Source organism: Rhododendron vialii, chromosome 4a (genome assembly GCF_030253575.1).
Source record: "Rhododendron vialii isolate Sample 1 chromosome 4a, ASM3025357v1".
Taxonomy (NCBI): Eukaryota; Viridiplantae; Streptophyta; class Magnoliopsida; order Ericales; family Ericaceae; genus Rhododendron; species Rhododendron vialii.
Genome location: NC_080560.1, coordinates 20,332,905 through 20,477,083, shown reverse-complemented (window position 1 = coordinate 20,477,083; position 144,179 = coordinate 20,332,905). Strand labels below are relative to the sequence as shown.

The following is a 144,179-nucleotide window of genomic DNA, read 5'->3' as shown; positions in this document are numbered from 1 at the left end:
TGGTGTGAGGTCGAATTTCTAAAAAAGAAAAAAGAGGGGGGGAGAGAGAGAGGTAAAATTTGAAAGTAAAAAAAAAGGAGAAATAAAGTTATTTGTGAAAAAATAAAATTAAAGTAATTTTTGATAGATAGTAAAAAAAAGAATTTTATACATATTTAATTATTACTAAATAAAATAAAGATTTAAAAGTATTTTTTGACAATAAAAAGTAAAAAAAAAAGAACAAGAAGAAAGGTTAATACCCTCCGTTAGCTCCATCTGTTACAAGTTGACGGGATTAGACGGCAGGGGCCTAATTGTTAACGGAATGATAAGTTCAGGTATTTTTTTGTCATTAATTTTGTTCAGGTATTTTTTTGTAAAGTTCCTAAAAGTTCAGGAATTTTTTTGAAATTTTCCCTTATTATTCACTCACGTCAAAGTCCAAATTAATGAACATTCTTGGAATCCACTTCCTTGAGGAGTTTATAAATGGGAGATAGGATCCTCTCCAGGGACACGAAGTTGACGATCCTGCCCGACCCGTTTTGGGTTTCTTTTAAGCTCGTTTTGATAATTGGAAACGTTCATAATCTAGAGATTGTCGAAAACTTTAATAATTAACGTCAAGATTCATATTTATTGAATATCATTTGAGTTGTTTTCAGAACGCATTTATTTTGAATAAATGAGTTTTAAAAAACATTGCAACACTAAGGTTCTGTTAGGTAAAGTTTCCAGTTTTTTGTTTTCCATTTATGAAAAATAAGAAATGAGTTTTTCTATTTATTAAAAAATAAAAACAAAAACATGTCTGATGACCATAATAGTTTTTGTTTACTAATTATTTTTTGGGCTTCCGAAAGTGTTTTCAAAATAAATCAAAATGCAATTTTGTGTTTCTAGAATTTTCATAAACTAGTGGAATTGATTATGTATTTTGTAAACAACAACAATAATATAAACATGCTTATGGTGCCTGTTTCAAAAAAAATATCAAAAACAAAAACAAAAAATTGAAAATAAAAACTTTTCCAAACAGAGCCTAATTAAAACCCATTTTTTCAATGTGTTCCGAAAATATCTAAACTAAATTCGATAAATATGAATTTTGACGTGACTGAATTTGTGACGACGTCTATACAGTTAACATTTCCGATTACCAATCGGAGTCCGGAAAGGATCTGAAAGCGGGTCCAAGACCTCTAGTCTCTTTAAGGGACTGGAGGAGGTGTGTGAGACCCGATTCTCATTTTTGTACAAATAGAAAAAGAAAGAAAAAAGAAGAAGAAAAGATTGTAACTTTTAATGAGGACCATATATTAGTTGAGAGTAAGTTAAAATATTTATGGACTACATTTTGAGATAAATGACAAAGAATGGAGATATACTCCTGGATGGAGATGGGCACGTGGGTGCTAAAGAAGAATTTGAGGGTTTTCAGCTTGTATGGGGTTAATGACATTTGGCACCAATAATTCATGCGGTTGTCTCCCATAACTCTATATATATGTATTTAGGTAATACACGGGGATCGGCTAGGGGGGAGCTGAGTTGTACAGAGGCGAAAAAAGAAGCGGCAGAGAAAAGAGAGAGAGCCAAGGGTGGCTCCTTAGTCTACAGTGATGGGTTTTAGGTAATTGATTTGGTAAAAGTGGAGCTTATGCGTTATATGGTTGATCTTTAATTGAGTGGTGTTTGAGGTTTCGGGTTGTTACAGTTGGTATCAGAGCGAGAACGATTCTGTAGACTATCCTAAAATTAGATTTTGGGATGATGACCTATGGGTCGTAAGTGATGTTGAGTAATTAGTGTGCCTTCGCGAGCGGAAGATTATTTGGGTAAGTTCTCGGTAATAAAGAATGCTACTGTCTTTCCATATCCTTAAATCATGAACATCTCATGATGCCAGAGTGGAAATTTTCTTTTATATGCATCGGGAAAAAAAAAAAAAAAACTTTTCTTGGATGGCTACTAGAGTTCTTATAAACTAGTACTCTTCACCGAAGGGTGTAAGTGAGTTCTTAGCTCAGCATGTGGTTTGTTTGCGATAATTATGTGTTACCCATAGAGCTGTTGTTGGGTCTAACTAGCTTCATTTGTTTTTAATTTGTATGTAGTTTGAATAACTTCTGACGTGAATTTATGATTCAATGGGTAGTATCATGATTAATTACGGTTTATTGAGGCGTGTGTTTATGATACCCTGTATTTGACTAGGGGAAACTCAGTTAATTATGTGTTCATCCACAATTGGTGTTGGCAATTTGTTATTTGTATGGTTGTTATCATGAAAGAAGAGGGAGTTGAAGTATCGGGAACAATGGATGTAAATTTCGTAGGTGATTCTAGCTACTGTATGTGTTGTTAATTGCATTAGGAGAAACTTCTATTTTGTATTTGTTCTTTTAATCATGGTTGCTATGTTGAAAGAGAGAACTGGAAGTATGTTTGGGTGAGTAATGGATTAGACATGTGGGAATCAAGGGCATTGAAGGGTGGAAAAAAAAAAGTGTGTTCAACCTATCTTCACAAGAGGTGCACATGTTTCTTCTCGGCATCAAAAAGAAGAAAATAGTGGGAGGTGAAATTCTCTGCACTTATAACTTTTAGCCTTCAAAGGTTCTATTGTTAGATGAAATGTACATGGTAAGGAACTGTGGAATGATTCCAGGATGGTTTGGTAGTTTGATGTGCATATGGGTTCATGTGATGTTATAAATGTTGGCCTAAGTGGCATGGTATATAGCCTTAGTGGCGTGGCCTTTGTTGTGTGGTATATAGCCTTAGTGGCCTTATCAATATTGCCTCAGTGGCGTGGTATAGCTTTAGTGGCGTGGCCTTTGTGGCGTGGTCTATAGCCTTGGTGGCATTATCAGTATTGCCTTGGTGGCGTGATTATGAATATTGCCTTGGTGGCGTTACATCTATTATATGGGTTATAGGCAAGGCCCGAGATGCCTAAATGCGAAGGGATACGATCCAGCTTGAGGAGCTGATGTCCATCAGATTTGTGGGTGAGTGAGACCCGTGGTGCCTATATTTGTTAAATGCAAACAGTCCGGCCCGAGGTGCTCAACGTTGGATCAGTTTGGTGAATTGATGATGGGTATTTCTTTGTGTTAGATTCATAGATCACTGAGAATGTTTATTGAGTGTTGGGGCTGGTACTCTACTTTAATTTTTGTCGAAAGTTATTATCGAGAATATGTGATAAGAGGAGTTGGTTTAATTGTTGTGATTTGGGTAAAATGAATGAAATTTCAAGGACGAAATTCTTTGAAGAGGGAGATAATTGTGAGACCCGATTCTCATTTTTGTACAAAAAGAAAAAGAAAGAAAAAAAGAGAGAAAGGATTGTAACTTTTAATGAGGACCATATATTAGTTGAGAGTAAGTTAAAATATTTATGGACTACATTTTGAGATAAATGACAAAGAATGGAGATATACTCCTGCATGGAGATGGGCACGTGGGTGCTAAAGAAGAATTTGAGGGTTTTCAGCTTGTATGGGGTTAATGACATTTGGCACCAATAATTCATGCGGTTGTCTCCCATAACTCTATATATATGTATTTAGGTAATACACGGGGATCGGCTAAGTGGGAGCTGGGTTGTACAGAGGTGAAAAAAGAAGCGGCAGAGAAAAGAGAGAGAGCCAAGGGTGGCTCCTTAGTCTACAGTGATGGGTTTTAGGTAATTGATTTGGTAAAAGTGGAGCTTGTGCGTTATATGGTTGATCTTTAATTGAGTGGTGTTTGAGGTTTCGGGTTGTTACAAGGTGGGTCCAGATCCTCTCCAATTTTCCGGTCCATATTTTGGACTGGAGAAGACTGTCCACATATGGACCATTTATTGGCATATTAATAGTTCAAATTTTCTCATCAATTTTTACCGATAAGAATTAACTTTTTACTGGTAAGAATTACCTTTGGCTAGTAAGAGTTGACAAGCAAATTCAAATCGTTGATTGCAGCAAATGAACGGTCTAAATTATGTCTATCTCCTCCAGTCCAAAATATGGACCGGAAAGGATCCATTTCCGGAGAGGATCACATCCTTTATAAATAGAAGAAAAAACAAGGATAAATGAAAGAGATTCTGTTTAAAATTGAATTTTTTTCCTTAACTCCATGAAAATTGAAATCATTTTATTACAGCTTGATATATACCTGTGCAAATTTATCTACTGGCATAGAAACGTTTTTTATTTTTTTTTATTTTTTTTATAAGTACTGGCATAGAAACCTTAAAATTTATCCAAACCCTTTCACGCTGAACTGCAGCAAGCGCCACCGCCTCACAACCAATCACTTCCCCGACAACAGCAGCCTCTATTGCCACTAGGGTCGAACACTACGTCCGATGCATAATCATTTTCGTCTAATTTTCTCAATTTTAGTGTTCTTAATTTGTTTTTGTTTTACTGAAGAAAGGTGTTGGAGCTTACACAGCTCATGTGGTTGGTGAATTGGTTTGGGTCACCCACCTCTGAACTATTTGCTGCCAAAAGCATTAGCCTTATGGGGCCATTTTATTTTTTGTTTTTGATAATAAAGTAATTATGGGGCCATTTTAAGATATATGGCTTTCTTCTCCTTTAAGTAAAATAAGCAAACTCCATCTCCATTTCCTTTCCAATCTTTTGCTTTTCTGGAGCTATGGATCGATTAATTTGGTGTTTTATATGGAGTTGGCTCAAAAAGATGTGTTTAAATTTGGTGTAGATCTGGAACGACATAGGAACATGGGTGTACGTAAAAGGTAAAAGGAGGGTTTATTTTTCTATTTTAGTCTTACAGTTGTTGGGAACTGTCTATATGGATCATATTTGCTCCGGTTTCAAGTGCCCCCGCTAATGAACAGTGAGTTTATAGTTCTTCAAGGTTAGTCGAGACACCGGTAAGTTAGCCCAGACGAGAGACAACTAGTTATAAAAAAAAAAAACGAAAAAAAGTTTTGATATTAAACTGTATACTAAAAGTCCTAGATGGTGAGTGTGACTGACTAAAGTTCGGTTTACGTGGTCCAAGAAAAAGAAGTTGTCTTGAAGTGTTGATCAAGGGAGAGAGATGTGAGTAACCAATCTTCAAGGCAACGGACATTGATTTGGACATATCAACCAACCTAACCACAAATGGATATATAATACAGTACATATTCTATTTCAACTACCAAACAGCAAAACTAAAAACTCACATGATTTTATTAATTTACATACCGTGGCCCAATAATATAATTAGAAATTCTCGATTTTCCTCTGTGAAGTTGAAGCAAGTTAAAGACGATGCTGATCTTTGGTGGACTTTATGAGAGATTATTCAATGTCACTGGAACACCTTCATATGGTACCCCAAATTTATCCCCCACTACATATTCCATATGTAGCATATACACTTAGGGCGTGTTTGATTGGGGGGATTGGAGGTAGGATTGGATTAACGATCCCCCCACCCTATCTTATCCCATGTTTGTATGCGTTTTAGTCCTGGCCTTTAGTCCTGGCCGGGACTAATAATCCCATCCGGATTGATTGTCCTTTTTATGAGGGACAATATAATCCGGGGGGAAAGATAATCCCAAGACTAAGGCTGCTCTGGATTAGCTGTGAAAATTACCAAAATAACCTTGGATGCTCCAAAATGGATACTTTTTGTTTCCATTTCTTTTACTGTAGTTGTAGTCAATTTTTTTACTGTCGTGTTTCTGGAATTGTTTACCGTACTTCCCCCCCACCCCCCCCTTTTTTTTTTTTTTTCTGTAGTTTTTTTAAAATTCGTTAGTGGTATTTTTTTTTCGTTCATTTTTTTTTTGTTATACGACGGAATAGGAAGAGCTAAAGAAAAAAGGGTATGTGTGGGTTTGTAAATTGCTTTGGAGGCAACATAGTCAATTGAAAATCATGTTTTTTTTTTTTTGATCAAATTAATTGAGGTAGTTGTAAAAAGTAGTCGGGGTTAGAGATAATTTTTTGGGTTCAAATAGAATCATTTATCTATAAATTGCACAGTTGAATTAGGGGCAATATGGACAATTGAGTCATTAATCATTGTCAAGCGGTATTCAAAACAAACGTAGGACACACGGGATTGCCCTTGACCGTTGTTGAATCCCATGCACAAACAAACATGGGATATGAGGGACTATACTCCCAAATAGTCTCCTCACTAATAATCCTTTGACCACAATCCCATCTAATCCAATCCCTCCTATCAAACAGGGCCTAGTCTTGAACCACACATAAATAATAAGTATGTGATGACGAAGTACCACATGACGGTGCTCTAAGGAGAACGAAAAATTTATCGGAATTTTATTGGTTAAAGTTGAATATTTGGATTGGGGGTTGGTGCTGTGCAGCTGCTGCACAACACCGTGTTGCACGGCTCGGATGCCGTCCGTTCGGCAATCCAATGGTTCAAATCTCATCTCCACCCATGTTGCATCTGAGTCGTTCATTGCCGAGATGAGATTTAAACCATTGGATTATCAAACAAACAGCATCCGAGCCGTGCAGCACGGCAGCTGCACAGCACCAACCCTGAATCATGAATATTCAACTCCACATCATTGCTGCAGGTGGCTCGAACCTTACGTTTTGGCACTTTTATTCAAATACACGTCAAATAAGTTGGACCCCATCAGGCCTTTTTGTTATTTGGTGCACCAAAGCTTAATTTATTTTTATTTTTATTTTACCATTTACTAAACTTAATCTACTCTTTAATGTTTCAGTCATTGGATTGGTGGTTTGAAACCTCTTGGCCTTGGGTACTACCAGTTCATAGAATCGTAAGTATAAGACTTTCTTGATTGAGGTCGTTGTCACTACAAGAAATTTGGGATTTCCCAACGATTTTTTTTAGTAACAGTTGGAAGAACCGTCTGTATAAATGGTGTTGGAACTTTGGTGTGTATTTGTAAAACACATTGTGCATGTTTTCTCTAGTCCCACATTGCACAAATGGTGTATAGCGACGGTTTGCAAACGTTATTAGAAATAGAACTATAGCGACGGTTTTCATGCAACCGTTACTAGATTACAAGACTATAGCGATGGTTTTTAATAACTGTTACTAAAAACTGGACTATAGAGATGGTTTTCAATAATCGTTACCAGAAACCGGACTATAGCGATGGTTTTTAATAACCGTTACTAAAAAATTGGATTAAAAAAAATCTGGTTAATATAGTATAAATATTAGTAGGTGCTTCATTTTACTCAAGTGTTGTGCTAGCCCAGCTTGTTCATGCACGCGAGCAAGAACGCGAGGTCCTGGGTTCGATTTCCAGGAAGAGCAAATTTTGTTGCACGCGGGCGACACGTCAACGCCATCCATGCGGGTGACATGTGGGTGCCACGTCAGCACCACGTGGAGGACACGTGGCCATAATATCACACAACGGTGATTTTTCAAAAAAAAAAAATTTGTCTTTAGCAAACGGTTATAGCGTCACTAAAGAAACCGTTACTAAAAGAAAATCTTTACCAACGCTCTTCAAAACCGTCGCTATACCTCTACAGTGATGGATATATTGCGACGGTTTGGCCGACGTTTGGTGAACCGTTGGTATAGCCTTTAGTGGCGTTTTTTGTGTTCTTTAGTGACGCTTTTGACCGTTGCTAGATCCCGATTTTTTTGTAGTGTGTTGAAATTTGAAATTTACTACACAAATCAATTTAGCAATACGTAAGCTCGCAAAAAACTCGTAGGGTGTTTGGGAGCCTACTTTTTAGTTGTTTGGAAGATGTGTGCAGAATATATTTTGGAATAGAAGTAGTGTTTGTAGATGAATGATGAAAATGAATTATGGATTAGTTTTTTATCAAGTTGCCCTTCGCCTTTATTATTGTTTTAAAAAAGGTGTACAAATATTCAATTCTTTTTGCCTTTGACCTTTATTGTTGCGTTAAAATATGTAAATATATTTAACAAGTCCGAGCTTCTTCTCTTCGTTTCTCTCTGTATCACGCCCTCGATTTTCAACATAAATATTAATAACTTTGGATAATTGAAATTCTCGTGATAATACAAATAATACCCCAAAAGGCTTTACAATTTCCAAGTTTAGATAAACCAGAATAACAGTTACAACGTCCCAAAATAAACGATACAATGCAATACTGTTTATTTTACAAACATATAGATGGCTCCAGAAAGCAGCCTTTAAAACAAAGACGCCAGTCATGCAATTCATGTCGCTGCCCCTGTGTTGTACCTGAAATGATAATAGGTTTGAGCAAACGCGCGCCCAGTAAAGAATTCTATGCTCAAACTATATGAAAATGTGATGAATCATGCACCATGAATGAGTGAGTATAGACAGATACGCCCAAAGTAGGAATGATTACCAACGAGCTGCTTGCTTTGATCAAAGGATTGGGTCACCCCGAGTCTATTCCCTCAATAATAACAATCACTTGGGTCACCTCGGGTCTATTTCCCTCGAGCTTAGGGTCACCTCGAGTCTATTTCTTCAATAATAGTAATCACTTGGGTCACCTCGGGTTTATTTCCCTCGAGTGTATGGTCACCCCGAGTCTGTTCCCTTAATAATAGTAATCACTTGGGTCACCTCGGGTCTATTTCTCTCGAGCGCAGGGTCACCTCGAGTCTATTACCTTAATAACAACCACTTGGGTAACCTTTCACACTTTTCATAATCGTCATCATTTCATAATCAACTTCACCATCAATCTATTGGTTGTACCACAAAACTTTAATCAACCGTTACATAACTCCACAAATGTGCATATTCATACCTTTTCATTAGTTTACATATCTGCATCCCACATAACATACTAAGCCCATATATATAATTTTTACAATACTCTATCCATTTGTTACTACGCTTGAACCTCATAGGGCGAGTATCAAAAAAATTGAAAGATTCGACAAGTCGTGAGGACATAAGTTATTATATCATCTTAACATCATTTGGACCACAAGACACATTCACATTTACCCCTTACATTCCCCACGTATGTCACCATACTCTAACTAACCAACCAAGCCATAGTAACTATATGACATACGACCCGCCTGTATCGACACTTAAACCTTAAATAACGAACGCCATTGAGAACTAATAGTTCAACGAATCAAGAGGACAAGAGATCCTGCTAGACATGCTCACGTCTACCCATAATACTTACTATGGCACCTCAAATAGCCTACGGTACTCTAAACTAGCTTTACGGTACAATTCCCATTTACAACAAACCTACGATGACACTTAACGATTGTTTAGATAGTAGAAACGATCAACGAATCATCAAAGGACGAGTAACCAAGCTTAGAGATGGTTTAAATGTGTTTTAAAGATGTTAGAAGTGATCGAGGGTCAAAAGATGAAGTTTAGAACAAAGCTGGAAACTGTCCCTAAGCCAAAGGTATCGATACCTAGCAAAATGGTATCGATTGCATTTGACTAAAAAGCATCCTAGACGTAAGGGTATCGATACCTAAGACAAATGGTATCGGTAACAAATGATTTTATGGGTTTTGGAACACCAATGCCAAATGGTATCGATACCAGCTCAGTTCGAGCAGATTTTTTGCAGATTTTTGAAACTATTCCCAACAATCAAACCAACAATTTCAAGTTCGATCAAAGCACAAATTCAACTCATAGGCATATAGAAAGAGCAAGAAATCTCTACCTCAAAGTCGGAGAGCAAACATGCAAAGAGATCGGGCCACGCAAACCCTTGAACTCAAACTTTGAAATACGCCCACAATGCTCCTCTCCGAGCCGAACCGGAAAACCTACAAGCTCAATAGTTGGTGAGGATGGTGGAATGGAGGTTGGTTTGAGTGGGTTTTGGTTGGGAGCAAGAGGGAGAGGGAGAGAGAGAGGAGGAGCCAAGAGAGAGAAAGGGGGGGGGGGGGGGGGGGGGCGGGAGATGGAGAGAGAATGGAGTTGGGATTTTAATCCCCTACTCCTACACACTCGTATTTATATACTCACGCACACACACAACTCACACTTGCACTCCCTCCACTAACAATCCTTTCATATTAACCCCAAATCAAACAAACTCAACAATTTCTATATTTTCCTTCAATTTCTAGTATTAATAAACCTTTAAATAATTTTTGAAATTTTGGGTCCTTACACCCTTCCTTCCTTAAAGAAATTTCGTCCTCGAAATTTACCTTGCCAAGTCCAACCAACACACAGATACACCTCAACCATAACACGATTCATCATGCAACAATTCAGTAATCATGAAAATCTACGTCAAAACTCATATCAATAATATCGAGACAAATGTGGGATACGTATCGGTACCCCTTTAAAACGTGAATTCATACTAATGGCATCGTCTTACCCCTCGAAACGTGATCACGCAAATCTAGAATACTTATCGGTTCCTCAGCATCGGACACATCGGCCTCTAACTCAAGTTTGGATCGTTCTAACACATGCAATGGATTTGGTTCGTACCCCCTCAATATCTATACAAAGAACGCATAATGAATACTTGAAAGTTTCGGTGGCAAGACCAAATGGTACGCAATTTCTAAGCTTTCCTTTATCGCAAAGTTCTTATATATGGTTACTATCCAAGCACTAAAATCTTGCCTATGATTGTAACACGATAATCCATTTGACTTTCCGAGACTTCCATTTAGAATGGGATGTGATCAAGCGCCTCTTCCAAGTGGATTTCATCGATAGTTGCCTGGCTATCCAAAACACACACTGTATCTGACACCTGACCTATCTTTCTAGCGGTGAATGCTTCCACTCCTTCTCAAGACAAGACAAAATCCAATGCGATAATGCCTTACAAAGTACACAATTTCCCACTTTAAGTGGCAATGGTTGACGGTAGTAATTGACATTATCCTTTGGTCGGTCTCACATAGTTATCAATCTTCAATGAATTCCTTCATCAATTCAGTCATTCTCCCTCGAGCTTCCAGAGTTTATTGGTGGATAGATCCCATCGCACCCCTTAATATTAAATCTAGCAAACTTAGAATACGTGCCAATTCTTCTAAAAACCACACCAATTTCTCACACCAAGTTGGGTCAATCCAGGCAATAAGAAAAGATTCAATCGTCATCTCAAATGGAAAAGAGCAAGCCCCAGAACTCGATCAACGCTACCAAGAATTACAAAAACGATATTGAGGTATCCGGAATTCAAAGAACGCTTGAAATCTTTAAAATAATTTGATAACAAACTCAATGTACAAACTCATGATAATTCGAGGAGTCTTGAAACAACATATCATAACCTTACTGAAGATGAATATGAAATAATGAAACAGATCCCTAGTAAACCAACTCGTACAAGATTAAAAATTGGTCCAGTACCAGATTTGAACAATACTTTTAACAAGTTGAGACTGAACGTTATAGAACGAACCATCATATGACTCTAAAGTTGAGGAACCATGACAGAGTTAAATGCCAGTAAAAGTAATTACAATAATTAAATTCGTATTGAATGGTGCCAATGAATAGGCATCAACAAATATGTCTTCACAAAAGCTAACTCCAACAATGGAAATTCGAACCAACCGAATAGGCAAGGGCAAACAAACAGATACAAAGTGGACACGAATTCAAATCATATGACTTCATAGTCATAGGATCAAAATAAATTATGGCCCAAAGCAGGCAACAATGGTAACAAGGTCTAAATTTTGATGGTGCCAACGGGTTTGTATATCATACGGTACATGACCACAGATTGGGTTCAATAAGTTGAAGTTGCAAATTAAATACTCACGTGGAGTAACGGCTACGAGCAAACAACGAAAATGATAGTTGCAACAAAGGAATCCAAACTGACCAATGACAACTTATCTCAAGCAGAATGATATCAAAATAAGACCTCGAATAGGGAACAAGAAACATTCATCAAATTTAATAGCAAAAGTGTCATAGGATGCTTCGCCATAAGGATTCAGATATACCCAAGAAAAGCTAAGAACGGATTGCGTAACAGTTAACTCAAATATCAAGAATTTAACAGATTTTACGAAAAATAGATTACGATACAATTTTGACCAGATTCAACTAGGCCAACGAACAAGGATACTTAAAGAAACAACGCTCGAAAAATCGCATTTGGAATACCACCCACTATCTTGGATACAACCAATCTTTCAATTCCCAAATCATATCAATCCTCGCCATGAGTAAATAAAAGAAGTAAACGATGACACATCATTATGGAGTGACTAGCGAATGGGTCAAACAATAAGGAAACGAAGATACCTCAAACGACTGACATTTCTGAGAGCTAGAGAGTAGTAGGAGGTGGTGGTGGTTTAGCTACAAAACTGCATCTATTGCTGTGTCGGTGTATGTTTGTGTTGCTGCATTGAACTCACCATGCACTCTCGGTCTCTGAGGACAATTTCTCTCCTTGTGGCCAGGTTCGCGACAAACATAACAAATACCATCAAACCGTGGCACTCCCTGTTTCTTGAATGAAATAGATGGCCCAAGATTAATCCGATTCTATGATAGCTGATTTGGTTCCCTTTGTCTTTTCCTCCCTTGACTTCCAACATTCCCTGGCAATGTACTTACTCTAACGGTTGGTTGCCTTTGTACACTCTGAGGTTGCGGCTAAATAACGATTGGCTTAGTTCCTAGTCGCTATACTAAACCCAACTCATCCTTCATTATCTTCCTCTGAGGACAATTCCTCATGACATGGTTAAACTCCCCGCAAGTAAAATGAGATTTTTGACCCCTTTGACATTGAGAACGAATATGACTAGGCTAACCACATCGGTGACACACAATCTGACGTTTAAGGAGAACCCTCGGAGTCTCAGAATGAAAAGGTAGGTTAAGGCCCTGCTGGCCCTGCATAGACTGCTCAGGTCCCCTCGATTCCTTACTTCCTGAACTCTTAATACTCTCAGAAGATGATCTCGTGCTAACAACTCGATGCCTAGCTCCCCCCACATTCACACCGTTGTGCACACCCTCCAGTGTCTCAGCACCTTTCACGTACTCAACAATCTCAGGAAACATTACCTCATCCCTAGTATACTGACTCACCTCATCCTTCCTATATGCACTACAGCCCTGAAAATCATGATCCTCGGTCTCACAACACCTAACTCCACGTCTTGAAAACATCTTTCTAAGAAAACATACGAAAGACGGTCATCAACATTAGTCACATTGCTACATGATGCAAATCTCCAACCCTACCAGCATGAATAACAACACTACGCCATTCTATCGTCACACCAATGCAATGACACATCGATGGACTAATATCATTCATGCAAGCACACACATGGTTTTGTAAAAAGATGCAGCGACTTTTTTTGAACCGTAGAGACTAAAAGTCTCCCCATAGTCTCAAGGTGTTCTAAACCTATGCTCTGATACCAAGTTGTCACGCCCTCGATTTTCAACATAAATATTAATAACTTTGGATTATTGAAATTCTCGCGATAATAAAAATAATACCCCAAAAGGCTTTACAATTTCCAAGTTTAGATAAACCTGATTAAGAGTTACAACATCCCAAAATAAACGATACAATGCAATACTATTTATTTTACAAACATATAGATGGCTCATGAAAAAGAAGCCTTTAAAACAAAGATGCAAGTCATGCACTTCATGTCGCTGCCACTGTGTTGTACCAGAAATGATAATAGGATTGAGCAAACAGCGCCCAATAGAGAATTCTATGCTCAAACTATATGAAAATGTGATGAATCATGCACCATGAATAAGTGAGTATAGACAGATACGCCCAAAGTAGGAATGATTACCAATGAGTTGCACGCTTTGATCAAAGGATTCTAGACTTCACCGGAACGTCATAACCATTTACTCCTCAGAGTAGATACAACAATGAACTCATGTCAAAACACCTTAGTCTATAACCAATTTTAAATCATTTTATTATTCTTCGTACGATAATGCAATCTTTCTCGTGTCTACAGTCATAATCATCAAATCCCTTCATTACAAGTCTTTCCTTTTAATCATATATTTCCCATCAATAATCACTAGGGTCACCTCGAGTCTATTTTCCTCGAGCATAGGGTCACCCCGAGTTTATTCCCTTAATAATAATAATCACTTGGGTCACCTTGGGTCTATTTCCCTCGAGCGTAGGGTCACCCCGAGTCTATTCCCTCAATAATAGTAACCACTTGGGTCACCTCGGGTCAATTTCCCTCAAGTGTAAGGTCATCCCGAGTCTATGCCCTCAATAATAGTAATCACTTGGGTCACCTCGGGTCTATTTCCCTCGAGCACAGGGTCACCCCGAGTCTATTCCCTCAATAACGACCACTTGGGTCACCTTTCCCACTTTTCATAATTGTCATCATTTCATAATCAACTTCATTATCAATCTATCGGTTGTACCACAAAACTTTAATCAACCCTTACATAACTCCACAAATGTGCATGTTCATGCCTTTTCATTAGTTTACATATCCGCATCCTACATAACATACTAAGCCCATATATATAATTTTTACAATACTCTATCCATTTGTTACTACGCTTGAACCTCATAGGGCGAGTATCAAAAAAATTGAAAGATTCGACAAGTCGTGAGGACATAAGTTATTATATCATTTTAACATCATTTGGACCACAAGACACACTCATATCTACCCCTTACATTCCCCACGTATGTCACCATACTCTAAGTAACCTACCAACCCATAGTAACTATATGGCATACGACCCACCTGTATCGACACTTAAACCTTAAATAACGAACGCCATTGGGAACTAATAGTTCAACGAATCAAGAGGACAAGAGATCCTGCTAGACATGCTCACGTCTACCCATAATACTTACTATGGCACCTCAAATAGCCTACGGTACTCTAAACTAGCTTTATGGTACATTTTCCATTTACAACAAACCTAAGATGACACTTAACGATTGTTTAGATAGTGGAAACGATCAACGAATCATCAAAGGACGAGTAACCAAGCTTAAAGATGGTTTAAAGGTGTTTTAAAGATGTTAGAAGTGATCGAGGGTCAAAAGATGAAGTTTAGAACAAAGCTGAAAACTGTCCCTAAGCCAAAGGTATCGATACCATTTGACCAAGAAGCATCCTAGACGCAAGGGTATCGATACCTAGGACAAATGGTATCGGTAACAAGTGATTTTCTGGGTTTTGGAACACAAAGGTATCATACCAATGCCATATGGTATCGATACCAGCTCAGTTCAAGCAGATTTTCTACAGATTTTTGAAACTATTCCCAACAATCAAACCAACAATTTCAAGCTTGATCAAAGCACAAATTCAACTCATAGGCATATAGAAAGAGCAAGAAATCCATACCTCAAAGTCGGAGAGCAAACATGCAAAGAGATCGGGCCACGCGAACCCTTGGACTCAAACTTTGAAATACGCCATAATGCTCCTCTTTGAACCAAACTAGACAACCTACAAGCTCAATAGCGTGTGAGGAAGGTGGAATGGAGGTTGGTTTGAGTGGGTTTTGGTTGGGAGCAAGAGGGTGAGAGAGAGAGGATGAGCCGAGAGAGAGAGAGAAGGGGGGGGGGGGGTCGGGATTTGGAGAGAGAATGGAGTTGGAATTTTAATCCCCTACTCCTACACACTCCTATTTATACACACACAACTCACACTTGCACTCCCTGCACTAACAATCCTTTCGTATTAACACCAAATCAAACAAACTCAACAATTTCCACATTTTCCTTCAATTTCTAGTATTAATGAACCTTTAAATAATTATGAAATTTTGGGTCCTTAAACTCTCTCTCTCTCTCTCTCTGAGTGGATTTGCCGTATGGTGTGAAAATAGGTGAGGAAAAGTGGATAAGATTGTGGGGTGGGGGGGGGGGGGGGGGGTGGGCCTCCGGACATGATTCTAGGTTTTCACTTCTTTAGAGAAAATCAGTGAATCCATTCTCCCAAAATGAGTTCTTATAATGGAGTGCCAAACAGCCAAAATGGGAAAATAGAAATGCAAAAATCCACTTCCCAAACACCCCTGTAGTTATGGGAAAAGTTATTCAATTTGGCGCCTAATATCCTTTTTACACCACATGTTGTGATAGAGCGATGACATATGATCACTCGTAGTTATACATGTGAAACAAGTGCTGCTACACACACAAATTTGTGCAAAGATTCTGTGCACATATCCACTATGTGTGTGTGTCAGGGGGGAGGGGGGAAGGACCTCCGGACCTGAACACCACCGTAGTTATGGGAAAAGTTATTTAGTTTAGCAACCAATATCCATTTTACACCACATAGTGTGATAGAGCGATGATAGATGATCACTCGTAGTTATACGTGTGAAACAAGTGCTGCTAGACACATAGATTTGTGCACAGATTCTGTGCACATATCACAGTGTGATGCATGCTTATCACAGATCCTACCCAAACGATCCAAGCCGTTCATTAAAAGTAAAATATTTTTATCAAAGGCCCTTCGCAAAAATATCAACTTAATCCAATACTTATAGTTGCTCGATCCAATTAATCATTTAAGTTTTCAGCTTCTGAAATCTAAATAAAAAGTTAAATGATTGGATCAAGCCCTTATAGGTATTGGATTGATTTAACTTTTCAAGAGCGTCCTTGGAAAAAGTTTTAAATTTAATTAACGACTCGAATTATTTGTGTGAGACCCAAAGTGGGCCCCATACCATGTTCTATGCACAATCATTGAGCACAAAATCTACTCCATGTAGGTAGCATCTTCTTTCGATATTGTGTTTTCGTCCTTATATATATATATATATATATATATATAGAGACACACACACAGTTCGTCTCCCGTAAGGACCACCTTATTTTAATAAAATGCAGACCTCCCTTTTCCGATTGAATTTTGATGATCCGAGCCGCTCAATGTGTTCAGAACGTGATTTTAAGGGTCCCGCTTGAAATCAGCAAAAAAAATGACCGGGAAGGGCTTCATCCGAGCAATTTTTGTTTGTTTTTTATCGAACGGTTCAACCAAAAACTGCTCGGATGAAGCCCTTCCCAGTCATTTTTTTTTTTTTTGCCGATTTCTCGCGGGTACCCTTAAAATCACATTCTGAAGACATTGAGCGGCTCGGATCATCGAAATTCAATCGGAAAATGGGAGAAATGAGGAGGTCTGCATTTTAACTAAAATAAGGACTCCCTCATTTGAGACTGACTGTGTATATATATATATATACACACTAGCGCATTTCCCTGCTTGAAGGCACGGCTCGAACAACCAGCTCACTGCCCAACGATTCGAACTATGCAAAAAACAATAGCCCAAGCATATTTATTGATTTGGTTAACTTAAATTAGCAAATAAAGAGCAAACAATTTAGCAATCCCCAACTTGTGCATGCAAAAACTCATTGTCGCATAAAACTTGATAAAATAAAACACACCATCCAAAACACCAATGGAAATAGGAACGATACACAACTATGAAAATATGTGACTTGAGGAGACATATATTAAAAGAACGCACGAAAACATGTCATATTCACAAAAGGCGCCATTCCAATGTAAACACATGTTTCACGATTCATAATCATACAATGGTGTGTCATGTCTTGTAATAAGGTTTTCTTATTATATAGATTTCTCGTGTTTTTTTGAAGTCATGCTCCAAAATATGGCCTGTAATACTACATGAAGAGGAATTGGAAGCAGCCCATCAAAAAAGAAAAAAAGAATAGAAAGCAAAAAGAACGATACACCATGTTCCAAATGCACTTGCCACACCTTGCACCAACCAACCAAGTCATTCAAATTAAAAGTCATACCCAATTTTTCTCTTTTCTATTCCAACCGGCCGGTTGCCTTTTCTTTTTCCTTGCCTTTTGTGGTAGATCTTTGTCTTTATTGAGCCATTTCTCCTTGCCTTCGATTTTCCTTTTAATAATTGCAAAATTATTCTCGTAGATGTAACCTCAATGCAAATCCAATACAATTAGCAAAAGGAGAAATAGCAGCAGATTTGCACAACTTCGAATCAAACTCTCTAGTTTTCCATTGCCTCTACACATTGGAGATAGAAAATAGATGATCATCTTACAAAATCTTAACTCAATTAGTATCAAGGCATCTATGTAGCCACGATACGGACACAAACACCAATATGGGGCACGGTAGTTCTAAAAAAGTGGAGTCACGAACACGCCATTTCTTAAAATAATTGTTTTTAGTTATGTAAACCTTTAACCACAAAATATTTAGGTTAGAACGCCTATTGAATGCAATATTGACTCATGGTGCATGCCTATAGAACACATATGTTTTGCTTTTGGACCAGTACTTTTATAGTTTCAACCTCGAAAAGCTTTTAAAATTGACCTGTTAAAATTACCCTGTCATGTCTCTGTGTGTGTCCTCGACAAGACCCACAATAAAGAAGATTTACGTTTACCCGGAGTGTCCGATGCAAATACAAAGATCTCTAAGAATGTCGGTGCCTCATAAGAAGGAAAAAAAAGCAAAAGAAAATAGTGAGGAAGTTCACATGATAGTTTTTTATCTCAAGTTCTCGTCACTTGGTCAACCTTATAACCAAAACTTCTTGTTCTCAGGAAATTACATATACTGTAAGAAACAAAAGTCCACAACCTATAAGAGTGGTGGTATAAGAAAAAAATTAAAGTAGCATCACGGAAAATTTATATACACATAGGGTGCCCAATTCCATCCTAAGATTATTTCTACCTCTTGACCTCAGCAACCAAAATTGTTTATCGATTTGCAACCAAATAATATAGTCTCCGCTTTACATCAATTAGAAGGGGAGAAAGGAGAAAACTGGCAGAAAAAATGACGTGCCGAATGTTTTCTATTCACTTTTCTTCCAATCTTTTTTGTTCTCCACCCAGTCATCGTAATGCTATAAGAGAAAATGACTTAAAGGTACAACATCGATCCACCCATCATTTGCTATCAAGAAAACTAAAATTGTGGTGGGCACGGTAAAGACAAATAGGGCGGCAGTACCTCTTCAGTTGATTGAGTTCTTCAACCTAGACTTTTTATGCTACAATCAGGTAGACCAAACTGTAGATCGATCTATACTGTAAATGTCACTAACACAGTCACAGTTGTTACAGAACAAAAGTGAAAGCATAACCTATGATCAGTTTATCACCAAGTAAATCGATCAGAACCAAAAGAAGAAATGGTACACCTCACATAACATGTGACTGGATCGAAAACAGAATTATAATAACATGTGTCTTCTCCTCACCACCCCACTGAATGGTATAAATGCCCTCATAGAGAGAAATACCTTTTGCAATAGAAAAACTATTCTTCGAAAAAAGCAGTCGTAATACCGTGAAGAAAATTTTGAAATAGAAGGCACGGCTCAGACATAGGTATTCAACAAATTAAGGCCAAAGCAAAAAGAAATTTACAATCAACTCCATTTCAAAGATTCCAACTTTGCAAAAAAAAATAAAAACAAAAACAATAGCCCAAGTACATCCACTAGATAACTTAAATTAGCCCAAGTAATCTCTAGCCTCAATTCTATTTGTATGAGGCACTTTTACAAACACCTGGATGCAGACCACCAAGCTTGAAGGCCAACATTAGTATAGGATTAGAATATCTTATCAAGGCATAATATAGCATAAAAAATGCCCACAATTGTCTTGCTCTCGATCAAATACAACTTCTAGAATAAAGTTAAGAAAGCACTTTCTAAACTCGCACCATTTTTCAGTAATCTAATGTGTTGGAACTTAAAGAACTAAATTGGCTCTTGTGTCTCAATCAAACCAAATTGAGTCAATTAGGATAGGCACGTAACGTATAGCATAGGAGTATATAATAAATTTCTTTATAGAGGTGTATCTCATGATTAATTTTTCTCTGTTACATATTTACCTTATGTGATTGTACCAAAAGAGAAAAAAAAAATTAGTAGTACCTCGAATTTAAGCTCGACGCAGAATTTCTCTAAATGTATTTTTGTTGATCTTTCCTGTAGTAAAATATTAGAAAGTAAGAAGAAGGTAGAAGAAAACAACAAAGTTAGGATTATCGTAAAAGGCCCAAGGTTGTCAACAACAAAAAAAAAAAAAAAACTATTCTCTCACACTCATATTTTTTCTCCTAATTTCGGCAAAAGAAACCCAATATGAGTAAAAATCGTTCAAGAAAAAAAATCGAACTTATATGAGAACTGATAAAAATCCTTCGATGTTTCCCTTGCATGAGACCTGAAAAAAATCATTCAAGAAACTCCCAATTTTCAGCAAAAGAAACCCAATATGAGTAAAAATCATTCAAGAAAAAAATCGAACTCCTTCGATGTTTGAATCCCTTGCATGAGACCTGAAAAAAATCGTTCGAGAAACTCCCAATTTTCGGCAAAAGAAACCTAATATGAGTAAAAATCGTTCAAGAAAATAATCAAACTTGCATGAGAACTGAAAAAAAAAATCCATGTTTGAATCCCTTGCATGAGGTTTGAAAAAAATCGTTCAAGAATCTCCCAATTTTCGGCAAAAGAAACCCAATAAGAGTAAAATAAGTTCAAGAAAAAAATCGTGACATGCTTGAGAACTGAAAAAAATCCTTCGATGTTTGAATCCCTTGCGTAATAATTGAAAAAAATCGTTCAAGAAATCGAACTTACCTCACTATTGATAAGCTGACGGAAGGACTACGTTGAAACAAAATTGAAAGTGCAAGATTCAAATAGATGGAAATCAAATTACAGAGAACGTTTCCGAAACTTTCGTAATTGTGGTAACAATCTTTCCCACCAATCACCAAGATCTCAATTTCAATCTTAGTTCAAAATTGCACGTTTGCTTTAGTTTCGTAGATTTGGTAAGTGTGAAATTACAGGGAACCAATCACCAAAAATCTCACATTACCCTTTTTGAATATACCTCTAATCCTAGGGTCAAAAATACACGGACAAAACTCAAAAGGCACGGATCGGTCCAGTCTAGACCGGTTTCACGGTCCTTGGTTTTTCTTGGACAGCCCGACAAATTTTGGAGATAATTTTGGCTAATTATAGATTACCATAATGTGTATTCAATTTTGGCTTGATTATAGAGTACCATAGTTAACCACTAATTTCGGCTGAAAAGGAATGATTGAACCGGCATAATTTTCCACTAATTTTGGCTGAAAATGCATGATTGAACCGGCATAAGATTAGATTTTTGGAGTATTATTAGTCAATAAAAGAAAGAGTTAGGATTAAGATTAGGATTAGTCAATAAAAGAAAGGCATGATGGAATTAATTAATTTCCAGAATATAGCATTAGGATTAGGATTATACCATTTTGGCTGATTATACAATTTCCGGAATATACAGTTTTGGCGGATTATAGCATTAGGATTAGGATAACTTCATTAGTTATAGATTACCATAATTAGTCACTAATTTCCAAATATTAAGCATGATTGATTCAAAGTCATGTAAAAGGATTCAAATGCATATATTTCCAATCCAACGGTTGAAAAATATATACCAATCTGTGGGCATGCGTGCCCTTCGGAATTTCTGAATTCCGAGACGCGAGGCAAGGGGCCCGGGTCGAGGGAGCGCGAGCGGGGAAGCAAGCCCTCGCAAAATACAGAGTCGCCACTCGGGTTTGAAGATCCGACACCCAAGGAACCGTATTTCGAAGCACTTGCCGCGCTGATTGATTTGAAAAAGTTAAGGAACCAGTCCGTCATAACCATATCTGGGTTCGGGAGCCAGGTTACGAGAGGGGAAGGGTTTTATGGCACCCCTCTCGCCCAATCCGGAGATCGGTCTCTACTTAGGCATTTGCGAAAGATGTTTGTTTACGATTTTGTTTGATTAATCAATTTTTAGCCATTTAGGGCGGGGGAACAGTTTAAGGGATTAAAACTGTAACAGTTTGCAAGATGTGATATATAGCATGGATGAGCGAGATGACGAGTAATAAACAGAACGAAGTTCAAAACATCGATCATACATCAAGACAACGCTGTGTATGATTTTGGCACGAAGAAACAGCCAGCTTGCATGCGTGAGTTCATCCGCATGCAAGCAAACCGTCGCGCGACATTCCCATACACTCGCGCGAGTATTCATGTTTCACCAATGGTTTGAACTTCATTCCCTTCTGGGCTCTGGAAGGACCAGTGCTCACCCAGGTGCAAACCAAGCAGTTTATGGGTACTTGAAAGTAAACAATATTACAGCCAACAGATAGAAATATTATGAAAATGCAACCCCTAAACAGTGGGGGTGTCTAAACAGAGGCCAAGGCCAGGTTGCTCATGCAAGGGCAGTACCTGGGAAACAGAGAACCATCGCGCGACACTATGAGACAGCCGCGCGATTGTTCTGACTGGACTTCCAGGAATTGCTTTGCATACTTAGGGCTCTGAGACATGTTCAAGAGCATCCCAAGAGCATTCCAAACCAAGAGGTGTTATAAACTAAGCCTAACAATGATTTTCAACATGTAAAACAGCAAAGCAGTGAGCTAAAGCTCCTTCAAAGACTTTTAAAAGACTACAAGCACAATAATAAACTTAAAGACCAGAGTCCCTTCCCCACGTGGTCCATTCTCACGCAGACAGAATTGTCGCGCGAGCATACGGGACCATCGCGCGAGGGTTTCCCTGCTAACGGCTCTTGAAACTCTGCCAGCTTTAGTGCCAGAACTGGTATCAATTACCAGCCTTGACCCTGCCAGCCCCCCCCTCAGGGGTTCGAACAGTGAGCAGAAAGATATTATACCTTTGCTTTGAGTGCCTTGGAAATGGCTTGAATGATGAGATGGTAAGATTTGGAAGGTGATTATGTGGGAGTGAGTGGTGTGAGATGTTTGTGCTTGAGTTTTCCTTCTTCTTTCTTGGAGAGAGCTTTTTTTGTAACCCTTTGCAAGGAAGCATAAGGGGGGGTATTTATAGGAGAAGGGGGTTAGTGGATGGTTAACCAAGGCCTTGTAACCAGCCAACAATGCTGGTTACAAATTCTGACTGGACTTCCAGGAATTGCTTTGCATACTTAGGGCTCTGAGACATGTTCAAGAGCATCCCAAGAGCATTCCAAACCAAGAGGTGTTATAAACTAAGCCTAACAATGATTTTCAACATGTAAAACAGCAAAGCAGTGAGCTAAAGCTCCTTGAAAGACTTTTAAAAGACTACAAGCACAATAATAAACTTAACGACCAGAGTCCCTTCCCCACGTGGTCCATTCTCACGCAGACAGAATTGTCGCGCGAGCATACGGGACCATCGCGCGAGGGTTTCCCTGCTAACGGCTCTTGAAACTCTGCCAGCTTTAGGGCCAGAACTGGTATCAATTACCAGCCTTGACCCTGCCAGCCCCCCCCTCAGGGGTTCGAACAGTGAGCAGAAAGATATTATACCTTTGCTTTGAGTGCCTTGGAAATGGCTTGAATGATGAGATGGTAAGATTTGGAAGGTGATTATGTGGGAGTGAGTGGTGTGAGATGTTTGTGCTTGAGTTTTCCTTCTTCTTTCTTGGAGAGAGCTTTTTTTGTAACCCTTTGCAAGGAAGCATAAGGGGGGGTATTTATAGGAGAAGGGGGTTAGTGGATGGCTAACCAAGGCCTTGTAACCAGCCAACAATGCTGGTTACAAATGCTTGGTGGAGGAGTGGGTGGCAAAGGTGATGGGAGAATGGGGGGTGAGGTGGTGCAAGGGGAGCCCCCCCAGAACGCTGTTCAGCCGAGAAAACGGGGTCACATAGGCCTGTAGCCCCCTGACCACCACGCAATCTGGGTGAAAATGACAGGTGTTGACCATCGCGCGATGGAGTGAGACCATCGCGCGAGGGTCCAGCCAGCCCCGCGATGGTCAATGGTCAAAGCTTTGACTTTGACCACCACCTGGCAGATGAACCATCGCGCGAGGGTTCTAGATTGTTGCGCGACATTCAGACCAAGGTCCAGGTTCTGATTCAAGGGTTTAAGGGTTAAGGATGGGTTCCACACATGCCAAACTCAAGCCATTCCAAGTTCTCGGGACTGTTTCGACCTGACTCATCATCGGGGAATCAAGAAACCGACGAACAAAGTAAAACGATCGGGAAGTCAGATTGGGGTGTCTACAGTAGCCCCTCTTTGACGGCACTTGAAGCACCATCGACTTGGTACAAGTAACGTCAAAGAATTCTAGACACCCCTCAAGGCAATCCAGAGCAAAGCATACTAGCAAAGTAGACAAGCATACTTACAGAACCTAATTGGTTGAATGGACGGACGGACCGTCGCTAGGGATGGAAGTAGAAGTGGACGAATGCATCGCCGCTTGTTGATCGAATTTGGACAGGACAGGCTGTCGCTGCAGATGTTGATGGGACCGGCTGTTGCTGCTGGGGATCAAGCTATCCTCGGCACAAAGTATTCCAACAAAAATGGGTAGGTCGTGTCAGGCAGGTTGAATTCCATCTATAGGGAATCAGAGCCAATCTCCTTATCAAAGACCATCCGAGAAAGGGCAATAAGCCTGCTGGAAGATGCACTTGCGGCTAGACTGAGGGTGATTGTCGTTCGAGACAGGCCAAGACGGACTCTCCTGGGGAACAATCAGTTGCGGATGAACGGACCATCGAATGATGTTCTGGTCGTTGTTTGTGGATTTAACAGGAAATGGGCTGATCAGTGTACCGAAAGATCAAGCCGTTGGGGGATTTGACAGGATGGAAGGATCATCAGTATAAATGATCGAACCGTTCAAGTCTGGATGGGAGGATCATCAGTATAAATGATCGAACCGTTGCAGACATGACAGGAGACGGGCTGATCAGTGTGCAGAATGATCAAGCCGTTGATTTCGTGGAGATAGACGATATGGCTGACCGTCATGGATGATATGGCTGACCATCGTTGAATGACTGATATGGCTGACCGTCATTGATGATATGGTTGACCATTGTTGAATGACTGATATGGCTGACCGTCATGGATGATATGGCTGACCATCGTTGAATGACTGATATGGCTGACCGTCATTGATGATATGGCTGACCATCGTTGAATGACTGATATGGCTGACCGTCATGGATGATATGGCTGACCATCGTTGAATGACTGATTTGGCTGACCATCGTTGAATGACTGATATGGCTGACCATCGTTGAATGACTGATATGGCTGACCATCGTTGAATGACTGATATGGCTGACCGTCATGGATGATATGGCTGACCATCGTTGAATGACTGATTTGGCTGACCGTCATTGATGATATGGCTGACCGTCATTGATGATATGGCTGACCGTCGTTGAATGACTGATATGGCTGACCGTCATGGATGATATGGCTGACCATCGTTGAATGACTGATTTGGCTGACCGTCATGGATGATATGGCTGACCATCGTTGAATGAGTCGGACGATATGGCTGACCGTCGTTGATGATATGGCTGACCATCAGGTTGATTGGGTCGGACGATATGGCTGACCGTCGTTGATGATATGGCTGACCATCAGGTTGATTGAGTCGGACGATATGCCTGACCGTCGTTGATTTGGATGGGTGGGAAGATCACTGTGCAGAATGATTAAGCCGTTGGAAATTGGATAGGACCGGCTGTTGTTGATTTGAAAGGGGAAGATCAGTGTGCAGAATGATCAAGCCGTTGTGAAAAGGACAGGATCAGCTGTCGTTGATTGAGATGGGCGGATCATCAGTCTAAATGATCGTGCCGTTGAAGATTGGACAGGACCGGCTGTCGTTGATTTGAAAAGGGCGGATCACTATACAAAATGATCGAGCCGTTGAACATTGGACAGGACCGGCTGCCGTTGATTTGAAAAAGGGCGGATCACTATACAAAATGATCGAGCCGTTGAACATTGGACAGGACCGGCTGTCGTTGATTTGAAAAGGGCGGATCACTATACAAAATGATCGAGCCGTTGAACATTGGACAGGACCGGCTGTCATTGATTTGAAAAGGGCGGATCACTATACAAAATGATCGAGCCGTTGAACATTGGACAGGACCGGCTGTCGTTGATTTGAAAGGGGAAGATTAGTGTGCAGAATGATCAAGCCATTAAGATTTGGACAGGACCGGCTGTCGTTGAATTGAGACGAGCAGATCAGTGTGCAGAATGATCAAGCCGTTGAGAAATGGACAGGACCGGCTGTCGTTGATTTGAAAGGGCGGATCACTATACAAAATGATTGAGCCGTTGAATTGGATTGAATTCTGATTCCCCAAAGTGCATTCTAAGTGCCAACAGAGCAGGACAGCGAGGTTGTGTGCTTGATGGTTACCATGGCAAATGAGACAAGGAAAGTGGCGTGTGGCATTCCCCCATTCTTGCACTAACCCACAGAAGCGATTCCGTCATAGAATTTTTCTGCTTTAAACATTTGATATACAATATGCAAAGATGCATACTAAGAAAATGCACAAATTGAAGATGTAGATGCAAGCTAAGGGCGGCTCCTACGAGGACAACGATGCCTAAGGACTACCATTGAGCCCAAGTACTTTACTGCCTTTTGCCCTGGAGATGCGCATCAAGATAGAGAGACATCGAGCGGGCTGGCGTGCCCCAGTTGACGGAATTGGGCTTGCGTGCCCTTTCTTCGATGCTTGGGCAGATGTGCCCCAGAGATGCTTTGCTTGGCATTGGGCTGACGCGCCCTTGCTGCTTCAAGAGATTCCACTGCTTGTGGGTTACAGATACTAGGGTAGCAATGTAAAAATTGCATTTTCCAGTTTATCGACATGTAAACCATGCGCTAATATCTAATTTGCATTGACAAGTGAATTGAGTCAACACACAGACACACATACATGTACAAACATGCCTAGCTCGAACAAAAAGGGAGAAAGACCCCAGGATACGATGAGGATCCTTAAACATATGGAAAATAATGAAATTTTGGGTATTAACGTGCCAAAACTCACAATATCCCTTTAGACAGGTGAAACTGATACTTGCGAAAGACGCAAAAAGGCACAAAGACCTGTACAAACAAAATCGAGAAAAGCATCTCGAAACGACAGTTGATTGAAAAGCTGGAAAAATGTCGCAAAAACGGACATAAGACGCAGATAATGACTCGTATAGGCCCGGACTGAAACCGACACCCCCGTGCAGTCACATTAAGTCCATATGACTTGCATGGTATGACAAGACTTGGCAAAAGCCCCTGGAATGACATTCGAGGGTAATAGCTAGCTGCTGCTGTCTATTGCAAGAAGCGTGCGCAGGTTTGAGACCAACGCGCATCACTTCGAACAAACACGCTATGGTTGCTTACACCAGACTTCGCTGAACTTAGAATAAATTGTGAGCCGGTTAAGGCCTCTAGCATTTCGTTCTGTTTTTGATGCTTCAAATATTTTAAGACTTATGCTCAGCCTGTAAATTGAAGAAGCAGTTTGTAATAAAATTGAAAGACAAAGGTTTTCCCCCTTCTGATTCCTCCAATGCAGCTCGATCTGATCTTCGATCCTCTTCGACCTTTGGTGTGTACCCAAAATGTCAACCATGGATCCAATTGATAGAATGTGACCGAGTCTCAAAAAGAGACTGCCTACGTATCCCAAGCTAGGGAATCAGGTCAGAACGTAGTTCAGGCCAAGGTTCACTCGAGTATTTTACCTCACCTTTTACGCTCTAACTTTTGCCTAGAACCGCCCATTCGGGTTTTCGGTCTAGCGAGCTTTTGAATATTGCCTATTCATTTTTGCCTAAACCACCTTCAAAGGTTTTGGTCTAGCAGGCTGCTCTAACTTTTGCTTGGAACTGCCCACCCTTGGGGTTTTCAGCCCAACGAGCTTCTCTCAGGAAAAAGACTTTTGAATTGATCCATGTTGACCAAGGTATTTGAAATTGATTGCCATCGAGGTCGATGACGTTTGGCTGTAGCCCAGATAAGATGGCTTTTGATGGCACAGAGTCCAGTGTGCTTCGGTTGACATGTCTCGTTCCAGGCCAATTTTGAACTTGCTAACTTGTACTTGGTGGAACGCTGTTCCTACAAACTTGAACATGTATGAGGCGCTGGACCTTTTGAGCTTCTGCTTTTTGGCTTGGCATCTGGTAGCAACAAGATTTGATGTTCCTTTATCTCAGGGTCTACGTTAGGCATGTCATTTGAGAGACCATGCCAAAATATTGATGAACTCTTCGAGGCTGCCTGACCGGGCGCAATGCTCCTCTGGGGACAGTGTTGAACCAGTTTGAACCATTTGGAGGTCTACTTCATCTTTCAAGTTTATTTGAAAACTATTATTTCAATTTATAGGCTGAGCATGCCTTTCGCCTTCCCTTTCGGCGAGGGAACACATTTCCTTGGGAATGATCCCATCGAAATCTATCCCTTCGTCGTCTGGGTCGACACAGTTTATATAAAAGCCAGCGAAGTACTTAGAAGCAAAATAAAGCATATCATAAAAACCCCCGGGGTTTGCCAAGTACAGCAGACTCGAAACCTGAAACAAAAGCTACAACGTGGGGGGCCAAAAGGCACAACCTCCGACTCAGAGCTAGACTAGACAAATGCAAAAGACTCCGTGTCAGACTCAGACAAAACGCCAATGCAAACTAGACGTAGTTTTGAAAACGCAATTGTTAAAAAGCTACCCGTAGCTTCCACAAAAAGAGGTAGGATCCAGCGGGTATCAAGCCCAAGCAACAGCACTTCGGCTTCCTCAGCTTCTTTGACCAAACCTACTTGGTGCTCCCATGAACAATGGACCTCATCCCGTCAGTCTGCTCCTTTGTAAGTTCCTCATTACTGTCAATCCAAGTGTCGGCAGTGAAGACCTCAATTTCCCAACCTATAACCATCATGTTAATCTCCGGTTCGAACGGGATGGATACGATTGGTTTGGGTTGGCTCTCTGGGACGATATAGTGGCTAGGGTTGAATATGGTGGAGCTTGGGTTGATTTGAGTGGAGGTGATAGATATCTGACCAACCAGAAGGTTAGAGTTGTGTTGAGGCAAGGAGTTGGAAATGACGTCAGGCTTTGGTGGAACTTGAACCGTGCCATTGTCAATGAGATCTTGAATCTCATGTCGAAGACGATAGCATGCGTCAGTGGGATGGCCAGGCATTTGGTGGAAGGCACAGAAATGGTTTGCATTGCAGTTGGCTGGTAAGACTTTGGGTGGGGAAGTCGGGGTCAAAGGCTTGAGATGCCCGGATTGGAAAAGCTTCTCCATTACTGTAGATAGAGGTGCTTCGAAGACAGAGAAACTCCGGGGTTGGGTTCGGGCTCGGAAGCTTTGAGCGTTTTGAACCTGATTGGTATCGGCTGTTGATGGTGGTGGGGTTGTGATGATACCACAATCAACGAGATCTTGAACGGCATGTCGAAGCCGGAAGCAAGCACTGGTAGGATGGCCAGGCATCTGATGGTAGGCACAATAGAGGTTATACTTGAAGTTGGGTGATGGATTTTTGGGTAGAGGAGTTGGATTGAGGGGCTTAATGGAACCAGCATCGAGGAGCTTCTCATAAATTGAGGCCAAAGGTGTAGAGAAGCGTGAGAAAGTCCTTGGTGGGTTTCGGCGAGTGAACTGAGAATCCGAAGCGGAACCCTTGTTTGCTTCGCAGTTGCAACATATTGCCTCATTAATAGGATGCATTCTTTTGCCTTCGGGGCTGAATTCATCACTAAGTATTTCCTCCCCTTTGGCAATGGCTTCGACAAAAGAATCAACATCCTCCTTCGAGTGAGTCTTAGCCTCATGGAATTCAACCAGGTCGTTGAACATGTCTCCTGAGCACAGTTTGATTCCGACCGTTGGAGAGTGGTAGGCTTGAGGAGGTTCTTTGACTAGCCCCATATCTGGCTGCGGGGCTATGGAGGTAACGAGGCCAACGAGTCCCTGGACCATAATCATCTGTTTGTCCATCTTGTGACCCAATTCTTCTACAGCCTTCTTGAGCTCAGCCAGCTCCATTTGTACTGCCATTCTAAATTGATGAACGAGGCAGGTGATATGACCTTGGAAGCAAAGGTGCAACAGCCCCGGCAAATGTTCCCAAGCAGGTTTGGCTCTTCTTTTCGGTACTCTCCGACGATGCAAAGGCCTTAAGCTTTGGACAGCAAAGTAAGACAAAAGCTCAGTGGTGTTCCTACAGCAAAATGCAATGTACACGTCGTTGTCGGTGTCAACCCTAGACTTTAGAACTAGAGACAAGTCTGTCTCATGATGTTCGGATGCTGCCAGAATCCTCGGAATTCTTTTTGAGGGTGTATCCTTTGAATAGATCAAACTGATCCTAAGAGATGTCAAAACAGACTAAGTCTTTGACTAGTCCCATTTGAAGATTCGACTTTGAATTAGAAACAACTCGGTATTGACGGCGTGACACCTTAACCGGGGTGGCGTGAGCAACGCTGTGCTTTAGCCGGGGTGGTTGTAAGTGACAAGGCACTTGTAACCTGAATGATATCAATGTCACGACATCAATACTTTGTGGTTCCTTATTGTCGGTCGAATCCTTAATTGGGCATGAGCCAAGGACTTAATAAGGTTTGATTTCTCAAAGTCTCGCTGATCTAAAGACTTTGAAAAAATTAACAACGTGCACCATCGAGATGCACAACTCTTCATCGGGTCTAGCAGCGTCCTAATAAGCATAAGACAGACTCGAAAGAGAGAGAACTTAGAAGCCGCCCTAATCATGCTCCTACGCAAAACAGAATGTATGTATGTACAGTTCCAGAGACGAGTTTGCCTCACGAGTTTCAAACGTTGCCGAAATCCTCAGAATTCTTTTCGGCGATGTGTCCTTGAGTAGATCGACAGATCCTAAAAGAAGTCAAAATAGACTAAATCTTCGACTAGTCCTATTTAAAGGTTCAACTTTGAATTTGGAACAACTCGGTAGTGATGACATGGCACCTTAACCTTGAACACGGCGGTGTATAGTGACTTCGCACTTCAACCTGGGTGGCACCAGTGACGTGGCATCCATACCTTGTGGTTCCTTATTGTTGGTTGAATCCTTAATCGGGCATGAGCCAAGGATGTAGTAAGGTTTGATTTCTCAAAGTCTCGCTGATCTAAGGGCTTTGCGATTGATAACGAACATTCTGTTGAATGAACGACTCCTCATCGGGTCCAACAACGTCTTAGACAGCGCATGACAAACTTAAAAGACAAGACAACCTTAAGCATGCTCCTATGCAAAATAGCGTATGTACAGTACATGCGATAGGGAAAGCAGTAACACGTAGACAGTATATGGGGGTTAGATGCAAGTAATCTTACCCTGTAGGTACCTGTCCTAGTTTGGAGAGTTCTAATGCTTTGTATATGCAAAGGCTGGTTTTGGTTTGTAACGGGTTCCTTGGACTAGAGCCAAGATATACCTCCCACTGCTCGCGTAATCGCAGAGCAACAGTCAAACGGTAGAATGACTCATCATCGTCGAAGGTTGTTGGTCATTCGAGGTCCCCGAGCTCCGGTAAACCGTGCCGGATTGCCAAAACGATCCAACGAGGCTTATCCCACATCGATGCATATGAAAAATGCTAAAGAATTTGATTAATCGAACAGAATCGCAAATTCGCAAATGCCTTTTCAAATTTGGCTCTCTTTATTGATCAATACTTAGAAGATACTACACGAGAGAACAATCGGAAAAGCCCCAGATTGGGTGGTCGGACACAAGGTCCTGTTAAATCACCAATCCTTTCTTTAGCAGCGCGAAGCTCACTATTTTGACAGACTTTTGTGGGATTGTTCTCAAGCGTATTAAAATCTGAGTATAGACCAATATTGATTCGATCCCCAGCAAAGTCGCCACTGTGGGCATGCGTGCCCTTCGGAATTTCTGGATTTCGAGACGCGAGGCAAGGGGCCCGGGTCGAGGGAGCGCGAGCGGGGAAGCAAGCGCTCGCAAAATACAGAGTCGCCACTCGGGTTTGAAGGTCCGACACCCAAGGAACCGTATTTCGAAGCACTTGCCGCGCTGATTGATTTGAAAAAGTTAAGGAACCAGTCCGTCATAACCATATCTGGGTTCGGGAGCCAGGTTACGAGAGGGGAAGGGTTTTATGGCACCCCTCTCGCCCAATCCGGAGATCGGTCTCTACTTAGGCATTTGCGAAAGATGTTTGTTTACGATTTTGTTTGATTAATCAATTTTTAGCCATTTAGGGCGGGGGAACAGTTTAAGGGATTAAAACTGTAACAGTTTGCAAGATTGATATATAGCATGGATGAGCGAGATGACGAGTAATAAACAGAACGAAGTTCAAAACATCGATCATACATCAAGACAACGCTGTGTATGATTTTGGCACGAAGAAACAGCCAGCTTGCATGCGTGAGTTCATCCGCATGCAAGCAAACCGTCGCGCGACATTCCCATACACTCGCGCGAGTATTCATGTTTCACCAATGGTTTGAACTTCATTCCCTTCTGGGCTCTGGAAGGACCAGTGCTCACCCAGGTGCAAACCAAGCAGTTTATGGGTACTTGAAAGTAAACAATATTACAGCCAACAGATAGAAATATTATGAAAATGCAACCCCTAAACAGTGGGGGTGTCTAAACAGAGGCCAAGGCCAGGTTGCTCATGCAAGGGCAGTACCTGGGAAACAGAGAACCATCGCGCGACAGTATGAGACAGCCGCGCGATTGTTCTGACTGGACTTCCAGGAATTGCTTTGCATACTTAGGGCTCTGAGACATGTTCAAGAGCATTCCAAGAGCATTCCAAACCAAGAGGTGTTATAAACTAAGCCTAACAATGATTTTCAACATGTAAAACAGCAAAGCAGTGAGCTAAAGCTCCTTCAAAGACTTTTAAAAGACTACAAGCACAATAATAAACTTAAAGACCAGAGTCCCTTCCCCACGTGGTCCATTCTCACGCAGACAGAATTGTCGCGCGAGCATACGGGACCATCGCGCGAGGGTTTCCCTGCTAACGGCTCTTGAAACTCTGCCAGCTTTAGTGCCAGAACTGGTATCAATTACCAGCCTTGACCCTGCCAGCCCCCCCCTCAGGGGTTCGAACAGTGAGCAGAAAGATATTATACCTTTGCTTTGAGTGCCTTGGAAATGGCTTGAATGATGAGATGGTAAGATTTGGAAGGTGATTATGTGGGAGTGAGTGGTGTGAGATGTTTGTGCTTGAGTTTTCCTTCTTCTTTCTTGAAGAGAGCTTTTTTTGTAACCCTTTGCAAGGAATCATAAGGGGGGGTATTTATAGGAGAAGGGGGTTAGTGGATGGCTAACCAAGGCCTTGTAACCAGCCAACAATGCTGGTTACAAATGCTTGGTGGAGGAATGGGTGGCAAAGGTGATGGGAGAATGGGGGGTGAGGTGGTGCAAGGGGAGCCCCCCCAGAACGCTGTTCAGCCGAGAAAACGGGGTCACATAGGCCTGTAGCCCCCTGACCACCACGCAATCTGGGTGAAAATGACAGGTGTTGACCATCGCGCGATGGAGTGAGACCATCGCGCGAGGGTCCAGCCAGCCCCGCGATGGTCAATGGTCAAAGCTTTGACTTTGACCACCACCTGGCAGATGAACCATCGCGCGAGGGTTCTAGATTGTCGCGCAACATTCAGACCAAGGTCCAGGTTCTGATTCAAGGGTTTAAGGGTTAAGGATGGGTTCCACACATGCCAAACTCAAGCCATTCCAAGTTCTCGGGACTGTTTCGACCTGACTCATCATCGGGGAATCAAGAAACCGACGAACAAAGTAAAACGATCGGGAAGTCAGATTGGGGTGTCTACACAATCCAATAGTGGAAAATATATACCACCCTCCCATATTATATATATATATATATATATAATAAAAACTATGGGTACCCTAAAATTGAAACCGTGTCCCTGGCACAATCTATAAATCCCTTTTTTGTTTTACCACAAACACAATTTATAATTTTATAAGGATGAGTTCATCTATACTTTTTGTCTTCAGATAAACGCCAAAATACCACTTGTTATTACTAAAAATATTGAAAATGCCATTTAGACAATAAAGTTAATTAAGGGAAATAAATTGTCTTCAATAATGGGTATTATTTAGGACTAAAATAACTAAAATACCGAAAGTACGGTTAAGACTATAGCTTGAATCCAACCTAAATCGAGATGGAACAATCAATTCATTCCAAGAACTGCAAAGAACCCTGGTTAATTTTTTTTTTAAAAAGGCCAAATCAATTGCCTTCGGTGAACCACTCATCACCATTTAAAAAGTGGTAATGCATCACACCATTCACCGACCACTAGCCAGATATGCTTAAAAGAGGAGATATCAACAAAGACATGGACAGAGTCCAAGATAGAGGCAAGTGAGTTTAGACTAGTGGGGGTGGGAATGACAAATAAACTCCAAGTATTGTTTCCCAGTTCCTGGGGAATTAGATGGAGCTTTCAATCCCTTGTAGGCCTATTGGTGGCCGTCTTAGTGATTGGAGCAATTTATTTGACGGGAGAGAGCAAGCAGTTATTGGAAGAAGGGGATGAGACGAAGCATCAGATTAACAATGGCTCATCGTCGATTTCGCAATGCGATTTTTTCTCGGGGAAATGGGTATTTGATAACGAGTCACACCCTTTGTACAAAGAGAAGGATTGCAGTTTTATGTCGGACCAATTGGCTTGCCAGAAGTTTGGAAGAGAGGACTTGAGGTATCAGAGTTGGAGGTGGCAACCTTATCGCTGTGACCTCCCAAGGTAGTTCTATCTCTGACCTCTTCTCCTCTCTGTCTTCTCACTCTCAACCTAAATGTATTAATGGAAAAGGTTAATTTAAAAAACAGGGGACAAATTTGTGTATACAAATGCATATTCAGTATCGTTCAATATACATGTATTCCTTTTATTTTGTGAAGTTCATATGCAAGGGATAGTTTTAGAAATGCTAATCTGTGTAAATAAATACTCCCTCCGTCTCATTTTCACTGTCCATTTTAAATTGTGTGTCATTTTTTAATTGTTTATATCTTTTAATCTATAATGTTTTTCATAATTTTGAAATTTTTGTCTTATAGAATTAATCAAGATTTATTAAACAAGATCCATGTTGTATATTTTTTAAGATCCACACTAAAAGATATAAGCAAAAGACATAAAAGAGACAAACAGAATAATTAACAATGAAAATGGGACGGAGGGAGTATGTATTATGTAACAGTACTACGCTAAAAAAAAAACTCTAGAAGCGATGAGATGAGGGAGTACTAATCTTGAAATACTGTGATTTCACTTAAAAGATTGTCCTATTATTGGGATTAACGTGATTTTGAACTTTAGCATCTTGTCAATACTTTTTTACGTTGAGTTTGAAAGAACCCAAAAGAAATGTAAAGATAAAACATGGGTCAAATATGAAAATGGCTCATTGAAGACAAAATGGCCAAAATTTTATTTCTGCACCTTCTAATCTTTTAGTGGGGTTTTGACATAAAATTTGCTCAATTTTGATAAAGTTTTCTAATTACTGTTGTAGTGGCGGACCAGAGATAAAACTATTTTCCATTATATGTTGATTAAATTTGTCTTTCTCTAAAATTCCAAAAGACAAAAAGTATATAATTGCTGGTCATTTGATTCTACGGTCTTTAATTATTTGGGTATTTTTTTGAACTTGGTGGAATGTGCTTTTATATGTTAATAAAGGTTCAATGCCACAGCATTGCTAGAGAGGCTAAGGAACAAGAGGCTTGTGTTTGTTGGAGATTCTTTAAATAGGAACCAATGGGTCTCAATGATCTGTCTAGTGGAAACATCCATACTTGACCCAATGCTCAAATCTATGCACACCAATGGCTCCTTGACCACCTTCAAGGCCTCTGTAAGTTTAACTTTATTAAAATACCAAGTCTTTCAGGGGAAAAAAAATATAGCCAGTCAATTTTAATCTCTAAAACAAAAATATTTCTTTCCTGATTTACTTTCCTTTTAATGAACTTTTTTCTGTCTTTTCAGAAAAAAATTCATGTTATTGTTTTGTTTTCATTAGAGAAACCCGAAATTTGGAAAACTTTGAACCATTTACAAAATATCCCTAAAGAAAGTAAACCAGCCAAATTTAAAGGAAAAACGACATATTTCTCTCAAGTTGGCATTTCAAAATTTTGAGTTTTCTTCTTCTATCAGTAGGTCTATACACACTGGCCTAATTTAGATAATAAAAAAAAAAAAGAGAGAGAGAGAGAGAGGTTGTTTTTAGTAATTTAGAAAAATGTTTTTTAAAAAAAAAAAAGAAGATTCTCTAACAGTGAAAAGATTCCGAAGAAAACGAATTCGCTATTTACTGCAATTATACAATCCAGTTGCGTATGTAGTACTCCTAATAAATTTATCATTCTGGGTGTAATTTTTTTTTAATTTGTGGTTTATTCAACGAAGGAATACAATGCATCAGTTGAATTCTATTGGGCTCCACTGCTAGTTGAGTCCAACTCTGATGATCCAGTAAAGCATCGTTTACCAGATCGAATTGTAAGGACTCAAGCCATTGAAAAACATGCTAGGCATTGGACTGATGCAGATATTCTAGTCTTCAATTCCTACCTCTGGTGGAGGAGGCCCATGATGAAGATCTTGTAAGTAATTTATTTTATAGAAAATTAGAGGCCAGTCCTCCTTTTTAGGTTCGTTTTGATCCCAACCCTGAATATTATTTCCGAACCTAAATAGGCTCGGTTATATTGCATTAAGACTTTTTTGCCCTAATCAACTACCACTGTGATCATTTCCTCTGCTCCACTCACTCTCTCTCTAAACCACTCCCACCCCTCGCACTCTCTCTCTCTAAAGCACTCCCAGCAACAACAACACCTCTCCTTGTTTCTCTCCGTCGCTCCACCGATGGAGCAGCTCCAACCACCTCCGTCGCCGCCGTCTCCTTTTCGACAACGTTGCTGTCGCGCCGCCACGTCCGGTCCTTCTTCGCCACATCATCGGCGGAGATCAACAAGACAATGATCGGCAACTAGAGCTCTTCAAGTCAAGACCTGACTTCGTCACCGCCCTCTGCGGTGATGACGACGTTCTAAATCCTTCACCGATCTCAACGGCCAGAGTTTTGAAAGCGTCGCCGGCGTCGAGAGACTCGATTTTGATAAGTATTGATCTTGATCTATCACATCTAGTTTTGACTTAGATTTTTTGAGGAAATTAATGGACAGTTTCGTCGTCGAGCTCTACGAGTTGAGTTGCTTTCAGTCGCCATAGATGGTGCTGTGATTGCGTCCGTTCGGAAGGAGTAGTGATTTTAGAGCCCAATAGTCTACGCAGATGAAGTAAACGAAACAAGAAATTGATGCAGAAAACGTGTCCACAGATTTGAGAAAATTGCATTTGAAACCCCATGGTATAACACAAATCCCAACTTCAACAACATATTTTCAATTTGTCCAACTTAAACCTTGTACTGTTAATGAAAAAGAATTTTTGATGTGAAAGTAATTTGTGTCAAAACAAATGGAGCCTAACAATAGCATCTCCAACATGTAATTTGTTTTTGTTTAATTTTTGTTTTTGATGTGAAAATATAGGTGTTTGTACTGTTTCTCTAATGAGTTTTATTATCTGATTTTATTATTGACTATGTTGTTTAGTGTGTATTTGGGGTTATGTGAACTGTGAATTTTAGGGTGTTGGAGCTATGTGAACTGTGTATTTCTTGTGTATTTGGGCTATATGAATTGCGTAGTGAATTGTGTGTGTTGGGGCAATGTGTATTTTAGTGAATTGTGTGTATTTTTTCTATGAGAATTGTGTATTTTTCTATGAGAACTGTATATTTTTCTATGAGAACTATGTAGTTTTCTATGAAAATTGTGTATTTTTGTGAAAACTGTCTATGAAAATTGTGTATTTTTCTATGAAAATTGTATATTTTTCTATGCGAATTGTCTATGAGAACTGAGTATTTTTTTATGAGAATTGTGTTTTTTCTGTGAGAAATGTCTATGATAACTGTGTATTTTCTATGAGAATTGTGTATTATCTATGAGAATTATGTTTTTTCTATGGAAATTGTGTATTTTTCTATGAGAACTGTGTATTATCCATGAGAACTTTTTATAAGAATTATATATTTTCTAAGAGAATCGTGTATTTTTTATGAGAACTATGTATTTAAGTGTGTGTTGAGGCTATTTGAACTATGTATTTTTCAGTTCTCATAGCTCAGTTCACATAACCGAGCAGTTCTTATAAAACTAACTATAAGAATTGACAATTCTCATAGCCAAAGGTATTTTTCTCAAAAGTTATTTGAGCAATTGAATTGTAATCAGTGTATAGCAAGGCTTTGACGCACATAAAACTAACTAAAAATTCAATTACACGAAAAATACACAGTTCCCCTTAGAACATTTATAACTATATTTGATTTTGATTACCTTTTTGTTTTTATTCAATTTTTTTTCATGTGTGTATTTTCTATGAAAATTGTGTGTTATTCATGAGAACTGTCTATGAGAATTGAGTATTTTTCTATAAGAACTGTATATTTTTCTATGAGAACTGTGTATTATCTATGAGAACTGTCTATTAGAACCATATATTTTCTATTAGAACTATATATTTTATGAAAATTGTGTATTTTAGTATGTGGTAAGACTGTGTGAACTGTGTATTTTTCAGTTCACATAGTCTAGTTCTCATAACCAGTTCACAAAGCTAGTTCTCTATGAGAACAGTCGCTTCTCATAGAAGTGACTATGAAAACTGGCAGTTCTCATAGAACTGATTATGAGAATTGACAGTTCTCATAGCCAGTTTATATAACTAAGGGTATTTTTGTCCGAAACAGTTTTCATAGGGACAATTCTCATAGAAATAGTTCTCATAGAAATAGTTCTCATAGAATTTTCTCATAGCAAATGATATTTTTTTAATCTTTCATAATTTTATATTCAATATGGATCTTGTTTAGTAGATATCGTCGAGTAGGTTCCAAAAATATAATTTTTTAAAAAAATGAATATCTACAACAAAAGATATGACTTTTTGAAATTTAAACAATGTTTTAATGGTGCACCAGTGCTCATGGAGCATTGGATAATTTTTCTATACTAGATGCTCTCTAGTTCTGTGCACTAATGCGCGTGAAGGGGCAAGGTTGGAATAAAAAATACAAATAATTGTACAGGACTAAATGAAGACTGAGCCTAAGTTTTTGGGCCGGCCTAAAAATTCCCTTTTATTTTAACCTATATAGTAATTGGGGCCGGGCCTTTTAACATTTTTAAACTCGTCTTTTGGATCAATCATATATGCTGAAATGGTGTCTAAATTTTATTTGAATTTATTGGCCACTAGGTGGGGATCATTTGAGCGTTCAGACGGAATCTATAGAGAAGTGGAGATGTTACGCAGTTATGAGATGGCTTTGAAGACGTGGTCAGATTGGTTGGAAATTCATGTCAACCATAATAAGACTCAATTATTCTTCGTTAGCATGTCACCTACGCATGAACGGTATGTATTTACAATCTAGATGTGATTCGTTAGCATGTCACCGACACATGAACGGTATGCCCTTGTTTTGAGCTCAAGAAATTTCAAACTTAAAGACAACCAAGCAATTGTACCAACATAAATGTAACCAAATAAAAGTGTGTGTGTGTATATTTTATATATATATATATATACTGTTCAATAAAGTTCAATAAAAAACTGTTCGGATGAAGTCCTTCCCGGTCATTTTTTTTTGCTGATTTCTCTCAGCCACCCTTAAAATCACATTCTGATTACATTGAGCGGCTCGGATCATCAAAATTCGATCGGAAACTTGGAGGTTTTTTTAAGGGTCTCCGGAACTGTCCCGTATATATATGATTGTCCATTACCACTAAGTTTGAGTATTTCAAAATAAACAATCTTAAAATTACTCTAACAATAGTATTAGTTCCATGCAAAACCAGCCGCATCGGTAAGTATCCAAGTATATATGGTACACTTTTTTTTTTAAAGCACATCCATCGCATGCAAATTAACTATTAAAAACATTGAGTGGCCATACCATGCCGGGGATACCCTTACCATGAAATTTTTCGACATCTATGCTTTCAAGTTCAACCATTTCAAAATCCATTCTTATAGCCTAAAGTTATGGGGGGATCGACAGTTTGGGGAATTTTGTGTAAAAAATAAAAGGAAATGGACATCTGCTGACAAAAATTTCCGGGTTGTATATGCAAATCTTGCAACAAATTTAGGATAGAAACGCAGTCAACTAGAGTATGCAAGTTTACGTTCCTTATAGTTTTTTTTGTACTGTATTTGTTTCAGGGGTGAAGAATGGGGCAGGGATGTAGACCAAAATTGTTACAATGAAACAGAGCCAATTTCACAAGAGGGATATTGGGGAAATGGATCGGACCCCAAAATGATGCAAATAGTGGAGACGACAATCAATAGCTTGAACGAAAGAGATCTGAAAGTACAAATGCTAAACATAACACAATTGGCAAAGTATCGCAAAGAAGGCCACCCATCAATATATAGGAAGCAATGGGATCCCTTAACTGAAGAGCAATTGGCAAGACCCGAAAGTTATGCTGATTGTATACACTGGTGCCTTCCTGGTGTGCCTGATGTTTGGAATGAAATTTTGTATGCATATATTCTTCATTATGATGATAACATCAAAGGGAAAATGGAAATTTAGAGCTTGTGATACTTAATTGTGAAAAATTGTATAGTACTAAGGAGTTTGAAAGTAACAGAGAACCTCCCAAGGAGTTAAAATGTAACTTGCGATGGCTTGAATACGACTGAGAGAAAAGCGAAAAAACTTGACCGTGCAAGTATTGGTAGGGTTGTGTAGGGGGCCGAAATATCCGAAGGTTCACCAGGTCCAAAAGGGGCGATGAGGGTTCACACGTTGTTTGACCCATCATCCAAGCTATCACGGTTCGCCTTCGAATAAGTCTGGACGTCGGCTGGGCCGAAAGATAGACAGAACCACGAGTACTTCACCGAACAATTATAAGCAACATCCGAACGTACGATACATAAGTTCGCTCGGGGTTTTATCAAGCGCACGGATACGAACTTCCGTTTGTTCGGCTAGGGTGTGCTTCGGCCGGGATATCATACGCTCGGAGAATTCGTATGCTGGACGTGGGTCTCGCCGAACCTAGACGATTGTGGAACCTTCTATAAATATCTACTGATAAGAAGGCTGTCCTTTCTGACATTCGAAGTGACATCTCTGAACGATGTGACCCTCCTGACATCAACCCATGTGGCTCTGAAAGACTAGGGAAGTGGTGTTCATTAACTGGCCCTGCTAGAAAGGCGCCAACCGAGCAGAACGTGACACGTGGAAAGTGTGGCCAACTTACTCAGCACTTCACCTCTTTGCCTATAAATAGAGAAGCATGACCCCTGAGAGACGGGGATAAAAAAAAGAGCCTAGTCTAAAGAACACTTCTCTCTCCTACATATTGTTCTTACTAAACTTCTTCTTTCGACCTACTGACTTGATCATCGGAGCTTCTTCCCGGAGGAACAACCCCCTCCGGTTCTGCAGGTACATCAAGACCGGTCACACCAGAAGGAGCACGAAGAAATCACGCCCCCACAATTGGCGACTCTGCTGGGGAATTGATTTCTGAAAACAACTTTCGGGGTGTTCTTCGTGTTCTTCGCGCTCATAGTCAGCTGAGGGCCTTTGTTCATCTCAGATCCTGTTTGTTCTTCATATTTGCACGGAACCAATGGCTCAGCATCTCTCACCTCCGGGCCCAGAGAACTTTACCCTTGGGTTGGAGGGCTACGGATCTATCAGCCTCGAGCCCCGTCAAACGGCTAGGGCGGTTCCACATGTAGCCCGCCAACTTTCTTTTCCACCGACCGAGTTGGATATCGCCCTGGCTGAACAAAAACGTCAGGCAGCGGTTATTACCATGCTGCAACAGCGGCTGGAGGAGCGGGACGGAGGGTTGGCCGAAACCCCTGCAAACGAACATCATGCCGAGCCCAGTCGACCGAAGAGATCCCACAAACGAAGTAGACCATCTCGCCCAGCCCAAACGGCCGAACTTGCCGTTACCGAACGGCGAAACGTCTTTGAGCGCCTCGATCAGGGGGTTTCACGACCTCGGCTGACAAGCATCATTCGAGCCGAGAGTACTAGATCCTCGGCAACGGGCTCCACGGCGGGAACCAATAGGGGAGGCGACTCTGTCCGAACAGAACATCGTTCCGAACGACGGATGAGTCAGAAAAGTGGGAAGAGGCCCGTGGACTTAAATGATCCACCTCGGCGACCCCATTCCAGTAGCAACCGGGAATATTCATTTCAATCGCGACATGATTCCGAACGTCACGATGGGCGACACTCTGCCAACTCTGGCAGTCGACACCGAACAGAAAGCAAAGGAAACCGTTCGGAGCACGATAATACGATTGTCCTGTACGATCAATTCACGGGCCTGCCAACCGTGTATCAACCCATCGACCCGGCTCTCCAACCTCGGAACGCCCCATTGACGAGCTTGAGGGAGGCACATGCGCCCTTAACACTAGTAGCTCCACGACCGAAGGAAAAAGAGGAGCACCGTCGGCGCCATCGGCGGGAAAAAAGGAGGACTCCGGAGCGGCATACTGATGTTCTTCCCCCTATCGCCCCGCAGATCGCGGCCGAAGGGAAAACCGAAGACAATTCGAAGCTCAGGAAGGCAAAGGCTTCCCCCTTCGTGGATGCTATTCAACAAGAGCGGCCGCCAGACAGATTCGTCATGCCGAAGCTGAAGCGCTATGAGGCAAAGGAAGACGCAGTCGCGTTCGTTTGTCGCTTCAGGCAAACCATGAGCCTCCATAACTTTTCTGACGCTCTTATGTGTAAAATATTCCCGCTCACTCTCAGTGAACCGATCATGTTATGGTACAATCAGTTGAAGCCCAAATCCATTTCTTGCTTTAACGAGCTAGAATTGGAGTTTAGCAAACGCTTCGTCACCAGCAACATTCAACCGAAGACATTATCGATGCTGGTGAACATGCGAAGAACGGCGGGAGAGACACTGCGACTCTATACCGAGCGTTACTGGGAAGTCTATAACCTTATTCCCGACTGTGATCAAGGGGTAGCAGCCGAGTCTTTCATGAATGGATTGGACCCAACCTCGGCAATGTTTCGTGACCTCTCACGAAATCCACCTAAGACAATGGGGGAGCTCATGACCATAATCGAGAAAGATTGCGTTCACGAAGAAGCAATGGCCGAGCGACATACATCAAAGGCTGAACCTGCCAAGACGATAGCGCCGAAGAAGCAGGTATCGAACGTTCGCCAAGGGCAAGGAAGCCAGGGTAGCTCGGGCCAGGCATCGAACAAGTCAAACAACAAGGGCCGACCCCCGCAGCACCCTCAGCCACAATCCTGGACACAAACGAAAAGAGAACCCCGACCAGACGAATACGTCGCCGAACGTACGGTATTCACTGAACCTATTTATAAACTTCTTAACATCATTGGCAAATTGCCTTTCTTTGTTTGGCCGACGGTACTCTTAGGCACCGTCGGAAGCGGACCGGGGATGTGCACGTATCATAAGGAACGTGGCCATTATACCACGCAATGCCCACCTTTCAAAAGGTATCTAGAAGATCTAGCAGCTGCCGGTCACCTCAATCAGTGGATCGACGTTAGGCAAAATCCACTTCCTCCTCCTCCCCCTCTTGTTGGCAATCTCGTAAGCGTGATACAAGGGCTAGTATCCGAAGGAAGGGCTGCCGAACTTCGTTCAGAAATTGACAGGGCTGTCGCCTCTGCGTCAGTCTGCAACGTGGGAGCTTCGGGAAAGCGAAAATGGGAAGATCCGAGCTTCGGCTGTACCATAACTTTTTCTTCCGACGACTTAAGAGGAGTGCAACTTCCACATGCAGATGCCCTCGTCGTCACTATTGCCATTGAAAAATCAACCGTACAACGGGTACTGGTAGATCAGGGAAGCTCGGCCGATGTCATGTTTTTCTCAACTTATCAGAGCCTCGGATTATCTCCCGCTCAACTTCGGACAGCGTCAGCTCCCCTTGTTAGTTTTACGGGAGCCCCGATATGGCCACTCGGCCTGATTACCCTCCCTGTGCGAGCAGGATCACGCGTCCTGGAAATTGAATTTGTGGTGGTCGCTTCGCCAAGTCCGTACAACGTCATTCTTGGCCGAGCCTGGCTACACGAAATGCAAGCGGTTGCTTCAACATATCACCAGGTGGTAAAATTCGTCGGATGGAACGGACGACAGGAAAGCCTGCGAGGCGATCAAATCCAATCCAAGAAATGCTACATCAGCACTGTAACGAACAAACAGAGCTGCATGGAGGTACAATGCGTGGCTGCCCCTCCTATCACAGCGATTGAGGATGTTAGTGTACTTGCCGAACAACGGTCAGCCGAGGAGCTTATACGTTTTTCCATTCCTGGGGCAGAAGGAAGATATTTTTTGATCGGGAGTTCATTGAGCATGGACGAACGAGAGGAGATGTATCAATTCCTCATGAGAAACGTAGAGGTCTTTGCTTGGACACCACAAGACATGCCGGGCGTGGATCCTTCGTTCGCCATGCACTCATTGAATGTGGATCCGAATAGGCGACCGGTTGTGCAAAAAGTCCGACGCTCGTCGGCCGCGCATACCGAAGCTGTGATAGCAGAGGTGAATCAACTATTGGAAGCTGGCGTCATTCGGGAAGTACTATACCCCACCTGGCTTGCCAACCCAGTGGTAGTCCCGAAGAAAAATGGGAAGCTAAGGGTCTGTGTCGATTACACGAATCTCAATGACGCCTGCCCTATGGATCGATTTCCACTTCCTCGGATTGAGCAGATGGTAGATGCAACGGCAAGATGCGAGCGCCTAAGCTTCATGGACGCGTATCGGGGCTACCATCAAATTGCTTTGGACCCGAAAGATCAAGAAAAAACGGCTTTCATCTCGCCTCGGGGAACCTTCTGCTACAAGGTTGTCCCGTTCGGCTTGAAGAATGTAGGCGCCACTTTTCAACGCTCCATCACGAAGATGTTTCCTGGCATGCTCGGCGTAAAAGTAGAAGCTTATATTGACGATTTGGTTTGCAGAAGCATATTCGCTCGGGACCACCTTCGAGATCTGGGAGAGGTCTTTGCTGTTCTAAAACATAGGAAGCTACGTCTCAATGCCGAGAAGTGTGCGTTTGGCGTTAGCTCGGGGAAATTCCTAGGATACATGGTGAGTCGCCGAGGAATCGAAGCTGATCCTACCCAGATTTTGGCTGTGCAGCGGCTACGAGCTCCAACGACAATTAAAGAGGTACAGCGGCTTACGGGGATGGTTGCTGCCTTGAACCGTTTCATTCGACGTTCGAGCGATCTCTGCCGCCCGTTCTTCCGAGCAATCACAACAAGCCGACGCAGATTTGTATGGACAGAGGAGTGCGAGCAGGCTCTGCAATCTTTGAAGCAATACCTATCTCACGCTCCTTTGCTCGTCAAGCCCCTGCCCGATGAAGATCTCTATCTTTACCTTGCCGTTTCTGACCATGCAACGAGCGCGGTTCTTGTTCGGAGAGAGGGGATGGACCATCAACCGATCTTCTACTCCAGTAAAACGATGACGGATTCTCAAACGAGGTATCTGCCTATGGAAAAGTTAGCATTGGCTCTCGTTTCTGCTAAAACGAGCCTCTTGCCCTACTTTCAATCCCATAGGATTGTGGTCCTCACTGAGTTTCCTCTCAAAGCTGTTCTTCGGAAAACGGACACGTCGAGTCGAATCCTGAAGTTCTCTCAAGACTTGGCCAACTTCGACATCCAATTCGAGCCTCGGACAGCTATCAAAGGGCAAGTCCTGGCCGACTTCTTTGCCGAACTCACTCCCGGCTTACAAGACGAGGCCAATGCCCTGGCAATTGCTGCTGAAGACGCTCGGATTCAAGAAGAAGAGGTTTTGGAAGGGCCGCCCAGCTGTCATGCCGAACCACTCCGTGCTCGGTATTCCCTCGGGCGCAAGAAACCCAAACGACAATGGAAGCTCTTCTCCGGCGACGCTTGGCGACTGACCGTCGATGGAGCTTCTAATGTTCATGGAGCTGGTGCCGGCATCGTCCTTGTCTCACCCAGCGGGACTGTTCATGAAAGCGTGGTTTCAATTGGGTACACGGCGACGAACAACGAGGCGGAATATGAAGCTCTAATTGCAGGCCTCCAACTTGCTCTTCGGCTGGATGCAGATTCGGTTCATGTCTTTTGTGATTCTCAGCTCATTGTGGGGCATTTAAACGACGATTATCAAGCCAAAGATCAACGTATGAATGCTTACGTGAGCCACGTCTTATCTTTGTTCGGCAAATTTGGACGCGTAGAAGTGGAGTGGATCGCTCGGGAGCATAACGCCCACGCTGACGCCCTTGCAGGTCTTGCTTCAGTCTACAAGACCTCGGGTAGTCGCACCATCACCTTTGACGAGGTCCCCAAACCGAGCTTCGAAAAGCCGTCTGAAGAGGTTATGGCCATCACCCTCGGTCCAAGCCAGCTGGATTCTGTGGTTGCTTACCTGAAGAATCAAGTGCTACCGACGAACAAGCGCGAAGCGTACAAAATCCGTTGCCGAGCCGCCAATTTTTTCTTGGGACCAAATGACAATCTCTACCGACGGACTTTTACTGGCCCTGATCTGCGTGTCGTCCACGACGATCTCGTGCCAGCCGTTCTGGAGGAACTTCATTCGGGTAGCTGTGGGGCTCACTCAGGGGGACGGTCCCTTGCACAGCGTGCCCTAACCCAAGGCTATTGGTGGCCGAAGATGGTCGAGCAATCCGAAGACTACGTGAAGCTCTGTGTTCGTTGTCAAAAGCATGCATCTCTCATCCACCAGCCTGCGTTCCCTCTTAAAATGATCACCAGTCCACGGCCGTTCGCGGTTTGGGCTTTTGACATAGTTGGCAAGATGCCGAAGGCGCCTGGAGAATTTGAGTACATGCTCACTGCCACAGATTTGTTCACCAAGTGGGTAGAAGCTTCCCCCTTGATCAAGACCACCGCCGGGGATGTGGAACGCTTTATTTGGAAGCACATTATCTCCAGGTTCGGCGTGCCGTACGCCATACTATCTGATAATGGTTCCCAATTTGTCGCCTCCGCTCTCAAAGCTTTTTATGCGAAGCGCCATATTACCATCCAAAATTCCTCGGTGGCATATCCTCAAGGTAATGGACAAGCCGAAGCATCGAACAAGACAATCACTCGGGGGCTGAAACGCCGTCTGGATCGGAAGCTTGGCAAATGGGTGGAAGAGCTTCCCCATGTCCTGTGGGCCTATCGAACGACGCCTCGGCGGTCCACCGGCCGTACTCCGTTCGCTATGGCCTACGGTATGGAGGCTGTCCTCCCTTTATCTACTATGATCCCTACAGTTCGGGCGGAGAATTTTAACCCTGTCGACAACGGTGCTCTAGTGGGTTCCGAGTTAGATTTTGCCGAAGAACTACGTGACAATGCTAACCTTCGGCACGCCGCGTACCAGCAAGAAGTTGCAAGGGGCTACAACCGCAATGTTCGTGCTCGACCATTCAACGTCGGGGACTTAGTCCTTCGGATGGTTACCGAAGCGACAAAGTTGACCAAGCTAAAAGACCCCTATGAAGGACCTTACCGAGTGGTTGAGAAGATCGGGCATGGAGTCTACAAGCTTGCTGAGATGGATGGCACGCCAATCGCTAATCCATGGAATGCCCAAAAGCTTAGGAAATTCCATGGCTAGTGTTGGCATCTTTTGTATTACATTTTTGCTCGGCCCATGCGCCTTTGAGCGTTATGCACTTAATATAAATTCGTCCAGTATTCTGCTTTATTTTTACACAAGGGGTATTTTATCTAGCTCCAGTAACGTCTCTTGTTCGGGTGAAATTCTCTAAGCCCCTGATAATTTGTTTGTTCGGGTGAAATTCTCTAAGCCCCTGATAATTTGTTTGTTCGGGTGAAATTCTCGAAGCCATTTGTTTGTTCGGGTGAAATTCTCGAAACTCATGATCACTTTTTCGGCTCAGTTTTCCCATCCTACTGCCTTATTCTATTCCTACGGTAATACAATAGGGCAGGGGGCTACTATATGGGTAAACCTGAGTTCATCTCTCACTGACTTCAAAATCACATAAACAGTCCTTCCGAATGAAAAGACTTTAAAAATTTCTGAAAAATTTCTGAGATGTGATGTATATACCGAATAAAAAGACTTGGCAAATATTTATATACTTGAAAACAACATCCATACCGAACGAAAAGACGATTGTCATTTAAAAAGAAATTCTCCATGTTTTCGTTACATCCAATGGTCGGCAGGGTTCCCATTGTTCGGTGCCGACCATTTTCACAAATATGCAAAAACAAAACAAAAGACAAAAACAGACCAAACAAGAACAAATCTAATCCGCTGCAGCGTCGGCTGGGGCTGGTGGGGTTGGAGCGTCGGTTTGGGCCTGTGGGATTGGAGCTTCGGCCGGGGCTGGTAAGGTGGTCGAGTCGATAGCGTCGGCTGTTGTCTCCTCTGCTATAACTTCGGCAGGGGCGAAGGGTGGTATTTCCACCAGACTCCTCCTTTCGTCGTCAGCTTCAGCGCCTGCATCGTCGAGACCCATGTTGTAGCCGAGCATAAAGCTCTCTTTGTGCTGGGCCTCCTTGATCTCGTCCTGCACTTCAAGGACTTGATCGGTCACGTCCTCTTCGGCCTGGGCGTATCCTTTCTCATACTGCCCCTGCACCTCCTTCTCCATCTCCTTCTTCATCTCTTCCCTCCCCAAGGCTCTCCCCTCGGCCAGCCCCTCATCTTTTCCTTCGGCTCTAGTCTGCTCGGTAGACTCCTGCAACCCCTTGATAAGGTCATTTTGATTGGCGACCTGAACCTCGAGGCTTTGCCTCACGAGCTCGGATTGCTCCAACCCCTTCTTGTACTCCTCGGCCAGGGCCTTGTTGTATTCCACCGACTGCTTTTGCAGTTTTGACTTCTTGTCATATTCGGTGAGATGCAGCTGGGCACTCATTATGGACTGGGTAGCCTGTAAACAAAGCAAAACGAAAGTCATTCCAACGAAATAAGGCATTTGTACAAAAAAAAAAAAACAAAACAAGTTTGCAAGTGTAAAAGCATTTACTTACCCTTCCTGCGTGATAGTAGTATTCGCTCAGGGCCGCTTTCAGAGAGGGGGGATTCTGTACATCCCTCGGCAAAGCTAGCCCCGAGTGGAGGGTGAAAGCCAGGGAGGGATCCTCCCTCAAGCTATCCGATTTGAGGACCTGTTTCTTGCTAGGTGTGATGAAGCTTGGCACCCATGGGGTGTCAAGATCGAGATCGAGGGCAGTCACCCTCCCTTCTCCTTCTCCGGCGGCTTCTTTCGGGTGCTCCACCTCTTGGCCCTTTCCCTTAGTGGCCGCCCTCACCTTCTTGCTCGCAGGTGGTTCCTTCGGGGAAGGAGGAGCGCTCAGTGGTCGCTTTTTAGAGGGTGGGGGAGGTGGGACTTTCTTGCTAGGGACCGAGCCCGAAGCGGCTGCACCCCCAGCCTTCTGCAGTCGGGCCTTCTCCCTCTCTTTTTCCTCCAGCTTCTTCTGGAGAACCTCCTTGATATTTCTCGGAGGCATAACTTCTTGTTGTTCAAGGAAAGGCTCTTCCTCGGTCGGAAGTCGGATTGACCCTCGGAGGGGTTTGTCGAAGCTCGGTTGAAGCTCTTGTGGGGTGTCCTCGGATTGCTCAGGCTCGTCAGTTACCTTTCGTCGGATCCGACCGCCGTAGGTAGCTGTATATTTGAGGATGGTTGGGGCGTCTCTTTCCTCCGCTGGGATAGTGAGCAGGGAGTCGGCAAGACCGCAACCTTTGGCGGCCCTTAATAGTACCTTGTTGATCTTGGTGGTATCTGCCGAAGAAAAGTATGAAATCGTTAGTTAAATTTTTACAACTGAAATCAGAGCAACGGAAATAAACATTTGAAATAACGGACAAGTGTTCTTACTCGGCGTGCCTCTGCGTGTGGCTATCTCAAACTGACCGTATTCGTGTTCGGGGAATTGGAAATTTCCTCGAACTTCGACGTAGTCAGAGGCCCACTTCTCCGAGTCGTACATGCCCTCGGGAATGATCTTTTGCATCTTCCTCCGGGAGCAGAGGTAGTATCGAGAGTACCGAACGTTTCTCGACATCATATAATTTTCAAAAAAATGAAAGGCTTCTAGGCGGAACATCTTCACCTCAGCAAGGGCGATTACCGAGTGAATGATGCGGTAGGAATTGACGCTCAGCTGGCACGGAGTGAGATTGAAGCGGTGAAGTATCTCTCTCAAAACTCTGTGCATCGGGAACCGAAGGCCCCCTTCTGTGATTGCCATCAAGGGGACAGTGACATGTTCGTCACCATATTTTATTCGGTTCCCTCGGACGGGTGTGATGATAACGTCGTTAGGGATGTCGTAAACGGCTCGGAAGGTGTCCAGGCTCTTTTTATCTTGGAAGCATTCCAAGTAAGGGCAGGGGTCCTTTCCCGTTCGGTCAGGGATCACATCGGGGTCCATCGGAACGATCTTCCTCTTCACCTTCGGCGGATGCGACGAGGATTCCCCAGCAAATCCGGCCCCTTCATTCGCTCGGTTTGACGAAACAAGCGGAGTCCCTGGTCTCGACTCGCCTTCGTCAGCTCCTTCGGCCTCCTCTTCCTCTTCTGCTTCGTCATGAGGACTTTCGGACGACGATTCGCCTATGTCTATAATATCGGGGTCCGGCCCAATTGTTCGGAGAGGAGCCACCATGGCGGGGTAGTCGACTCCTTCTACACCCTCGGGGACCCTTCTGCTTGATCCCGTTCGGTAGTTTCGGGCGAAATCTCTTATAGCTTCGGATAACCCTGGATCGGATCTACCAAAACCCGAATCTTCGGAATCCATCGACCGATAAGATTCGCCCGAAGAAGGTGACTTTGCAGACTCCATACCTAGAAACAGATAAGTGCATGGGATAAGACCGTTAGCTATTTGCATGGCCAGGAATCTAAGTGCCTACGTTCGTTGTTCTGTGTCGTTAGGAGAGATACCACCTCTGTTCGGTTGTTTCCCGAGCGATTCCCCTCGGAAGAAATTCCGAAGGAAGGGCTTATACCGCTCAGGGAAACGGTGGGGAACCCTACGCGTTCCCAATGGGGAAACAGAGATTGAGAAGCTTCACAGGGCTTGTAAAGCTTCTTAAAGACTGCCCCTTTGGAAAAAAAAAAAAAAAACCTCACGCTTGAAGATGCCCTCATGTTCGGAAGAACATAATTTCCAGGTGTTCATACGTTCGGAAGAACACATGAACACCTGGGTTTCAGGCGGTTGTTTCAGTCCAGACAAAAAGGAAAAAATCGATCAAAAAGGGGGGAAAACATTCGAAAAAACACTCAAAATGCATCAAGAAATGGAGGGGCTCAAGGAATACCTGAGAAATCAAGAGAAATCTGTGATCAAAAGCCTTCGAATGTGCAGATTTCTGGCGATTTCAGTCTGGAATGGTGCTTGAACAGTGAAACGATCGAGAGTCAGAGAGAGAGTAACCTTCTCTCTCCTTCCCTCTTCCCTTTTATACTGGGTGTAGCATTCGAAGCGGTGTCTCACCCTGACCGTCGGATTTGGGCGGGAGACTGATGTGCCGCTCGATGAAGGACGCGTGGCAGGTATGAAGCGTGCCGTACCAGCACCCAATGAAATCGTGACACCTGGCATCGATTCAAATCGACGGTTACAGAAGCATTTAATGAAAGGCTGCGCGCGCGTCTCGAAGCGTTTCAAATAGTTTCTGTCCGTTCAACTTTGACGGTTCGTCTGGTCGATCGCTCTTTGGACATATGGTTCTTCGGTTTTACGTCTTCGTTCGGCCAGGTTCTCATTCAACTCCTCTTTCATTTCCGAGCAAGAAAAGAAGGAGTTGAGGGGCTATTGTAGGGGGCCGAAATATCCGAAGGTTCACCAGGTCCAAAAGGGGCGATGAGGGTTCACACGTTGTTTGACCCATCATCCAAGCTATCACGGTTCGCCTTCGAATAAGTCTGGACGTCGGCTGGGCCGAAAGATAGACAGAACCACGAGTACTTCACCGAACAATTATAAGCAACATCCGAACGTACGATACATAAGTTCGCTCGGGGTTTTATCAAGCGCACGGATACGAACTTCCGTTTGTTCGGCTAGGGTGTGCTTCGGCCGGGATATCATACGCTCGGAGAATTCGTATGCTGGACGTGGGTCTCGCCGAACCTAGACGATTGTGGAACCTTCTATAAATATCTACTGATAAGAAGGCTGTCCTTTCTGACATTCGAAGTGACATCTCTGAACGATGTGACCCTCCTGACATCAACCCATGTGGCTCTGAAAGACTAGGGAAGTGGTGTTCATTAACTGGCCCTGCTAGAAAGGCGCCAACCGAGCAGAACGTGACACATGGAAAGTGTGGCCAACTTACTCAGCACTTCACCTCTTTGCCTATAAATAGAGAAGCATGACCCCTGAGAGACGGGGATAAAAAAAAGAGCCTAGTCTAAAGAACACTTCTCTCTCCTACATATTGTTCTTACTAAACTTCTTCTTTCGACCTACTGACTTGATCATCGGAGCTTCTTCCCGGAGGAACAACCCCCTCCGGTTCTGCAGGTACATCAAGACCGGTCACACCAGAAGGAGCACGAAGAAATCACGCCCCCACAGGTTGTAAATGAACGGAGTTAATCCGAAAATTAAGGTTTTAGAAACGTAGTAATCTTAACATTTGAGGTCAACTTCGAACTGAGGCTATTTACGATCTCAAATGATAATGGAGATGAAAGTTCAGTTTGAATATCAATCTTGTATACACGTGATCATCGTCTTGATCTTGTTCAAATTTAGATAATTTACAAGTTCAAGTTATGCTCACTTGAATTTTAATTTTTGCATTAAAAAATAAATCCAGATTAATGACCTTTTATAGAGCCAAGCACGAGAATATATAGTTCACAAGCTCATTTTGCGTGCGATTCATGAGCCATACAAGGCATTGGCGAAGCCTAAATGGAATGTATAAATTGTTAGTAATTTATTTTAATCAACGGGTATCTGTAATCTTAACGTGGGGAGATTAATAAGTATTTAATATCATGGAGCTCGTAATATAATTGAGATAAGGACGATAGTGCAATTATAATTCTGTAGTGAGGTGAATTATAATTAGTGAAATAAGAAATAGAATCCTGGTGGGATTAAGTTTTCTTATTTGCACTGGGAGCCCAGACTTATTACTCCTTAGGTCCTTATCGTAGCCCTATATATACACGTTATGCTCTCTAGGTCAGGAGGATGTTTTTCTATTATTCAGTAAATAGAGGCAGGCTTAAAGAGAGCAAACAGATCACGAAAGAGTCCACACTTGGTTCGTGTTCTAGACGTGCAGGGAATATGATAGAAGATTGTAAGGTACGGTCGAGCAGTATTCGTGGTTTATAGCAAGACCTGCTATAACAAGTTCAACCAGCGTTCGTGTCGCAAGGAGTTGAGGTAGAACCCTAATTCCGCTTTATAGGATTTTACAATTTTTGTTGTCTAATCTGTATGCGTCATTACTGGGTCTTGGGGATTCAGTTTCCCAATAGTGGTATCAAAGCAGGCTGTAATCACGCGTATGGATTAAACAGGCCATGTTGTCCGTAGGTTATAGAGGGTAGAACGTAGAATCGTGCTAACCCTTGTTTTTGCAGCGTTCTTACCCAGCTATTATGGTCACATGATTTTTATTGGTTTTATGTGATTGGATCCCACGATAATTTTTTCGTGGTTATTGTTATTTATTGGGTACCACGATTATTTTTCGTGGTTGTAATAATTAACGTAGCATGTGAACTCCAATGGAGGCATAAGATCGATATTTGTATGTTTCTTTGATTGTAATAGCATTCGACAGTTATTCGGAGATCGAAGATGGTAGATACAAAAGATTCAAGTTATTTGGCGCGCAACAGTTTTTTTCCAGATTCGTAGAGTCTGATTGCAGGGCTATTTCGACCAAGTAAACATTGGAATCAGAAAATCTGTTCTTCATGAAAGTTTTAGATAATTGAATTTCGAATCCAACCCAATTTGAATCACTTCAATTGGAGGTCAGATGAAGAAGATATGGCCAAAATACTGAAGGCTGTGCAGTTTACACGGGAATATGTTAAATCCGAAATTTCTTGCCTAAGCACGGTTGGATTTTGGTTTTCTTGATTGATTCAAACTATCTAAGTCTTCTACACAAGTATAGCCGAAGGATTTCAAGTTTGGAAGGACTCCTTATTGCTTAAGAATTTCAAGTTTGGAAGGATTCCTTGTTACTCAAGGATTGCATTTTTGACCATAATAGTTGAGATGCATATTTTATTATGTTTCCTAATTTATGTTTATGCATGTTTCTATGATTGTTTGCATATGTGATAGTTTACCATATTGGGACAACATGGTAATATATGGCTTTTGACCTAGATCACGTTTTTTGCAAACTTAAAAATTTTGATAACCCTCACAAATTTTTTTTTAAATAACTAAGTGGGAGAGGAAGTTTATTTTTATAAATCTCACGGTCTCCATTACTAGTATGTAGATGATGTAATTAATTTTGTGTGATGTTTTTAGAACCTTCCCCCCCATCGGGCAAAATTAATTATGGCCTCATCGGTACAGACTTCCTTAAAAGATAGGTCTACGATGATTATTGTGTGAATTACTACACCATCTGAGGTAATTCATAACGGAACAATGGGTCATGGGGCTAGGTAATGGTCTACACTTAGCTGTAAATAATAGTATCCTCACCATCTGAGTCACTATTATTATTTATACGACCGAAGTTATATTGGCTATTTAATTTTGCTTGGCACGGTATAGCGTCTAGATAGTAAAATTAAAAGGTTGTGCCTATCTACACGAATGATAAAGAGTAGAGACTTCCCATCGAGGCACGCTCTTCACGGTGTGTAGGGTTGTCAATGTTTTTCTTTTAACATGTGGTAGAGGGAACTAATATTAAAATGAAATTCAAAATTTTTATTGCCCTTCATAATTGATTGTTATGTTATTTGATTCTCAGATTCAAAAATGGGCTCTTTCAATCCACTTGCCATTATTCTCAAAGAAAATAAACTTACTGGACCAAACTATGTTGACTGGAAAAGAAACTTGAATATTGTGTTAACTACTGAGGGCCACAAATATGTGCTATCTACGGCGTGCCCTCCTATACCTGAAGAAAATGCCACAGAACAAGAAGCAAAGCCTTATAAAGATTGGGTTAAGGCTGATGAGATGGCGCGGCGTTATATTTTGGCTTCTATGTCGAATATATTGCAACATCAGCATCAAGCTATGGAAACTGCTTTTGATATGATGCTAAACCTCAAAGAAATGTTTGGGGATCAAAATCGGGCAGCAAGGCTAGTTGCTATAAAAGAATTGGTGAGCATCACCCATGTTGAAGGAACCCCGATTAGGGATCATGTTCTAAAGATGATAGCTCTTCTTAATGAACTAGAGATCCTTGGAGCTGAAATTGATGGGGAAACCCAGATCGATTTCGTTCTTAACTCACTGCAGTCTAAGAGTTTTAAGCAGTTTCGCCTGACTTATTCTATGAACAAAATGCATTTATCTTTGGCGGAACTTCTTAAGGAACTCCAAGCAGCTGAGGGTCTTTTGGTTGGGAAGAAACCACCATCAGTGCTAGTGGCAGAGAAGGCTTCTACTTCTAAGCCGAAAGGCAAGAAGAAGCAGAATAAGTCTCAGAAAAAGGTTGTGGAGGCAGTTCATGCGCCTCAAGGTGGAGTGAAAAAGCCTACGGGCAAGTGTTTTCACTGCAAGCAGAAAGGACACTGAAAGAAGGAATGTTCGATTTTTCTCAATAAAGTGAACAAACAAGGTAAATCTTTTTTACTAGTTGTTGAATCATGTTTAGCGGTGTTATCTACCAGTACCTGGTGTGTAGATACGGGAGCCACTAATCAAGTTTGCAATTCATTGCAGGGGTTCCAGGAAACCAAAAGACTCAGTGATGGGGAGATTTATCTACATATGGGAAATGCTACGAGAGTGGCAGTAGTTGCAGTAGGAAATGTTTTTTTAAATTTTAATAGTAATAGGAGTTTAATTTTGAGAGATTGTCTTTTATGTTCCTACTGTTAGAAGAAACTTAGTTTCAATTTCTAAGTTAATAAAGGATGGATATTTGGTTTATTTTAGTGACTCTGTGGTTATTAAGTTAAATAAACGTTTTATCTGTTCTGGTTCATTAGTGGATGATCTCTACATTATAAATCTTATATTTCCTACAGTGCAACTGCATGAATTGAATAACACTAATAATATACCATGTAAGAGAAAAGAGCCTTCGAAATTGAACCAAACGTATCTTTGGCACTTACGCCTTGGTCATATTAATCTGAATAGGATTTCTAGACTGGTTAGAGATGGACCTTTAGGTTCATTAGAAGTTAAGGAACTTTCAGTCTGTGAATCCTGTTTGGAAGGTAAGATGACAAAAAGGCCTTTTTCAGCAAAAGGATATAGAGCCAAAGAGCCGTTGGAATTGGTTCACTCTGATTTGTGTGGGCCTATGAATGTCTAAGCTAGATGTGGTTTTGAGTACTTTGTCACTTTTATTGACGATTACTCAAGGTATGGATACATTTATTTAATGCGCCGTAAGTCCGAATGCTTTGAGAAATTCAGAGAGTATAGGGCGGAAACGGAAAAGCGTTTGGGTAAATGTCTCAAGACATTACGATCTGATCGTGGTGGTGAATACCTCTTGGGAGAGTTTAGGGACTACTTGTCACCTGAAGGGATTACATCCTAGTTGTCTGCTCCAGGTATGCCACAACAAAATGTAGCAGAGAGAAGGAATAGGACTCTTATAGATATGGTAAGATCAATGATGAGTTATTCAGATTTACCAATTTCGTTTTGGGGACATGCACTAGAAACAACAGCGTATATTCTTAACTTTGTAATGCCCCTGAATTTTGGTCAATAAAAATTTCGTTAAATATTTGAATTTTATTTAAATTACTTATTTTCTCTTGAGTGGCTATATGGTTTCTTGTTAAAATTTTTGTCATAGTTAGATATTGGTTAAACTCTCGACTAGAAACCCTACTTGACCAAGTTAGTTAGTTTCTAACCGACTACTTGGAGCAACCGAGCAACCAACTCACCTAGTTACTAGTTGGACCTTTTGAACCTTTTGGACCTTTTGAAACCTTTGTCTTTACCCATTGGTCCATAATGGTTAGGGTAATCTTTGTCCATTGGACAATAAGCTTTTCATTATTATATTTGTTTAAAGTACATGTAGTCTTTCAAAATCTTATTTTAAGATAAAAAGTACTTGTATTTCTTTTACCCTTTGGTTATTAACCGCTAGGGAATTTATTACCTATTGGGCAATAGCCTTAATCTTCCTACCAAGTACAAGGTTTTATTTTAATAATCAAGATTTGGATTCCCATGTGATTTTATGCATTAAACTATTGGGGTATATCTAAACCCTAGATTTCCAAAAGTACTTTATTTATTAAATTAGTACTTGTACTCTATTATAAACTAATGGGGAGAATCCTAGCCTTTTATTTAATTGGGGTACTTGGTACCACACCTATATTTAAATATAGGGTTTTTGTCACATGCTTTAAAGGACAACTTTTGATTATTTTAATATAAAAGTTTCCTAGTTACTATTGTCCATTGGACAATAAAAGTTAGGGGATTTATTGTCCATTGGGTAATAGGTCCATCTTTCAAAATAAGTACATGGGTGTATTAAACTAATATTTTTTCTTAAACCCCATGTGATAAAGTACTCATATTTTATTATTAAAGTACTTAATAGCCTTAGTAGCCTTTAAGGCCTAAGATTCTCCTAAGTACTCTTTTATTATTTTATATTGAGGTTTTGTACCTAATTGGATTAATTTATTGGGGAGTTGATCTTCTTAGAGTACATTAGTACACTAGTTTATTTATTTAATGGGACATGTGCCTTATTGGATTTTTTTAATAGGATTTTGTGATTTGGAAAATCTTATACCTTGGTACTTTATTATTCTTTCTTGTTATATATATATATATATATATATATATATATAAGTGTACTAGAGAGAGAGAGAGAGAGAGAGAGAGAGAGAGAGAGAGAGAGAGGTGCCGAGAGAGAGGAGGGAGAGAGGAGAGAGAGAGAGAGAGGAGGAAAGAGAGAGGAAATTTTGTGGTACCTTGACTTGACCTTCCTCATCCTTTCAAATCCATGGGTGAATCTTCCTTCCTAGCTAAGAAACTAGCCCTCCATTAACCTCCATTGTACTTCTATATTTGTTTTAGACAAAATCTTGTACCATTGTCTCCAAATCTTCCATCAAATCTTCCATAAATCCCATCCAAGGACAAGTCTTAGCCATGCAGCCTACCTTATTAGGCCTAAGTCTATTTTGCCTAATGACAACCTATGATGGACCATTATGACACAATCCTAGCCTTTATTAGCCTAAGACTTTGACTACAAGCTAAACCTAGATTATAATTACCTAGATTCACCTAAAAAGCCTAAGATCTTACTTGATTCTTTAGCCTTACACCTAGGATATGATTGGACAAGGCATGACTTGATTGAAAGGTTTGATTTGATGACTTAATGGAGCAAATCCATGGAGGATTTAGAGAGAGAGAGGGCCGGCCTTGTGAGAGGGGAGAGAGCCAAGAGTTTTGCCTATTAATAGCACCCCATGCTTCTCATTCAACTCACACCTTCACCTAGCAACTTCTCTCTCTAGAAAAATTTGTGTTCTTTCTTGTTCTTGTTAGTTCTTCCTTTGTTCTTGAGTTTTTCAAGAAACTCAACCTAAGCCGCCACTAAACCGCCACCCGACCACCCTTCGATCCATAAAGTAGAGTAGTCTTAGTCAAGTAGAAGTTTCGAGAGAAACCTTTCTCTTTCGAAGCTACCGGAGACCACCGTAGGAAGTTGCTCCGTCCGACCACCGACGTACTTTCCGTAGCCGACTAACCTTCCGTAGCCGACTACCGCCAAGAAGTAAGGTAGAGTCCCTTGTCCACTAACTCAACGTATAAGTAGGATTCCTTGTCCCCTAACTCTACGTATATGTAGTTATCCTTATCGTTTACCCCAAGTATAAAGTAGGTTATTCCTATTTACTTACTTATCGTTTGTTTAGAAGTACTTGTATTTTGATCTTTAAGATGATTATGAGTATGCATATATGAATTGCTTGTATTACTTGTGGTGTGATAAAGCATAAGTGATTTCACTCCAAAGACGTCCGTACATGTGGCGTTGTGCTTTGAATAAGCATAAGTGATACACTCCAAGAGCGTCCGTACATGTGGCGTTATGCTATAAGTGATGATTTAACATGATAAGTAGTATAGAATTGGATGATCTTGATAGTATGTTTCATGCTTACCGCGGAGTCTTTGCATGTAAACGAGACATGAGAATCGAGAAAGTAGAAACATGACACCTAAGGTGTGATTAGTGAAAGGAAATGTTTTCCGAGGAAGAAAATATTTTGAAACTACATAATGACCGGTTTTGGGTGGCATTATGTGAGTTGTGTGCATGTGTGAAAGAAACAATTGAAAAGGTTGAAATGTTTTGGAAACCGCAATGTGGCCGGACGTGGTAGCCCATTGTGTGATGTGTGTTTTTGTGTGTGTTCCAATGGGATCCGGGAAAAACGGAACCATTGTGAGGTTGTGTGTGTGCCAATGGGAACCCGGCGCGGCGGAACCATTGTGAGGATACTCGGGAGACCGGCGTGGCGGAACCGAGGTTGGGTGTGTAGCTTGGTTATCCGCGGTACGGAGCCAATGCAAATATTTTTGTGTGCCAATGGGAACCCGGCGCGGCGGAACCATTGTGAGGATACTCAGGAGACCGGCGCGGCGGAACCGAGGTTGGGTGTGTAGCTTGGTTATCCGCGGTACGGAGCCAATGCAAATATTTTTGTGTGCCAATGGGAACCCGGCGCGGCAGAACCATTGCGAGGATACTCGGGAGACCGGCGCGGCGGAACCGAGGTTGGGTGTGTAGCTTGGTTATTTGCGGTACGGAGCCAATGCAAATGTTTTTGTGTGCCAATGGGAACTCGGCGCGGCGGAACCATTGTGAGGATACTCGGGAGACCGGCGCGGCGGAACCGAGGTTGGGTGTGTAGCTTGGTTATCCGCGGTACGGAGCCAATGCAAATGATTTTGAAAGGTTGGGTGTGTTAAACAAATGTCTTTTGAAAGATTGTTTTGTAAATGAAAATGTTGACACGGTCTACGATGAGTTGCGTAGGAGAAACCCGGAAATCTTGGACACCAACGATAGCTGATTAATGAATGTGGATGTGTCATTGATTAACTGTGTATATACTTATCATGTGAAAATTGATGTTGTATTATAGCTTTGTTTGTAAGTTAAGGTTGGTGGGTAAAGTTTACCCTATTGAGCGTTGTAGCTCACGGTGTTGCTTTTTTGGTGACCCTGACATATAATATGGGTGGCGACGCCGGTATAATGTGTCAGACCTCATAGATGAACAGGGTATGATGTACACCTTGGAGGCTTTTGGAGCTGAGGAGCTGGCTAGGATGGAGGAGCAGGAGGAGCTGTAGTGAGGAACCCTAGAACCCCCTTTATTTGTGTAAATATTGAACTCTTGTGGGAGTTTGTTGTAATAAAGAGCCAGACTCTATTTTGAGGTTTTCAATAAAATTGTCTTTTTAACGTACCCAAAATTCGGGGCGTTACAAACTTGGTACCATCTAAGTCAGTACCATCTACACTCACAGAACTATGGACTGGGCGCAAACCTAGTCTCCAGCATGTTCGGGTTTGGGGTAGTCCAGCACATGTGCTGAATGGGAGCGCAGATAAATTGAAATCGAGGGCAGAAGTTTGCTTGTTTGTGGGGTACCCTAGAGGAAAGAGAGGTGGACTGTTTTATAGTCCTGCGGATAAGAAGGTCATTGTTAGCACTAATGCCCGGTTCTTAGAAGAGGACTATGTGATAGACCACAAACCCAGAAGTAAAATTGTTCTAGAAGAATTGAGAGGAGAGAGACCGGCACAAACTTCTTTACCACCAATAGTATAGGAGGAAATGCCACAAGAGATATTTGTAGAGGCACCTATTGACACATCGGTACCTCGTCGTAGTGGGAGGGTTACTGTTCCACCCAGTCGGTATACGTTGTTGGGAGAGTCTTTTGAAATGATCCTTGATGATCAACATACTGAACCCTGTAACTACAATGAGGCACTTCAAGATAAAGATGTGGAACTTTGGCAAAAGGCTATGAAATCAGAGATGGAGTCTATGTACTCTAATCGGGTCTGGGATCTTGTAGAACCACCTGAAGGGATTAAACCCATTGGATGCAAGTGGATCTATAAAAAGAAGAGAGGGGCGGACGGGATGGTGCATACCTTCAAAGCTAGGCTTGTTGCGAAAGGGTATACTCAGAAAGAAGGGATCGACTATGTGGAAACTTTTTTGCCAGTAGCCATGCTTAAGTCCATTCGGATTCTCTTATCCATTGCAGCTCATCTCGATTACGAGATTTGGCAAATGGATGTAAAGACCGCGTTCCTTAATGGAAATCTGGATGAGTGTATCTATATGGTGCAACCAGATGGATTCATAGCAAAAGGTCAGGAGCACATGTTGTGCAAGCTTAAGAAGTCTATTTATGGGCTTAAGCAGGCATCTAGATCTTGGAACATTCATTTTGATCAAGCAATCAAGTCTTTTGGTTTTGATCAATGTCTGGATGAGTCATGTGTATACAAGAAGCGCAACGGAAAAGTTGTAGTGTTTCTAGTACTATATGTCAATGATATCCTGCTCATCGGAAACGATGTGGGAGTGTTATCTTCAGTGAAAGTGTGGTTATCCGGCCAATTCGAAATAAAGGACTTGGGAAAAGCTGGTCACATCCTAGGGATTAAGCTTATACGAGATCGCAAGAATAGGATGTTGGGCTTATCACAAGCTACTTATATCGATGTCATTCTAGCCCGTTTTAGCATGCAAGATTCCAAGAAAGGGTTCCTCCTTTTTAGACATGGAATCAATCTATCCAAGGATCAGTGTCCTAAAACACCTGAAGAGATGGAGAAAATGAAGGCAGTTCCTTATGCCTCGGCAGTAGGAAGCCTTATGTATGCTATGTTGTGTACTAGACCTGATATTTGCTTTGCCATTGGCATGGTTAGCAGATTTCAGTCTAATCCAGGGCAAGAACATTGGACTGCAGTGAAACATATACTCAAGTATCTGAAAAGAACTAGAGATCATATGTTGGTGTTCCAGTCAGATAGTCTGGTACCTCATGGGTACACAGACTCAGACTTCATGTCAGATAGGGATTCCAGAAAGTCTACCTCAGGATATGTGTTTACCTTGGGAGGTGGAGCCATAAGTTGGAGGAGTATCAAACAATCTTGCATTGCTGATTCTACCATGGAGGCAGAGTATGTGGCAGCTTCTGAAGCAGCCAAGGAGGCTGTTTGGCTTAGAAACTTTTGTTGGATCTGGAAGTGGTCCCTTCAGTGCAATCAGCCATTACACTCTATTGTGACAATAGCGGTGTAGTTGCTAATTTGAAGGAGCCAAGGACTCACAAGAAGGGCAAACACATTGAGCGTAAGTATCATCTGATTCGAGAGATCGTACAGAGAGGTGATGTTGCTGTGACCAAGATTGCATCAGCAAATAACCTGGCAGATCCTTTTACGAAGAGCTTACCAGCTAAGACTTTTGATAGTCACGTAGAGGGAATGGGAGTGAGATGCATGGCAGTATGGTTTTGAGTCTTAGTGGGAGTTTGTTAGGAGATTATGTAAAAGTTATGTTTTTATATGATGGATTAATATTTAATTATTAATCAGTTTTATCCATTTTTGATGAGAATCTTTTATGGGCAATATTTGCATGATAATTTTGTATGTTGTGCATGTGTGTCTTTTATTCTACATAGTAGATAATCCAGTGTGCAGAGTACGACTTACACACAGAAGATTGGATCATCGGTTCTTGTGGAATATAAGTTATGGTTCACAGTTTTAGATGGAATTTGACACACCATCGGTAGGACTGTAGCACAATATTTTAGTAGGTTTTTCTTGACTACAGGGAATGGTATTAATTCCAACTCATTGTGCTAGTATACTTTGTGTGTATTGAACGGGACCGTTTTGAGGTAATTGTCTTTATACTAACTTTATAAGACAATTGGAATCTTATGGTTATTATGAATGCTTATGCTCTTAATCCAAAGATAATTATTAGAAGTATATATTTCATGTTGTTGACTTTGAATTCATTAAAGAGTGAGATCTTTATACGGTCAATAGTCTCGGTGAGTTGGGTAGCAACATTATGTATATGACAACTATTAATTATTAATGGAATCCACGTCCCAATAGGGATTGATGATACCCCTTGAGTAAGCTTATAAGTTTCGATTATGTCAAACCCTGCAGGTGGATATTTGTATCCGACATATCGAATAAGTTAAGCGGATAGTCTCAAGTTAAGATGTTGATTAAGTGGGAGATTGTTAGTAATTTATTTTAATCAACGGGTATCTGTAATCTTAACGTGGGGAGATTAATAAGTATTTAATATCATGGAGCTCGTAATATAATTGAGATAAGGACGGGAGTGCAATTATAATTCTGTAGTGGGGTGAATTATAATTAGTGAAATAAGAAATAGAATCCTGGTGGGATTAAGTTTTCTTATTTGCACTGGGAGACCGAACTTATTACTCCTTAGGTCCCTATCGTAGCCCTATATATACACGTTATGCTCTCCAGGTCAGGAGGATGTTTTTCTATTATTCAGTAAATAGAGGCAGACTTAAAGAGAGCAAACAGATCACGAAAGAGTCCACACTTGGTTCGTGTTCTAGACGTGCAGGGAATATGATAGAAGATCGTAAGGTACGGTCGAGCAGTATTCGTGGTTTATAGCAAGACCTGCTATAACAAGTTCAACCAGCGTTCGTGTCGCAGGGAGTTGAGGTAGAACCCTAATTCCACTTTATAAGGTTTTATAATTTTTGTTGTCTAATCTGTACGCGTCATTACTGGGTCTTGGGGATTCAGTTTCCCAACAGGTGCAACCATATTTGAGCATCTGTTAGGGAAGTAGCAAAATAAAATTAACACCAAATTAAAAGAATCACGTCAGTAAAATGGAAGGAAGCAGAAATGAAAAAAGAAAAGAAAAGAAAAGAGAGAGACTATATACGCCAAGTGATTGTAATGTTTAAAGGGAGAGACTATTACCTTACCACTCTTTTTACGTTTAAAGGGCGAGGAAGGACTTTTCAAATTGCCAAAGTCAACAAATAGGAGTATACGCCAAGTGATTGTTATGTTTATTTTTTAAACAAAGTGAGTCAAAGGAGAGTCAAGTCAATAAAGTTTGAAGAGCTACTGGGAGTCAGGGAGTGCACTTCGCTCCGAATGACTTTTCGACTTACCACATACTCTACACAAGTTCTACATACAAAAATGTTACTCACACAACAAATCTCACACAACAACTCACGCAGTTGCTGACGTCAGCATGACGTCAGCAAAAAACGACGTCGTTTTGATTATTAAAAAAAAAAACCCCGCGCTTTCCTAGTTTCCCCTTTCCCTTCCCTCCCCAATTTGACGCTCAAAAATTTCAGAGAAGAGAGAGAGGGGCAACTGCCGCCACCACCGATCAGAGAGAGGGGGGCTCCCACCATCGGCGACGACGCTTCCCACCTCCACCACCAAAACCCAACCCTAGCGCTCCCCACCGCCGGCATTCGCCACCACAGCTGACTTCTAGGCAGTTCGTAGTTGCCCCACCACGAAGGTCTCTCTCTCTCTCTCTCTCCTTGTTTCAATTAGTATCCTTAATTGAGTTGCTGAAAAAAAAAATTTCTAATTCGAAAATTAGGGCTTCAATTCAAAAATTAAAGTTTCATTTTTTCTGGTAGTGAAAGAGTTTATACTTTGAATGACTGTTCAATATCGAGATATGGTTGAAGATCGTGCTTGGGTATTTCTCAAGTTTTTGGGCAATAAAAAGGAATAGATCTCACCTGTAATTATGAACCCACGAACTTTGTACCCAGGAATGAAATAAGCTGCAATAAGTATGTCCTATGGTTCAGTCAACGGATCAAGGTAGTTCCATAGAAGTAATGAAATTATGACTCATCTGTCTAACATGCATTTACAAGTCTTACCATAAATTTGTTCCATAGAAGCAATGGAATTCAACTTGCAACGAGACCAATCTCGCACCCAAGAGGAAGGAAATCCGTCCCTTTCTTAAGTAGTAACGTTTGTAAACTATGGAGATTGATTTTGAGCTTCATTAAGATCAAAGGAACTAGGGACACTTATCAGGAAAAAAAAAGTAACTAGGGACATCTGGAAACATTTTGAAAGTGGAGATATTTGTGGTGGGTCGAACCCAGTTTGGCCACGGGTTGGCCCGTAGGTTGATTCGGCAGGGCTAGGAGACACTATACACTAAAAGAGGGTACGAAACAAATTAGACAGAGAACACTTACCATGGAAAAAAATCTCTCTGCACAATTGTTTGGGTGGATTTTGGTAGTTGGATACGATTGGAGACGGAGTGATCATAGAGTTGCTACTGAGTACAGAGATTGAAGTAGTGAACACACAGCACCTTAAGCACAGGGCTGCTGAATGAGTATGCACGTGGAGCTGCTGAGTGGCAGAGATAATGATCATGGGGCTATAGAGCTTGAAATAGTGAGTTTATGGGCATAGAACCGCTAAGCATAAGACGTAATGGCTGTCGTACTTTTAGAGTACAATAATTAGGGCATAAAGCCTGAGTATGAGGGCCTTTGGGTTTTGAGAACTCAAACTTGCTACGAAGAGAGAGCTTTGGAAAATCCTCAAAGCGGGTTTAATGCAGGGGCTTGATATTCCTTGTGCTTGGGGATACCTTTAAGGCTTGTTTTAATTTCATTGCATTTGCTCGAGAATGCCCCCAAGGCTGATTCAATCACCGTTCATCACTGGTTTTGTTGGTCAGTGACCCAAAACTCCATATTTGCTTGAATTGGTGCACTGAGCAAGATCTATTGTTGCTATAGGAGATAAAATAGGGGGCAGGAGATTGATCTCGTGGCCGAAGAATCGTTGTCTCGGCCGAATAATCGATGACTCGGCCGTGAGAAAGCCAAAAGTCAGAAAATTGATTTTTAAGTTAAGTCTGATCGATCTTGCGGACCATTTTATCTTTCTCTTCTCTCCCCTTTCTCTCTGCCGACCATTGAGGTGATCGCCTCCGTTCCTCTCTTTTCTTCGATCCCGTCATGCACCATCGTCACCGCCTCCATCTCCGTGGTCTGCCTTTTCTGTTGTTCTTCATGGCGTCGTCGCCTCCACCTCCTCCGTCCGATATTCTTTCATCTTCTACCGCCACATCGAGGGATGAGAGCAAGATTCTAGCCATTGAGGCCGGAGTTCTTGGGGTTTCAAGCATCCGAGTTCTTCATTCAAGTCATCGTACACCCACTACCGGAGGGAGTTCTTCGCAACCCAATCCTCCTGAGACCGAGTTTGAGGCTCCCTTTGATGCGGGCAATGAAGCTTTGCCGCCGTTCAATGCTGATACATATGTCCCTCCAGTTCACATAATTGGTTGTGGCGGTTCATTATAATATCATCCTCCTTTCAGTGATGTCCTGCCCGAGGTTTTGCATAGAGAGTTGGAGCAGCACTTCGGCTTTACTAATGTGAAAGTAAATTTTTTCCTATCAATGATATTGCTTGTGTAAGAATTCATAAAGTGGAAATTGATAAACCAAATTGGTTTTTAGGAATTGCCCCCTGCATAGGCAATTTTGCTATTGTATTAATCCCTTTTTTTGTATTTTGCTAGGCAAACGAGAAGCTGCGCATGTGGGGGAGCTGTCCCCAAGTTTATGAGTGGTATGAGAGGCTTCCTCAAGGTGCTAAGGATGTAGTCTCTTTGGTCGGCTTTGAGCACTTGATACTCGGCTTTCACCTTCCGAAGGCGGAATTGGGTTTAACTACGGCGTTGGTGGAGCGGTGGTGGGATACCACAAACACTTTCCATTTCTAGAGGCTGGAGAGATGACAATTACTCCAAGCAACTTTGCTTTGCTCACGGGCCTGAAAGTCGGTGGTGATCCTCTTTCGATTGATCCACAGATTCATGAGCGAAAGGATGCTTTTGACTACCTTTTGGGGAAGACTCTTGATGTGTCAGAGAGCGGTCATGTCACCTATTCATGGCTCCAGGCGCAATATGATCAGGAGGGTAATTTGGCAGAGGTATCTAAATCTCAGCTGGCGTGATCCTTTCTCTTTTACCTCCTTGGACGACCTTGTTTTGCAACAAAGAGAATTCGGTGCATGTTCAGTTTTTGGCAGACTTAGTGAATTTAGAGACTATAGCGGAGTTCGACTGGGAACTCCTGCTTTGGCTACGCTGTACGGGCACTTGAGTGCTTGTTCTTGGGGCATTAGCCTATCATTGGGTGGGCATCACCGCGTTCTTGAGGTATACATTTTAGTTTTTCTCGTCATTCCTCTACTACTTTAATTTTTGTAACTCATGCTTGTATTTATCTCTGCCTACAACTTTGGGCTTTTGAGCATTTGTTGCATTTTCCCCCTCCGACCAGGCATGGGGAGCCAAGATTTGTCCCACGGGCAGCCCGCTGGTTGAAAGGAATCCGGCGGACACGATCTCCTGCTATGGACCTGTTGGCTTGGAAACGAGTTTTGGACCGCTTGACGGTGGATCAGGTATGACACATTTTACCCTTTCATCTTCATGCCATCTTTCCACTTAGTTATATTGATGTTATTTCCCCTATCATAGGTGCGATTCGATCCATGGGATACCATGCTTGACGACGCCCCTTTGGAGTTAACCTCAGCTCGGACTTTGGACAGTCAGCACTTCCTTTTGGAGGGGCCTTTCTCGAGAGCTTGGTACCTTGGGGAAAGGGTGGCGAGTCAGTACTTCCCACGTACGGAGGCCTTGCAGCTTGTTCCTCGTCCTCCTTCAGCTGGTATGAGATTGACTCATCTTTGGATAGGAGAGGGCTTGCTTCTTGCTCTTGGGAGACAGCCAGCCACAGATTTTCTCCAAGCGGGAGATTACTCGGCCTTCCGTTTGGCCTTGTTGACCTTGCCTACCACCACTACCACAGCTGCTCCTCTCGTCTGGCTACGGACCCCTATGTATTACCCATTGGAGTTCTATGTATTACCCATTGGAGAGGAGGAACGTTTGATGCTGACCCCATGCATGACTCAGCTCTATGTATTACCCATTGGAGTTCAACAGGTAACTTTGTGAGTTTTGGTTGCTTTTGATTCCCTTCTATGCTTTTTTGTAAATGACGCAACTTCCTTTGTAGGTCCCGGTGGATATAGTTCAGGAGTGGTTGCATGCATTTCTAAGTGCAGAGGCTATGGTTCGGAGGTAGCGCAGCTGGATAGTTGAGCTACGTATCCTTCAATTTTCCCTTTCCCATTCCATATTTTTGTGTGAACTTGAATGTCCACATTTCGTGCCTTGCAGCTTAAAGCAAAGTGGATGCCGACAGCGTCTACTACTCAGAGTGTTGGTGTTGTCGAGAGCGAGAGTGCAAGGGCTGATGAAGATGCTGGAGCTGATGATGGGGGTGTATGGTGGAGAATTCATGTCCTAATTCCTGAGTGCTTCTGCCCTCCTTCTTCTCGACATGCACCCAAGAGAGGCCGTGGGTAGTAGTTTAGGCTTTGCTGTTTCTTCGGTCCCTGTATTTGTTAGTTCTAAAACAGAAAAGAACATGTATTTTTATGAAGCAATCGCAGCATATCTTGGTGAGTTTGATTTAAACTCTTTGTCTTATGGGAACATGTTTTGTCCCCGAGATACTTCAAGATTTTATGCAGTAGTTTTAGAGCATGGCTTAAAACTTGTTTTGAACAGATTTTGCTATGGTTTTACAACAAAAACTATCCCTTGGTAGATGAATTGAAAAACCGATCGTGGAATGGATTACTCGACTGAGGATTCCATTCTTCGGCCATTACTTCTATTTCCTAAAGACGCTGGACTTTTCATTTTAGCCAAGTGGCATTCCTTCCTTTTTTATGCTTTATTCTGGTTTATGCCTTTTGTTTTCTTTTGCCACATTCCATAGTCTCTTTGCCATGCTTTAGGATCTCTAAGATATCTTCTCATTTTTTGTGTGGGTAAAACAGCTTGAAATAAAAAGAAGGGGCTAACCGAATATACATCCTACAAGGGGCAAACCCCAGGAGGAAGAAACAAAGAAAAAATACAAGAGATATCTTGCCCCTTATATTGGTAACTTTTGAGTCAAGGGGGACGAGCAATGATCCTCGTGACTTTTTGTTTTTGTCAATTCTTTGAAAAATGACTAACTCATCTTTTGTGAGCTCAATACACAGGGTTAGCTATGCCTATCATTGAGTACAAACCTCGTGACATTTTTCCTTCTCTCCACATGTTTGGGCCGCTTTTCAAAGTGAGATTGCCTACGTATCTCAGTCAGGGAATCAGGCCTTTTATATAGTTCCAAAATCACAACCTTTGGAGTTGGTTTTCCACTCTTGGTTTATCTCCTCACATGCTACTGATTTTGCCTAGGTTACCTAATGGAGGTTGAGTCCCAAGAGAGCTTTTCTTTTAAATGCCTTAACTTTTGCCTAGGCTACCCTTTTGCAGTTTCTTGTCCTAGCAGGCTTTGCTCTTACTTTTGCTTGGGTTTTTTGGTCACCCAATGAGCATTTCTCATAAGAAGGTTCCTGTATTTTGGAGAGGGATTAGGTGGAGATATTTTTCGGAATCTCCTTTGTGTTTGTATCTTCATAATGGGCAAGCTAACTCTAAGTGTTCTCACGGAGATAGTGTTTTCTTCCTAAGTTTTGACAAAAACCTAGTTCTAAGCAATTAGAGCTTGTCCCTTCTTTCCTTCTTGTCAACAATATAAAGAACTTTATTTCTTAAAATCTCCTTTCTTTGGCAAAGAGACTGTAGTGTATGACAATTGTATTTCAAGAACCAAATCATTCAATAAGCATAGAAAGATAAAACGGGAATTCATTAAAGAAATGCCTAAACAGGGGCCCAAAACATGTCCTAGCTTGATTTAGAAAACAAAGGTAATGTTTGATGTTTTTGCCATGTCACAACTTTTCAACTACTGCAGCATCTCGGAATTTTCTCCTTTTTCCTTGCCTTTCACAGTTTTATACTTTTATTCACCCTCTTCTTTGCCAAACAGAATCTTTAGGTCAAACCCAGCTAGCACCTTAGTCTAGTCTTTGGAGACGGGGGTTGAGTTTGTTGGTTCTTCTTCCATGTCACTGTCAGTCCATTCTTGGTCGAAGAAGATTTGCATCCTAGGATGCCTCTCCTTGGTAGCTTCATCCTCCCATGTTTCTGCAAAACCACAAAATGGGAAGTCCTCACATTCTCTTACAAACTAACCATTGAGCGTCTTTGGGACCACAAACGTCTTTTCCTTGACTACGTTTCCCTTTGCCTTAGCCTATTCCATGCTATCTTTTCTCTTCTCCTCTATTTCAGCCTTCGTCGGGGTGTAGCCACGACCAAAGGCGTATTGATTGTGCGGGGGATCAATCATTTGTGGGATGCCTTGTGATCTTTTGCCTAAACCCAATCCAAGGAAGTCGTTCTGCTTCTTCATCATTCGTATGGCAGGGGTGCTTACATAGAAATTTCTTTTAGCCATCAAAGCTTGCACAATAGTTGCTTCTTCAAGACTAAACCCAGTAAGAAAAGTTTCCTCTGCTTCAGTCCCTATTTCCTGCACAGGTGTATCGGAATGAGTTTAGATAGATGAATCTCCCAAGATGGTCATGATTCTTCCGTCTGCTGCGAACTTAACCTTTTGATGTAAAGTGGAAGGCACTGCTCCTGTGTCATGTAGCCAAGGCCTTCTCAGCAAAAGATTGAAGGTGGCTGGTATGTCCATTACATGGAATTCCATGTTTCTCTTGATCTTTTCTACTTCCAATGGTAGGGTAACACACCCAACCACTATTCCTTTTGAATTGTCATATCCGCTTACACCTTGACTTGAGGGGTGTATGTCAGTAGTGGCTACCCCTAACTTGTCGAGGGTTCTTTGAGGGCACACATTCAAAGTGGACCCGTTATCCACCATAACCAATTGGATCCATTTAGTGAGACACTTGAGGGAGATGTATAGAGGTTTGTTATGTGCAATACCTTCAGGAGGCAGATCCTTGTCAGTGAAAGCTATTGTTGGTTTTGGGGCTTTGGATGCCATTATGAAGCCTACCAAATCTTCAGGGGTGATATCGATGGGAACTTTGGCTTTTCCCAAAGTTTTGAAAAAGGAGTTACGATGCTCATAAGAAGACATGAGCAGTCCCAAGATAGAAATATCAGCTTGGATATTCTTCAACTGTTTCAGTACCCTATCTTCTTCAGGTTCCATCCCTTGACTTTGCTCTTCTTCTTCTTCCATTACTCGGGTTATGGTTGAGCTTTCTCCACTAAGCTTGGGAGGTTTGTACACTCTTCGACTCCAGGTGAGATGACCTATCTCCTCTTCTTGGGTGCCCCAAGGGTTAGCGGGCTCAATTCTTTTAGCTCCCCAATCATTTAGCAGGGCTTGACGCATTTCCAACAACTAATCCCCATCAACAATTGCATAGATGTAAGGGAAGTTGAACTCCTCTTCTATTGCGAAACACCCATTATCCTCAAGGAAGGAGAAAGACAGTTTGGCTCGGGTATTTGGGACAATGTATTGGGTAGAATTATATGTGGAGTTGTAGGATAGGCCTATAAGATTGATGTTTCGAGGTGGTGGTTCAGTATTGTGAATGGGGAGTTGGTTGAATTGCATATTGGGTTGGGGTGGCTTTATAGCTTGGCTATCAATGAGACCCTAGATATCATGGCGGAGACGCATGCAACGGTCTGCCTCATCCCCAGGGTGTTGGTGGTAAGCGCACTATTTGTTGGCATCACAGTTTGGGCCATACGGTGGCTGAGGTGGTGGGTTGTTCAAGGGCTTCAGATGCCCTTGACGGCTCAGAATGGTTAAGGCTTGGGATAAGGTCATATAGAGAGGGTCAAAGTTGGGGTCGTGGGCGATTTGAGTTTCGAGAAGAGCTACCTTGGAAAGGGTCTTGTGGTGAGGCTCGGTTAAGGGCGTTTATAGAGGCATGAGATGTGCGGGTTGGGAAGGTTTTCTTGAGTGGAGGAGCTTCTTCTTTTCCAATGAGCCCCAATTTGATCCCTTTTTCAATCTGTAGCCCAGTAGCATGTAGGCGTTTGAAATCAATGATAGCTTGAGTGTAGATATGCCTGAGATACTTAGGCTGCAAATTTTTGACAACTATCCTTTCTTGATCTTCCTATGAGGGACGGTTCTTCATCGTAGAAGCCTTCTCTCTCCATCTAGCCACAAAAAGGTAGCAAAATCTTCGTTCAACTCTTACTTGGTCATCTCTAAATCTTGAGTGGTTAGCTCAATTTTGACATTGTATGCGTATTGCTTGACAAAAGTATTGGCAATTTGTGGCCAAGTTTGATAGTGCACAAATTCCAAAGTGAGAAACCAATGGAGAGCGCTTCCAGTGAGAGTCCTCTGAAACAGTTGAGCAATGAGCTCATCAGTCAAGCCCATTGGCTTCAGGGTGTTGATAACGTGGCGGACATGGTTGGTAGGGTTGCAAGTTCCATTGAACTTCTCAATGTTTGGCATCTTGAACTTCTTAGGCAGTTGAGAATTTGGGAAAAGGCAAAGCCCTTCAAAGTCCAGAATTTGGTCACCCTGCGAATGAGCCAAAGCGTGTTTGATCTCTTTGACTTGCTTGGCCAATTCGGGATTTTCTGCCAATGCCACTTTATGAGGATTCTCATCAGCACCTTCTTCTTCTTCCTTGTCTTCAGCATCTCTTACTGCTTTCTCAGCTAGTAAAGCGGTGATTTGAGCTTGGAGCTCAGCAATGATAGTGTCATTGTCTGACATCTCTGAGATGGGAGTGGGAGGAAAGCTCGGTGGAGCTTGGGATTTGGCAGATGATTGGGTTTGCTGAGAGGATGTCTGCGAAGAACCAGGAAGTGATGGTGACCATTGTGGTAGAGGTGTTTTCTGACAGGCGAGGATGGCAAACGGGATAGCTGTAAAGTCCTTTGTTTGGCGTGGCTTTGAGTGTTGTAAGAGTATAAAACTAGTTGTGGTTGCTTCTTTAACCTACCTATCGTGCCTGCTTCAAAAGTATAATACCTGCAAGTCAGTACTTGGCTGTAAAGGGTTAGGATTTGGGCTGAAAATCCCAACCCTTCTACATAGAAAGAAATGTTACAACAACAATCTACACAGGGTGTGAGGAAGAACTTCAAAGCAAAATGCAGGAAAATTCCTTAGCCTGTGGGTTCCTGTCTTGTTCTATGGCTCTCTAACACATGTAAAGTTTGGGTAGTCTCAAGGGTGCTCCATTATCAAAGGGTGCCAGTACTCTCACCAGCCCATCATAGGCGACGATCGGGTGATCCTCTTTTTGATATACCACTAGGTACAAGTGACTGTGGAATTTACTGGAACTCCTAACATAGCCCGTGACATGCCGGGATATTAGGTGAATTCAACAAGGTTGCCCGCTCGATGCACATGATAAAAGAATTAGATAAAGCAAATATTAATCCTATGTCAAACTTTCTGATTATGGCTCTTAGTTCCCTAGCAGAGTCACCAAAAACTGTTGACACCTCCCAAATGAGGCATTGCCATACAGATTGATTAGGTTTGTTTGGTTCCACTTCATAAACCAAGATCGTGGATATTTCCATGACTAGGAACATCACCACACGATAACGGTTATCATCAAAATATATGCACCACCTAGTTTAAAAAAGCTAGGAAAAATAGACAGAGATTTCGGGTACGGAAGCCAAAAGTACAATAAGGGGAAGGTATTAAGCACCCCTCTTTGCCCAGTCGTGAGACTGGTCCATAATTATTCAGCACAGGATATATACTTACTTTATTTAATTCTAACACGTAATCTATTTTTTAACAAATAATAAGGTGAGCCAGAACGGTAAGCAAAGCATGCATCAAAAATAGAAAACAAACTGTCCTAGGGAAATGGATCCCACGGCCGAGAGACCCTCCTGGATTGATGTATTGGCTGAGAGAATGATATCCCAGCCGATGTTCTTCCTCATACCAGAACAGATAATTAATAGAAAATCAGAACGCTATGATTAGAGTACAAAAACATGAAAAGGATCAAGCCACAGGCCCCTGGGCCTCACCACCTTGATCCTTCAGTTGCTTGATTGCTTCGGATTTGGGGTGATTGACTGATTTGCTTCTCGAAAACCATAGGGTTAGGGATTCTACTTCAGGGATTTAATCGTCGGATTGCGGCTGCCTTTGGGAGGTTAGGGCTTTTGTAGAAGGGATATGAGAGAGTATTTCTGCAGAGTATTATGGCTTGAGAGGGTAAATTGTGTTGTTAATTTTGGAACCAAAGGCCCCTTTATATAGGCATCGGATGACATCACTTCAACCAATCACAATGCACAATTAAATCAGAAGTATATATGCATAAGATCTCTTTCCATGATCTCCTTTCGCAGCCCGAATGCATCGAAATTTGGCTGCTAGGGTTTTGAGCATCGGATCAAACGATTGACAGAACATTCCAGAATCTGAAAAAAGGACGATCTGGCGGCTGAAGGATAGATTTGGTGGCTGAGGAAAGGACATTGCGGTCAAGGAATGGACCTAGCGGTCGAGTAATCAATCTCTTAGGGAGATTTTCAAACAACATGTTTCACGGGTGAAAGAATGAAGTTGAGGCCGTGAGATCAATCTTACGGCCGACAGATGGATTCTCCTAGGATACTGTATTTCTATTTGAAAGGTTATATGGCTCTGAATTGGGTTCTTTAAGTGGCTAAAAGTACTCACCAAAAGTCCATGGGTTCACGAGAAGTCAATCAGCAATCACTGTATCCATTAATCATTGGGATGGTCCCCAAGGTGGGACTTGAAATAATTGTTAGGCCAAATTGAGGTGTCTATAGTACGGGAGCCAAAAGTACGATGAAGGGAAGGTGTTGGGCACCCTTCTTCGACCGGTCAAAGACTGGCCCATAATCATTCAACACACAATTATTGTTTGCTTTATTTAATTCTACACAATTAAACCGGTTATTAAGCCTTTAAACAGTTTAATAGGTGACCCAGGACAGTAAGTAAACCATATGCAATATAAACAAATGAAAATAGAATCTATCCCAGCGGATAGATTCCACGGCCGGTGAATGGATGTCACAGCCGTGGGATCCCACTGCATTGTACCGGCCAACTAAACAAAGTCTCGGCTGGTGTTCTTCCCCACACCAGAATACGAACAGATAGCAGAAAAACTACGATTTAAAGAGGAAAAATAGAAATTGAATCAAACCATAGGCCCCTGGGCCTCACCACCTTGATCTCTCAGAGATTGATTGCTTGGATTGCGATTGATTGTAGATAATGTTGGTTGATTGTGGTGGTTAACTTCACAAAACCCTAGAACAAAGTGAGTTCTTTGGGGCTTTTCACCCTCGAACCACTCACAAGGCATTGGGGCTTTTGTAGAGGATCGATAGGAGATGATTTTTGTAGAATTTGGGGGCAAATAATGGAGTGGAGAGATGTCTATTTTAGAGCTCTAAAGGACCCCTATTTATAAGGTTTCGAAGGACCGATCAAATGGACAAGATTAACCCAATTGATATAGAAGTTTAGGGCTTCAAGACCTCTATGGTAAGTGTATTCATACCCCTGAAGTAATGGTTCGTGGCTGCTAGGGTTTGGGTGAACGGATTGAAAAGCTACTGAACATTCCAGAATCTGGAAAACATCGATCTATCGACTGCTTAAAGGATATGTCTCGACCGCTCAATGGATTTCGCAGCCATGGAAACAATTTCCTGGCAAGAGACCAAACTTCGAAGGCTTGCTCCGGACACTCCCAAACTCGGTTTTGCGTGTTCTTTGGACCGTTGGAAAGCTTACTGAGTCTACTTTCTAACCCCAGTGGTTTGGATCAAACTATTTTGTACATCAAAAGATATGACAATTTTACCCGTAGTGGGTCTGAAAATGGATTGCTTTGGTAAAATCCTCGTGTCTCCCTCGTTTCAGATCGGTTTAAGGCATATTATATATCAATAAAGAGGGTTTTGAAAGTACTACAAGATGGTAGAATCCAACCACAAAAATAAAGAAGTTTAATTTATGAAAAATGGGCTGAAAGTAGGCTGAATTGAAGATCGACGATGCTACCAAGGCTAAAACACGTGTCAACACATTTCTATCCACTCTAAATGTCGTTTGGCACTCCTATCACTTGTTCCAAAGTGTTCCTTAATACCTTAAGAGCTCCACAAAGTTCCTAAGGCTTTCATGAAGTCAACCACAACAACCATATATCCTATTCATCATCGGGACAGTTCCCAAGGTGGGACCCGAAATACTTGTTGAGCCAAATTGGGGTGTCTATATGCTTGTGACCTAGAGGTTCTGATGAGTGATGACCAGTCTGTCCCGAGCATTAGATCTCTTTTTTTCCCTTTAAGCATGTAGCTAACGGGTTGCTAGGTAGGGGTGGATGGTCATTGAGATCTCCTAGGACAGTTCCAGTAGCTCAGCTTCCTCTCCTATCATTGACGAGCAAATACCTGAGACCTTTCGGATTCGAGCATTCTATCAAACTCCAATCGATTTCATTGAGCCATTTGATCCTTTGAAAGTCCCGCGCCTGGTCAAGTCATTTGACCCTCGAGAGATGGAGACTCCCAGCACCTCGAACATAGTCCAAGACCTTTCGCAAATTCTACTGAGGAGGTTTAAGGACGCAGGAGGGCGGTGAGGCCGTGCCCTTATCAGAATCAGTTCTTTAACGGCGCACCAGGTGCCTATGAAGAGTTTAGGAGGGTCTATAGCATCCCACCGGATGTCCAAGTTCGGTTACTACCAACCACCGACCCCCATCAACTGCAACACTGCCCGAGAGAGCTAATCTTCCCCCTCATGGCCATTACCAAGGGCAGAATTAGGTTCCCCCTCCACCAACTCATACGTTGGGTGCTTCGGACCCTATCACTCACCTTATCTCAGCTCACGATTAATTCCTACCGGGTCATAATGAGTATTATAGAGCTACGGAGGTAGTACAACTTGACGTTCGGTTTGGAGGAGCTCTTTGAAGTCCACTAGGTCACAGTCCACCAAGACTATGACCGCTACTATCTGTCTTGTTGGTCGGGGTACGACTAGTTCCTGATTAATCACCTACCCAACTTCAAGGAGTGGGCGAGTATTTACATCTCGGTAACCGGGAACTTCATGTTTGGGCTCGGCAAGAACCTTGACACTGGAATGATGATTCAGTTTGGGACCGGTACACCAGGTCAGTAGATTTTCCATCTCCAAGTATTGCATGTTTCTTTCTCTACTTCTTGCATATGTTGATTTCTTTCTTTGGTGACATCTTGTAGGTGAAGGGGTCGTGCAAGGCTACCGGGAGAGGGCGAACCGAGGCCTAATCAATGCTACTTACATTATCCTCTTCGCAAATTGATTCGCCCCGGACTTGCTCGGTTACGTCCCGACTTACATGGGCTTTCTGAAGAAGAAACTGGGACAACAGGGGGTTCTGTGGGTGGGTCGAGGGAGAGGAAGAGGAAGAGGGAGAGGAGGAAGAGAAGGAGGAGGAAGAGCAGCGGAAGTCGAGGCGAGCAACTCTCCCTCTCTAGGCGTCATTCGCAAAGAGGTGGACCGTGAGACTCCCGAGCAGACCGGGATGAGTGGCGACATGACAAGTTGTATTGAGAGGGTGGTGCTAAACTTGAGGTGGAGGCCGAGGGGATATGGTGTAGGTTCTCCACCTGGGACAGCAAGCGCAGGTAGTTTAAGGATCGCTCCCATTTTGCTGAAGGAGCTGGCGAAGAAAAGTGCATGGACCGAGGAGGGGAGTCGGGAGAAGGAGAATGAGACTATCAACATTCTGGGGGAGGAGTAGGATGGTGAGTCCATTGGGGGGAGGCCAAAATCGAAGCCAAGGTTCGGTGAAGGAGGTCCCCTGGGCCCCCGAGTTTCGTCACTATAGTGGGCGCCAGATCGACCATGCTGACAGTGCGTCTCAGAACATCAGAACGACTTACGGGTGCTCTAAGCTTGCATACTCCCGAGGGATGCCAAAGCCATCACAGGGAGCACAAAAGATTTGGTGGGGGAGATGGCGCAATCACTTCTCAATGTAAGCTTCCTTATTTTCCCTTTTTCCTTAAGTTAAATGCAAGGCTTTTTGTAATGTTTTTACCATTCTTGTTGGCAGGTTGGCACTCAGGCTTTGGCTATCCACGAGAGGTGAAAGGGGCAAGACCTATAGATCGAAGAACTAAAGAGGGCCTTGGCGTCAAAGTTGGAGGATCTGAAAATGGCTCGGGAGGCTTGCGACCTTTACCAAGTGGACTTCTAAAGGGTTGATTGGGAGCAGGTGGCTATGGAGAATCGAGCCAAGAATGCCGAGGAGGCCGTGAACATTTTGAGAGCCACCCGAGCCTAGGAGGTCAAGGCTGCAAGGGAGAGAGGCTTCGATGAGGGGTTTAATGCAGCCGGAGTGGAGTACAAGAAGCAGGTTCGGGCGATTGAGGCCTAATTGCACAGAGACTGCTTCCAGGATGGAATGCGATATGCTATGATTTTTTGTTGAGCAAGCTTGATCTTCCTGAGGATTCGGAGCGTCGTGTCGTCCCCGAGCCTCCTCCTGAAGAGCTCGTGCTGCCCGGGGAAGAGGAAGAAGAGGAGTCGAACCCCGATGCCAAGGCCAACCCTGAGGACCAAATCGACCCCAATGCCAATGATGCAACTGATGCATTGGATAACTCCTCTCTTATTTTTGAAAAACACTTGAGTTCTGATTGAAGTTGACTGGACGCACTACAAGAAAATTTAGATTTTATAGCGTTTGAAAAACGCTGTTAAATGATATAGACAGCGTTTTTCCGAACGCTGTATTAGCCGATGTTGTTAAAAGTCTTAGACCTTAGACAGCGTTTTTAAAACGCTATAGTATGGTAGACTTTAGATAGCGTTTTTAAAACGCTATAGTATGGTAGACTTTAGACAGTATTTTTAAAACGCTATAGAATGGTAAGACTTTCTACAGCATTTTAAAAACGCTATAGATTGTAAAATTTCTATAGCAATTTAAGAACGCTATAAATGTTAAAATTTCTATAGCATTTTAAAAACGCTATAGAATGTGAATTTTCTGTAACAATTTAAGAACGCTATAAATTGAAAATTTCCCACAGCATTTAAGGAACGCTATAGAATTTGAATTTTCTGTAACAATTTAAGAACGCTATAAATTGAAAATTTCCCACAGCATTTAAGGAACGCTATAGAATTTGAATTTTCTGTAACAATTTAAGAACGCTATAAATTGAAAATTTTCCACAGCATTTAAGGAATGCTATAAATTGAAAATTTTCCACAACGTTCAAGGAACGCTGTAAATTCAAGGTTTTCTATTATTCACCATAAATTTTCGCCCCGCTGTCCATTGTAAATTTTTTACTGCATTTTTGACCTGCTATTCCAACTGATTTTTAGCAGGTTTCTTTACTTTATACAACCTACAATCCAACTTGAATAGCAATCCATATAACAAGTTCATACAATGCTTAAAAAAAAGATGGCAGCTCCAATTACTTCCTTGGCAATATATTTCACAATATTGTATACAAAACCAGTAAAATGTCTCCAAACATCAAAGAGATTACCATTACAAAAGAAATTCAATATACTAAATGTCCTTCCAACATTTCTATCTAGTACAAACCTTGTCACCAAATATCAACAAAAAAGCTTTCCAAAACATCCATGTATCCCAAAAGTGGAGTTCAAATCTTACACCAAAATATTAACAAAAAGGCTTCAACCAAAGCAATCCTTCCAAAATCTATCCATCCCATTAGTATCAACAAAAAGGCTTCAACCAACCAAGCAATAATGATAGCCATCACACTAGCAAGATCATGCCTATATCTTCAGCAAAAAGTCACAACAGCACTTCTTTATCAACCCATAAACCTACATATGGAAGAAGCAAACATTTCAATTTGATGGAGTTATAACAATTTCTACTTAACATTTCAATTAGAAAAAGCATCTTCTTTCAGATTATTCAAAGGTGAGCTTGGTGTATCATGTTCAATTTTTTCCATATCATCCTAAAAATTGCATAATAAAAAATCATTGTAAATGACCAATGAGACTGTGAACATATATAACAAGTAGAACACACAAATAACGAATGAGTTTGAATTTAATGCTCAAACAGCCTCTCAAGCATGGATACTCTATTTTGGCCTTCGTACCACGTATCGGTATCCGATACTGATACTGATACTCTCGGATACTCTCCGTACATATCGTGTCTGTATCCCGTATTCGTATCCGTATCCGTGCTTCTTATCTTGGACTAACAAGAGAGGTGGTGGTGGGTATAACAAAGTCAAGCATGGCTCATGCATGCTAATTAATACTACAGTACGACTACTAAAATCAACCAACAACGTAGTACAACGGAAATAGAAATTTCTCACTTGTCACTTGTCAGCATTAGGCTGGATGGAAAACAAAAGGATTAGTTACAAAAGATGATAAGCATGCATTTATTAGATACTACTCCAAAACATGATTTGTGTGAACCTAAAATGAACAAAATGAGTTATCTGTTAAGAAGTAGTTTGGACTCCAAGGAAGATTCTAAGTGTTAGACATTTAGGCCAACCTACATTTAGGCCATCCTTGTTGGGGGGAATAAGGCACCCAAAAAACAAACACAAATATCACCCAAAATAGTCTTAAACCGAGCAAAAACCACAGCAGAAACGCAGCAGAATATAACTTACAATTACATTCCCATCACATACCAGCAGGGGTGGATTTGTGCCATGACCATTGTTTTGCCATCTTGGGGTTGTGGTGGTGTGTTTGTTATGATTGCCGAACCATCAGAAGTGTGGTGAAGCTGCCTCTCCATTTTTTTCTTCAACCTTCAAAAGATCCAAAGGGGGAAGAGGAAAGCAATTAAAAAAGCACATAAGTTGTCAACTGACGATCGAAAAAAGCCTCAACAGAACAACAAAGCACAAATCTTCATCTACCTATATAGCTTCTGTGACTCACTTTCCAACTTGAAAGAGATATGAAGCAGAACACACTTGGACCATACCTGCATGAATTTTGAAGGACTTCCATTATCCACCATCCACCAAGTAAGGTTCCTCCAATCTAGAAGGGTAAATGAAGATAGATAATTCTTAACTTGAAATCCTCAATAAGATAGGAACTATCTATAAGCTGTCAAAGGGAAGTTCAATAAATAACCCCTCACGAAGTTGTGTAACTAAGAGGGCAATCAAAACATTATAGTACGTTATTTGATCCATGTGGTTTGTGTTGGGGGGAATAAGGGGCCCAAATCTCACACAAATATCACCAGTAAAACAGTCACAAACCGAGTAAAATCGCAGCAGAAATGGAGCAGAAACGGATCGGATTTTCAGCACACAAATAAACCACAAAAATGCAGTTTTTCAACAACAAAACAGAGCAGGAAATTTCAGCAATCACAAGACTTATCTAGGCACTAAAACGCTAATTTCATTCACTTGATTCACGCTTTACAAAGCCTTTTCCTTCACCTTCAAACACAGCACACACGAGCACACAAAACCCTTTTTCTTTTCTCTTTTCTCTCTGTCTCTCTCTGTCTATGTTTTTCTTTTCTCTTTTCTCTTTTCTCTCTGTCTCTCTCTATCAGAGCGAGTGCAAAAATCAAGAAAAGTACTAAGACTTGGTTACACAAACTTATTTATCAGAACTGGAGAATAGCACGGTTTCCCTCATTTATCACCACAGCAAAGCACAAAATCGAACTAATAGCAGCTCTAAAGCATACAAAACATACTAAAATATGCAAAGTTTTCGAGACTAGAATAGCCTTCATTGCACCTATAATGACAAGAGAGTCGTACTTTTGTATTCATCATAATCAAAATATGGTGTATCCTATTCAACCTTTTTCAATTCCATCTACAAATCATACAGTAAAACATCATTGAGCAAAAAGAATAAAATAGGTATTAGAAAGTACCAGCTCTAACAGTATTTCGGGGCCAGGCATGTCCTAATTTGGTGTTGACATTTGTTTGCTACGCAAACTCACGCTATCCATCCTTAGTAGGAGCCATGGTGCACCTATTAGCATAAAAGAATAAAGTAGGTATTGTACCGTGCATATAACTTACTAACAGTAAGACTGATATGGCCATAATCAACACTATGGAGCAACCAAATAATCAGGCATACATATGATATGCATAAAAGGGAGTCCACAAATACAGTCATATTCAGAGTAGCATCAATGCAGCACTGATCGCAAATAACAACAAACAGAAGCAGCCAATAAGTACAAAATAGAAGCATAAGAGTAATGAGATTATCTATCATCACATAACTCAACCATATGTACACAACACAAAGAAAGTTTTCATTTCAATTTTTCAACAGTCGTACACCCCTCGGGAGTGGTAGAAGTGATTTCCAAAGATGTCTTATAAAATAGCTGTGTCACAGGAATGGAGTTGGCCCCAAGCATTCTTCATATCATTAATTTTCTACCATGGTTTTCTCTAAGTCTACAAAGTTCAGTTGCACCCACTGGAATGCATGTTACCTTTCAAGGATAAACATGAAGTAGTATTAAACACCCAATAATAAACACCCATTGCTCATATAGCTAACAAAATAAGTATTAAACTTTAAAACCTATTAAGAACATCTGTAAAAAAAAAGAGAATATTGAAGTGATCTGAGAAGGAAAAACATTAACAAAAAGAATTCTAGGAGCAGAACTATTGATGGTACTAGTTCGAGGGCAAAACACATGTTCAGGCTAATAACAACCATTTCATGTCATTTTTCACACCTTTTTTGCAATATAATGACCTAACCCATATAACGAGTTGCCAACAAGCATTAAGAGATTTGCATACAAGCACATTTTTTGATTGCATCTCATTACCTTACCAGGATATGCATTTGTGGCAGCCTTCTTAAATATCTTCATGCAAAACAAGAGCTAAGAACTTCAGTAACCTGGAGTGTCCAGTGGATGTGATCGTAACCTTTCTTTCTTTTTCTTGGTACTTGTAACTTTTCCAAACAAGAAACAAAAGAAAAGGTCTCTGTTAAATTAAATAAGCCAAAATTCAGGTGTTAATTGTCGGCCCATACTGCATAAGGGAGTAGTGCTATAGAACAAAGAAAAGAGCTGAGACAAAAAACTGAAAATTAAAGAAGCCAAAATTCAGGTGTTATTGTCGGCCCATACTGCATAAAGGAGTAGTGCTATAGAACAATCTGCAGCAGATAAATCCTGAAATGAGTCAAAATGTAGGGTCCAGGCTGCAAGTATGAAGTGTAAAATACTAGTGAAATGTCTGGTACTAATTGTTTTGTAACCAGTTCTCATTATTTACGAAATCAACTCACAGGTAATAACTGGGAAATCCAAAGTAATATGTTAGTCTTTAGGTCTTCCAATTTTACAAATTAATGTAACTGTTGACCAGTCCAACTGACCAAATCTTTCAAGTTATGTATTTTGGACCCTTTTTCACAAACCAAACTAATAGTGAACCCATAGACAATATCTTGGAATTAGTATAGGACGAGTAATACAAACTGGAATTACCATTACCACAGATCGTCAATATTCAACAACCACGTTACATGGATGGGTTGTCCAACTGATAAGGAATCTCTCCACCAATTGTTGCAGCCAAACACTCCAAATGTATTCCCTTTGGGATTTGGAATCTGATTCCAAGCTCTATCCCGTGAATAAAATGGGTCTTTACAGAATCAAGTCATTCAGCTATTTGAATAAATAGGCCTAATCTAAAGCGACCAAAACTTAACCAACATTGGTGCTTAAACCATTAGAGAGCACAAATGCAAAAACATGACTGTTGCACCACTTAAATTCCAGAGTTTTGAGGTATCTTATGGGCACGATTATATGCACAATAAGAACCCTGGTAAGCATGGGGCACAGGAGAGAGAAATATAACTGCTAGCACAATATCATCCCAACCACAACAAGAAAGATGCCTGCACCGCCACTGTACCAAGTGACAACATTAAGAAGGAAGAAGGATTACCTGTAAATAGGATTAAAATAGCCAGCACTAGCATCAAATGCTCCAACAAGAAGTGAAAGCGCCACAAAGAAAGCAATCCAATAACGATCTATCATCTGATTGGAAGATCGATAAGAAAATGTAAAATTGGAAAGCATGAGTGATGCAATTTAAAAATATGGAGAAAGAAGTTTAGTTTCACGGCATGAGACTTGCCTAGCATCCGTTGAATCAGGGCTAACAACCTATCTTTTTTCCCAATACTTTGCAGACATAATACTTCAATTGGGAAAAAAAAGCTCTACCAATCCAAGGAGAGGAATTCAATTCAAAATTAATAAGAAGTTATAATGACTGTTCTTAGCCATGTGATTAGCAGACGATGGAATCTTGGTCACATGCACGGGTAAACCAAACAACACCGTATTTAATTAGTAATAAAGGAGCTCAAACCCCATTACTATATATAATATGTTCAAACATAACAAACAGAGGAAGGTTTTCACATATATTACTGGAAGACAAGGATTTTGAACGAAGGATTTTAATAATGCTACCATAATTTTTAAAGAAGATGAAGTGCAGTATGCTCCACATCCAAATAAAATTGTGTTGGAAAGTGAAACTCTAACTTTTTTGGAAACATAGAAAGTGCCCTTTATCATCCTATAACGCAATAAGTTCATAAAACCAGAGTCCAAACTAAAATAATGCTGAATTTGACTTCAAAGTAAGGCTGAAAAGGGTTTATAACATGCCATGGAGCAACATATTGATGAGCCCAATCTATAGGAATCAGAGTTAGCAAGTCTGTTGAAAGTAAAATAGCCTTGTGTTCATTTATCATACCCCAGTCTCCCGATACAAGATAAACAATTAACAACCCTTTTTCCAGATGCTTCCACTAGTATAGGTACAAGATGCCCACCCTTGACCCTAGTCCCTCGGTAATTTCGCATAGGCCTTCTCCAGATTTCCGTGTCTGACAACTCCTAATCAATCCTGGCAATCTCAAACTAGTCTTGCTAAAACTAGCCTATTAACTGGACTGCTGCCCATGAAACTGAACCTCAAATCTAACCCTACCCATTTCTCAATAAGTGCAAGCACTCTATGCCAAAATCTTCCAAAAACTAACGCCCGTCTGTTATTGATTGCCTACAACCAAATCTACTGTTTGTGCCTTACCCAGTTCACATCTGGAACATCTTAAAGATCCACAACACCTTAAAGATGTAAAGAAAAGGATAAAGGTGCAACTGGGATTCTGTAAAGAAGAAAATTATAACATGGAGTAATAATTATCTTTGGCAGCTAGAAAATCAAATCCAAATCCTCTTAAATGGACATGCCACTCGGGACCAAGCTCTTTGGACCAAGTACTTAAACTCAACCCGCAAAATAAAATAAAAGCACTCAGTGTTTATAAGTGCAGAAACTACAATCCACAACACTACACGGCATACCTTGGTTGGATTGCCCCAAGGGCCCTTAGTCCCTGGTGAGAAGGCTCAGATTTGAGTTAGGAGAATCAACCTCACGAAAAACAAATGAAAAAGTAATGAAAGGGTCTGGCTGGCTACCTACTAACTCTCACAAACATACTCTGCTGTAAGTGCAAGTCTTAATTGGAAACGAACAGTTTAATTCAAAACATTTACTAACTCAGAAAATTGTCTTTCTATACACGGATCCATCAGAAAAGAGAATGACAAAAATAATTAGCTTAAGCCTAGTAAGGCACCAGCAAAATTAGTAGACCTAAATTTCTTACTAATTAATCCAAATGTGTTATTCAATCAATATCCAAACTAATCCTTAAACACAAAAAATTAATCATAAAGACATCAACAAACATGAAGTCGTGAAAATAGATACACTTACAGAATAGTTCCTGTATGAAGACCCTGGCCCACTTTGAATGGCAATTGAAAGAGCAAAACATGAAGATATGTATAGCCCCTATGTACAGAAAACTTGTATTGGTTAACAATCTTCAAATCATTCAAAACCCACATTGCCTAATACTTAGAAAGTTAAAAAAAAAAAAAGTGAATCAAGCTTTACTCACTCACACACACACATAAATAGAATCACAGACCAACCAACATCAAGCATCAATAAGTAAATCCCCGAAGAGAAAGCAAAGCCTAGGTAATCGGCTGAATATACAAAAACAAAATGAGTTCACTTAAGTAATAAAACTTGTTTAGGGCTGCTAGTAGAGGAATTTTGCTCGCCAAAGCCATAGATCGGTTGTGCTTGGGTGCTTGGGTGCATGCGCAATGGAGGGATAGAGATCGAGAGGGATATAGAGTTTGACGAATAGGAGGAAATCAAGGACTAGCATTCAGCGAACAGGAGGACCTAAATCCGAACCTCCATCATAATCGAGATCTAGGGTTTTGGTAGCCAAACTGCTGAAATAAAAAGCCCAAAACGAATATATATATATATATATATATATACGTACATATATATCGTGTCTATTGAGAGAGAGAGAGAGAGAGAGAGACCTTGTGAAGTAGAGAGGTGAGGGTTGGGAGCCGTCGACCGTTGGTGCTACTGAAGGAGATGAACGTCATCAATACGCCATGGTTCTGGGGGTTTTTTGCAGAACAAGATGTAGGGGAGGAGGAGAGGAACTGGTGAAATCGAAACCCCTGCTCCAATTCGCACGAACAGATTGAGAAATCTCGCGGAAGCCTCGCTCTTCTCCTCTGTTTTGTGATTTGAATTTCAACGAAGGAAGGGCCTAGAATTTTTCGTGGAACGCTATTGAATGGTTAATGAAACGCTATAGTATATTAGGCGCGAGTGTTTTCTCCTGTTCTAATCACTGAATGCTGTAATTAATTCCCTATTATAGCATTTGTATAAAAACGCTATTAACTAATGTTATTAAAAGGCATATTTGTTGTAGTGACGGCTTTAGACATTGGGAATTTGCCGTTTTCCAGGGTTGCGTAATTAACTTGGACGCAACTGGCGCCGAACAATTAGCCTAAGCTAGATCACTATAATAGTTAATTAGGACTGGCGCCAAACAATTGGCCCCAGCCAGATCCTCGGTAATACTTGCACCATATACTTTTGTTTTGTAGCCTTTGCACAATAACGTCTGTTTCAAACACTTGTGTTTTATCTCCGAAATGCTTGCATGTGCTTGTGGTTGTTGCTAGGGTATGCTTATGCGCCCTGCTTCGGGTAAGCTTATGAGTTGGAAAAACAAGTATTAACCAAAGCACTAACCAAAGCATACTCAGAGAACTAATATGTTCGAAAAATTGAATTTTCAATGCCCCCTGCTTCGGGCGAGCTTGGTAACCATACGGGCAAGGTGTAGACACCCCCTGGAGTGGGACATCGCCATACAGATTGATCATCATTTGTAAGTTTGCTTTCTACTTCATAAACCAAGATCGTGGATATTCCCATGACTAGGAACATCACCACATGATAGCGGTTATCATCAAAACAGAGTCACCACCAAGTTTATGAAAACTAGGAAAAACAAATATAGATTCCAGGTAGGGGAGCCAAAAGTACAATAAGGGGAAGGTGTTAGGCACCCGTCTTTGCCCAGTCGTGAGACTGGCCCATAGTTGTTTGACATTTGATTAACTCATGCCTTATTTAATTCTAAACACATAAACTGGTTATTAGCCTTTAACAGGTGATATGATGAGCCAGAACGATAATTAAAACATGCATAAAAAATAAGCCAAAAATATAAACTGTCCCAGGAAAATAGATCCTTCGGCCAGTGAATAGATGTCACGGCCAAAGGATCCCACTGGATCGATGTATCGGCTGAGGGATTGATTCCCCAGCCGATGTTCTTCCTCACACCAGACTATATGATTAGCAAAAAATCAAAACGCTATGATTACAGTACAAAAATGTAAAAGAGATCAAACCATAGGCCCCTAGGCCTCACCACCTTGATCCCTCAGTTGCATGATTACTTCGGATTGAGTGTGATTGACTGATTTGCTTCTTGGAAACCCTAGGATTAGGGTTTCAACTTCGGGGTATGATCATCGGATTAGCGGCTGCCTTCGGGAGGTTGGGGCTTTTGTAGAGGGGAGTTAAAAGAGTATAATGGCAGAATTTCGTGGCTAGAGAGGGTGTCTTTTGTCTCTAATTTCGAAACCCAAAGGCCCCTTTATATAGGCAATTGATGACTCATTTCAGCCAATCAAATGGCGTGAATCAAAAAGGAATTTTAGGGTTCAAAGATCTCTAAATGTAATCTGCTGCGTGGCCCAAACGCATCGGAAAAAGGCTGCTAGGGTTTTGGTGAATGGATCAAACGATTGACAGAACATTCCAAAATCTGGAAAATAGGCGATCTAACAGCTGAGCAATAGATATGGCAGCCGAGAAAATGATGTCACGGCCGAGGAATGGATCTGGCGGCCGGCTAATCAATCTCTCAGGGAGATTTTCAAGCAACAGGTTTCACGGGCGAAGAAATGATGTTGAGGCCATGAGATTAATGTTACAGCCGATAGAAAGATTCTCCTAGGATACTGTATTTCTGTCTGAAAGGCTATCTAGCTCTGGATTGGGTCCTCTAAGTGGCTCAAAGTACTCACCATAAGTCCACGGGTTCTCGAGAAGTCAATCAGCAATCACTGTATTCATATCATCATCCGGATGGTCCCTAAGGTAGGATTTGAAATAATCTTTAGGCCAAATTGGAGTGTCTTAAGATGCCCCTCTTTGACTGAACTTAGACGGATCGTGAGACATGTTTAAGTAAGAGTCAAAGCTGTAAAAGCAACTCAATTTGGTCCAACCACTATTCCAAGGGTTTTTGAAAAAGGTTTTAGTTTTGGTCTGGCCAGGAGGCTGGCTACGTATTCTATAAGGGAAATTCAGACCAACCGTAGTTCGGAGGGTGATAAAGAAAAATAAAAAAGTTTGGAGGGTTAGAAACAGAAGACGTACCTTCGGGCTTAAAAATGCCATAGTGCAACGTACCTGGGCAATGCCAGGATTTTGGTAGAGAATAGCTGAAGGAGCGCGGGGCTGCCGGGGGAAATTTTGTAGAGAGCATCCTTAGTATTTTGGGGTAGATCAATACACAGCGGGTGAGTCGTTTGCTTTTCTTGATCATCCTTACATTGACTGAAGGGAGCTCGGTAGAGTAGCTTTATCCTTTCGAATGAGCTAGATGGAATTGATGTAATTGGGTGGAATCCAAACCATCTGCTGGGGATGAATTAGACGCTAGTTTTGAGATATGGGGTGGAACCCAAGCCATCTTCTGGAAACAAGTTAGATGCCGATTTTTGAGATATGGGGGCCACAAGGCCAGTAACTGGAGCACGGAGGGTTGAAATGAGGGAACTGAGACACACGGCCGGTTGCAATCATGAGGTGAGAGCCTGAAGTGGTGGAACCGAGGCACGGAGCCGGTTGCAGTCATGAGGCGAAAGCTTGAGGAAACAGAGCTTAGAGCTTGAGGTGATAGAACCGAGGCGTAGAGCCGGTTGCATTCTGAAGGTCTATGCACAGAGCTTTCCCATCATAAATTATCAAAGTGCTGGACCGATCAATAAAACCGAGGCGTAGAGCTAGCTGACTACAGGATTGACCTATTTCATGAGTGAGAGAGAGATGCAAAATATGTATATGTGTATGATGATGGTTGGATGTGAATAGAAATAATGATGCTGATGGTTATGCAGACTCGATGTGATTAATGGTGATGCAATATGTGCACGGCCCCCTCCATGTATGTTTGCTTTAAGCGTAGAGCTTCTTTCAAGTTCTGGACTTAAGCATTTAGAGCATAGAGCTCGAGCATTCGGAGGGTAGAATCCAAGCATTCAAAGTACAAGCTTTGAGCATCCAGTACGTAGTGGTTGGGCATTCAAGCGTAGCGCTTGGGCATTTAAGTGTAGAACTTGAGCATCCAGTACACAGTGGTTGGGCATTCGAAGAGCTTCGAGCATTCAAAATGTTGGATTTTGAGCATTCAAGCGTAGAGCTTGAGAATAGATGATATCTTGTTGGTTGGGGCGGCGTAGAGCTAGTTAAGATAGTGGGTGTAGAGCCACTGAGTAGTGGGCGTAGAGCCACTGAGATAATGGGCTTGGAGCCGCTAAGTGGTGGGCGTAGAGCCGCTAAGATAGTGGGCTTGGAGCCGTTGAGTAGTGGGTATAGAGCCGTTAAGATAATGGGCTTAGAGCTGTTGAGTAGTGGGCATAGAGCCGCTGAGATAATGGGCTTAGAGCCGCTAAGTGGCGGGCTTGGAGCCGCTAAGTGGTGGGCTAGGAGCCGCTAAGTAGTGGGCTAGGAGCCGCTAAGATAATGGTAGTGGTATTAAGGCATTGATCCGCTGAGCGAGTATGCACAGAGTTGTCAAGCATGTGAAACTGCTGAGATAGCGAGCGTAGAGCTGCTGAGATGGTTAACTTGGAGTTGTTGAAGGAGCTTAGAATTGCTGGGTGATAGTGAGTATAGGCGTAGAGTCGTTTGAGATGGTGAACATGGGCAAAGAGCTGTTGAATGAGCATAGAGCTACAAAGTTGCTAGGCGAGCTTAGAGCTACTCATGAGCTTGGAATTGTTGAGGTAGCGAGCGTAGAGCTGCTGAGATAGTGGGCTTGGAGCAGCTGAGTGGTGGGCGTAGAGCCGCTGAGATAGTGGGCTTGGAGCCCTGTGATAGTGGGCATGGAGCCACTACGTAGTGGGCGTAGAGCCACTGAGTGATTTGATAGTAGGTATGAGATGATGATAGGCATGGAGCCGCTATATAGCTTGACAGTAGTGAGCTTATGGGCGCGGAGCCGCTAAGGTGGTGAATACGGGTGAACGGTTTGAGTAATGAGCACGTGGTTGGTGAATGAGTGCACAAGGCTACCGAGTGACTGAAGTGAGTATAGTTGAGGTAATAGGGCTTAGTACTTCTGGAGTATGGTGATCGGAAACATCAAAGATCCTTTAATCAGGTGAGAAAGCTTTTGGAGAATTCCAAAGGAGGGGCTTGATACTAGTGCTTGAGATTCAATATGCTCGAGGATGCCCATAAGGCTAGTCCTAACCACATTGTATTGGCTCGGGAACGCCCCCAAGGCTATCATTACTCATCGCTGGCTCTGTTGGTCATGGACCTAGAATTTCATAATTGCTCGAATTAATGCACTGAGCAAAATCTGATGTAGCTGTAGAAAATGGATTAGGGGGCCAGGAGATAGATCACGCGGCCGAAGAATTGATGACTCGGCCGAGATAGTGATGTCTCGGCCGTGAGAACGCCAATAGTCAGGGAAATCAATTTAAGTTGGTTTTAATCGATCCCTCGGTTCATTTAATCTTTTCTCTCCTCCTCTCTTCTTCTCCGTCCTTCTTGTCTGAGTACCTCCGATCACTACCACCGTTCACCGTTGTTCTCCTCTGCCACCACGGTTCCTTCTTGCCGTCGTTGCTCCTTCACCGCCATTTGTTCCTCTTTTCCGGTTGTAATGGCTTCTTCCGAGGCCAGTGACTTATCGCTGTCTTCTTCTACCGACATTCCACCGTCTGTTCCGGGTTCGTCTTCGCATCCTCTATGTAGGTGCGAATATCCTTCTTCTGACGAGGAGGCGATTGGGGAGGTCGGTCCATTTGTTGCTATTACCTACGTTCTTCCTTCACGTAGGTTAGGTTCTGGCGGATTTTTGCAATACCGCCCTCCTATTGGTGGCTCAAAGGCCGAGATAGTCCGTAGGGAGCCTGAGCAGCACTTAAGTGTTCTCAATGTTCCGGTAAGCTTCCTGAATTTCCTGAGAAACAAAAAGTTTACTTTTTAATCCATAGTTAATTTTGTATAATTTTCTTTTATTTGCGGGATGAAATCCCTTTTGGCTAGAAGCATGAATGAGAAGGTCCCGTAGTAAGGTCGAATTTGTTTTGTTAAAAGATGCTAAAATAATCGTGCCCCCTATTTAGGCAATGCATGCTTTTTCGATGTCAACTTGGTGCTCCTAGCCTCTTATTTGTTTATGCAATCATGAGATTAACTCCTAGAGGCCGGGAGGTGCACAAGTGGTTTTTGACCTTGCCAAAGTAGGCTTGGGAACTGGTACGCACTGCTGGTTTTGAGTCATTTACTCTGGGCCTCAAAGATCGATTGGTCGCTGATGACCTCGCTAGTTAAGAGATTGTGGGATACCACCAATGCATTCCACTTCTCCTCTGCTGGTGAGATAACGATCACGCCGGGTGATTTCTCCCTTCTGTCTGGTTTGCGGGTAGGTGGGACCCCTCTTCGGATTGATCCCCAGCTTTGGCAACAGGAGGGGACTTTGGAGTGGTTCTTAGGCAACATGTCTCCTCTTCACTTGCGAGGTCACCTCGACATCTCTTGGCTGAGCAAGACTTTCATGAAGGCTGGTATTTTGACTTAGGTGAGCCTTGAGCAGCTGACACGGGCCTTCCTCCTCTACCTCTTTGGGCAAACATTGTTTGCCAAAAAGGATAGTTCGGTGCATATACAGTTTTTGGCCCCTTCGAAGTATTTGGAGGCTGCATGGGAGTTTGATTAGGGATCATCTACTTTGGCCAACTTGTATGGCAATCTTGGAGCTTGTTCACGGGATAAGAGTTTTATCCTTGGCAGTCACTACTGAGTGCTTGAGGTACATCCTTCTCCTTTACTTCATTCTTTTTCACTCTGATTGATACTGAGTCATGTTATTTTCATCTTTCAGCTCTGGGCTTTCGAACATCTTCTTCAGTTTCCCACTGACACTAGACATGAAGATGATGTAAGGAGGTATTCCCGAGCAGATACATTTAGTTGCCGAACACGTGATATTTGGGAGCACGTGGTAAGTGAGACAAGACATATCGCCGGGCAGTAGGGTGAACAGCGATATGGACCAATGATATGGGAAGTCATTGATCCATGTAGTCTGTTCGGCTAATTAAAGACCAAATAACATGAGAAGTCAGTGGTGTAAACTAAACTATTCGGCAGATAGAGACATTCTGATTACGTTTGGACCAAGTTACATGTGAAGTAGCTGGTCCAAGAAATCTGTTCGGCAACGAGTTGGCCGAACAAGGAAAGAACTCCAGTCAAGTATTGGAGCATAGGCAACATTCTGGAAGAATCCAGAATGTGTGGTATTCCGTTAAGGAATAAGATCCCGAGAATATAGGATCTGAGAGAGATACCCAATGAGAATGGGATGTTCGGCCAGTAATGGAAAAGAATCCTAAAAGGACTCTTTTCTAATGAATTGATAAAGGAAACGAGAATCCTTGATATCCTGGGTTTCCTATACGAGTTGGGAATCCTATGGCAAAAGGGATGCTTGGGCGCCAAGCATACGAATGTTTATATAAACAGAGTAAACCTAGAGGTAAAAGGTACGCAATACACTGCATTCTTATTGCTTTCCTACTGATAATTAGGGTTGAACTGCTAAGTACGTGATACTAACTTTGGCATCGGAGGGCCTTTGCCACGAGAGGCAAAGGTGCGCTCACCCCCTGTCTATTTTGCAGATTAGGGTTCCGACGACGAATTAGGGTTCTGGTGAAGAGGCACGAGTAAGCCGTTGCAGTCCAATTGATCCAAAGCATCAATTGTTTTCATCCCCCTACAATTGGCGCCGTCTGTGGGAAAGAACAAATTTCTTTGAAAAAATAATCATGATGGAAGAAGATCCAGTTACTCCGTTTAGTCCAAAGGACCAGTTGGGTGGGGGAAGAGATAAATCCCCACCAGGCGCTCCGAGAAAGCCCACCGGTAGACATGACAGAGATAACTCCAAAGAAAAAGGAGACAAAACTGCTACTGGCTCCACGAGAAGGAGTAGGTCTCATCGAAGAGAAGAGCCAGCCACCCGTTCAAGAAGTATACACAATGATAACGATGTCCTTGATAAAAAGAGAAGGGAAATCGAGGAGTGTGCTCGTTTAATTAAGAAACGAGAGTACGAGATACATGAGTTGCAGCGGGTACGAGAGCCCCCAGAAGATTCTGGACTCTCTCGTAGGCATTCCCAGAGGGACGGACGGACTCTGGTAATCCATAAGCAGACTCATTCACGGAGAAGAGCGAGCAGGAGTCCTACCAAAGGGCGATTCGAAGCTTCTCTAAGAAAAAGGAGAAGCAGAAGTAAAAGCCGAACACCGGAGAGAAGGGCTTCTTCACGAAAAAGAAGGAGCAGAAACAGAAGTTCCACCCCCGAGGAGGAGGGAACAAGGAAACACCATCGAGATAGGTACGAGAGACCTGATGCTGATTGGGCCAAGGCCACGGCTCACAAGTCAAAAGAATTCGAGGATGGGACAGTGACTGCACGAGAAGCAGCACGCAAGGCACTAAGTAATATTGCAGCCTCCCCCTTTACCAAGCGGCTACAAGAGGCTAGGTTGCCGAGCAGAGTGAAGCACGGTACGTTCGTACTTTACGAGACAAATACGGATCCCGTGGCTCACATACAGCATTATCAACAGGCTATGTTTATGCATGAAGGGGATGATTCCATCTTATGCAAGATGTTCCCCTCCAGTTTAGGCAAGGTGGCTTTATCCTGGTTTCATAAACTGGCCCCACGATCCATACGAGGATGGAGGCAGTTGGCCGAGGAATTCACTGCTCGGTTCTTGACAAGCAGAAAAGCCCCAAAGACCTTTGAGAGTCTTTCCACCATGAAACAGGAGGAGAACGAGCAGATCAGGGATTATGCAAAGAAGTACTGGGAAACTTTCAACGAGATTGAAAGCTGCAGTGAAGAGTACGCAATTGCTACCTTCAAGACTGGTTTGCTTGTTCGGGGAGAGCTGCGTCGTTCATTGAATAAACATCCGGTAGCCACACTGGCTAAATTGATGGAACGGATAGAGCAACACGCCAGAATGGAGGATGACATACTCCGTGAGGATGGCAGGACGGTTGCCGAACAACCGAAGACACCTGCCAAAAAAGTGGATAAGCCAGAGCCCAAGACTTATAGAGAGAGAAGGGAATATGGGCAGGCTAAGAAAGAGCCGTACAAGGATAAGCAAGCTCCTGACCCCAAATCTTTCTTTTCTATCACTACGGTTTGGAAGGAACCAATTTATAGGATTCTTTATCGAATAAAGAATCAGCCATATTTTAAATGGCCCCCGAGTCTAGGCGGAGACAAGGATGCAAAACGTGCTACGAATCAGCACTGCAGTTACCATAAAGATTGGGGCCATATGACTGAGGATTGTAAGATGTACAAGAGACACCTTGATGATCTGGTCTCGCGGGGCTATCTCAAGGAATTCATCCAGGAGGATCCAAAGGAGAAAGGGAAAGCTATGGAGCTGGGTTACGAGCAAAACCCTAAAGGAGTAATCCATATGATACATGGGTTGGCCACACCTTATACGAGAAATGAGGTTAGGCTGTTACAAAGGCAAGTTAAGCACGATCAGCATGTGATGCGACTGGGAAACAAGAGAGGGCGAGAGAATGATGTGTGCAAAGAGAGCATAACATTCACTGATGATGATCTGGGAGAGGTCCAAATACCCCACAACGATGCTTTGGTTGTAACCCTACGAGTTGGGGAATATGACATTGAAAGGATTCTAGTGGACTCAGGGAGTTGTACAGAGGTGTTGTACTACGATGCGTTCAAGAAGCTGGGGCTGGCCCAGACAGACTTAGAGCAGTCTACAACGCCTCTGATTGGGTTCGGTGCAGGAGCAGTCTGGCCTCTTGGAAAAGTAACACTACCTGTTCGGGCTGGGTCAGTGGTGTTGAGGACAGATTTCTTAGTTGTTGATGTTCCTTCTTCCTATAACACGATTATAGGGAGAATATGGTTGCACAAAATGAGAGCAGTCTCCTCCACTTATCACCAGATGGTGAAGTTCCCAGGATCAAATGGGGTAGAGATACTTAGAGGCAATCAGAAAGTGGCCCAACAATGTTTAATCTCCATTATTAAAAGAGCCCCGAAGGTCCACCACGTTCATACATTAGAAGTACCAGATCAACCAACTATCGAGGATGTTGGAAGAACTCCGGCTGAAAAAGTGGTTGAAGGCTTGGAAAAGATTCAGATCAACGAGACTGATCCTGAAAGATATTTCTTAATTGGAGATCATTACCAGCAGAAGAAAAGGCTGAATCAATAAGATTTCTGAAGGAATACATTGATGTATTTGCATGGGTGCCAGAGGAAATGCCCGGGGTGGATGCAGGTGTGATCTGTCACCATTTAAACATTGATCCTCAGCACAAGCCGATCATTCAGAAAAAACGGAGGGCATCCGTGCAGCATGTGAATGCAGTAATTGAGGAGGTCGATCGTTTACTGGAGGCTAAAGCAATACGTGAAGTCTACTACCCAGAGTGGTTATCCAACACCGTTGTGGTGAAGAAAAAGAATGGAAAGTAGCGTGTCTGTGTAGACTTCACAAACCTAAACAAAGCGTGCCCTAAGGATAGTTTTCCTCTGCCCAGGATTGACCAATTGGTTGACGCAACCGCTGGTTACGAGTGAATGAGTTTTCTCGGTGCATATCGAGGATATCATCAGATTGCTATGTTTGGACCTGATCAAGAGAAGACTTTGTTTATTACACCACGAGGGTTGTACTGCTATAGTGTTATGCCATTTGGGCTGAAGAATGCTGGGGCAACATACCAAAGACTTGCAACCATCATGTTCAAAAAGCTCCTTGGAAAGACCATGGAAGTCTACATAGATGATATGGTGGTAAAGAGTCAAGAGAAACGGGGGCATGTAGCTGATTTGAAAGAAGTTTTTCGAAATCTTGAGGAAATACAAACTAAAACTCAACGCTTCGAAATGTGCGTTTGGAGTTGGATCAGGAAAGTTCCTGGGTCATTTGGTGACCATGAGAGGGATAGAGGCTAACCCTGATCAAATTGCAGCCCTACAGAGGCTACAAAGTCCCAAAACCACTAAGGAAGTCCAAAGGTTGACTGGAATGGCTGCAGCACTTAATAGGTTCATCAGCAGGTCAAGTGACAAGTGCAGACCCTTTTTTCAGTTATTGAAAAAGAGGGAGGGATTTGAATGGGGAGCAGAATGTGAGCAAGCCTTCCAGGTCCTGAAGAAGTACCTGGCCGAACCCCCACTTTTGTCAACTCCACAGCCAGGTGAGTCTTTAATTTTGTACTTAGCAATTTCCGAGCATGCAGTAAGTGCAGTCCTGTTAAGGGATTTGGGAATCGAACGAATCTCTATTTATTATGTTAGCAAGACATTGCTGGATGCAGAGACGAGATATCTGCCCTTAGAAAAACTTGTCCTGGCACTTAGGACAGCCATCAGGAAACTACCACACTACTTCCAAAGCCACAAGGTTGTGGTTTATACCGAGTTTCCATTAAAATCACTGCTACGAAAGGCAGACTTCTCTGGAAGGATCTCGACATGGTCCGTCGAATTGAGCCAGTACGATATCGATTATCAGCCACGCACGGCAGTCAAAGGCCAAGTGCTGGTTGATTTTGTGGCAGAGTTTTCTCCTACGGTGGCTCCCCTGCCTCCTACGAGAAAGGAACATGCAACAGAGACATCACCCATAAAGAACCAACCCCCAGCCGAGCAGGATCCTATGGAATGGAGGCTATTCGTCGATGGATCAGCATGTAATACTGGTGCAGGAATTGGAATTGTCCTTTTTCCTCCTGAAGGAGTGCTGATTGAACTATCTGTTCGGCTTGGATTCAGTGCATCGAATAATGTAGCAGAGCATGAGGCACTCTTGGCTGGATTGAGGAGTGCAAAGACCCTAAAAGTAGAACGGGTTAGGGTGTATTGTGATTCACAGCTTTTGGTGAATCAGCTGTCCGGCGAATATGAAACTCGAAATGAAAAAATGATGGCCTACGTACAGGCAACCAAGGACTTGCTTGATACCTTCGAAAGGGTATATATTGAACAGATAAGTTCTGGACAGAATGCTCATGCAGATTCATTAGCTTGGTTGGCTGCAGCTGTACCAACTGAGTTCAAAAGGAAGGTGGCAGTAGAATATCTGAATGAGCCGAGCATTGGGAGGAGTGTAGACTTGGTCTTGGACGTGAACCAAGGACCAAGTTGGATGGACCCAATCATGGAGTTCTTACGAGACGAGATACTCCCTTCTGACAAAAAGGAGGCTCACAAGACAAGGATCAAATCTGCTAGGTTCTGGCTGTCCCCAGAGGATAAGTTATACAGGAAATCCTTTACAGGCCCATATTTGCTATGTGTGCATCCTGAGATGGTGCAGAAATTTCTTCATGAAATCCACGAGGGAACATGTGGGAGCCATGTTGGAGGCAGATCCATTGCCCACCGAGCAATTACCCAAGGCTACTGGTGGCCACACATGCAGGAAGATGCAAAGGTGTATGTGAAGATTTGTGAGAAGTGTCAAAAATTCTCACCAATGATTCGAACACCCGCCGAAGATCTGGTGCCTTTGACAAGTCCCTGGCCGTTTGCTCAATGGGGGATGGACATTGTGGGTCCACTACACAAAGCAACTGGGAATCAAAAATTCCTACTTGTGGCAACTGACTATTTTACTAAGTGGATTGAGGCAGAACCGCTGGCCAAAATCACTGAACCTATGATAGAAAGGTTCGTGTGAAAAAGCATTATCACTCGCTTCGGGGTCCCCTATTCATTGGTAACAGACAATGGATCCCAATTTCAGAAGAAATTCAAGGCTTTTTGTGTCCAGTATGGAATACGAAATTACTATTCCACCCCAACCTACCCTCAGAGTAATGGGCAGGCAGAGGCGTCTAATAAAACTATCCTTGACGGGATCAAGAAAAGGCTGGACAAAGCCAAAGGGAAGTGGCCGGACGAGTTACCGTTAGTTTTGTGGGCTCACCGAACAACGCCTAGGAGGTCTACGGGAGAGACCCCCTACTCATTGGCATATGGAACAAAGGCAGTCATACCTCTAGAAGTAGGTTTGCCGACCAACAGGACCGTTTTGGTTGAAAGTGGAGGCAATGACAGGGCCCTCGAGATTGAGCTTGATCTCACCGAAGAACGAAGGGAACGGGCCCTGGTGCATCTGGCTTCTTACCAGGAACAGCTGATGAAAAGCTATAACAAACATGTTCATCCTCGAGAATTTGGTGTTGGGGACCTCGTAATACGAAAAGTGCTCGGCAACACAAAGGTGGCCAACGAAGGCAAGCTGGGGGCCAACTGGGAAGGCCCATATCGAGTGACCGAGATTGTAGGCATAGGGGCCTATCGATTGACAGATCTGGATGGTAATCCAATTCCAAGGCCTTGGAATGTCCATAATCTACGAAAATTCTTTGTTTAAAGGAGCATTAAAAATTCTGTTTTAGATTGCACTACGTGATTGTGTGGGAATTACGAATATAATTCCCTTGTTCTAGTTTTATTGTTTTAAATTGCAAGGGGTACGAGTAACGCCCTCTTGAGTTTTTCAGATTATGAATAAAATCGCTTTTTGCAGTATAAATATTGTGTTCATCTTAAGAATACGAATTCTGGGCTTAATTTTTCCTCCTTCGTATTGGGGAGCAGGGAACGGGCACTTATACACGTGAGTACGTGAAACTAAACAAGTATGAATACACTTGTACGTATTTTTTAAGTACGAGAAACTTTAATTCACTAAACAAGTATGAATACACTTGTACGTATTTTTTAAGTACGAGAAACTTAAATTCACTAAACAAGTATGAATACACTTGTACGTATTTTTTAAGAAACTTAAATTCAGTTCCAACAAGTACGAGAAACGTAGAACGTTTTTTAAGTACGAGAAACTTAGAACGTTTTATAAAGTACGTGACACTTAACGAGTATGAAACACTTGTATGGATTTTTAAGTACGTGAAACTTAAAACTCAAGTATTTTTTAAACAAAGTACGAGATACTTAGAAATTCATGCGTACGTGAAACTTAAACTGCAGTTCACAAGTACGAGATACTTAAAGCATTTGTTTCGAAATACCTGAAAAAGTACAGGCAATGATGATTCACAAGATTTGCTACGTATTGAAAGCAAACAAACAAAGATCAAAGTACGAAATACTTAAACTAATTTGCATCCGAACAGATGCAACAACAAGGGAAACCGAGCAAAATACCACGAAGGGCCGAATACCTGTATCAAAAGTATTGAAAGTACTAGCGCCACACAGGGCTAATGTTTACGGTCACACAGGACCAGCCAAATTGTTTTGAGGGGATTTTTTGAGCAAAAACTTACCAAACTTTAATCCAGGCTTTGGACATCTGAAAGTGTCCTGTCTTGTTCCTCCGCTGTGGTATCACCATCAGTAGCATTCTCCTCCAAGTTAATGGGCTCAAGGGTCGAAACCCGAGCAGGAGATTGAGCAGGGTGCACGTCTGTGGGTGTGTCTTCCTCAGCATTAGCAAATTCTTCAATTTGCTGTTCAATGTCATCCTCTGGATGTCCTACTGGTTCCTGAATGTTCTGGGAACGCGTGCTCGGCAGATCATTGTCAACCTAGAAGGGTGAATCTTCAGCAACCCCTAATTTGGTCAGACAGGCCTCCCAGCTGGCAATCCAGATCTGGTCCTGTATAGCTGGCATCTGTTCGACGTAACTTGTTGTTGTGGCGTCAAAACCCTTCTGGTACCCTTCTTCATAAGAAGCTTTTTTGGTGCTATCAATCTCCTGCTATCAATCTCCAACAAAGCCTGGTTTAGGCTCTCCTCGGCAATTTCGAGTTTGCCTTTGGCTTCATCGAAGTCAGACTTGGCTTTGTCTCTTTCCCTTTCCAACCTAGAGATTGTTCGAAGCAATCGAGTGTTGTCATTCATCAGCTTGATTCTTTCAGTATCTGCCTCTTGATATTTTTGGCCCAGAGTGACCATCTTTTGAATGAACTGAGAAATAATAATAAGTTTAGATCTACAAATTCTACAGCAAAGGGGTTCAAAGCCTAGAATTCATGAAAATAACACTAACTCACCTTAATTCCACTGACGAGTCCAGTGGACACTAGCCGGTCAGGTGAAGATCCAGATTCTTTCTGCATGTCAACAGGGAGTAGCAACCCTTGAGCCAGGGCAAGTGCTGTTTCTGATGAACTAGCATTGTCCCCAACATGAACAGGACGGTCTCCCCTAGTGAATGGAGGAGTCCATGTTTGGGGAAGTACTTGAATAGTTGGCGACGTAGGGAGATGGGTTTTTGTATCAGCTTGTGAAACGGTACCAGCTGGGTCTTCAGGCCTAGGCCGTTTGTCTCTATGAACGTCACTAGCCTCTACAGAAGTGTCCACTTCACGAGGGGAAGAGGAAGACCGAGCAGAACCACCCCTGGTACGACGGGGTGGTGGGGGAGCAAGCCCAGTAGAGGGTGCCCGGCCAGCACCACGCCCTCTGGATGAGACGGTAAGCAGAGAACTTAAGTTTAAAGGTTGACGAGACATACTTGCTGAGTTTGTAGGAGAAGGAGAATATCCAGCCGAGGATGATTGGCTAGTGTCACGATTTAATAATGGTTGTTCGGGTTCACGATAAGAAACAACCTGTCTTTGAGAAGGTCTTCGGAGTCTCAAATGGGGTAGAGGAATGCCTTCTGAAATAGGGACTTCACCCAGCTGCCCGGCTATCGTCACTCTAGTGTTAGCTCTTTGAATTCTTGGCTGGGGAGCAGTTGAAGTAGAGGCGGCGCTGGTGCTGGGGTTGGCAAGCCTCCTGTCAGTTACACCTCTGTATGAAGGGTCGTATCCCAGCAATACGTCAGCATCACGACCCCGACCTGCTGTTCGGGTACCAGGCTCGCCTGTATACTTTAAAAGCTTGTTGATGTCTTCTATTCGGACGTTGCTCGGTACATGTCTAGGACGCTTGTTAGCGTTTTCAGCTGCAAGATCGAAATTGAAAAAACCAAAATCAGACACATAGAAAAGCTACGAGAAAGCAGTAAACGAAAATATTGCACAAAACAAAAAATGAGGAGCATACGTGGGTATCCCCATATGTGGGGGCAGTGGAGGCCCACCACTTGACCATCCTCTCCTAGTGGCTCAAAGGCTCCAGTAACGTAAAGAAAATCAATCTCATGATTCCGAGCAGAATCTGGCAGGTTGAGCACGAGATGCTTTTCTGCCCTTCTTACTTTGAAATAGTAGGTATTGTATTCAGGGTTTAGTACAATACTGTACCATCATTGAATATCCCAAATTCCTAGCTGGGTCCCCAGAATCCTATTCAAAGCAACTACTCCCATTATCAGCCTAAAAACATTTGTCGATATTTGCATAGGGGTGAGATAGTACCAGCTTAGGATCTGACGAAGTAGTGGATGAAGGGGAAATCGGACTCCACCTTCGACAATTGCCACAATAGGGATACACATTTTATCCCATGAGCCAACATCCCTATCTGCTCCTAGAGGGGCGAGTTTGAATCCTACGTTATCAGGAATGCCATATTCTGTTCTAAATGCCGCCATGACAGCAGGGGTATCGCAGAGCTTCCTAAATTTACTGGGTCTGGGATCTTGTTCATCCGCCATGGATATATTCGAAGAAAAACGTAAAACTGGAAATGGGTACGACTGAAACCCTAGAAACGACCCACAAATCTGAGAATAACGATCTCAGATGGAAACTAATGGAATGAGGGAGAAATCTTAGTACGAAACCTAAGCAGAAGAAATAGAGATCTTATGAGTTTAAATGAAAAGATTCCTGTGACACGAGCGAGTTGCAGGTGGCAGCTATGGTGGAAGAAATGGAGTTTTTTCGCCTGACTTTAGAAGAAGACAAGGCTCTGAGTTTTGGATAAAAAAAAAAAAAGGAAGTCCCTTTTAGGGATTTAAATGAAACAAACGGAGATGAAGCGTCTCCTCTTACGCCGTTACAAGTTAAAGTAACAAGAAAGCAAGCGCTGTTCTGACGCCGTTCCATAGAACGTCAGTTCGAAATTAATGGTAGGCATACGAAACGTGCCACGTGGAGTCATTGCCTCGAGATGGTACGAAGGCAGAGGCGCCAAAAGGCATCAATGAAATATTGAAATTATGACTGCACGGGATCAGAAGAGTCTGGTCTAAATAAAATTTTGTTTCTAAAGCTTCATATATTGCCCCCGAACAGTGGTAATAAAATGAAGCTGGGGAGCAATTGTAGGGAGGTATTCCCAAGATACATTTAGTTGCCGAACACGTGATATTTGGGAGCACGTGGTAAGTAAGACAGTGTAGGGAGGTATTCCCGAGAACATGCATCTAGGTGCCGAACACGTGATATTCGGGAGGGATTGGTAAGTACGACAGGACTTACCGCCGGGCTGTTCGCTGAACATCGATATGGACCAATGATATGAGAAGTCATGGCTATAAATAGACTGTTCGGCAGTTAGAGACATTCTGATTACATTGGACCAGTTACATGTGAAGTAGTTGGTCCAAGCCGACTGTTCAGTTATGATACAGCCGACCAGATGATGTAAAAGACTAAGCTTGTGATACGAGTGATCACGGGTTGAAGGCAATGCAATCGATATCCGAATAAATGGTACGTGGGACCATAGTTTGAATATAGACAGGACAGTCATCGTGCTAAACAAGTGTTCGGCAATATGGACCAGTGACATGAGAAGTCAATGGTCCAGGAAAGTTGTACGGGCTCAAGGACCAGTTACGTGTGAAGTAACTGGTCTAAGCCATCTGTTCGGCCACGAAATGGCCGAACAAAAGAAAGAACTTCAGTCAAGTATTGGAGCATAAAGAACATTCTGGAAGAGTCCAGAAACAATGGTATTCCATTAAGGAATAAGATCCCAGGATTATAGGATCTGGGAAAGATACCCAATGAGAATGGGATGTTCGGCCAGTAAAGGAAAAAGAATCCTAAAAGGACTCTTTTTCTATTAAACTGATAAAGGAAACGAGAATCCTTGATATCCTGGGTTTCCTATACGAGTTGGGAATCCTATGGCAATAGGGATGCTTGGGCGCCAAGCATCCGAATGTCTTTATAAACAGAGTAAGCCTAGAGGTAAAAGGTACGCAATACATTGCATTCTTATTGCTTTCCTACTGATAATTAGGGTTTGATTGCTAGTTCGTGATACTGACAAAGGCATCGGAGAGCCTTTGCCACGAGAGGCAGAGGTGCGCTCACCCCCTGTCTATTTTGCAGATTAGGGTTCCGACGACGAATTAGGGTTCCGGTGAAGAGGCACGAGAAAGCCGTTGCAATCCAGTTGATCAGAAGGCATCAATTGTTTTCATCCCCCTACAATTGGCGCCGTCTGTGGGAAACGAACCAGTTCCCTTTTGAAAAATAAGTACGATGGAAGAAGATCCAGCTACTCCATTTAGTCCGAAAGACCAGTTGGGTGGGGGAAGAGATAAATCCCCACCAGGCGCTCCGAGAAAGCCCACTGGTAGACATGACAGAGGTAGCTCCAAAGAAAAAGGAGACAAAACTGCTACTGGCTCCACGAGAAGGAGTAGGTCTCATCGAAGAGAAGAGTCAGTTACCCGTTCAAAGAACATACACGATGATGACGATGTCCTTGATAAGAAGAGAAGGGAAATCGAGGAGTATGCTCGTTTAATTAAAAAATGAAAGTATGAGATACAGGAGTTGCAGCGGGTACGAGAGCACCCAGAAGATTCTGGACTCTCTCGTAGGCATTCCCAAAGAGATGGAAGGACGCTGGTAGTCCATAGGCAGACCCATTCACGAAGAAGAAGAAACAGAAGTCCTGTCATGGGGCGTTATGAGGCTTCTCCACGAAAAAGGGGAAGAAGAAGTAAAAGCCGAACAGAAGAGAGAAGGGCTTCTTCACGAAAAGGGAGAAGCAGAGACAGAAGTTCCACCCCCGAAGAGGAGGGAACAAGGAAACATCATCGAGACAGGTATGAGAGACCTGATGCTGATTGGGCCAAAGCCGCGGCTCACAAATCCAAGGAGTTCGAGGATGGGACAGTGACTGCACGTGAAGCAGCACGTAAGGCATTAAGTAATATTGCGGCCTCCCCATTTACAAAGAGGCTACAGGAGGCTAGGTTGCCGAGCAGAGTGAAGCACGTCGCATTCGTACTTTACGAGACAAATACGGATCTCGTGGCTCACATACAGCATTATCAACAGGCTATGTTTATGCATGAAGGGGATGATTCCATCTTGTGTAAGATGTTTCCCTCCAGTCTTGGCAAAGTGGCCTTATCCTGGTTTCATAAACTGGCCCCACGATCCATACGTGGGTGGAGGCAGTTGGCCGAGGAATTCACTGCTCGGTTCTTGACGAGCAGAAAGGCCCCAAAGACCTTTGAGAGTCTTTCCACCATGAAACAGGAGGAGAACGAGCAAATCAGAGATTATGCAAAGAAGTATTGGGAAACTTTCAACGAGATTGAAAGTTGCAGTGAGGAGTACGCAATTGCTACCTTCAAAACTGGTTTGCCTGTTCGGGGAGAGCTGCGCCGATCATTGAATAAACATCCAGTAGCCATTTTGGCTAAATTGATGGAACGAATAGAGCAACATGCCAGAATGGAGGATGACATACTCCGTGAGGATGGCAGGACAGTTGCCGAACAGCCGAAGGTGCCAGCCAAAAAGGTGGAGAAGCCAGAACCCAAGACTTATAGAGAGAAAAGGGAATATGGGCAGGCTAAGAAAGAGCCATATAAAGATAAGCAAGCTCCTGATCCAAAAGCTTTCTTTTCTATCACTACGGTTTGGAAGGAACCAATATACAGGATTCTTTATCGAATAAAGAATCAGCCATATTTCAAGTGGCCCCCGAGTTTAGGCGGAGACAAGGATGCAAAACGTGCTACGAATCAGCACTGCAGTTATCACAAAGATTAGGGCCACATGACCGAGGATTGTGAGATGTACAAAAGGCACCTTGATGATTTGGTCTCTCGGGGCTATCTCAAGGAATTTATCCAGGAGGATCCTAAGGAGAAAGGGAAAGCTATGGAGCTGGGTTACGAACAAAACCCTAAAGGTGTGATCCATATGATACATGGGTTGGCTACACCTTATACGAGGAATGAGGTGAGGTTGTTGCAAAGGCAAGTCAGACACGATCAGCATGTGATGCGTTTGGGAAATAAGAGAGGACGAGAGAATGATGTGTGCAACGAAAGCATAGCATTCACTGACGATGACTTGGGGGAGGTCCAAATACCCCACAATGATGCATTGGTCGTAACCTTACGAGTTGGAGAATATGACATCGAGAGGATCCTGGTGGACTCGGGGAGTTGTACAGAGGTATTGTACTATGATGCATTCAAGAAGCTGGGGCTGGCCCAAACAGACTTAGAACAGTCTACAACACCTCTCATTGGGTTCGGTGTAGGAGCAGTCTGGCCCCTTGGAAAGGTAACATTACCTGTTCGGGCTAGATCAGTGGTGTTGATAACAGACTTTTTAGTGGTCGATGTCCCTTCTTCCTATAACGCAATTATAGGGAGGACATGGTTGCATAAGATGAGAGCAGTCTCCTCGACTTATCACCAGATGGTGAAATTCCCAGGATCAAATGGGATTGAAGTCCTTAAAGGCAACCAGAAGGTGGCACAGCAATGTTTGATTTCCATCATCAAAACAGCCCCAAAGGTCCACCATGTTCATACATTAGAAGTACCAGATCAACCAACCATCGAGGATGTTGGGAGAAGCCCGGCTGAAAAAGTGGTTGAAGGCCTGGAAAAGATTCAGATCAACGAGACTGATCCTGAAAGATATTTTTTAATTGGGGAATCACTACCAGCAGACGAAAAGGCTGAATCGATAAGATTTCTAAAGGAGTATATTGATGTTTTTGCATGGGTGCCAGAGGAAATGCCCGGGGTGGATGCAGATGTGATCTGTCATCATTTAAACATTGACCCTCAGCACAAGCCAATCATTCAGAAAAAATGAAGAGCAGCCGTGTAGCATGTAGATGCAGTGATTGAGGAGGTCGATCGTTTACTGGAGGCCAAAGCAATACGTGAAGTCTATTACCCAGAGTGGTTATCCAACACTGTTGTGGTAAAGAAGAAGAATGGGAAGTGGCGTGTCTGTGTGGACTTCACAGACCTAAACAAAGCGTGCCCTAAGGACAGTTTTCCTTTGCCCAGGATTGACCAATTGGTTGATGCAATCTCTGGTTACGAGCGAATGAGTTTTCTCGATGCATATCGAGGATATCATCAGATTGCTATGTTTGAACCTGATCAAGAGAAGACTTCGTTCATCACACCACGAGGGTTATACTGCTACAGTGTCATGCCGTTTGGGCTGAAGAATGCTGGGGCTACATACCAAAGACTTGCAACCATTATGTTCAAAAAGCTCATTGGGAAAACTTTGGAAGTTTACATAGATGATATGGTGGTAAAGAGTCGAGAAAAAGGAGGGCATATTACTGACTTAAAAGAAGTGTTTGAAATCTTAAGGAAGTATAAACTAAAACTCAACGCCTCGAAGTGTGCGTTTGGAGTTGGTTCAGGAAAGTTCCTGGGCCATTTGGTAACCATGAGAGGGATAGAGGCAAACCCCGATCAGATTGATGCCCTACAAAGACTACAGAGTCCCAAAACTACCAAAGAAGTCCAGAGGCTGACTGGAATGGCAGCAGCACTTAACAGATTCATCAGCAGGTCAAGTGATAAGTGCAGACCCTTTTTTCAATTGCTAAAAAAGAGGGAGGGATTTGAATGGGGAGTAAAATGTGAGCAAGCTTTCCAGGACCTGAAGAAGTACCTGGCCGAACCCCCACTGTTGTCAACTCCACAGCCAGGTGAGTCCTTAATTCTGTACTTAGCTGTTTCCGAGCATGCAGTGAGTGCAGTCCTGCTGAGGGATTTGGGGATCGAACAAATCCCTATTTATTATGTTAGCAAGACATTGTTGGATGCAGAGACGAGATATCTGCCTTTAGAAAAACTTGTCCTGGCACTTAGGACAGCCACACACTACAAGAAATCAGTCTTTCTGCGACGAATTTTTTAGCGAGGATGTCTATTTCCTCGCTAAAGGAAGAGTTTTGGCGAGGAAATTACTGTTTCCTCGCTAATGGTGTTTTTTTGCGTGGAAGACATATTTTCCTCGCTATTTAGTTGTCGCTAAAGAGTATTTGTGACGAAGTTTTAAAATTCCTCGCAAATTGTTGTCGCAAAAAACGTGGTGGGAATTTTTTATGTAGGCAGGGAAAATGAATTTGCGAGGAAATACAAAATTTTGTCGCCAAAAGGCTGTAGTGTTTTTTTTGCGTGAAACTGTTTTGGACGTTAAAGTTGTAGACATTTTGCGAGGAATTATGTTTCTTGCAAAAATATTAGTTATTTGCAAGGAAATAAAGAATTGGTTGCTAAAGACATATACTTACTTTTTGAGGAAAATTGTGTTCCTCGCTAACTTACTTTTTGAGGGGAATTATGTTCCTCGCTAAAAATCCGAAGTAACTTTTTAAGTCCCACAAGCCCACCTCCAAAGACACCTCAGTAGGTTCATAACTGGGAACTACCCCTTAAAAGGAAAGGCATTTTCGACTCCCTAGTTTCTAGACAACCAAACCAAATAAAGCAAGTCAGAGGATCATTTATATGCTACATCAGGCTAAAATTGACAGAAAATGGTAGAAAATAAAGGGAAAAAACAGGGGTACTCTGCAATTAAAAAGCAATCTTAGAATCAAAATTGGGTTCCGGGCGAAACCAAATAGATGAAGAAGAATCACCCAGAAATAAGAAGATAAGAAAAAAAAGGGTTTCTTTTCACTGCCAAATCCGAAAAATCCAGCCCTAAATTGCAAGTTCTAAGCATCAATTGTAAGGATTTAAGTTGGGTTTGTTCAAAGTTCCAGCCATTGGCCGAAATCTCCACTGTCAAGAAACCAAGGTAACGCCTCCACTCTCTCTTGCACCGAACTCTGCCATCTCCCTCTCTTTTCTCACCTCTTCTCATCACCCAATCGTTAAACCACCCATCTCTCACAAAACCCTCATCCCACTGCCCTAACCAGTCCAGAAATCAAACCCTAACCCCCTTCCAAAATCTGTCCGAAACTAGCACCCCCATGGCTCGTTTTGCATCTTTCCTCAGCGAAACCACCGAAAACCTTGCTACGTAGGGCTTATTGATCTACTCCCTCTCCAGAGACCTGGAACATAGTGTAAGGCACCTCTCTCTCTCTCTCTCTCTCTCTCTCTCTCTCTCTCTCTCTCTCTCTCCTCCCTTCGATTTCTCCCCTTATTCCTTATTCCATTGTTTGCAGCTATGTGTTTTACAATATATTATAGTATATACTTGCCCATTAGCTGAACTGTTTTGTTTCATGTTTTAAAAAAATACGTTTTCTATACAAAATAGCAAAATCTAGTAATTAATACTAGATCTTCTTGGTTTCTGTTAGTTCACAACAAAGAAAAGACAAAAAGGAAGGGCAAAAGCACTTGACTGGGACTCTCTCTCTCTCTCTCCCCCGTCATTTAGTTCATAGCAAGCCCTAATTAGAGTCCTCATTGTAGTCTAGCTTTAGGAATTCAATTTAATTTAGGGCTTTTGACTCCTGTTACCCAATAATATATAGCTCTAATTGGCAATTGGTTCTGTAAAATAAAAAGAAACATGCTAATAGGAAAAAAATCCTAGTGGAAGTCAAGTTTTTAGTTTAAAATTAATCACACTTTGTATATAGAATTACCTACTTATTTATTACTTAGTTTATTCGGTGATTTCTTTTGAAACCCAAAACAATTCCGTTGGATCCCAGCTATTTGGTGCTTTCACATGCTCAACATGATATTTCACATGTTTTTTCTTGATTAGTAGTCTTATCCTTGGATTGTCATTCCCAATATCGAATAATAGTGGTTCTTTCTTAATTACCAGGTCCACATTATGTATTGCACATATTTAATGACCATCCCTTTACACAAAGTCTAAAATATGGACTACTTTCTATACTTCTTAATAAAGAGGTTAATAAAGTACCTTTTACTTTCCACATCATGTATTCCACATATGTTTTGTTTGGGGGGCTAGATGGGTTTATGAGGCTCTGAGTTTCTGAAGCAGTTTGGTTGGGTTTTCGTGAGCTTTTCGTTATGAATTTGGTTCTTTTTTTGGCTAGTGGGTTGCTGTTAGTTTGATTGGAATTTTTTGGATTTTGTCAAAACCATTTGAGTCTGTGTTGTTCATTTTTCATTTGGGTATGGGAGAGAGTTTTTATTTTATCTTGTCTAGGCACTCCGCCCGGTGAATGAAGAAATGTTGAGAAGCTCATGCCTTGAATGATGCTCGAATTTTGTATGAAGAAGGTATATGCATTCATGTGCATTTAGTGTAATGATTTTCCATGCATCACTTCTAATTTCGTGTCTAATCTTTAACAGAATAATCACGTTTTTAACTCTTAAGTTATTAGCGCTCTTTGTTTGCTTTTGTGGGTGATGGAAATTTTTTTCTAAGGCTTAGAGTGGTGGCTGGCCTTGGTTTGAAAGAGCAAAAATTTTTCTAAGGCAAAAAATTAACAGAAGGCTATGGTAGCGGAGCACCTTAGTAGCGTGCTACCACTTGTATGCGCCCTAAGAGTGCTAGGGCTCTTCGGTGGCGCTATTCAAGGCGTTCTTGATTTTTTATTTAATTTTAATGCCTGAGTTTGAATGGCGCTCGCGGAGCGCCTTAGCAGCGCGCTAGCGCTAGCTCGCGTGCTAAGAGCGCCCCAGCAGCGCGCTAGCACCCCGGCGTGTTGCTTTCTCTTTGGCTAGCTCTAGATTTGTACCAGCACATATATAAGCATATTTTTCACTCTTTTAGGGCACCCTCTCTTGTATTAGCCCACTTTAGAGAGAGAAAATCAATTTCACTCATATCCCTTGTGTGCTTATGCATTTGAGATGATCTAAATTGAGTATTTGATCATCCTTTGTCATCCTGGAGAAATACTCTAATATTCAATGTATTCTCTCTAGGTTGATTTGTTTTTCACAAAAACTTCATCTCTTTTTTAAATCCATACATTGTTGCCTATGACTCTACATGGCCGGATGATTCCAGAGTCGGCTTGACCCGGAGATCGAGGTGGTGAACTCTTGGTGGCTATGGAATCAAGAAGGGGCTCGAAGAGCTATATCAAAGAGCGGAGTTAGGTGTCACAAGAGGCTTGTGGGTAATTCCTAATTTGTATTCTCTTTGTAAACCTTTTGATTTAAAGCATTTTGGTAGATTAGGCCGTGGTTTTATGCTTATGTGAGTTTACCCTAAGTAGTTTCCACGTATATCCTTGCATTCGAGTTCTTTAGTTTTATTGCTATTGTCTTTAGTTGTTGAATTGACAGAATAGCATGGAACTTGGTTAATGATTAAAATAGGAAACTGCATGAATTTTTAATTGATTGTCTTATTTTTAGGATGTGGTTGGCTATCTTTTTGGAGGTTTTCTTATTGATATTGTAGTTTTCTTTCAGTTCATAAGGGCTTAAGATGGATAGGAGTTGGATGGAAATTCGTAATAGAAGGCACCCTTTGTATATTGAAGGAGTCAAAGAATTTATCAAATTTGCGATTGATCATATGCCACCTAGTGAAACTCTCATTTGGTGTCCATGTATAAGATGCAACAATTTCAACAAGATGTCATCCGGTTAGAATGGCCGCCGACCGGACTTCGGCACACAAAACGACCTTAGCAACTCATTATAGTTAGTGTCATCCGGTTAAGGACTATTGTTGCTTGATTTCTTGTGGGCTCCGTCCGGTCACAATCTACTTGCTAACTAGTTGGGATACTCATGTTTAGTAGTATGATAAATTCATTTTTAAATTATGACTATAATTTGTAAAGCTCTTTATTGTGTTCTGTATATGCAGATTGCTCAACAATCGATGGTGATCATTTGGTGCATGGAGATACAATATTGGAGTAGGAGATTGGAGTTAAAAAATGTTTTGGAGGACAAAGCTGCTATTTGCCTTGGTGTTTGAATTTGCACTATAGTTAGACAGTGCATGTTTTGTCCAGTTAGTAGGTGCTGGTTTAGAGGTACATTGAACTAGATTTGTCATATCAAGTGAAATGGGATAAGTAGCTATTGGTTAATGTCATGTATTGACCTCCTTTTTGTTATATGAAGTGGAATGTCATTAGTACTTGGTTTTGTGTATCAATTGGAATTAGAGTATCGATCACTTGTTTTGGATATGAATTAGTGTACCCTATGTTGAACAGACACGGACACGGACATGGAATACGGCAATTTTTAAAAAAATGGGGATACAGACACGGCGGGAACACGCTACATGTATAAATTAATAAAAAAATGAATTTATAATTTTTTTAATGAACCATTGTATATGCTAATTATCGAATTGAAATTCATAAAGTGTCCTCGGCGTGTCCCCAACCATGTCTCCCGCGTGTCCCCTATCAAAAATAATAAAAAAATTTGGACACGACACTGTTTTGGAATGTCGGTACTTCATAGACTGTACCAATTGAAATTAGCTATTATTCATTGATTGAAGAGGGCTTTTTTCTCACAGAATGGTGGTGCTTGGGCGCCAAACATGGGTCTGTGGGAGGGCTAAGAGTTTCTCTTTTCAACTCCCGACTATGGGGAGGGCTAAGAGACAAATTGGTTATGCAACTAGCTTTGAATGGCTGGGTATTGATGTTTGGTTATAATTACCCTTGATGAAAATGTTGTGTTTTGCTGCCTAGTTCATGAGGGTATCTTTCTGCTACTGGATGACCACATCTAATTTTTGGAATGAGGCCTTGAAGAGATTTTCCATTTTAATAGGATTGTTACTGCAGTTTTGTGTCCAATGGATTGGAATACTAATTGATGCATAAGCAGTGAAAGAGTATATCAAGTGGGGGTCATGCGGCTGGATGAGTTTTGGTTGCTGTTATAATGTGCCGTACCTGCGGCTGAATTTCAATGCTGATGAGGGATATGGTTACACTGCTCCATTTGTTTTCTTGTTGCTGGTGATGTTTACTCTGAGTATGAAGCTGATTTTGATCTCAAGAATACCATGTTTCTGTTTTTGTTGTTGGGCCATGGATATTGCTGGTCATGGATTAAAGATTCACATGATTGTTGGTATCCTGTGAGATCGTGACTATTCGGTTTGATGTTAGGGTGATGCCACTCTTCCTTTTGTGGCTTCATCCAAAGTTTCATTGGGTATTTTTTCTTTTCTTTTGGCCTTCTCTTTTGCTTCAAGCTAGGTTCTTCATGTAGCTTGAGTTTTGGTCACCTCGATGTACTCTTTGCTAGTTTCTAATAAAATTTTGTTGCTTATCAAAAAATATGGGTCTGGTTTTAGACAAAGAAAAAACAAGAAAAAACAAAGCAATGCCATCCATCACTTGAACACAGTTTTCCTAACCATCACTGCCTAATTGTGATAACTTTGTTTGATATTACTGCAAATTTTAGTCGCTAAAAGCCTAATTGTGGTAACTTTGTTTTATACTAACAATAAAAACATTTTGCAAGGAAATGTGATGGTTGTCAAAAAAAAAAAAAAAAAAACGTGAGTATTATTTTAGCGTGACCCTTGGTAGTTTTATACTATTGTTGCTCTTTTTAAAAATAAATGTCATTATATCTTAGTTTTGCAAAAAAAAAAAAAAAATCATAATAATATTATATTTTAAATAATATTTCAAGGTTTTGTGAAATATGGATTAATTAAATCATTCATTACAGTTAATCATGTATTCGTTAGACACTTGACTAGATGAGAAAAATAATTTTTCAATAAATTCACATCCCGACGAAGGGACTTTTAATACCTAATCGAGCCAAAAATTTACATGAATGGCTTAATCAACATGCATAACAAAATCAACGATCTCGATCGTCATGATTATGTCGCGACCGTGTGGTTATTGTACATCAACAATTGAACAAGACTTTGTTTACTATAAATTGCATCCCGATGAAGGGGCTTTCTAAACTTAATTGAGTAAAAAATTTACATGATTGCTATAATCAATAAGCCCAACGATATCAACGATCTCGATCGTCATGATTGTGTCATGGTCGCGTGGCTACTATACATTCAACTACTGCACAATATTTAGTTTACTATCAAATAAGTTGAACGTATAGATTATAAAGATCATTGTCAAGTATATTTTTTATAATGGTCGATCTAAACTGTTAGGATTTCACCTTTTACTGATAACATCATTTCTACTAAAATTTGAGATCATCGGATATTGATAATCACATGATCAGAAGACATTAATGCGTCTGGGGGCATTAAAGTCTTTATGATGCATCACTCGAGCCCACAATGAGGTCTTTTTTTGCCATCTGAGTCGTCTATCATTTTTAAATAATATGAATTAAATTATTTTTGTACCAGCATGAAGTTAATCACCTATCGTTAGATGTTTGATCTAATGAAACGTATCGTTTTATTAATGAATTTGTATCTCGATCGATGAAGCGGTTTACTGAACTCGATTGAGCCAAAAATTTATATGACTGATTTCATCAACAAACACAGTGAAATTAACGGGATCGATCGTTAAAAAATTTATGTGAGAGGTTGTGTTTGATGTTGTGTTTGAATTGTTATATATGTAGCACTGTTGTACAAGAAATCAATATTCACAAAAGAAAATCATTCAGCGAGGAATAATTTTCGTGTCATTTGTCCTAAAATTTCCAATTAATGAATGGCGGGATTGGGAAAAAAGAAAGGCGCGCGGGAGGGAAAAAAAAGGACAGAAGGGCGGCACCGTTTGGGTATAAAAGGGGGATCGAATACTACTCCTACTCGCCTCTCTCTCTCTCTCTCTCTCTCTCTCTTCTCTTCTCTTATGAAGTTGCAAAGAACGATGACTTCTCATAACCAACACTGACTTATTTTTCGATCGGAGCCTCAAGCAGCACAACTGGGTTACTTTCTAATCCCTCTAGTCTGAGATTTTAGGTACGGTGGTAAGTTTCCATCTCTTTTGCCATATCTTTCTCCAAAGATCCTAAATCCTAGTTGATTTGTTGTGATTATTTGGGGCAAAGGTTCCATAATCTTATATACATATTTTTACATGGTTGTGCATCTTGGGATATTTAGATGAAGCCCTACAAGTGTTTGACGTAATGCGTCATAAAGGGGTGCCGTGTACTGGTCATTTATGGAAGTCATTGGTTCTAAGTTATTGTAAGAGAGGGCTGGTGGAGGAGGCGGAGTTGCTGAGTATAGAAATGGAATCCCAAGGTTTCTTTATGGATAAAATTATTTACACTACTCTTATTAATGGGTATTGCAAGAAAAAGAAACTGAAAATGGCTATGAGGCTATTTATGAAAATTCTGAAGAAGGGTTGTCAGTCTATTGCACAGATTCCCTTTGTCATTGGTTTAGAAAAATGGAATGCTGTCCTGGGGCTGGAATAATTGTATTGTAATTGAGGTGAAGTGCTTTGGTTGGGTTGTTAATGGGACTTTTGAAAGAAGAATTTTGGTAACAGGGTGCTTGCAACTATTATGTACCACTGACTGATTGCCATGCAATGTCTCACATGCGCTTGGATAAAGCCTGGGGTGAGCCAAGTATCCCAACAGTGACAGATGGGTGGGCCTATTTTGCTATTTGTTTTTGTGTGTTTTTTGTGGTTTGGTTTCAAATTTTAGCATCGAAGACAATACTGCGACTCTGTGAGTCTTGGATCTGGATTGTAGCATTGAACAGCTGATGATGCTCAGAGTGAAATTATCTGTTCACCAAGGATTTGACATGTACTCTTTGTTAATGATTGATATCTTTCTGTGGTTTCAATGCGTACAAAGGACATTTCAGTATGTCCCATTTGAAGGGGGATAAAAATAAAAGATAGAAAGAGTTTGTAGAGGCTTTATTGACCTGCATTTCTTATAAAAAAATTATTAAGTTGCATCCTTTACTTTTTTTTTTACCCGTTGAGTGTTGGATTTGATGTTAATGTTTTTATATGTAAAATTATATTAGATTCTAAAGGAGTAAAACACCTAAAATCCCGTTGAGTGGGGGCTGGGATTAGGTTAGGCTTTACACTAAAACACCTAAAATCCCAACTCTCACAATAATGAAAAGCTGAATCTACTGTGTGGAAATCAAGAATCTTGAAACAATATTAGAGAAATCCGTTCGGAGAGACCAAACATGCATGGAATTTATTTATTAATTTTTTTGCTGATCATGAAATTAAGCACATGCAGGAGCTGCTTAGAAAAGTAAAGAATTTTTATTTCCTTCAAATAGGAGATTGTTCACAACCTTGACAAAGCTGATTAGGAAAGTGAAAAATCTCTTTGATCATGAGGAATCATTTCCTAGGGCCTTTACTTGAATCATTTCGTAGGGCCTTCACTTTGAATGTCTTGAAGAAACTTCGTTGCCAATATTTATCTGAAGGTATATTGTTTTGATAAGTTTTTGTTGCGGGACACTTCCTAATGCCCATTGTGAATTGAATAAAAAGAAAGTGCGACAACTATGATGGGAAAAAGGGCTAGTGGCCCTTAGGATTTTGAGGCATATAGGGAATGTCTTCCAAGTTCCAATTATGGCTTCCAAAAAAGGTCCAGCTATTTGAGTAGAAACTTTATTGTAAGGAGAATTTACTTGCGTGACAATTGGAATAAGGTGACTGTCGTTTAGTGTTTTGTAGCTCAATTGGCATGATTGAATTGTTTGGGAAGAAAGTTAGGAATTTAGCCCACTTAATGAAGATGCTGATTGAGATGTAGTATGTGTGCCCCTAAACTTTAATTGAGGGAGGTGTGCAATTCAGAATTCCTGAACTAATACCTCAAAGGCTCAAATAGGTTGGTGTCTGTCAGGGACGGTGCTAAGAAGTCTTTGATTTGGTATGAGTTCCGCTGTAGAAGAGAATGAGCATGCCATGAAAAGGAATATAGGGATATTTTGAACTAAAATGTGCCGCTAAATATTTATTGGTATGATGAATTAGGATATCATGGATAGACATTAGGCATAATGAGTTCTTTTATGAGACTATACAGAGTGAAATTCAGCTGTGTACACTATCTCACTACTTGTTTGCTTTTCATGAAAGAGTCGAAATCGTATTTATTGTTTCAATATGCTTCCTGCAAAGACTTCAACTAATGAACCAATTGGCTTACTAAAACTAAAACTAGGTCTCATACAATCACTAAACTCTATTTACTTCACATTCATGAGAATAAGTTATCATAATTTTTTCAGTTGGATGCTTTCAAGTTCAGCCTTTTCTTTGCTCGGGATTGTATTAGACAACAATTAGATATTACTAATTTTGCGCATCTTGGATGTATTTGATGGTTGGTCTATTCTTATTTTTGTCAGTCTTATAGATACGCAAAGATGTCTACTAGAGGTGGAGGACGAGGAGGACGAGGAGGTCGTGGAATGACAGGTCATGGAATCACTGCTCATGGTGTGACTACAAGATCAGTGCTTACTCCTGCTGTGCAATTTTCGCCAAATAATGGTGCGACTACAAGATCAGCGATTACACCTGTTGTGCAATCTATGCCAAATAATGATCCAGAGCAAAACTCATCTGCCGCTCTACACATATCTGAGTCTGAGCAACCAAATGAATCCTTGACACTTGGTACTTGTTAAAGAATGCATTTTTCACTTACAATTTATACAATGCAGTTTCATACAAATCTATATTTCCTTTTTTTAAAAGGTACACCTATAACTAAGCAAGTGCGTGGGAGAACTAAAGGTTTAGCGCTAGCTAAAATTCGAAGGCGTGGAGAGAAGGTTAAGTTGGGATTTTCTAGAATGCTAGGACAACCAACGAGTGACAACGAGGATGACTTGACTAGGTACACCACAGAGTTAGGTATTATTGTTCGGCAATTCGCTCCTCTACAGGCCAAAAGCTGGAAGGTGGTGCCCCAAGATGCAAAGGAAATGTGTATTGCACACATTCGTGTTAGTATTAGTAGCATTCTGAAGTAGTTTTGATAGTTTGATGAAAAATATCGCACATAAGAAAGATAATGTGAATCGTTTTGCTTGACATCGAATTTGCTGTCTCTATATATGCATTTGACTGGATGAATTTGTGGGGCAAATAGGAAAAATTTGATCTTCCTGAAGCAACTTATGTAGACAAAGCTATACTGCAAAGTATGGGTAAGCGATATTGTGATAGCCGATCCCGCCTCAAGAAGAAGTTCAACAAAGGAGCTGTCGATTGCCCTGCACACATAGAGGGGGCAGATTGGGGATATTTGTCTAACTTATGGCAAGACAAAGTCTATCAGGTATGTAGTACTAATTTGCTATAGTTAAGATTTGGTAATATCTTCACGACCCCAACTCTTACTATAAATTCTAACATATAGATATTGTGGTACTCCTAATTGGTTATTGAAAACGCAGGAAAAATGTGACAAGTACAAGGATAGTCGATATAAGCCTAGGAATCACCATGTTGCTGGATCAAAGGCTTTCTACAAGGTCAAAAATCATTTGGTATTCCTCTATTATTTCCTTACAGTTTTCAATATTTGTTGAGTACAAAAAAAAGTATATGATTTTTTTTTTCACGAACCTAATTCACCAGAGAGAGAAAAACAATGGCGTGAATCCTGACCTTCCTGAGACTTGGAAGAAGACTCATTACAACGAAAAGAGAAAATGTTGGACAGATGGTTCAGAAACTGTATATGTAAGTGAAAAACATCTCATAATGTATTAGTTTTATCTTCTAGAAAAATTTGTTTTCATTGTCAAGGCATAATTTATTGTGATATTTGCAGAAAAAATTAAAAGATGTTCAAGATCAAGCGATGGCAAATGGATCTATTCCTTTGACAGATGAGGAGCTCTCATGTACAGTTTTTGGACCTAAACCAGGATACATACGTGGTTTAGGACATGGTCCCAAGCCTAGCTTAACAAAATCTGGCCAAACTTCTCGGGCACAACTTATAAGAGATGCTGAAGAGGCTAGAGAAGAAACTACAGCAGCGCAGAAGAAGTGTGAGGAGGCTCTAGTTAAAGCAACACAAGCTCGTAAAAATACAGATCAACTAGCAGAAACCATAGCTAATATGCAATCCCAATTAAATTTCTTGTTACAGCAAAATGATCGCAACATGCCTTCCAATGATGCTAGTGAGTTTTTATTCCTCGCTTTTTTTTATTTTTACTTTTATAGACTTGTAGTTGGGCAGAAAAATAGTGACGACATAGTTTTATTTGCGCTATAGTTGAACATCTAATAACATCGCATACTAGACTGAGACTTAGGTTTGTATCTTATGGTTTTTGGTTTAGGAAGTTCGAGTATTACTCAAGGAGTTTCCACATAGTGAATGCAAGTCAAAATTTTTGGACAAATGCAATATGGAGATGTATTTTTCTGAATTTTCTAGTAATCCACTGTTAGGCGGATGTACGTTTTTTTTTTTACTTCATAGATGCTTTGTTTCCTGCATGAAATTTTTTGTATAAATCTAGAGAAACTTGATGATTGGGCCTCTATTCTCTAGTGCTCCAACAAATTATAAATGTCTTTTAGTAATAAGCTAAGATGGACTAGGTTGAAAACTGGTGGTTGCTGCCATATCTGTTTTGAAAAGAAAAGAAGAACAAACTCCTAATTGTAGGGTTTTCAATGAGGAGTTTTTTGAGTTGTTGAATTGATGATTAAATATGAAGACGAGGTAGAAGGCTCAACGGAAGGTAGAAAGCCATGCTACTTGCTAAACCCTACGGGTTTGTCAAAGTACCATTGATATCAGAAAAGTCTACATCTGTAGTGAGTATGAACTCCATTAGGTGGCTAATCTCTCTTGCTGCAAATTTTGAATATCATCAACAGTTTGATTTGATGAATGCCTTCCTCAAATGGAGCTTGGAGGAGGAAGTCAATATGGATAATCCACCTGATTTATCATTTCTTACAACTAATAGAAAACGATGCAAAGCTGAATACAGCCCTTATGAGTTAAGGCAATCCACTTGAGCCTGTTTGATTAAGTTTTTCAAAGCTATATAGAATGTAGCTGCAGCCATATATAGTGGAAACAAAAAGGCTAACGTTTGATGGTACATTATTTTCCTAATAACTCCTGATATAAATATTGGTTAGATTGTGGTTACAGGCGATGATATAGAGTTATGCAATGAATAAAGACTTAAACTGGCTGAAGAGAGATCTGTTTTAGGAAATGAAGTTGCTTTGTCTAGGATGATTCCTGACCTATTGATGGAGGCAAGAGCAGTGGGTTGTGAACCTGTTGATAACTTGTTAAGTATGAAGTCAAACAGATTCAAATGTGGTCGGAATTTGATATCCGGCTTCATATCAGCGTGACACGAATAGTTCATTAGCTATATAAGTGAGTTTTCATCCACCAACTGTAACGGCATTGTCCACTTTGGGCTAGGGCAGCTAGGCTCTCTTGACTTCAAAGTGCGTTACCACTTGGAAGCGCTATGAACTTTCTTATTATACCCCAAGGACTTTTCCTATCTAGTTGATGTGGGATGGGGTGTTAAGGATAGCTGTATCAGTAGTCTTATGTTAAGCATGTTTAGCAGTGATGGTTTATTGTAATCAAATGGTAATCCAAGACTAGAATTTGTAAATCTTTTCGTTGTGTTACATTTATGCAGATTGCTCAATAAACGATGGTGATCGTTTGGTGGATGAAGATGCAATGGATTACTAGATGGGAAACCAATGATATCTTTTGGTCGATGAAGATGCAATGGAGTACTAGATGGGAAACCAATGATGTTATCTTTTGGTGGATGAAGATGCAATGAAGTGTCAGATGGGAAACCAATGATGTTTGGAGGACAAAGTCGCTTCTTGCCTTTTGTTTTTTGGGACATCTAGATGGAAGAAGGATATTGGAAGGATGCAATTAGTTTTTGGTACTTAACAGTACATAATATAGTACTTCATTGTGGTTTTTGTAAAGATACTCGATACATGATATTATCTTTTGGGAATTGAGGTACCAAGTTATGAGATTTGTGAAATTGTTTTAATGTTCATGCTATTAACTTTGAGTTTGATGGATTATGCTATTTGAATTATATAGCAGATTATTGTATGACAGGAAGCAAAAAGAGTTATTTGTGAGGACGAGTTTCCTTGCAAAATGCATTTCCTGTTATGGGGCTACTTATTTCCTAGCCAAAAAGTCAATTGTTTGCAAGGGAATTTGGTTTGTTGCCAATGAGTGCACCATTTTGTGAGGAAATGTTTTGTCGCTAAACATGTATATTTTGCGAGGAAATTTGGATTGTTGCTATTGAGTACACCATTTTGCGAGGGAATGTTTTGTCGCTAAACATGTATATTTTGCGAGGAAATATTTTGTCACTAAATATGCATATTTTGTGAGGAAATTTGAGTCGTTGCTATTGAGTATACCATTTTGCAAGGAAATGTTTTGTCACTAAACATGGATATTTTGCGAGGAAATTTGGGTCGTTGATATTGAGTACACCATTTTGCGAGGAAAATATTTTGTCACTAAACATGTATATTTTGCGAGAAAATTTGGGTCGTTGCTATTGAGTACACCAATTTGCGAGGGAATGTTTTGCCGCCAGAACTTGTATATTTGGCGAGGGACGGAGTATTTATAGCGACGAATTTGTTTTACATCACCATCAAATGAATTTCCTCGCAAAATGGTTCACTCAATAGCAACGAACCAAATTTCCTTGCAAAAAATAACTTTTTGGCGAGGAAAATTATTTTTGTCGCAAAAAAGAATCGGAGACTACCCATTTGCGAGGAACGGACGACGAATTAAATTTCCTCGCAAAAACTCTTTTGCGAGCAAAAAATTGCATTTAGCGACGAAAATGCTTCCTCGCAAAAGACTTGATTTCTTGTAGTGACAAGAAAATTGCCACACTACTTCCAAAGCCATAAGGTTGTGGTTTATACTGAGTTTCCATTAAAATCATTGCTACGAAAGGCAGACTTTTCGGGAAGGATCTCGACATGGTCCGTGGAGTTAAGCCAGTACGATCTCGAATATCAGCCACGCACAGCAATCAAAGGCCAAGTGTTAGCTGATTTTGTGGCAGAATTTTCACCCACTGTGGCTCCCCTACCTCCTACGAGAAAGGAACAGGAGACTGAGACATCATCCATGAAGGATCAACCTTCAGCCGAACAGGATCCCACGGAGTGGAAGCTATTCGTTGACGGATCAGCATGTAATACTGGTTCTGGAATTGGGCTAGTCCTGTTTCCTCCTCAAGGAGTTCTGATTGAACTATCTGTTCGGCTTGGATTCAGTGCAACGAATAATGTAGCTGAATATGAGGCACTCCTGGCTGGATTGAGGAGTGCAAAAACCCTTAAAGCAGAACGGGTTAGGGTGTATTGTGATTCCCAGCTTGTGGTAAATCAGCTGTCCGGCGAGTATGAAACTCGAAATGAAAAGATGGTGGCCTATGTGCAGGCAGCCAAGGACTTGCTTGATACCTTCGAGAGGGTATATATTGAACAAATAAGTTCTGGACAGAATGCTCATGCAGATTCATTAGCTTGGTTGGCTGCGGCTGTTCCTACTGAGTTCAAAAGGAGGGTAGCAGTCGAATATCTGAATGAGCTGAGCATTGGGAGGAATGTAGACTTGGTCTTGGATGTGAACCAAGGACCAAGTTGGATGGACCCAATCATGGAGTTCTTACGAGACGAGATACTACCATCTGACAAAAAGGAGGCCCACAAAATAAGGGTCAAATCTGCTAGGTTTTGGCTGTCCCTAGAGGGTAAGTTGTACAGGAAATCCTTTACAGGCCCATATTTACTATGTGTGCATCCTGAGATGGTACAAAAGTTCTTTCATGAAATCCACGAGGGAACATGTGGGAGCCATGCCGGAGGCAGATCTATTGCCCACCGAGCAATTACTCAAGGCTACTGGTGGCCACACATGCAAGAAGATGCAAAGGTGTATGTGAAGATTTGTGAGAAGTGTCAAAAATTCTCACCAATGATTCGAACACCCGCCGAGGATCTCGTGCCTTTGACAAGTCCCTGGCCTTATGCTCAATGGGGGATGGATATCGTGGGACCATTGCACAAAGCAACTGGGAATCGAAAATTCCTGCTTGTAGCAACTGACTATTTTACAAAGTGGATTGAGGCAGAACCACTGGCCAAAATCACTGAACCTATGATAGAAAGGTTCATGTGGAAAAGCATCATCACTCGCTTTGGGGTCCCTTACTCATTGATCACAGACAATGGATCCCAATTTCAGAAGATATTCAAAGCTTTTTGTGCTCAATATGGAATACGAAATTATTATTCCACCCCAGCCTACCCTCAGAGTAATGGGCAAGCGGAGGCGTCTAATAAAACTATCCTTGATGGAATCAAGAAAAGATTGGACAAAGCTAAGGGAAAGTGGTCTGACGAGTTACCATTAGTTCTGTGGGCTCACCGAACAACGCCTAGGAGGTCTACGGGAGAGACCCCCTATTCATTGGCCTATGGAACAGAGGCTGTCATACCTCTGGAGGTGGGTCTGCCGACCAATAGGACCGTTTTGGTTGGAAGTGGAGGCAATGACAGGGCCCTTCAAATCGAGCTTGACCTTGCCGAGGAGAGGAGAGAAAAAGCCTTGGTACATCTTGCTTCTTACCAAGAACAGCTGATGAAAAGCTACAACAAGCATGTTCACCCTCGAGAGTTTGGTGTTGGGGACCTCGTACTACGAAAAGTGCTCGGCAACACCAAGGTGGCGAATGAAGGCAAGTTGGGGGCAAATTGGGAAGGTCCGTATCGAGTGACTGAGATTGTAGGCATAGGGGCCTATAGATTGGTAGATTTGGATGGTAATCCAATTCCGAGGCCTTGAAATGTCCATAATCTATGAAAATTCTTTGTTTAAAAGAAGCATTCAGTTCTGTTTTAGATTTGCACTACGTGATTGTGTGGGAATTACGAATATAATTCCCTTGTTCTATATTTTAGTTGCAAGGGGTACGAATAACGCCCTCTTGAGTTTTACCGATTATGAATAAAATCACTTTTTTAGTATAATTGTTATGTTCTAATCTAGAATATTGGTATTTGTTTTAAATACGAACTACGAGATTAGTTTCCCTCATTCGTATTGGGGAGCAGGGTATACAGTTCAGTACGTGAAACTGAAACACAAATATGAAACACTTGTAAGATTTTCAAAACTTTAAGTACGTGAAACTTAAACACAAGTACGAAACACTTGTGTGATGTTCTAAGTACGTGATACTTAGGCGTTTTTGTGTGAGTACGTGATACTTAACAAGTATGAAACACTTGTATGGATTTTTAAAGTACGAGAAAACTTAAACGTTATCCAACACACGAGTAGTTCTAAGTACGTGATACTTAGAAGTTTTTGTGTGAGTACGTGAAACTTAACGAATGCAAGTACGATACTCTTGTAAACGTTTATTGGCATGGCTTGAAAACATAACGAGTATATGTTAGCCACATTTATTCAAGTACGAGAAACTTAAAAACGTTAAGTATGTGAAACTTATAAATATCTGTTCTTAAGTATGTGAAACTTAAAAGAACACCTATATGATTATATGAACCTTACAAGTGTTTGTACGAAAATACTTGAAAGATTTGAAGACGAATACACTTGTATGTACTAAACTTGAAAACAATACGAGACACTGGGAAACAAATGTTTTTAAGTACGTGAAACTTAGATTCAGTACAAAGAAATCATGTTTGTAGGATCTGCTCGAGTACGAAATACTTATGCAAACAAAACATATATGATTAAACTGGATCAAAAGTACGAAATACTTAGATAAAACTGATTTGCATCTAAAAATGCAAAAAATGAGGGAAGTCGAGCAAACCATAAGGTTATGCCACGAAGGGCCGAATACATGTGTTAAACAAAGTATTTGATTGTACTGATGCCTCACAGGGCCAAAATATGCTTATGGTCACGCAGGACCGGCAACAGTTTATATACTTACCAGCTTAGTCCACATTCTAGACCTCTGGAGTGTTAGTGTTGATCTCAGTATCAGCACCATCTTCAACTACATTCTCTTCCAAGTTTATGGGCTCAAGGGTCGAAGCCCGAGCAGGAGATTGAGCAGGGTGCACGCCTGTGGGTGTGTCTTCTTCTTCAGCATTAGCAAATTCCTCAATTTGCTGTTCGATGTCGTCCTTCGGATGTCCTGCTGGTTCCTGAATGTTCTGAGAAAGGGTGCTCGGCAGATCATTCTCAACCCAGAGGGGTGAATCCTCAGCAACCCCTACCTTGGTCAGACATGCCTCCCAGCATGCAGTCCAGATCTGGTCATGTATAGCTGGCATCTGTTCGACGTAGCTTGTTGTTGTGGCGTCAAAACCCTTCTGGTACCCTTCTTCATAGGAGGCTTTTTTGGTGTTATCGATCTCCAACAATGCTTGATTGAGGCCCTCCTTAGCAATCTCCAGCTTGCCCTTAGCTCCTTCAAAGTCAGCTTTAGCTTTATCTCTCTCTCTCTCTCTAATCTGGTAATGGTACGGAGCAGTCTTGTGTTGTTGTTCAGTAGCGAGATCCTTTCGTTATCTGCATCCTGGAACTTCTAGCCCAGTGTGACCATTTTTTGAATAAACTGGCAAAAACACCGAGTGGTAAGTGACAGGTGTAGCAATATATGATACGTGGTATACGAAATATACATAAAGACTTATATGAAAAGATTAAGTCACATCACCTTGATACCACTGACGAGTCCAGTGGAGACAAGCCGATCAGGAGCAGCCTCAGATTCCTTCTGCATGTCTACAGCAAGCAATAGACCTTGGGCAAGGGCGAGTGCTATTTTCGAAGAGCTGGCACTGTCCCCAATATGAATAGGCCGATCGCCCCTAATGAGATTGGGGGTCCAGCTTTCGGGAAGCACTGGAGTACTCGAAGAAGGGGGTTGTTGGACTAAAGTAGTGGTTTGGGTAAGGGCGTCTCCAGTTTCTTCGCTCCTGGGACGTTTGTCCCGATGAGCATCAGTAGCCTCAACGGGACTATCTTGTTCCCGAGGAGAAGATGACGATCTTGCAGATCCCCCCCTATTACGACGTGAACGTGGGGGAGGGGCGCCAGTTGATGCTACCCTATTGGTAGCACCACGTCCCCGAGAGGAGACAATGAGTAAAGAACTGAGGTTAATGGGTTGGTGCGTCATCGTACCTGAGGTTGGAGGTGATCGAGAATATCCGGATGAGGACGACTGACTGGTAATTTGGAGAGGAATGGGTTATTGTTCGGCAATGACTTGCCTACGACCAGATCTTCTGAGTACCACACGTGTTTGAGGTATACCGTCAGGAATAGCAATTTCGCCTGACTGACCTGCAAGAGTGACACCAGCTTGAAGCCTTGAACTGTGTGGTTGGGGAGCAGTGGATGTAGACGCAGCACTAGTGCTGGGGTGGGCAAGTCTTCTGTCGATGACCCCTATGTACGAAGGATCGTATCCCAGCAGTATATCAGCGTCTCGACCCCGACCAGCTGTTCGGGTACCTGGTTCTCCCTTGTATTTTAGGATCCTGTTTATGTCCTCTGTTCGGACGTAGCTCGGCTCACGTCTAGGACGTTTGTTAACGTTTCTCAGTTGCAAGATTGGAGTTATAAAACCAAAATTAGGCACATAGAAAGCTACGAGAAAGCAGTAAATGAAAAAATTGCAAAAAGATAAAAAGCAAGAGCATACGTGAATAACCCCATATGTGGGGGCAATGGAGCCCTAGCATTTGGCCATCCTCTCCTAGTGGCTCAAAGGCTCCAGTGACATAGAGAAAATCAATCTCATGATCCCGAGCGGAGTCTGGCAGGTTGAGCAGGAGACGCTTTTCCGCCCTTCTAACTTTGAAATAGTAGGTATTGTATTCAGGGTTTAATACAATACTGTACCACCACTGAATATCCCAAATTCCTAACTGGGTCCCCAAAATCCTATTCAAAGCTATTACACCCATTATCAGCCTAAAGACGTTTGTCGATACTTGCATGGGAGTCAGACGATACCAGTTTAGGATCTGGCGGAGTAATGGGTGAAAGAGGAAATCGGACTCCACCTTCGACAATGGCCACAATTGGGATACACATTCTATCCTAAGAGCCACCGTCCCTATCTGCTCCTAAGGGGGCGAGTTCGAGCCCCACATTATCAGGAATGCTATACTCAGACCTAAATGCCGTCATGGCAGTTGGGGTTTCGCAGAGTCTCCTAAACTTACTGGGTCTAGGAGGGTTTTCGTTGTCATCCGCCATGGATATATTCGAAGAAAAAATTAAAGATGGAAATGGGGGTGACTAAAACCCTAGAAAACGACCCACGAAACTGAGAATGGAGATCTCAGATAGAAACCTAAACAGAAGAAATGGAGTAAGAACGAGGATCTTACAAAGATGTTGTGACGATTTCCTGGAAAGTAATCGGATTTACAGATGGCAGCGATGGCGGATAGCGGGATGTTTTCACCTGGTTTCTAGAGAGAGAAGGAGCGAGTTTGAGTTTTGGGTAAAAAACCAAAAAGAGCCCTTTCAAGGGTTTAAGGGTGAGAGACGGAGACGAAACGTCTCCTCTCACGCCGTTACAGGTTAAAGTAACGGAAAGCAGAAACCGTTCTGACGCCGTTTCATAGAACGTCAGTTCGAAATTAATGCTAGGCATACGAAACGTGCCACGTGGAGTCATTTACCCCAAAATGGTATAATGACAGAGGCGCCAAAAGGCATCAATGAAATATTGAAATTATGACTGCACAGGATCAGAAGAGTCTGGTCTAAATAAATTTTTGTTGCTAAGCTTCATATATTGCCCCCGAACAGTGGTAACAAGATGAAGCTGGGGAGCAATTGTAGGGAGGTATTCCCGAGAACATGCATCTAGTTGCCGAACACGTGATATTCGGGAGGGATTGGTAAGTACGACAGGACTTACCGCCGGGCAGTTCGCTGAACATCGATATGGACCAATGATATGAGAAGTCATGGCTATAAATAGACTGTTCGGCAGTTAGAGACATTCTAATTACATTGGACCAGTTACATGTGAAGTAGTTGGTCCAAGCCGACTGTTCGGTTATGATACAGCCCACCAGATGATGTAAAAGACTAAGCTTGTGATACGAGTGATCACGGGTTGAAGGCAATGTAATCGATATCCGAATAAATGGTACGTGGGACCATAGTTTGAATATAGACAGGACAGTCATCGTGCTAAACAAGTGTTCGGCAATATGGACCAGTGGCATGAGAAGTCAATGGTCCAGGAAAGTTGTACGGGCTCAAGGACCAGTTACGTGTGAAGTAATTGGTCCAAGCCATCTGTTTGGCCACGAAATGGCCGAACAAAAGAAAGAACTTCAGTCAAGTATTGGAGAATAAGGAACATTCTGAAAGAGTCCAGAAACAATGGTATTCCGTTAAGTAATAAGATCCCAGGAATATAGGATCTGGGAAAGATACCCAATGAGAATGGGATGTTCGGCCAGTAAAGGAAAAAGAATCCTAAAAGGACTCTTTTTCTATTAAACTGATAAAGGAAACGAGAATCCTTGATATCCTGGGTTTCCTATACGAGTTGGGAATCCTATGGCAATAGGGATGCTTGGGCACCAAGCATCCGAATGTCTTTATAAATAGAGTAAGCCTAGAGGTAAAAGGTACGCAATACATTGCATTCTTACTGCTTTCCTACTGATAATTAGGGTTTGATTGCTAGTACGTGATACTGACAAAGGCATCGAAGGGCCTTTGCCACGAGAGGCAGATGTGTGCTCACCCCCTGTCTATTTTGCAGATTAGGGTTCCGACGACGAATTAGGGTTCCGGTGAAGAGGCACGAGAAAGCCGTTGCAATCCAATTGAACAGAAGGCATCAATTGTTTTCATCCCCCTACAGATAGGACTTATCGCCGGGCAGTATGGTGAACAGCGATATGGACCAATGATATGGGAAGTCATTGATCCATGTAGTCTGTTCGGCCAATTAAAGACCAAATAACATGATAAGTCAGTGGTGTAAACTAAGCTGTTCGGCAGATAGAGACATTCTGATTACGTTTGGACCAAGTTACATGTGAAGTAGCTGGTCCAGGAAGTCTGTTCGGCAACGAGTTGGCCGAACAAGGAAAGAACTCCAGTCAAGTATTGGAGCATAGGCAACATTCTGGAAGAATCCAGAATGTGTGGTATTCCGTTAAGGAATAAGATCCCGAGAATATAGGATCTGAGAAAGATACCCAATGAGAATGGGATGTTCGGCCAGTAATGGAAAAGAATCCTAAAAGGACTCTTTTCTAATGAACTGATAAAGGAAACGAGAATCCTTGATATCCTGGGTTTCCTATACGAGTTGGGAATCCTATGGCAAAAGGGATGCTTGGGCGCCAAGCATACGAATGTCTATATAAACAGAGTAAACCTAAAGGTAAAAGGTACGCAATACACTGCATTCTTATTGCTTTCCTACTGATAATTAGGGTTGAACTGCTAAGTACGTGATACTAACTTTGGCATCGGAGGGCCTTTACCACGAGAGGCAAAGGTGCGCTCACCCCTTGTCTATTTTGTAGATTAGGGTTTCGACGACGAATTAGGGTTCTGGTGAAGAGGCACGAGTAAGCCGTTGCAGTCTAATTGATCCGAAGCATCAATTGTTTTCATCCCCTTACAGATGAGAACTGTATTCCTCATTACGAGGGATGGTTGGCGGGACAACGAAAGCCACAGTCACCAGTTTTGAGCCTTCCTGAATGGTGACAGGTTTTGGACCGATTGACGGTCGATCAGGTACCTCTCTTCTCTTGTGTTCTTTATCTTCAGGCTTGCATGTCCTTATGCTGTAGCTAATTTGATCTTATTTGTAGGTGCGTTTTGACCCTTGGAGTGGTGTACCAGAAGACGCTCCTCTTGTGCGTTCCAGGGTTCTGGATCATACCCGTAGCTTGCTTGAGGGCCTCTTTTGTCGAGCTTGGTACCTAGGTGATCGGGTGGCTAGTCAATGGCACCTGCATGCTAAGGTTCTTCAGCTCGTTCCTCCTCCGCCTCCGGCGTCGTTGAGATCCACTTCCTCAATGTCCAAGGAAGACTTGAGGAACACTCGGATTATGGATTGGGCTAGTTTGCTTCTTCAGGTAGGTGACTACACAGAGTATTGTAGTCTTTACTTGACTATAGCTGGTGCAGCTCTTATTGCTCCTGTTTGGCCATGGGCCCCTTCTTTCATCTCTTTCCATTCTGATGATGGAGAGGAGGAGCGCGTGGCGCTTACCCCTTGTTCAACCCAGCTTTACACGTTACCAGCTGGGGCTTCGTAGGTATCTTTTCATTTCGTTTCCCTATTCCCCTCATTGCATCTTGCATTCCAACATTTGAAATGCTTGGTTACTTGCACACGTGCCTGCTGAGATAGTTCAGGAATGGCTGCATGCTTATCAGAGTGCGGAGGCTTTGGTTCGGAGGCAGCGCCGTCGGATCCTTGAGGTATGGTTCTCATACATTCCCTTTGCTTTGCATCTCCTCTTGAATCTTCCTCGTAGCTTGAGGCTAAGCCGATACCAGCTGCTAGCAAAGACGATATGGGTGCTGGCGAGCAATCTCCTTCTTCATCTCAGAGGCGTCGTCACGACCAGCTTTAGGATTTTCTCTTTTCCTATTCATAGTTAGTAGAAGAGACAAGCAGAAATTGTATGGTGAAAACAACCACAACAATGCTTTTTGTGCCCCTAAATGCATGTGAAAATTAGAACATGGCTTTTTGAACAAGTATTTGCTGATTAGACAGTAATCTGTGTGACATGAAATACCAGCCGAAGAATCGATTACTCTGCTGAAGAATTGATGTTGCGGCCGATGTATCAATTCTTCGATAGATTTTGTTTTGGCCAAGTGGCATCCTCTTTTCTCTTCCTTTTTATGCTTGGTTTTGATTTTCTGCCTTTTGCTTTTGTCATGTCCTATAGCCTCATTGCCAAATTTGGGAATCTTTTGAGATATCTTGTTTATCGTGTTAATGACCTTTAGGTTATAGGGGATTAACAATAATTCTCGTGTCTTTTGCTATTGCCAATTCCTTGAGAAAAGCATACTCATCTTTTGCGAGCTCAATATGCAGGGTTAGCTATGCCTATCATGAGTACAAATTTGTTGATGCTTTTCCTTCTCTCCAAATGCTTGGGCCGCATCTCAATGTGAGATTGCCTACGTATCCCAATCAGGGAATCAGGCCTTTTACGTAGTTCCAAGATCACCACCTTTGAGGTTAGGTTCCCCCTCTTGGTTTTTCCTCTTACATGCTATAAATTTTGCCTAGGTTACCTGATGGAGGTTGAGTTCCTTGCGAGCTTTTCTTTGAATGCCTTAATTTTTGCCTAGGCTGCGCTTTTGCAGTTTCTTGTCCTAATAGGCTCTGCTCTTACTTTTGCTTAGGGGCTTAGGTTACCCAACGAGCATTTTTCTTGAGAGGGTTTCAATGTTTTAGAGAGGAATTCTGACGAAGATATTTTCTTGAATCTCCTATTGCATTTGAACTTTCATGACAGGTAAGCTAATCCTAAGTGTTCTCACGGAGATAGCGTCTTCTTTCTAAGTTTTGACAAAAACCTAGTTTTTTAAGCAACTAAAGTTCATTCTTTCTTTCCTTTTTGTCAGGGACATAAAGAACTTGATTTCTTGAATTTTCCTTTGTTTGGCAAAGAGACTATAGCATATGGCAATTGCAATTGCAATTTAGGAATTAAATCATTGAATGAGCATAGTCTAGATGACAGAACAAGAGTTCACTTAGCAGAAATAAAATGCCAAACAGGGGCCCAAAGCATGTTCTAGTTTGATTTGGAAAACAAAAGCGATGTTCAAAGTTTTTTTGCCATGTTGTGACTTCTCAGCTACTGTGGCATTTCGGGGTCGTCTTCTTTTCCTTTGCCTTCCGCAACTTTATTCTCTTTTCGACCCTCTTCCATGCCAAACAGAGCCTTTGAACTGGATTCATCTTCACAGCTTGCATGGCGGCTATCTCTTTAAGACATGAGTAGTCCCCAAATGGAAATGTCAGTCTAGGTTTTCATCACCTCTTCTTCCTCTTCGTTGATTGTGCAGTCATAAGAGAGATTGGTTACTTCCACTTGGCCGAATAGTGATGTTAAGGAGATTTCATCGAGCAAATCGTTGCATTTTCCTTCCATTTCGTCAAAGTCACTTTCCCTTGTTCGATACGGGTCTATGCTTGTGAAATCTATATTCTTTTCTTCTTTTATCCACTGGCTGTAGTCACATTCTTCGTAGGGATTGACCCATGGCTGCATTTGGAATTCCTCCACTTCTTCTATAAGGTTGATTGTTTCCCAGACAACTGGAGGTGTTGGGATTCTTGGGCGATTGATGGGTACCACTATTTGGGCAGGTTCAAAGCGGGCATGCCTTCTCATCAAGATGACCCTCTTTTTTTCCTTCTTCCTATTTTCAAACCAGATATGCAACCAATCATTATCCTCCACGAATGGAATGTCGGGATCCTCCAAATTGTGTTTTGCCCAGGAATGCTCTTTCCATTTCCTTAGCTCTGCTTCCTTTTCTTGTTCTTCTTCGTCACTCTTGTCAAACATGTCGGGATCGATCACTTTCGATTAATCAGACTCATTGTTTTCTTCTTCCTTCATCATGAAACATCCGTCCTCCTCTGGGAAGGTCAGGGTTCGCTTGGCTTGGGTGCTTTGGACAATGTGTTGGTTGGGATTGTATATGAGGTTGTGAGACAAGGTTATGAGATTGATATTTCAGGGTGGTTCGGTGTTGTGGGGTGGTTTGGTTTGTGCATCAAGTTATGGGGGTTTTATGGTTCGACTATCAATGAGATCTTGAATGTCATGGTGAAGACGCATGCAGTTGTCTGTCTCATGCCCAGAGTGTTAGTGGTATGCACACTGCTTATTGAGATCATGGTTTGGGCCATAAGGTGGTTAAGGAGGTGGCTTCTTCAAGGGTTTGAGATGCCCTTGACGGCTTAGAATGGTTAAGGCTCGGGAGAGAGTCATGTAGAGAGGATTAAAGTTGCGGCGAGGTCGATTTGAGTTTCGGGAAGGGCTGGCTTGGAAAGTCTTGCGGCAAGGCTGGGTCAAGGGCATTTACGAAAACATGAGATGTGTAGTTCGGGAAGGTTTTCTTGAGTGGAGGAGCTTCTTCTTTTCCAATGAGTCCCAGTTTGATCCCCTCTTCAATTTGAAGCCCAATAGCATGCAGACGCTTGAAATCGGTTATAGCTTGAGTGTAGATATGCTTCAGATACTTAGGCTGCAGATTCTTGACAACTATTCTCACTCGATCTTACTCGGATGGACGGTTCTTCATCTTGGAAGCCTTTTCTCTCCATCTAGCCATGAAGGTAACAAAGTCTTTATTCGACTCCTGCTTGGTCATCTCCAAATCTCGGGTGGTTAACTCAATTTGGACATTATATATGTACTGCTTGACAAAAGCATCGGCAATTTCGGGCAAAGTTTGATAATGCACAAATTCCAAAGCGAGGAACTAATCAAGGGCGCTTCCAGTGAGAGTTCATTGGAATAGTTGAGCAATGAGCTCGTCATTCAAGCCCATTGGCTTCAAGGTGTTGATAACATGGCGGACATGGCTGGTAGGATTGCCCGTTCCATTGAACTTTTCAATGTTTGGCATTTTTAATCTTTCAGGAAATTGAGAATCTGGGAGGAGGCGGAGTCCCTCAAAGTCTAAAATTTGGTCCCCCTGTGAACGGGCCAGAGCGTGTTTGATCTTTTTGACTTGTTTGGCCAATTCAGGGTTCTTTGTTGTTATTACTTTAAGAGGATTCTCGTCTTCTATCGATTTTTCTTCATCCTCAGAATCTCTTGCTGCTTTCTCTGCTAGTAAAGTAGCGATTTGAGCTTGGAGATCGGCAATAGTGGCGTCATTATCTGCCATGGGAGGATTGCTTGGAAAAGCTTGGGATTTGATAGATAGTCGGGTTTGCAAAGAAGATGACCGCGAAGTCCCTAGAAGTGATTGGGACCGTTGCGGTGAAAGTGTTTTGACAGGCGAAGGTAATAGATGAGATGGCTACAAAGACCTCTGTTTGGTGTGACTTTAGGTGTTGTAAGAGTATAAAATTGGTTGTGGTTGCTTTCTTTGCTTACCTATCGTGTCTGCTTAAAGTAAATACCTGTAAGTTAGTACTTGGTCGTATAGGGTTTGGATTTAGGCTGAAAATCCCAACCCTTTTGCGCAAAAAAAAGATGTTACAATAGCAGTTTACACAGGGTGTGAGGAAGAACTTCAAAGTAAAATGCAGGAAAAATCCTTAACCTGTGGGTTCCTGCCTTATTTTGATAAGTTCTATGGCTCTCTAACACATGTAAGGTTTGGGTAGTCTCAAGGGTGCTTCGTTGTCAAAGGGCACCAGTCCTTTCACCAGCCCATCATAGGCGATGATTGGGTGATTTTCTTTTTGATATTCCACTAGTACAAGTGACTGTGGAGTTTTCTGGAACCCCGAACATAGCCCGTGTCATGCCGAGATGTTAGGTGAGCTCAATGAGGTTGCCCGCTCGATGCAAATGATAAATGAATCAAATAAAGCATGTATTAGTCCTATGTCGAACTTTCTGGTTATGGCTCTCAAGTCCCCAGCTGAGTCATCAAAAACTGTAGACACCTCCCAGAGCGGGGCATCGCCATACAGATTGATCATTGTTTGTTTGTTTGCTTTCTACTTCATAAACCAAGATCGTGGATATTCCCATGGCTAGGAACATCGCCACACGATAACGGTTATCATCAAAACAGAGTCGCCACCTAGTTTATAAAACTAGGAAAAACAAATATAGATTCTAGGTACAGGAAAAGTACAATAAGGGGAAGGTGTTAGGCACCCCTCTTTGCCTAGTCGTGAAACTGGCCCATAGTTGTTCGACATATGATTAACTCATGCGTTATTTAATTCTAAACACATAAACTGGTTATTAGCCTTTAACAGTTGATATGGTGAGCCAGAACGATAATTAAAACATGCATCAGAAATAAGCCAGAAATATAAACTGTCCCAGGAAAATAGATCCTTCGGCCAGTGAATAGATGTCACGGCCGAAGGATCCCACTAGATCGATGTATCGGCCGAGGGATTATTTTCCCAACCGATATTCTTCCTCACACCAGACTAAATGATTAGCAGAAAATCAAAACGCTATGATTATAGTACAAAAACGTTAAAGAGATAAAACCATGGGCCCCTAGGCCTCACCACCTTGATCCCTCAGTTGCTTGATTGCTTTGGTTGAGTGTGATTGACTGATTTACTTCTTGAAAACCCCAGGATTAGGGTTTGAACGTCGAGGTTTGATCATCAGAGTAGCGGCTGCCTTCGGGAGGTTGGGGCTTTTGTAAAAGGGAGTTAAGAGAGTATAATGGCAGAATTTCGTGGCTAGAGAAGGTGTCTTCTGTCTCTAATTTCGGAACCCTAAGGCCCCTTTATATAGGCAATGATGACTCACTTCGGCCAATTAAATGGCGTGAATCAAAAAGGAATTCTAGGGTTCAAAGACCTCTAAACGTAATTTGTTGCGTTGCCTGAACACATCGAAAAAAGGCTGCTAGGGTTTACGTGCTGCTAGGGTTTACGTGAACGGATCAAACGATCGATAGAACATTCCAGAATTTGGAAAATAGAAGATCTGGCGGCCGAGCAATAAATCTGGCGGTCAGCTAATCAATCTCTCAGAGAGATTTTCAAGCAACAGGTTTCACGGGTGAAGAAATGATGTTGAGGTCGTGAGATCAATGTTACGGCCGATAGAAAGATTCTCCTAGGATACTATATTTTTGTTTGAAAGGCTATTTGGCTCTGGATTGAGTCCTCTAAGTGGCTCAAAGTACTTACCATAAGTCCACGGGTTCTCGAGAAGTCAATCAGTAATCACTGTATCCATATCATCATCACTATGGTCCCTAAGGTGGGACTTGAAATAATCGTTAGGCCAAATTGGGGCGTCTACACAAGGTTGGAACCGAAGCAGAGTAGGAAGAAAAATGCTTTTTGAAAAAAGTGATTTTTCAGTGCCCTCTGCTTCTGGAGGGCTTGCACGGAGCCGGGGGAGCTAAATCGAAGTATTTAGATGAAAATTATTTTTAAACTCCCCGAGCCCCTGCTTTGGGTTAGGCTACCTTGGCTACGAGGGGGAATGCTAGAATCGAGGGGTGGACAAGTAATGTCACACGCTAGGATAAGCCTGTTAGGGGATTTTTGCTGGGGTCTGGGAATGGCAATAGGGCGGGGCGGGTTTTGCAACAACCCGACCCGAAAATTTAGCCCCGACCCCACCTTGAACCCGGACCGGGTAATTCATGGGTACCCTCGCCCCGCCCCGCCCCTATCGGGTATCGGGTTTACCTGCTCCGCCCCCCTCATTTTTATTTATTTATTGAGAAAATATGATCTAGATTTTAAAATAAGTGAGCACAAACAATAAAAATTTATGAAATAAATATTATAATTTAACCTAAATCTATTATCTAAAAGGAAAATGGAAGAAATAATTAATATTTTATGTGGTATTTTAGTTCTAAGGGTAAAAATACAAGAATAAAAATATTTTTTTATGCATAAAATGATTTCAAGGTGAGGCGGGGTAGGTACCCGAACGAGGTAACGTCAACTCGACCTTGACCCAACCGAGTTTCATCAATTTTCCCCCGACCCCCGAAAAATACAACAAAAACCCACCTCGATCGTGGCGGGGCGGGTAGAATTGCCATCTATAATAGGGTCCTATATAGAAGTGGCTTTAGCCAGGGGTTTGGGATGCAGCGTATTCGAAGAGTGAGTGGCTTTATGATGGATCGAGGTAAGGGGCTTGAGTGAAAAGGCCGAGTATCCTTAGTACGATCCGTCGAAAGCCCAAACAACCATGTTGGTCGGGATAACATAGTGGGAATTGCACTGGAAGGGTTTTACCTTTTGGAGGGCCAAATTCCGAAAGTCGAGATAAAATGGTTTGTGCAAGATTAAACCGAGTGGTGGAGAGTAAACAACAGTAAAACTGAGAACAAGTGCTAGGAAATAAAAGATAGTTTTTCATTGATACTTGTCTGAATACTGCCATTACATTGATAATTTGCTTCAAAAATAGAGAAACTAAGAAAGCAAAGAAACAAGGGGAGGGGGGTGCCTATGGGGCTCTGCACCGAGGCGACCGCTAACCATAGAACTTCTTGAGGTTATTAGCATTTCAAGATTTTGCAATAGGAGCGTCGTTCAGCTTTCCAACTTGTAATTTCCCGAGCCTAGGTGTTTGAGGACACTGTATGGACCCCCAATTGGGTATAAGCTTTTTTTTCTTGGATTTCTCGACCACCTTTTTCCAAACAAGGTCATCGGGCTTGAACGAGCCAAGGCGAACGCTTCGGTTGTAACATTTGGCGACCTCTTGTTGATATGAAGCGAGCCTAATCCATGCATTTTCGCGCTCCTCTTCTGCCAAGTCAAGGTCTGTGGCGATTGTGTCGCTATTAACCGATTCGTCAAAGTTTTCAGTACAGATCGTGGGAAGCCCGACCTGGAGGGGAATGACGGCCTCCATCCCAAATGCCAAGGAGAAAGGGGTGCGTCCGATGGAGTGCCATAGGGTAGTTCAGTAGCCCCAGAGTATCCTCGGTAATTCTTCGGCCCATTTGCCTCGTTAGGATTCGAGTCGACGCTTAAGTCCAGAGGAGATAGCCTTGCTGACGGCCTCAGCCTGTCCATTGCCCTGGGGATACGCTGGAGTGAATGTGTCCCATTTGATGCCATACTCATCGAGGAGGGCCCGGTATTTTTGCTCGATGAATTGCTTCCCGTTGTTAGTGATGATAGCGAAGGGTACACCGAAGTGGGAGATGATGTTTCTCCAGACGAAACGAATGACATCGGCTTCCTTGATGGTCACCATGGGTTCGGCCTCAACCCATTTGGAGAAGTAGTCATTGGAAGTTAGGAGAAACTTGCCCAAAATGTCCATGCCCCACTGTGAGAATGACCATGGACTAGTGAGAGGGCTGAGGTCTCGGGTGGGTTGGTGGATGATGGGAGAAAACATCTGGCACTTTCAACACCGTTTAATGTACTCCTCGGAATCATGCTTCATTATCGACCACCGATAACCCTGAGTGATGGCTCGGTGAGCGATGGAACGTCCTCCTGAATGACAACCATTGTCGCCAGTGTGAAGCTCTTCAATGATGTTAGGCACTTGGTGGGTGTGCCACCAACAAGTATGGGCCGGTAAAGGACCGTCAGTAGAGCTTGCCATTGAGGTTCAACCAGAAAAGAGCAGCTTCGTTACGGAGTCGGTAAGCTTCCTTTTTATCGAAGGAGAGGATATCATCCCATAGGTAACTGATGATCTTGTCCATCCAGCTCGGTCCAAGCTCGATATTGAGGACATCATGATCTAGAACGTCAAGCTCAAAATTGGGTTTGTCGATAGTGCCAAAGGAAATAAAGCGCGGTCCCGAGGCCAAACATGCCGAGGCAAGTCCAGCAAGGGCGTCGGCGTGTGCGTTTTGCTCTCTAAAAATGTGTTCGATCCGGATGGCCTTGAAGCTTTTAGTGAGTCGGATGACTGAACTGAGGTATGTACTCATCCGTTCGTCCCGAGCTTTGTATTCTTTGGTGAGCTAATTGACAACCAGTTGGGAGTCGTTGTAGATGACGAGTTCTTCAATGCCAAGTGCCTCGGCGGTCTTGAGACCTGAGATTAGGGCTTCGTATTCGGCCTCGTTGTTTGAGGATGGGAAGCTGATGGAGAGGGAACTTTCATGCAGGATGCCGGTGGGAGAAAAGAGTACGATTCCAACCTCGGCGCCTCAGCTGTTGGAGGCTCCATGGACATACATTTTCTAGACATCACCATGGAACAACTTCCAGGTGGTGTTAAGGGTTAGCTTGGAGCGCTACTTCGAGATTAGGGGTCGGGCCCGGGGCAGGGGAATCAATTGGAGTAAGCTCGGCGATAAAGTCAGCAAGGGCCTGAGCCTTGATAGTCATTCGGGGCTGGTAGTGAATTTCAAAGTTTGCAAGTTCCACAGCCCATTGGGAAATTTGGTTGGAGAGATCCACTTTTCAAAGGAGAGATTTGAGAAGGAACTCGGTAAGAACAATGACTCGGTGAGCCTGAAGTATGGAGCAAGCTTCCAAGAGGCCGAGACGAAGGCGAGGACAAGCTTCTCCAAAGGCAAATAACGCGTCTCAGTAGGGGTCATCGTCTTACTTGAATAGTAAATGGGCTGGTGGTCTCGACCCTCCTAGCGAACGAGCACCAAGCTTATGGCATGTGGAGGCTAGGTATAGGAATAAGTCTTCCTTGTCCTTAGGTGTGACGAGGAGCGAAGGCTCCGAGAGGTAAGCCTTTAGCTGTTGTAATGTGCGGTCACACTCCTTGGTCCAAGTGAAACTGCACTGGCTACCTTTCAAAAGAGTGAAGAATGGTTGGCACTCGTCGGAGGACCGACTGATGAATCGATTAAGGGCAGCGGCCATGCCAATGAGATGTTGGACATCCCTTTTGTTGTGCGGGGCAGAAAGTTTTTCGATTGCGAGGAGTTGCATGGGGTCTACCTCAATGCCGCATCAAGAGACAAGGTGACCAAAGAATTTTCCTGAACTGACCCTAAAGGCGCATTTTTCCGCATTAAGACGAAGCTTGTGACTCTTGAGGATCTCGAAGGCTTTGGTGAGGTGGACCAGGTGATCACTGGCCAGCATGCTTTTTACAACCATGTCATCAATGTAAGCCATCATGGTGTCACCTAGTAAACGCTCGAACATTTTAGTTATCTTTCGCTAAAATGCAGCCCCGGCATTTTTGAGACCGAAAGGCATGACGAGATAACCGAAAATATTGTGCGGGGTGATGAAGGCTATGTTTTCAACATCACCCTCGCTCATCGCTATCTAATGATAGCCTCGGTAGGTGTCCATGAACTGAGTCGGTCGTGACCAGCAGTGGCGTCAACTAACTGATCTTTCTGCGAAAGGGGGAAGAAGTCCTTTAGGCAAGCATCGTTGAGATTGGAATAGTCAACGCACACATGCCACTTGCTATTCTTTTTCTTAACAACCATGGTGTTGGCTAACCACTTGGGGTACTGAACTTCGCGGATGGCCCGAGCATTAAAGAATCGGCCAACCTCTTCGATAACGGCCTCAGAATGGACCGGGGAGGACCGCCTTGCCCTTTGTACAACCGGACGTCTGTTTTTGTCGATGTTGAGCTCGTGACAGATGAACGAGGGGTCGATCCCAGGTATCTCGTATGGGGTCCAAGCAAATACCCCAATGTTATGCTTTAGGAAATCAACCATCTAGTCCCACTCGGCATCGCTGAGGGATGATCTGGCAAGGAAGAAACGGGAGCCATCCTCATTGATAGGGATGGTGTTGAGGTCTTCGATTGTCTTTTCGTCAGCCCTTCTGTCGACGTCTACAAGAACTGGGGCGTCGGGGACCTCAATGAGGTTGACCTGGGACGTCTATTTGCAGCTTCGGACAGCATTGACATAGCACCTTTAAGCAACGGTTTGGTCTCCATAAAGGTCTTCCTGATATCCGTAAGCATCAATGAACCAGACCACCTAGTGATAAATGGAGGCAATAGCCTTCATCTTATGGAGCCAAGTGCGCCCGACGATGGCGTTGTAAGGGCAAGGTACATCCACCACGACAAACTCCATATCATATGTCACTGACCCAGCGCGAACAGGAAGGGTAATCATGCCAAGGGGTCATACCAGAGCCCCGTTGAAACCGATTAGAGGAACCTCGAAGGGACAGAGGTCGGACTAAGGGAGCTTCAGGTCTTTGAACAGAGAATAATACATAACCTCTGCCGAACTACCCTAGTCAATGAGGATGCGCCGAACGTTAAAGGTTTTGATGCGAAGCGTGACCACGAGGGCGTCATTGTGCGGGAGCTGGACGTGATCTAGATCTTTCTCAATGAACGAGATAGTCCACTTAGAGCCGTCGTCAATTCGGGCGCGCTTTGGCTCGAGACCCACTGACAAGACTTGTTTGGATGAAGAAGCATCATTGAGCTCGGCACGAATGATGCGCACAACCTTGACTGTAACGACCCTGATTTTCAGTAAATAAAAATTTCGTTAAATATTTGAATTTTATTTTAATTACTTGGATTTTTGCCTTTGAAAATTTTCTTTTGACTTTAATAATCCGTCATAATTAGATTCGAGATTTACAAAATTCTATCTTTTCGTCCCAGAAAATTTAGTTATTTTCTAATGACAAGTATGCTTATAGAAGCACTTGTATATTTTCCTAACGAGTTAAACAAAATCTTTAAAACTATTTTTCTTGGCTAGAAATTCTACATGGCAAGTAGAATTAGTTTTCAACCGATTAGTTAGACAAACGGAACTACCAATTCACCTAGTTATAATTTCCTAACCCTAGATGAACCTTTACCCAGTGGACAATAAAAGTTAGGGAAAATTTTATCCATTGGACAATAGAAAACCTAGATTTTCTATCAAATATATTTTGTGCTAGATTTGATAAAGTACTCATATATAGCTGTATATAAACTTATATACACATGCTTAAAGGACATTTGATTATTTTAAATATTTTTCAAATATATATTACCTTATTCATTTTATCCATTGATCAATAAATGCAAGGAAAAATATTATCCATTAGATAATAAGTTAGTCTTACTAGTTAGTACTAGGATTTATTAAATAAATCACATCCTAGATTTTCCATGTGATTATATCTTTAAAGATATGTATATATGTACCTTATAATATATTACCCTAAGATACACTAAGTACATAATCTAGTTTTATAATGGAACATGTGCCAATTTGGACTATTTTAATAAAGAATTTTGATCTTATAATTTTTTATTGAATACTTGAAAATCTTACTAGATTTCATGGTACTATTATATATATACTTGGACATTTGTGTGTGTGTGTGTGTGTGTCTATATATATAGTACTATTATATATATATATATATTTGGACATGTGTGTGTGTGTGATTGTGTGTGTATATCTATATATATATATATGTAATTGTATAATAAGAACACGTGTTTAATAGATTTGTTTACGAGGAAAATCTTGACCTAGGAAATCTTAAAGATTATATAGTACCATAAGTACATTCTTATATATATATATATATATATATATATATATATATATATATATATATATATATTACTTGGATATGGAAGTACATATATATATATATATATATATATATATATATGTAAGAGAGAGAGAGAGGAGGGCCGGGAGAGAGAGAGATTGGGTTGTACCTTGATCTTCGATAATCTTCTTACATCCTTTCAATCTATGGTTATATATATATCCAAGCAAAATCTATCTTCCAATGTTCTTTTATGTTCTTTTAATCACCTAATCTTGTACAACCCCTCATTTCCTCTACCAATCTTTCTAAAATCAAATCCAAAGTACCAAATCTAGCCATGTAAGCCTAGAACTAGGAGGGAGATGTGCAAGCAACCCTTGACCTAACCCATCAAGCTTTCAATCAAGCTTGAAAGGTGAAAAAAATCAAAGATAGGAGAGAGAGAGAGAGAGAGAGAGAGAGAGAGAGAGAGAGAGAGTTCGGATGAGAGAAGGGAGGGAGGAGCCTTGGCCTATAAATAGCAAGCCATCCCAAGCTTAAACTCACACCTTCACTCTTTGCTCCAACTTCTCTCTAGAATTTCTAAGCTTTTCAAGTTCCAAAGTTCAAGTTTCTTGAGATTTTCTTGAAGTTCTTGAGAGCTACCACCAAACCACCTCCAAAAACCACCCCTAGATGTTTAAAGTAGCCTAGTTTAGTTAGCAAAGTTGTTTCTAGGAAGAGAAAATCCATCTCTGTTCCTTTCGAAGCAAACCGGAGCCGTTACGCCGTCGACTCACAAAATTGACAACCAACTCTCAAAAACCAACCAACCGCCAAGAAGAAAGGTAAAGTCCCATATACGCTATCTCTAAGTATATGTAGAGTCCCTAGTCCACTAACTCTACGTATAGTATAGAACCATATGTTGGAAAGTAGAATGTCCTTAGTTCAAAGTATGAATATCCTTAACCGTTTTCTCTAAGTAGATAAGGTTATCTATCGTTCATAATAGTTGGAATGCATGTTTGTCAACAAGTTTATCGTGCTAATGGAAGTGTGAGCATGTTGAATAAACGACTTTTACTTTAATAAACATATGTTTATTTGAACTTCCCTCAAAGGAAGAAAGGACGAATTTTAAAAAGAATTGGAATGTTAACACTTGATCGGAAGCATTCAATTTTGATCTTTAAAATAGTTAGGAACATGCATACATGAATTGCTTATATTACTTGTGGTATAATATTGAGTTGGATGATCTTGCTAGTTTAGTTTCAAGATTACAATTAATGATTTATGATTACGTATGTGAAAAGTCCTACCACGGAGTCTATGCATGTGACGACACACAAAAATCGATAAAGTAGAAACATGACACCTAGGTTGTGTTAATGACAAGGTGTGTTTTGAAATCGCAATGTGGCCGGACTTGCCCATTGTGGGAATGTGTGTGTGTGTTCCAATGGAGATCCAGATTAGCGGAACTATTGTGAGGTTGTGTGCGTTCCCATGGAAACCCGGAGCGGCGGAACCATGGTGAGAAATGGCTTGGCTATCCGTGGAGAGGAGCCAATGCAAATTTTGTGTGCCAATGGGAACCCGGTACGGCGGAACCATTGTGAGGATACTCGGGAGATCGGAATGGCGGAACCGAGGTTGGGTGTGTTAAAACGATTTTGGAAATGTTGATTTGGTAAATGATAAATGGAGACACGGTCCTCGATGAGTCGCATAAGAGAAACTCAAAAAATCATGGACACCAAGGTTAGTTTGAATAGTAAACGCGGATGTGTCAA

The 144,179-nt window shown here is 42.0% G+C and overlaps 6 protein-coding genes and 3 long non-coding RNA genes across 15 annotated transcripts; 6 read left to right on the top strand and 3 right to left on the bottom strand.

The window, feature by feature from the left end:
• The first annotated feature begins 34,182 nt into the window (after positions 1-34,182).
• On the top strand, positions 34,183-40,694 carry LOC131323500 (protein trichome birefringence-like 34). Its single transcript, XM_058355327.1, has 5 exons — positions 34,183-34,622; positions 35,568-35,742; positions 36,300-36,496; positions 39,225-39,383; positions 40,197-40,694. The coding sequence occupies exons 1-5, from the start codon at positions 34,264-34,266 to the stop codon at positions 40,573-40,575; spliced, it is 1,269 nt and encodes a 422-aa protein (XP_058211310.1). The 5' UTR covers positions 34,183-34,263; the 3' UTR covers positions 40,576-40,694.
• A 935-nt stretch (positions 40,695-41,629) lies between these two features.
• LOC131323806 (uncharacterized) lies at positions 41,630-47,653 on the top strand. The gene is made up of 2 exons (XM_058355645.1): positions 41,630-45,497; positions 45,636-47,653. The coding sequence occupies exons 1-2, from the start codon at positions 41,630-41,632 to the stop codon at positions 47,651-47,653; spliced, it is 5,886 nt and encodes a 1,961-aa protein (XP_058211628.1).
• Positions 47,654-47,896: 243 nt separating this feature from the next.
• Positions 47,897-49,549, bottom strand: LOC131322692 (uncharacterized). Its single transcript, XM_058354107.1, has 2 exons — positions 49,045-49,549; positions 47,897-48,944 (listed from the first exon to the last, which is right to left on the bottom strand). Exons 1-2 carry the CDS (start codon positions 49,522-49,524, stop codon positions 48,315-48,317), a joined length of 1,110 nt encoding a protein of 369 aa, XP_058210090.1. The 5' UTR covers positions 49,525-49,549; the 3' UTR covers positions 47,897-48,314.
• Positions 49,550-54,939: 5,390 nt separating this feature from the next.
• Positions 54,940-56,068, top strand: LOC131323156 (uncharacterized). Its single transcript, XM_058354828.1, has 2 exons — positions 54,940-55,825; positions 55,930-56,068. The coding sequence occupies exon 1, from the start codon at positions 55,009-55,011 to the stop codon at positions 55,780-55,782; it is 774 nt and encodes a 257-aa protein (XP_058210811.1). The 5' UTR covers positions 54,940-55,008; the 3' UTR covers positions 55,783-55,825; positions 55,930-56,068.
• A 23,772-nt stretch (positions 56,069-79,840) lies between these two features.
• LOC131322782 (uncharacterized) lies at positions 79,841-81,361 on the bottom strand. Of its 7 annotated transcripts, none has more exons than XR_009198961.1 (3): positions 81,296-81,361; positions 80,973-81,116; positions 79,841-80,148 (listed from the first exon to the last, which is right to left on the bottom strand). XR_009198961.1 is itself a non-coding variant. In XM_058354240.1 (3 exons), exons 1-3 carry the CDS (start codon positions 81,319-81,321, stop codon positions 79,959-79,961), a joined length of 288 nt encoding a protein of 95 aa, XP_058210223.1. In that variant the 5' UTR covers positions 81,322-81,361; the 3' UTR covers positions 79,841-79,958. The 7 variants fall into 7 exon arrangements, 3 of the variants coding, with proteins under 3 accessions (XP_058210223.1, XP_058210224.1, XP_058210222.1); XR_009198963.1 differs by having other exon boundaries at positions 79,841-80,103; XR_009198960.1 differs by having other exon boundaries at positions 80,994-81,116.
• Positions 81,362-83,058: 1,697 nt separating this feature from the next.
• Positions 83,059-86,881, bottom strand: LOC131322443 (uncharacterized). The gene is made up of 3 exons (XR_009198842.1): positions 86,786-86,881; positions 86,154-86,636; positions 83,059-84,385 (listed from the first exon to the last, which is right to left on the bottom strand). It is a non-coding gene; the product is annotated as an uncharacterized LOC131322443 (long non-coding RNA).
• A 22,474-nt stretch (positions 86,882-109,355) lies between these two features.
• On the top strand, positions 109,356-112,477 carry LOC131322453 (uncharacterized). Its single transcript, XR_009198845.1, has 3 exons — positions 109,356-109,381; positions 109,622-111,379; positions 112,081-112,477. It is a non-coding gene; the product is annotated as an uncharacterized LOC131322453 (long non-coding RNA).
• Positions 112,478-114,862: 2,385 nt separating this feature from the next.
• Positions 114,863-117,839, top strand: LOC131322444 (uncharacterized). Its single transcript, XR_009198843.1, has 2 exons — positions 114,863-115,175; positions 117,576-117,839. It is a non-coding gene; the product is annotated as an uncharacterized LOC131322444 (long non-coding RNA).
• A 178-nt stretch (positions 117,840-118,017) lies between these two features.
• Positions 118,018-121,269, top strand: LOC131323804 (uncharacterized). Its single transcript, XM_058355644.1, has 6 exons — positions 118,018-118,170; positions 118,317-118,505; positions 118,624-118,716; positions 118,808-118,912; positions 119,004-119,361; positions 120,868-121,269. The coding sequence occupies exons 1-6, from the start codon at positions 118,018-118,020 to the stop codon at positions 120,921-120,923; spliced, it is 954 nt and encodes a 317-aa protein (XP_058211627.1). The 3' UTR covers positions 120,924-121,269.
• The last annotated feature ends 22,910 nt before the right edge of the window (positions 121,270-144,179 follow it).

Coding starts and splice junctions, on each gene's coding strand:
- LOC131323500 (XM_058355327.1), top strand. CDS start 34,264: ATGACAAATAAACTCCAAGTATTGTTTCCCAGTTCCTGGGGAATTAGA. Junction 34,623..35,567: donor TATCGCTGTGACCTCCCAAG/GTAGTTCTATCT, acceptor ATGTTAATAAAG/GTTCAATGCCACAGCATTGC. Junction 36,497..39,224: donor AGGCCCATGATGAAGATCTT/GTAAGTAATTTA, acceptor ATTGGCCACTAG/GTGGGGATCATTTGAGCGTT.
- LOC131323806 (XM_058355645.1), top strand. CDS start 41,630: ATGGCTCAGCATCTCTCACCTCCGGGCCCAGAGAACTTTACCCTTGGG. Junction 45,498..45,635: donor TCAACCGATCTTCTACTCCA/GTAAAACGATGA, acceptor TTCCTCTCAAAG/CTGTTCTTCGGAAAACGGAC.
- LOC131322692 (XM_058354107.1), bottom strand. CDS start 49,524: ATGCCTCCGAGAAATATCAAGGAGGTTCTCCAGAAGAAGCTGGAGGAA. Junction 48,945..49,044: donor ACTACTATCACGCAGGAAGG/GTAAGTAAATGC, acceptor CTTTGTTTACAG/GCTACCCAGTCCATAATGAG.
- LOC131323156 (XM_058354828.1), top strand. CDS start 55,009: ATGGGCTCTTTCAATCCACTTGCCATTATTCTCAAAGAAAATAAACTT.
- LOC131322782 (XM_058354239.1), bottom strand. CDS start 81,331: ATGGTGGATAATGGAAGTCCTTCAAAATTCATGCAGGTATGGTCCAAG. Junction 81,117..81,227: donor GAGTCACAGAAGCTATATAG/GTAGATGAAGAT, acceptor GATCTTTTGAAG/GTTGAAGAAAAAAATGGAGA. Junction 80,098..80,993: donor GCACAAATCCACCCCTGCTG/GTATGTGATGGG, acceptor CTGAAGATATAG/GCATGATCTTGCTAGTGTGA.
- LOC131323804 (XM_058355644.1), top strand. CDS start 118,018: ATGCTAGGACAACCAACGAGTGACAACGAGGATGACTTGACTAGGTAC. Junction 118,171..118,316: donor TGTGTATTGCACACATTCGT/GTTAGTATTAGT, acceptor TGGGGCAAATAG/GAAAAATTTGATCTTCCTGA. Junction 118,913..119,003: donor ATGGTTCAGAAACTGTATAT/GTAAGTGAAAAA, acceptor TGATATTTGCAG/AAAAAATTAAAAGATGTTCA.